Below are 144,179 nucleotides of genomic sequence, written 5' to 3' on the forward strand. Positions count from 1 at the left end.
TTTCTATACATCTTCTCACACTGCTTATTTTTTTCACTCAAAACATTAATAGCTTCCTCAAAAGCACTTACCTTATTATCTTCATACTCTGTGTCAGATTCACCACGCGCCACGAAGCAAACATCGGAGATGTTCTTTCCCTTATCATCATCTTCACTTTCACCATCTACATCACTTAGTGGCTCGAAGGCGGCGCTTACTTGTTGAAAAGCCTTCCTGAGATTCTCTGGTTTCCTCCCTTGGGATGAACCCTTCGGCTTGTTGTTGTTGGTCTTCTCACCATCTTTGTCTTCTCTTTTGCCTCTCCCAAGCTTAGGACAATGCGAACGAAGATGATCAATTGAACCACATTCAAAGCAACGATTTGGACCACCTCTTTTCCTGTTCCTGGCATTATTCGTAGCTCGAGCAATTCTGTCAGCAACAAAAGCCAAATCCTCCTCCTTGATTTGTTCGAGTTGATCATCGGATGTGACATTAAAAACAGCAAGAAAAGAAGGCTTAGATGAAAAAGCATCAACATCCAAAGAAAAAGAAGAAGAAGAAGAAACCAAAGCGCTTGACTTAGAATCAACTTTCCTAGAAAGAACATTCATCTCATGTGTTTTCAATTTTCTATAAAGTGAATCCAAAGTCAAAGTAGACATGTTAACAGACTTCTGAATAGATGTAACTTTCATCTCCCAAATAGACATGTCAAGACCATTCAAAAAGTGACGAGAAATCTCAGATTGTGGATAATTAGTATCATAAGAAAAATCAACAGATCTAAGATAACTCAAAATTTTAATAAACCTAGAAAAATAGTCATTCAAAGCTTCTCCAGGTTTCATCTCAAATTTAATGTACTCCTTTTTGAAAATATCACGACGAAGTTCTTTAATGTTATTTGTTCCTTGATGAAAGTTACTCAAAACATTCCAAATTTCATGAGCAGTTCGAAAGTGTGCAACACGATCATAATCCGAACGAGAAATACCACTCAAAAGAATGTTGCGAGCTTTGCAATTTTATTCAAAAGCAGTTTTTTCAGCAACAGTATTAATAGCTTCAGGAATCACATAAGGATGAGAAACTTTTCTCCAAATATCATAATCTTCAGCCATAATGTAAGATTGCATCCTACTATACCAATGAGAAAAATCCGTTCCATCGAAAACATGAGGCTTAGTTGAAAACCTAGCAGGAGTAGCCATGGCAAAAACTCTAGATCGATAAAAATCCAAAGAAGAAAACAAGACTCTGATACCACTTGTAGGATCAAATAACAAAAACTAAGCCAACTAGAGGGGTGAATGGTTGGTATACCCAAAAACCAAAAACTTTTAGCGGAAATAAAAGTTACCTCCGAATTCGACGGATCGCAGTCTGACCGAAGTGTATGCGCAGGTCTAACCGCCTGATGAACGTCAGTCTGACCGATGTAGGTCGATCGGTTGAACCGCTGAGATGCCTGGCACCTGTCGCCGCCGTCGGTCGGACCGCCCGTATGCCGCCGGTCTGACCGCCGCTTGCCGTCGGTCTGACCGTCGGTATATCGCCGGTTAGACCGCCGGAACCCGGTAAACACAAATCGAAGAACTCTTAAAGTGGATGACGACTTTATTACTTCTCTCTGTGTTTACAAAGTGCACCAACAACACTCCTTACAAAAATTTCGACTAAACTCTAAACCCTAACTCAAAACTCAACTCAAATTCTCTAAAAAGCGATAACTGGAAGCCTCACGCTCCCCCTCTAATTATACCCGAGGTAGGCGGCCTAAAGCCACGAACCAAACTCATACTAGGAGTCCTAAACACCTTAGGAAACCCTCTAGTACAAGAAACAAACTTTACGTAACCAATCATATCAAATTTGGACTCCTTCCAAATTCGACTCCGCATCCCATACGCACACAATACCTCCATCGTATGCCATATCGAATCTCCATCAACCACGTGCATCAACTCTAGCCTAAGTATCCCGCATGATCTCTGACCACCACGGACGTTGTCTTATCCCAAAGCTGACTCCCGGTCCATCACCGCAAATACTCTCCCAAGGCATCGAGTCACCTACACATGAAATAAACAAAGAAACCATATTCCGAGACCAAGCTATCTCCAACTTCACTCATTAGTAGCAAACAATAGTATTACATATGTATAGTATCCATCTAGAAGTCATAATCATGAAATAATCACGGATATCCAAACAAATAACCCGAAACCGAAACCGACACAGCGTCGGCCGGTTAGACCGCGGGCAGCGCCGGTCTGACCGCGCATTACACGCCGGTCTGACCGGTCCACATAGAATGATAAACCTTCGATTCACCTGTAAATCCAATCATCTCCAAAACCACTTCGTAAATAAACTCCAAATAACAAAACCAATAATCTCCTATGGCAATTGTTTATCACAGAATAATAATCAAAAACACCTTTGATTTTACACATGTGATTTAAAATACTCTGGATAATAATTGATAGTGGATGATATGTGACACATTTGCATGTTGAGTTTTAGAAGTTAGTGGGCATCAACTTTATAATAAGATAATATCTACTACACGTTTTCTGCTAATGAGGCCACTTTAAGGACTTGTCCATCTTTCATATTCTAGTTTTGAGGAACTATCATATTGATAACATAAGGTTGCCTTTTTTATAAGATAACATGACAAGGTTGTTTTTTTAAAAAAAAAACAGGAATATTTCATAAAAAAAATGAAATTAACCTAGTCTCTATGTTTACTTAGAATATACCAAAAAATGAAACAAAAACAAAATAAATTAAGATAACAAGAACAAATCAGCTACCTTGGGGAAGCTCACTGATATGAACCCGTGAAGGTTTGTTCCCAATCTTTCGATGAGAGGTGGTGGATAACTCGATTGATGGATGGAGGCGACGTTCACCGATATACCTGTTGATATTTCTTAACGACATTACTAGGAATATGATCCCCAACAATGGTGGCAGAAATATTAGACGATATTCTTATGGTTACAGAAATAAATCCGCAAGCGCACGATATACCGCTGTAGCATTTCACCCGTAAGTATTTCCAAGGTATCGTATTTATTTAATTCCATGGGAAGATATGGTAAGAGAGTACTATGCTATAAATTCTTATCTTACTTATGTAAAACAAAGTCTTATGCAGGGGTTAATCAGTTGAGGATAAGGATAGATTTGACACATAGAAGGTTCAGTTTAAAATAATCTTACTAAAATATAAGTCTAGGCTAAGCAGAGAAGAAGTAATAAAAGCACCATTTATGTACTTCTAATATATAGTCATTTTAGTATACACTTTCTATGGTACAACTATGTGGCTAATACCCCCTAACTATGCCCGCCTGGTATATCAAGAAACCACCCCTGATTGCCGAGTTCCTTACGACAATCCGTCATGGCTATTCAACCAGTTAAAGATACAGAGGAATACCCGCACCATGAATCTTGCTTAGCCCTATATACACACGTCGACGAATACTCATACTGAGCTGTTAACATCAGCGTCCTGCCTCTACAGATCCGTGGCATATAGAACCATTTAATGATACTTAATAATCTAAGCACCATGCTTACATTACTAAATACTATTCTACACCTCTGCAGATAACATAGAGCAATCAAATAAATGAACACTAAGCCAATACCATTGCATATCTCTGGTAAGCTAGCCGCATAATTAATACGAGATAAGTGTAAACCAAAGTTGGTACTCAAATAATTATGCAAATATAGTAAAGGACCAAAATTATATAAAGAAGAATATTTCATTATCGGATAAAGAGGGAAGAGTTACTAGAACCATACTCGAATTTTCCAGAAGACTTGAAGAACTAAGGAGACTATTCTAATTCTAACTCTACTAGCACTAGAGCAAAGTGAGTAAACTAAGAGAGCTTCTTCTTCTTGAATCTTTCTTGGTGTGTATTGGAATAGTGGTTGAGAATGACGGTTGTGGGCATTAATTCCGGTACAACCGCCATTGGCAAATCGGTTACAACCGTCATTGATTTGGGCATGGGCCAACGGAGCCAGGCTGGGGTCGGCCAACCTTTGGCAGGCCTCCTTGGCCCAGTCCTTTCTCTTGGACGTTGTTTGATGGATACTTGGCCAGTGGCATGTTGGTTGGGCCCATTTACAAATGTTTTAATAGGTTTGTGGGCCCATCCATCCATATGTCTACCACATGTCAGGCTCTGATTGATTGAACAGTGAATTTCCATCGTTTCTCCTCCATTTATGAAGTGATCTCCTATATACAAGTACTTTACCAAGTACAAGTGGAACCAGATTATTTCTAAATAAAAATGCATGCAAGAATTGCTAGTTCTCCATTATTTCTAGAAGTATTGATGGTCGAAATTGGTCTATAACGACCGTCAACAATACCGTCTCTAGTGGTCGCCGCGATCTTGCGGTGCGCGTCAACCCGGTCACGAGGGCACTCATCCTATAAGCAATCGAAAAACAAGTAAGAACAAGTAGAACACACACCGAATTGGAAGAACAAATAGATATGAAGGTTTTACTCTGAAATAACAATACGGCGGGGTTCCAAAAACAAACAGACAAACGGTTTATCCAACACGTGCGCTGCAAACAAGTAGCAAGTTGCTAAATCTAATCAACAAAACTCAAGAAACTCTGAAGGGGTACCTACCTATTTAAGGAGGTGGGAGGACGACCAAGGGGTCCCTAGGGTCGTGCTCCACCATGTTGCGGCGCACCCCACATGAGAGCCCCACCTGGGCTAGGTCCAGATGAAGTTACAAGCCCATAGACCCATTATAGGTGATGCAACACATTGTTTCTGTGATTGCGGCCGACCGAAATGAAATTTGGAGATGAGGCTAGATCTGTTGAAAAGATGACTTGAGAGCTTTCCATCAAGTACTCACGGGCCGAAAACGGAGCTCGTATATGCACATTTGGTGACAGTTTGAAGTCAGCAATATAGCAGGTGGCCGAATCGGATTCCAGCACTTGGACGAATTGATCTTTATGTCTTTTTGTTAATCCATGATGTGAACGATAGTTTTATCCATAGTAGGAATGGTTCACATCACTCACTCTAGGTGTTCAACAAGGATTTGATGAGTGTGTTGTATTGCTGTTGCTATATGAAGATAGATCTAGATTTTCATCCAAAACTTGAAATAACACCTCTAATAAGAGGATGACATACGAGTGCGGCGTTGTCGAATCTCGATGAATGGATCAATCTTTTCACCTTGTAATCTTCGCCATTGTACTCACAATCGGTTCATCAAATGCTTGCCGGTAGCATCAAATGCACCTACCACACACCAAAAACAACCAAAGACCAAAAACAACCAAAGTGATGCACTCACGATCGGCCGAAATTTTGACAATTTGATCCTTTTAAAAAATTTATTGCAATAATAACTCGTATAAAAAGCTAATTGCAAAAATGAGCCGTTTACTCAACGCTAACCATGATGGCGCTGAGATGTTTACCATTGGTGCTAACATTCTACCTGAGATGGCATGACCTTTGTGTATGAATATATAGATAACTATATGAATACCCCGTTGCGTTGCTACGGGAAATTAAGGTGCTTAATATGTACAAATAAGATGTGATATGATTATTGAAACTAAAATAAATTTTGATACTTATGAATTTTGAGTCTAAAAATAATTGAGATTGTATGGTTTTACGAGAGAAGAAAGAAGAGACAATTTGAACTATAAATCTATCGTTCAAATGCTAAAAATAATTGGGGTGATGTGGCTTAATGAGAGAAGATAGAAATAGTATTAACTAAACTTAGTGGGATGAACTATATAAGTATACAGGATCAAACTATAGTATTTAGATTTAAGGGTACAGCTCAGTTGTAAGTCCACTTTGCTGCTTCATCCATGTTCAAGGTTCGAACCCCATAGCCTCCTATTTTTTTCTCACTTTCCCAGTGCTCAATTTATCATCTTTCTGCTTAAGTTTTTTTATTAAAAAATTGCATGGTTTCAAAATCCATTTTATTTTTGAAATTGAAAATTGAAATTCACTTATATAATATTTACCATTTTAGGTTTTTGTTCTCCATTTTTTTTAAAAGAAAACACATGTTTTGTTGTAAATTCGTAGTAGATATTAAGCTAAATATTTTACTAAGACAAATGCAATAATTTAAATCATCAAATCTGCTCATTCCAAATTCTTAAAAAGAAAATTAGGAGGGCAGGTAGGAAAAAAAAGTAGAACTAGGGATTTGAATGTGAAACCTGCCAGATGCAAAGCAAGGGCTCCACCACCAGGCTAGCAGCGTTGAGGTTTATACATGGCCTTTTTTTATTTAAAATGTCAAGAGGTCCGCGCCAACTAAATTGGCACTGAGGCCTGATTACATGGCGAAATCATGCCACCTTGAATAAGATCTCAGCGCCAATGGTTATGCCGTTGAGATGTTTTATCTCAGCACTATTAAGGTTGGCGCTGAGCAAAAGGCTTATTTTTTAACTAGTTTTTTAAAAGAGTCAAATTGTGAAAATTTCGGTACAATCGGTTAACACAGTTGAACGACTTCAACTGCCAATCAATCAATCTTCCCAATCCAGATGGTAGTCACAACCCACATAGTCGCCATCATCTACTTGATCCTCAATGGACACACAAAAAAAAAAAACCTAAGACAACAAGAACGAATCAAGCTGCCTCGCGGAAGGTCACTATATACAAGTGATGTACTCTCTCTGGCCTAATATATAACTACCTATAATGTGATTAGATCTAGGACTACGAATCTGATTTAATATATGTCCAGATTCGTAGTGCTAAAATGGATCTAATCCCATTCTAAGTTGCTATGAACTGAAACGGAGGGAGTATTAAAATATATGCGGCAGCAGGCATGCATGTCTACTGGTCAAGGACGACGAGCTTAGCGTTGGCGTCCCCCACCTGGGTCCTGTACATGTCGCCGATCCCCATGTGCGCCATGAGGAACCAGACCATGGTTATGAGCTCGCCGCCGCGGCTGAGCTGCCGAACGTGCGTGCTCCCATGGCACCTGCCAGCCGCGTGGACGAGCATCTCCCTCCACACTCCGGCCACCACCCTCCACATGGTGTCGTCCCCCAGCTGCAGCAGCGCCTTGGCCAGGATGCAGGCGTCGAACAGCACCGACTTGCTCTCGTCGCCCTTCACAACCGCCGGCTTCTTGGACGTGTTCACCTCGAGCAGCATCCGCTGGGCGTCGTGGTGGGTGGGGTCCCACGCCGCCGCCGACCGGAAGATGCGGCGTGCCTCGGCGCGCGTGTCGCGGTACCGGAGCAGCCCGATGCCGGCGGCCGTCGCCGTCGCTGCGGGCAGCATCTCCGGCCGCCTGGCGAGGAGGTACAGCATGTACTCCGACAGGGTCTCGCTGATGGACATCAAGCCCTGGATGTCACCGTTCCGTGGCACTTCTATGTCGCGGCGACGGTGCGAGCACAGGTCCGTGGCGACGCTCCACAGCAGCAGGGACTCGTCGAACTCCCTCCTCACGCTGTCGCGCACGACGTCGTTCACGTTGAGCTCCATCAGCTGGATGTCGCCGACGAGCTCATTGATTATCCCCTCGCCGCCGCGGTAGTCGCAGACCTCCTTCATCTCCTTGCCGCCGGAGTACCTTACTTCGTTGGCCGTCTTCCTGAGCCCATCGAACACGTAGTTGAGGACGTCGATGGACTTCTTCCCCTTGTTGGAATCCTTGATCTTCCTGCAGCTCACCGGCTCGTGCCGGATGAAGAAGAAGTCGTCCAAGATCTCCCTCACGCCCACCATGTCGGCTACCCAGGCGAGGCAGCGCACGACGCGCGGGATCGTCGTCCACCTGCAGCACCAGCACCGGCGGCCGGCGTCCTCCTCGGGCTTGCCTAGGCTATACCTGATGAGGTTCATCTTCGTGATCCGCTCCGACCACCGCCTCGTCGGCAGCCGCACGGCCCTGGCCACCCGTGCAAGCCAAGCTAGCTTCGGCTTGCCGTCGAGGAATGCCAGCGTCCAGTCGGAGGAGAGGAGCATGAGGTACCCGGCCACGTCGATCGCCACCCCACCAAGCAGCAGCACGTAGGTGACACCGCGGTCGACGTGGCGGACGCCGGCCTTGTCCATGAGCACGAAGAGGACGACGGCGACGACGAGGCACGCCGTGGCGACGAAGCGGAGGAGGCAGCCTCTCCTGGTGCTCGACACGGCCGCCTTGGTGTACGCCATGTCGTAGAGGAAGCCGAGCTCCACCTCGACCACCTCGAACGCCGCGGCGGCCGTCATCACGTCGCCGCGGTCGAGGAAGTAGGCCTGGCTGATCCTCCGCTCCTTGTAGCTGAGGACGAGGTTGACGAAGAGCACCCGGAACATGGCGAAGAGCTCGTACGCCATCGTCTCCACGCTCTTCCTGCCGTTCTTCATCACCTCCGCCTGCTCCAGCACCTCCTTGTGCTCGCCGTCGACGACGATGATCTCGACCATCAGGCCGGCGTTCTTCTTGGACTCGAACTCCGTCATGAGTTTGGCATAGTTGGGGACAGGATTAGGCTCGCCGAGCATCTTGTCGCGGAAACCTCTCACGCTTCCGGAGTAGAGCGAGTAGATTCTCTCGCCGTACTTGATGACGCCGGCGACGAAGACGAGGACGGTGGCCGTGACCATGGGGTTGCTCGTGACGGAGCTGAAGAAGACGACCAATGCGACGAAGACCACGAACAGCATGCCGGCGAGGTGGCGCAGCCAGAGCTCGTTGTCGTCGAGCGAGTAGGCCGTGATGGTGTCGGGGCCGCCGAGGTGGAGCAGCAGGAATGGCGTCCAGAAGGCGAAGATGGAGGAGGACCCATTGTTACTGCCGCTGATGCTGAGGCTGTAGAGGAGGAGGCCGAGGCCGACGACGGCGACCCAGCCGGCGACGAGGTAGCTGGACCAGACGGCGAGGTGGGGCAGCGGGTGGCAGGAGCGCTTGCGCGTGGGCGCGACGAAGACGAGGATCACCTGCAGGGTGAAGCTCAGCAGCATCGCCGCCCTGATCAACCAGTCGCTGTCGTTCACCGGATTGAAATTGAAACCCATTGGTCAAAGACCTGAATTGACCGGCAAATTTGTTAGACAGGTATGATCCAATATATTATTTGAGATCAACAAACGAGTAATCAAATGAAGTGTGAGAGAAATATTTAACCTGCAAGCGTAGTATTGTTTGTTTGATTGGTGCATCATATGGTAGCAATAGGATAAGCAACAATATATAGGCATTTGATCGTTTCATATGCTATATACGTACTATAGGTACATGGTGTATTGTCTTGTCCTCCCTTCGTTTCAGGTTATAAGGAGGTGCTTTTTAGATTGTTGTCATTTTCAACCATACCATTCGTTGGCAAAGTTGCTTTAGTTTATTGCCAAATTTGGTAATTACATAAGAAATCCTGCCAAAATTTCGGTATTGCCAAAATTTTGCTAGGATACCAAAATTTTGCTAGGATGGCAATATTGTTATAATTTGGTAATGCTTATTTTGACTACAATCTGAACAGGCCTGAAGTTTTGAGTTTGGTGTTTCAAGTTCGACAAAGTTAAAATCAAAATTAAAACAGTTTGATCTTGATCAACGTCTTATAACCTGAAACGGGGACTACTAAATAGTACTAAATTATTTTACTTGAGAGCCAAGCGATCCGCCAATGAATTTTCGGGAAAGAAGCGATCGGCGAATGATCATCGATGCATATGCATTCGATCGTTGCTGGCTCTACGTCACAGATCACAGATCGAATAACTACTCCTTTTGTTTTCGCAAAGGAAAAGAGAAAGGGAAAAGCGAAAGTAAAATTTGTTCCAGGAATGAATTCCGTGGCAAGTATACATACAGGGCACTCTTGTGCCGCACAAGATAGAAAATGGTCCGGGCCGTGCGGTGAGGAACGAGGCCCAAGCACGTACGGGACGAAAGCGCGACAAGGCCTCTATTCGTGGCGGGCCGTCACAGGCACGACCCAAGCCATGCCATCAGTCGCTGCCGCAATCATCGGTCCACTCCACTCGACGCCGCCCGCCAGTGCCGCCGGGCGACGAGAAAGCCCTCTGCTACCGCCTAATCCGCGCGCGCTGGCGTGGACGCCATTCCGCCGCGATCGAGCCAATTCACGTGGCGGCCGGAGGCGACGAGATGCCGTTTTTCTCCAGGTCTCCACGTCTCCGCGGCACAGGAGCCGCGGCTGCCTTCGAGTTCGTGGTCCGAAATTTGAGAGATGACGCGGTGCGGCTGCTGCACGGGCACGGTGCCGGTCGTAAGCTAGCTAGCTAGGCTGCCTGTGGCAACATCTCGCCCCATATTGCAAACACATCTCTCGACCGCATTATTCATCGGTAGGCCACGTGCCAAGCAAACACATCTCTTGATCATTGCAACTTTCTCTGACAATGTCAACAACAATTGGGGATCCACAAGATCAACTACAAGCCTTCCAAAGACATGTTGTAACTATCAGAGTAACTAGCTAGTCTGGAAATTTAAGCACTATGGGGATAACACATAGCCAACAATACTAAGTATACCTTAGCAAGTTCCTCATCACAATCTTACCGGGTCATAAATGGGTCTTAATCTCTCCAAGGGATTATACAATATGGTGTGTTCAGACTTACTAATTTTTTTGTATCTCAGAGGAAAATTCATCAATGAGGTCTCCCCCTCAGAGAAAATTCCGTCAATAAGATTTTCTCCCAACGGGAGATGGTACTCTTATCGGAATACCCATTGGTACGAGATTTGCATGCTGCAACTTCACTACGGAGTCTATTCAAGACCTCACGGATTTCCTAAATCCGTTAACTGCATAATTAATTTCATGCCATTTTACCAATACCTTTATTTAGCGGAACATTCAACTTACGTGGGAGAGGTCTCATCAAGGACCTACTTGAACCATCGCACATCACCACCTCATTATCTCAATAATGACCCGTAAAAATCCGAACAACATTCGCGACTTTTACTTAGCGATTCGGTTCAGCCTCAATTGCATTTCCATTTGACCCGATTGGAGCATCGCATGCTCATGCCATGGACTTTTTCCGGATCCGGGTTCTCTCACAGAGAATCATTAGCAAGAAGTGACACATTTATTCCCACTTACACATTTAACCAGATCTTCGTCATTTCCCAAAACGATCGATCCATGGTTGTTCCATATTCCTAGCACCATAATATGTGTGAATTGCTAGGAATGTCATCTCCACGACGAACATCATTATGAGGTATATCACCTTCCGAAGGTGCATTCTCCACCAGGAGAATCAGAGGAGTATGCTCACATCCGGTGAGAACCTTATGCTCTGACTAAGGCCCACGGATCGTGTTAGCAGGCGTCCTCACATAACATGATCAAATTCCATAAGTCTTATATGGATACGGTATTATTCCCGGGTCTATCCACATTTACCATAATTGGGAGCATTACTCTTTTTAACAACTATCCAGTTGTTCCTCATATGATTTTGTTGGCAAAAACTCCGTGCACCAAGCAACCAGGAGTTTGAACTAAACATACAAATTCAGCTCATTTATTGCGTTCACTCAAAGAAATCTACATGCATTCCAAAATGGGCAATTCTCTCCCCCTAATGCCGAGATATCTTACAATAGCACACTACCAATCCCCATATCGTGGCATAGGATTAAGGAATTTCACCTCGATCACAAATATTCTCCCATGAATGTATGCTACGGTGGCGATATATTTGGGAAATATTACGCACTTTAATCGGAGAGATTTTTCCATTAAAGTGAGCCTGGATATATACCAATACAGTGGCATGACTATAGTATTCTTCCTTCCTCCGAAGGGTTATCCTCAACCTCCTAGTTAGGATATACAAGTCTGCAAAAACCACTATTGCTACCAAATGTATATGCAACCAACATGCAAATACTTTAGCCATATGCAATCTCCATGGATTAATGCTCACCTTGTGCCATTCAAACTCACAATCGATTCCGGATCGACGTGCATTAGACATCCCATGTCATATGCTTAAGAAGGCAACCTATGGTGGCAAAACGCATTCCGATGCGCTCGACAAGGAGTATGATAGCAAAAATGCACGGCCACTAGCCTGCGCTGCCAAGCAGATTTCTGTGGTACAGAGTTGGGTTAATGTCCAGCTCGTTTAATGCCCAAGTTTGACCCCAATTACTCATACCAAACTCTAGAATTGGGTTATAGTTAAGCAACATGTATTAGGTATGATGCACGAGCGAATTATCAAACCACATTTGCTAATGTCCCCTGGACATAGCCATTGGGAGATAATCAATACCTCCAACAATGGTAATATTCACAATAAAACCATTATATTCAGACATATCCACAAAAATAATGGAATGTGTCGGTGCAACCGTCGTTGGCATAACAAGCTCAACGCATGCAACACGACGAACCTTTGCATGACTTGCACATGTCCACACGCGAAAAACGCTAGTGTGCGACAAGCATGGTCATCAACCCATGGGTGATCAACCAACACAACCAGGGAGTAGTCATCGACTACGAGAGCGCGATAAAACGCAATAGTGCATAGCCAACATTTGTCTGAAATACAGTTACGCTGAACTGTGAGTGCTTGTAACTCCTCGGATCATACACTAATTGTTCTTCTAAACTAAAGCATTTTATCAATTCCAGCATGAAGATAAGCTTTAGAATAGAACAGGAAAGACCAAGAACGCTATTTATCTGAGAAATATCGATCTAATACAAAGTTCCAAACTAAGCAAAAGATAAACTGCTTGGCAACAGTATAGTCGACCAATGTTCTCCTAGGACATGCTCTAAACTAGCAATACAACTCCCGTTGTCAGAACAACTTATTAGACAGACACCACCAACCATCGGCATCAACCAAAGGTGGTCATTAGCGCTAGATCCACGCGAGGACCAAGACTGGGTCAACACCCAAGTTTAGCTATTGGCGCTATAGTGGAGAGGGAATCATGCCTATTCACAGCATCTACCCTCGGGCTTATTCCGCTAGATTTGCATCCAATTTTCTGGTGTCCTCGCAAGACATCAGGTCCAAATAATATTGAGAAGATATGTGCACACCAAGGGCAACCATACGAACAGTGTCATTCCACCACATGGAAAACACTTTACATCTTTCACCAGACCGAGTGAAAAATATCTCAAATTATTGAACCTCGCAACTCCACGTTGCCAGAGAATTGAGGTATAATCATTTATCTCCAAATCAGAAAAGCGTGCTCTCAACCATTGGGAAAGCAAAATGTCGACCGTAGTCCGACCATACTCTGATTGAGATGTTAAGCCAGTAGGGGAAAGGCACAATGAATCCCAAACACATTGTCTTATTCCACACATTTCAATGACTCAGAATCCCATTCTTGAGTGTGATCATAGGGATAGAGTGATCTACATTAATGCCCAAAGCCATACAATAGTCATTGAAGGCCTTTACATGAAATCACCCACACTATCATCCAAATCGTTTCATGCGGTTCTCAGAGAACGCAGCACGCAAGCGGATGATATGCGCAGTGAATTCAGCAAAAGCATGGATCTCGTACAACAAGTATACGTGACTCCATCTTGTAGACACATCGATATCACCATTTATGTATGGAGGAGTGTATCAGTAAAGATTGGTCTTATCCATAGCCATGGATATTTAATTTCCTAGAATTTCCATGCATTAAGTGATTTTCTGTTATTTACTTGGTCTTATTTGGCATTATATTCCCAATATTTATGGCACATAGAAAACCATCACACATAAATGCAGGAAAATAAACCCATCATAATGCTTCCAAGGGGGGAATTCTACACTATGTGAACACAATTTATGGAAGCATCCTAACCTAGAAAACCATCTCTAGATTATTTAGTTGGAATTGCATCAATTTTAAAAGCAAAGCAATGCTTAAAAAACACCATTACATGGTTATTTACGAGTCCGGAGACCCAAATGCAAAACCAAACTATACAGGGCCTAAGCAACAAGACATAGCCACACAAACAAAATTAATATAATCTCTTGTTAATTACAAGGTTCAAACTGTAAAATTCCATTAAACAGTGAACTATAGCGTAAAAACCCAGCACTTCGGGGGCTTAAACGCAAGTTGTCAATGAACCGAAATTAATCGGGCCAAATTACCGTTCAGGCCATGATCTTATTTGGGCTAGCAAGCACAGTGTAGCCCAAAATGCCTAATGGGCCGAATTTCCGAAACTCTAGGCCCATGAGGATTTCCAGGTTTATTATTTTTATTAATTTGTTTAGGCTGTCTCGTTACTGTTGGGCTTTATTCAGTCAGGCGGAGGCAGACCGGCCCAGCCGGTTTGCCCAAATGACCGAGAAAGAGAAGGGGGGAATTTGGGTTTCCCCTTTCCCATTCATTGTCCGCAACGGTATCCACAGCCCGGCGCACCGGCCCCTTGGGCACGGCGGCGGCGTCGGAGGCCGTCGTCTGTCGACTTTGAAGGGAGTTAGGGTGGCACACGGCGAGGAGGTCATCGACGACCTGTCCACTACCTGATTGGCAGGACGGCGGCGACGACATCACTCCCGTGTGGCAATATGGTGCGGCGGCGGCTCGGTGACACACGATGGAGCTCCGCATCAACCCGCACATCCTCATGACGGCGGCGAGGCGAACTCAACAACGGCAAGGGTAGCACCCATATTTTATTTTGCATTTATTTAAAAGTTTGCCATTTAAAAATTTGGAGTTAATTTGGTTCTTATTTGATTTTGTGCCAAAATAGATCTCAAATCATCCTCTATAGAAATCCTTTCAAATTCCTATGAAACCCTAGGTCAAATTCAAATTCGAGTTCCTTTCAAATCCTTCTCAAAATTCAACTCAAAATCCCTAGGAAAAATGTCAAAGCTCACTATTCGTGTTGGGCCTCCTCTCCTTTCCCTTCTCTCTCCCTCGGCCCAACTCCTCTCCACCCTCTCCTCTTCCTTTCTCCCGAAGTAGGCCGGCCCACTCGGCCCAGCCCAAACACTGTTCTTCTCCTTCCTCAGACCAGCCAGTGCACGCACACAAAGTGTTCGACGAAATGCCAACTCGAGTCGCCGCACCGTTCCACCCTCGTGTCCGTGTCGCATTGCACCAAAACACCCTCCTGTGCGCCGCGCGTCGTGCCAACACCCGAGCCACACCACCCCCGCACCGAGCCGGCACCCGCGCCGTGACAAATCCGCGTCGCGCCAAGCCCGACCTCGCTCCGGTTTCTCTCTGGGAGACACGGAGCCACGTCGCCTCGCGTCACCCCGTCCCGTCGCCGTTAACTCCATCCATCGTGTCGCCTTCCTTTCTGTTGTTGCGTCGACGCCAATGGATAATGGCCGCGACCTCACCCTTCGTCACCCCTAACCCTAGGCTGAGTCATTCTCTTATCCAATCGCCCTTGCTTATCCGTTCTCGTTTACTTCGACGCGAAGGAGCTTATCCGCTAAGACGCGGCTGCATCTCTCCCTCTCTCTCGCATTCCATTGCCACCACCGCATGCGTCACCCCTCTCTAGCCCTACCGCCCCAAATCCTGGCCCTAGTCGTCGTCGGCCGTGCGTCATCCACGTCTCGCAGCCGTTCCCGCTCTCCGCGCATCACTTCGTGTCGCGTCGCGGTCGTTTCGCCGTCGCATTGCCACCGGCGCATGACGCCATGTCGTCGCATCGCCGTCGCCTCACCATCTCATCCGTCTCGGAATCCCGCCCTAGCTGCTAGCCGTCTACGCCCGGAGCTCCGCGCCTAGACTGCCAGCTCGCCACCTGGTCGACCGCCTATAAAAGGGGAAGCAGCCCGAGCTCCTTCTCCCCACACCATCACCATCTCTCTCTTCTATCTCTTTCTCACGATTTCACTCTATGTACAGCAGCCTAGAGCCGCTGCGCCGCGCCTCTTAGCGCCGCCGTCGCCGGCGGTGCCTCGCTGGAGTTCGCCGCCGCCTCCCCGACCGCCGGTCGCCGAGCCGGGACTCGCTGCCGCGGTGCGTCGCCATCCCAGACCGAGCCGAGCAAAAGAGCGAGAGGAGGAAGAAGGCGGAGCCGAGCCGCTGACAGGCCGACCCCACGCCCCATTTACCTCCATCCCCCACTGACAAGCCGGGCCCACGCATCCTTCCTCCCATCCATCGCCGATAGGTGGGTCCCCTCATCTGCCGTCCCAGCTAACGGAATATTCCAACGGAATATTCCCTTGCCGTCCAATAATTGATATTCCGGAAAATTCTTTTATTCTTTAGAAATTCGTAGAAAATCAACCGTAACTCCGATTGACCCCGTTCAAGTTCCTAAATTTTTCTAAAATTGAGATCTACACAGTACCACTATTGTTTCTCTGATTTGAGCTAGATTTATTGGCTTTTCTTAATTAGCTTTGTTTCCGCATTTAGAGCCCAAGTACGAGGAAGCTCCGGACGCCGCTTTCGAGGGAGAAGACCCGCACCCTGTGCAAGGCAAGCCTCTTTGATCACATTGCTCCGATTTTTCCAATGATACATTGTTTGAAAAAATGCATTGTTTAGTTTACACGATTAACATGTTAGGCCTCGGATTGTTTATTCAACTAATGGACCAACCTAGTAGTCGCACTTATATTTCATAGGTTGATGATTCCATATCTTTGATAGCTCCACAAATATTTGTGCCGGTATCGTTATACGATTACCGAGCTAGTTTCACTTAGCCATGCTTAGAATGTTTTGCCGTGTGGGAAACTTGGGTTATTCTAAATACATGTTTAAAAATCCGGTACGTTGTACCGAGGAGTTGTGAAATAAAATGTGTTGTGAAAGTGGTGATGATGCGGAGTGATGCCTTTGTGGTTTGGCTACGTATTGTCGTTAAGGACCAATTCCTTTGGGAAATCCATCGAAACACGTTACAGTGCGACCACACGGGTATTTATGGGATGCCTCTGGCTAAGTAAATTGTTATCACATGGGAGTTGGTGTGCCAATGGTTGTGGGATGCCGAGAATGAGGAGACGAAGTGTTACACATTTTTGCCCATCATGGGTGTCTTTTTGCCTCTATTGTGGCGTGGTACCAGTAGGAGTAGGAGGCATCCTCGGTATTTCCTGAGTAGATGACAGGTATCATTGCCTGATACTCGGCTATGGATCTTAGCCCAACTAGGTGGCATGCGATTTTCATGGGTTAGCTTTGGAAAGGCCTTATCACGAACTTTCATTGCCGACGGGTAAACGATGTCAATTTCGTCTCGTGTGGGTAAAGCGTGCAACCTCTGCAGAGATTAATGAACTGTTCGAACAGCCGTGCCCACGGTCAAGGGCGAGTGTAAGGTGTTTCTCATAGCGTAGATTTGTTTGACAAATGTTTGTGAAGAAGTGGTTATTGGGAAGGGTAACGTTTCCAGAGTCCGCCTGTGTGGCAGACGGCTAACCTGGGTGGTTAGGAACGGGTCTGTGTGACCTGGGGTGTCGTCCGACACTGAGGTGTTGTTAGGGCCTTGATGGCGTTGTTGTGCTGAGATGTCTGTGTGGACTATGTGTTATTGTGAAAGTGAGAAGAAGCTAATAGAGGAAACAAATTAATTGTTGTTCGTTAGTCATGACAAGTTGTTGCAAAGCAACTTGTGGAATGGGTCGAGGCGTGAGCCTCCTCCCGACAACTAAAACTTGACACACTCATTAGGAGTTTTGAGAAATAAATCACTTTGCCAAAAAGGCAGCTTTCGCAAATAAAAGCCTAGCCTCCTTGTTAAACCGACATGTCATTCTTTCCCCTGGCTTGTTGAGTACGTTAAGTACTCACCCTTGCCCCTTATAATAATCTATAGTGTATGAAAATGAAGACATCGTCCCAACCGCCGAGGAGTATCTCCAGGAGCAAGCCGAGTATGAAGACTTTGTTGATATTTCTTATGACCATAGAACAGGACTCTGGGGATTCCTTATGTGACCATGAATCCTGGGGGGTGTTGAAAGAGAAACTTTCATGCTCATATGTGGAATGTTTGCTCTCATCCTCCAGAGTCAATGTCTCAAGCTTGTATGTGGCCTGAGGGTTTTCCTTCTCAAGAGATACATCGTGCAAGAATCGGGTTGTTTCATGATGATAAACGAGAACATCGTTATGAGGGCCAGAGGGACAAGGCTTAAGCTTGATCGAGGGTGATGAAGGACGTTCGGTTTCATGAAGATGGGAAATAGGTTCAGAAGAAACGAACGAAGATACAAACATCACCTCCTCGAACGGCTCATGCTTGGGATGAGCCTTCTTTTCGCTGGAATAATTCAGGGTGTTCTCATAATTTTCATAAAGATCACCCCTGAATTGGAATGGAATTTCCGGAGGATGAATTTCTTCTTCCTCCGGCTCCAGCAACTGGAATGAGGATTCGATAGTTGAGTCGGGTTCCGACTCCACGTGCAGAGGATCCTCATGGATAATCTCGATCTTCGGGCATGCTTCGCTTTGGCCGAAAGAATCGTTCTCTAAGATCAGATCTAAGAGTTCTTTTCCTTCGGCAGTTGTCTTGTGTGCGAATGATCCTCCAGCGGAAATATCGAGATTTGCAGCAGACTCCTTGTCTAACCCGTATCGAAAATGTTGTAACAACACATGGTCGGGTAAACACAAGTTTGGGCCAGACTGAGTTAACAATGAGAACCTGGCCCAGGCTGCACTGAGAGATTCCTTCTCGTTCTGTCGGAAAGAAAGGATGTCTAATCGAAGATTGATTACACGGGTTAATTGAAAGAAAGTAAGGCAAAAATTGCAATTAAGCTCCTCCCATTCACCGTGGAATTTCTTGACAGATATAGTGTACCATTACTTTGCTTTATCTCTAAGAGAAAAAGGAAACAACTTCCACTTTAGAGTTTCATGTATCATGCCTACAATGGATAGGCATGAACACACTAGCTCAAGATCCCGAAGATAGAGGTATGGGTTTTCACCGATACTACCAAAGAAGGTTTGCTCTCGAATCATGGCTATAAAGCCAGAACTGATTTCGTAGCCATCAGAAAGGATTGGTTTTGAAGAACAGGACGGCTCACAAAGATCAGCCCGAGGAGCAGAAAGGTTTTGAATTGTGGGTTGCTCCATCAAGGAAAAGAATAAAAGAAGAAGAAATGAAAATAAAGATACGAGGATGACCTAGACTCAGATAAATTAGCAACCGTTCCCCAGCAACGGCGCTAGAAATGCTTGTTGGTATTTCTTACGACCACAGATAAATCCGCAAGCGCACGAAATATCGCTGTAGCACTTCACCTTCGGGTGACCTCAAAAGGATATCGAACTCAGGGAACGTGTGTAATCTATGTAAGGCTAAGACTGTCCAAGGACAACAACTGATGGTAGGTAGGCTAGGCTAGAGAGGACTTTCTATGTTTCTTAATTTTCTAAGCTAAGCAAAGGTAATTTCCTATCTATTGCTTCGGGCACCGACCCTTGCTGGTCTGCCAGCGTGGTTCCTGCTATAGCTCTATGATGCATCCGAACGTGGAGGATTACTAGGACGGAATTCAGGGCTATCACTACCTGCCGCCTACCTCGAACAAATCCATGGGATACACAACAAACAAAGGTAATCTCTAACCTAGACACCACGTCTAAGTTATTAATTACTACTCTAATACTCGTACAGGAACTTCCTTCTTTATCCAGAGTCCTAGTACTAGAGCACTTAGTATGAATACTAAACAATGAACCCGCAAAGATGGAAATATATCTTACTCAGACTAAATAATTAAATAACATAAGAAAGGAACACGAATACTTACTTAATAGAAGAAGGTTCTCCGAACCCGAAGCAGAGTGTACCGACAGCTCCGGTACTCCTCCAGAATTCCTCCTAGGAAGCTACACTCGTCGACATAGAAGTCGGATGAGCGCCAAACTTCCGGGCACTCCTCCAGAGCTTCCCCTCACTCTCTACCTTATTCTAATGTAGAAAAGATACAAAAGAGCCTCTTGTAATTCAGCTCAAAGTTGTGTGTTGCGAATGAATAAGAGGAGCTTTATTTATAGCTTCCATATGACGGTTACAGGTATGGGAAACGACCAAACTACCCTCCAACCGTCATCAGGAAGAGATCAGGGCCGTCCACGTCGAATCTCACGATCAACTGCCATAAAAAGTGTTTGGGCCGAATCGGGGACGGCTCCGTTCGGCCCGTTTTTCGTCGTGGACACTAATTTTGAGACCCTCAGCTTATTGGCATGATAGTTGGGCCCATTTGGAGTTGTTTACTTGACTTATGGGGCCTCCAATCTGTGTAAATGTGTCCTGAATGCGCAGAGGTGCAGTTTGTTGCTTGACGGATGTGTTTTCTTCTCAAAATACTTGCATACACATATTTCACCAACACTAGTGGAAATGATTAGTAATAATACCTACAACTAAGTTGGATACCATGTTTTATTTCATTATATGCAGGTAATGACGGTCAGATATTATGATTTAAGGACCGTCAACAGACTTCTAGATGTTTCGTGGCTAGCCCCAAAGCTCGCCTGTGGAATAAGTTAGTTGCCTAGGTTCTTTGCCTAGTGCATAGTCGCTTAGTCGCTTAGTTCTCCGCGCTGTTCGCTTCTGCGCCGTCGCTTTTATGGTTTTCTGTAATGTTGTGTTGCTCATCTATGGGCCTGTCCATGGTGGCAACTTATGTAACGATTACTACCCAGTGATGTAATAAAACAGTTTTCTTTGATTCCACATTTATTCTGCGTGTACCAGCTAGTGTATCCTGGGACTGGTACTATATCACAGGTAATGCATAACACCCCGGTGTGAGTTAACTGTGTTTATGGCTAACGAATGTCGGGGCGTTACAGCAACTGAGACCCCAACAACAGCAACCAAATTGCATCCGGCCATATCGTCTCGGCGGAGATTAATCCGATAGTAGGCAACCAATGACCCATCATCCTCCCACCACGGCTCGACGGCAGCGTCGATGGGAGGTCAACGGAGGCGGCGCCTCACTTCAGCATTAACTCCAGCGGCAACAACGACATGGGTTTAGGGCTTTTTCTGATACGGCGGTTTCCCGCGACGGCATCGACGCAAGGCCGATGGCGTACCCAACAGTAACAGCGAACAATGGCCAACATGTCTCCAAGTCTGACTGCACAGACTGAGAATATGTCGCCGTGTTCCCGGCGTGGCGTCATCAGAGAAAGAGAGAAACAGATAGATGCGAGGGAGGGTGGGCGAGACGGTTGGTTCGGCCCAGCCGAATTTGGCACGTCTCCAGTCTAGGGTATCCCATCAATTTTAATGATTTCTCTCACATGGTTTTCTTCAGTTTTCATCAGATAAAATAGATGCATATAGATCAAAAGCAGGAAATTAATCTACCGCTAGATCAAGAGCAGAATCAAATCTACTGCAAGCAAAGCATCCATAATATGATGAAAAACGAGAAAATATAATCAATTTATAAAAACACCGCATACCTTAATAGACGCATGCCCGGATGTATCTATGAATTAGTAAATTAGTTTAGAAACCAATCTTACTAATTACCGTGATTGGCGTGCTTGATGGAAGCACGTATTCATCTCCTGGTAGTATGTCTCGGGTGCACGTAACGATATGCAATCAAACCCTAGCATATGCATGCTAGGCTGCTCACTAGTGCATGCATCATGCATGTTGACCACTTGCCCGCTTGGTGCAGGCCCGTCCGACTCAGGCCATGCGTGGCATGGATGGGATCGTTCATGCGTGGCATGCATATAGATCGATCCTGCATGCCGCTACGTGCGGCACTGCCGGCACGGTAACACGTGGGCTGCCAATCGCCATACGTGAAGGCGGACGCGAGTCACAGGGTGATCGGCTGATCGCCCAGCGGCGCACGAGCATGCAGTTGTGGGGTTTGCCGACTGGATTGACGTGAAGTCTCGCAGACGACGGCGAGAATCGACGCCCACGGCGAAGGCGGGTGCGCACAGCTCGCGTCTTGCAGGGCTGGAACGCCGTTCTCCAACCACGTCCGCCGACCACGGACGGCAACTCCTCTTAGCATAGCGCAACGCGATGACCGACCAGTATCACGTCGGTAGCGCCTCTCGCGGTAGTGCATGCAAACAACGAAAATACCAAGAGATTAATCAATCATTAAAATCCAATCTAATAATAATAACAGATTGGAACAACAAACCAGTGAACGGAGAGCTGCTGATAACGTGTTGTAAACCAATGCGCCTATTAGCGGATCACCGGATCCGTTCCCTGTTACTCCCGTAGCAGTAGAGGCGTGAGATGATGTAGAACACCCGCGTCCATCCCTTTGCCCTCAAGAACATTACCGAAATAGACAATGAACAAAGATATAGGGTGGAGCTCTCTCTTCATTATAGATCTCATCTGAGTACAAGCCAACCTCATATGTCACACCCTGCCCCTGTATATATAGGGGTCTTAGGAGGAGATAGACCTTATCTCTACTCCGATTCGGATTGGTTCACAAGAAATGATCTTTATCTCCCTGGGAGATAATATTCCGTAACACCCACGACCACGACCACGACATTTAGGCAATGTAGACCACTTTTGAGTTTTGATATACAGGTAGGCCATATAGTATCACTGGTGGAGAAACCATCTTTCGTCGGTCGGCCGAATTCCACAATAGTCCCGGTTGCAATAAAAACCAGGACTAAAGATCATCTTTAGTCCCAATTAAAAAGGGTAACGGGCATATTTGATCTTTAGTCCTAGTTGGTAACACCAACCTCTTTAGTCCCAGTTCAAATGCTATCAGGGCTTGTCAAGCCCCCCGGATCTTTAGTCCCGGTTGGTGTTATGGTAACACCAACCGGGACAAAAGTTCGTAACTTACCAACCGGGACTAAAGATCCCGGCGATCTTTAGCCCTGGTTCATAACATCAACCGGGACTAAAGTCCCACCCCTATATATATGTCTTCTTCCTCCTCCAGCCCGAGCAAGCTTCAAAACTTCTTCAAAAAAGAGGGGAGGTCATGCTAAAATTTCGAATGAATTTATTTTGGTGATTATATACAAATCGGAGGTGCCTAAAAGGTTAGAACCTTCATCCTCTAATATTTTTTTTGTCATATTACATTTGGAGCTATGTTTTGCACACTTTTTTGTCTCCAAAATTTTATTGTAAGTTGATGAGAGAGAAAATTTGTGTGGGGAAGAAAGAATATATAGAAATTTAGTTTATTTGAAAGGTTTTATAAAATAGTTGAGAAGGAAAATATAGTGAAAGTTAATCTTAAATAATAGAAAACAAACTAAAATGAAAATTAAAAGAAGTACAACACATTAATATTAGTTTAAAACTTTAGCAATAGTAAATAAGGATTATTTGGTGTAATATTTTATAATTTTTGTATGAATAATGATATGTCATTATTTTATGACTGTTGAAAGAGTTTGTAATTATTTTATCATTATTGTACGAATAATTATTTGTGTACGATTTTTTTTCATTTCATGTAGATGGATTGGCAATGGATGTACGCTGACCGGCGGTCCAAAGAGTTTATTGACGGCGTGCATTATTTTTTGAGAGTGGCCGAAGCTAACAGGCATAAGGGTTTTATTTGTTGTCCATGCAATAAGTGTAAGAATCAGAAGGAGTATTCTGCATCCAGGACTATTCACTTCCACTTGTTTGAGTTGGGGTTCCTGCCAAGCTATATTTGTTGGACATATCACGGAGAGCAAGGGGTTGAAATGGAAGAAGATGAAGTGGAAGACGACAATATTCCGGACTTTGCTCAGTACGCTGGATTTGAAGGAAATCAAACGGGCGAGGAGGAAAGGGATGCTGAAGGTAATGACGTTGCGAATGATCTTGGTTAGATGTTGCAGGATGCCAAGGAGGACTGCGAAAGTGAAAAGGGGGGCCATAAATTGGACAAGATGTTAGAGGACCACAGAACGTCGTTGTACCCAGGTTGCAAGCAGGGGCACAAAAAGTTGGATACCACTCTGGAGTTCTTGCAATGGAAGGCAAAAAATGGTGTTAGTGACAAGGAATTTGGCGATTTATTGAAACTCATCAAGAACATTCTTCCGGAGGGAAACAAATTGCCCGAGACAATATACGAGGCTAAGAAGATAGTCTGCCCTCTAGGACTGGAAGTTCAGAAGATTCACGCATGTCCGAATGATTGTATCCTATATCGCGGTGAGGAGTACGAGAACCTAGAAGCATGCCCTGTTTGTAAAGCACTACGATACAAGATTAGACGAGATGATCCAGGAGAAGTTGACGGGCAGCTAACGAAGAAGAGAATTCCTGCTAAGGTGATGTGGTATTTCCCTATAATACCATGGCTAAGGCGTTTGTTCAGGAACAAGGGGAATGCTAGAATGATACGTTGGCACGCTGAAGAGTGTCAACAGGACGGGATGCTGAGACACCCCGCCGATGGTTCGCAGTGGCGAAAACATCGACAGAAAATTTGAAGACTTTGGAAAGGACGCACGAAATATACGGTTTGGTTTAAGTACGGATGGCATGAATCCTTTTGGACAGATGAGCAGCGGCCATAGCACTTGGCCCGTTACGATGTGTATCTACAACCTCCCCCCTTGGCTATGCATGAAGAGGAAGTACATAATGATGCTGATTATTATTCAAGGCCCCTAGCAACCTGGTAACGACATCGATGTGTACCTAAGACCACTAGTCGAAGATCTTAAACTGTTGTGCAAGAAGGAAGGTGTCCCCATGTGGGACGAGGACAAACAGGAGGAGTTTAACCTACGAGCGTTGTTGTTCATAACCATCAACGATTGGCCTGCACTTAGCAACCTATCCGGGCAGTCCAACAAGGGGTACAAGGCTTGCACTCACTGTATGGATGAAACAGAAAGTACGTATCTTAAGCACTGTAGGAAGGTTGTGTACATGGGCCATCGTCGATTCCTTGCAGCAAACCACCTAGTACGGAAGAAAGGCAAGCACTTTGAACATACGGCGGACCGCCGAACGAAGCCAAAACATCGCGGCGGTAAAATAGTGTTTGCTATGGTGAAAGATCTTAAAGTAGTGTTTGGAAAGGGGCCTGGCAGCCAGCCTATAGAGAGCGAAGATGGTCACGCGGCGATGTGGAAAAAAAACTCCATATTTTGGGAGTTACCCTATTGAGAATTCTTGGACGTCCGCCACGCAATCGACGTGATGCACCTTACTAAGAACCTTTGCGTAAACCTTCTTGGCTTCCTAGGTGTATATGGAAAGTCGAAAGAGACACTGGAAGCACATAATGATCTGAAGCATATGGAACAACGCGGCGACCTTCACCCGGAACAAAAGGAGAAAGAAAGCCATTACTTGAGTCCAGCCAGCTACACTCTTTAGCAAGGCAGAGAAGGAAAGTATGTTTGAATGCTTGGAGAGCATCAAGGTAACGTCAGGATACTCCACGAATATAAAGCGAATAATAAGCACGAAGGAGAAGAAGTTCGCAAACCTAAAGTCTCATGACTGTCACGTGTTGATGACACAGCTGCTACCAATTATAATAAGGGGTATCCTCCCAGACAATGTCCAGGCAACAATAACAAAACTATGTGCTTTCATGAACGCAATTTCGCAGAAGGTCATCAATCCGGATAGATCAGAAGCCCTTCAGAATGATGTGGTGCAATGTCTTGTCACCTTTGAGTTGATATTTTCACCTTCATTTTTCAATATAATGACGCATCTGCTTTGTCACCTTGTCAAAGAGATCGGTATTCTCGGCCCTGTGTACCTACACAACATGTTTCCTTTCGAGAGGTACATAGGCGTTCTGAAGAAATATGTTCGTAACCGTGCTCGTCCAGAGGCAAGCATCGCCAAGGGGTATGGAACAGAGGAGGTCATTGAATTCTGTGTAGAATTTATTGAAGACCTTCGCCCAATCGGGGTACCTGAATCACCTCATGAAGGGAGACTACGCGGAAAGGGGACTCTCAGAAGGAAAGCAATAATGACGGTAGACAACAATTTATTCCGTAAAGCCCATTTCACGGTTATGCAACAATCTTCATTGGTGGCTCCTTACATCGAGGAGCACTTGGCTCTAGTTCGTGCCAGAAACATCGGTAAGTCCCATGCATGGATTACACGGCATCATATTGATACTTTCTCCGCGTGGCTGCGACAACATCTCATGGGTAACGAGACGATTAACCAACAACTGGCCTTCCTGGCGAGGGGACCATCAGGCTCGATCGCGACATTCCAGGGATATGAAATCAATGGGTACACATTCTACACGAGAGCCCAAGACATGAAGAGCACAAGCAAGAACAGTGCTATTCGTATCGATGCCATGGGACACGATGGTACAACTGGCACGTATTACGGTGCCATCGAGGACATATGGGAACTTGACTATGGACCTCTCAAGGTCCCTCTGTTCCGATGCCAATGGGTTAGGTTGACTGGTGGAGGCGTAACGATTGATGACGGTGGGATAACAACGGTTGACCTTAACAAGGTTGGATACTCGGACGAACCTTTTGTCCTTACCAATGATGTAACGCAAGTTTTTTACGTCAAGGACATGTCTAGTAAAGGAAAAAATGGCAAAGGGCCTGACGAGCCGAAGAGCCATGTGGTTCTCCTAGGAAAAAGAAAAATCATCGGAGTAGAGGACAAGACTGACGAGGATTACGATCAGTTTGATGGGCAACCCCCTTTCACGGTGACAATTGACACTAGCATCCTCATATCAAATGAAGACACCCCTTACTCACGTAGCGATCACAAGGAAGGAACAATAGTGAGGAGAAAGTACGTGCGGTCAACCGTCACCGCCGATGTATTGCCGTAATTGTTTAATTCTTACTTAACTGTTTTATTAAATTCTAAAATGTTTATTAAATGCTGTTTATGCAAATGAAACCCTACTATGCCATCCTTTGTTATCCTGTGCATCTGCATATTTGCTGCATGGCTTGCTGAGTATGTCATATACTCACCTTGCAATCATTCATCAGAGGAGGAGTTCTACAGTGATACTGATGGTGTGGAGGATTAGGTGTAGCCCTGGTCAAGTTGCCTGTGGAGTGGAGTCGTCTGCGCCGTTTATTTTATTTTCCGCTGCTTAGACCTTTCTTGTTTGAGAGGAACTATCTACCTCTGTAATGACATTTTATTCGCTTATTAATTAGAGTAATAATTGTACTCTATTATCAATTTGTTATTGTGTGCCTCGGCTGATTCCTGGACGAGGGTTCACACACATGTAAGCGTTTGGAATTTTGGATAGAAATTCCGGGCGTGACATGCATATGCTAACTATATATGATTATTAGAATTTTTATTAGTTTTAAATCATGCATGTGGTATTTACATATGTTAATTAGAATTTTTAACAATTTAATATCATGCATATGCTAACTATATATGATTATTAGAATTTTTAACAATTTTAAATCATTCATGTGCTTATTATATATTATCCACTTAGTTTACCACAGACAAAAATAATTTTTCGAAGGTTTTGTCATTAATTTTTTGATTTTAAATAATTGTAATGCATTATTTACTATTTTAGAAACACATATGTAATGAAATTCAAAATTCAATGCTATTATCTTTATTCCCGGTTCTTAACACTAACCGGGTTTAAAAAGAATTTGGAAATAGCGGGAAAATATCTTTAGTCCCGGATGTTCTCACCAACCGGGACTAAAGATCTAGGGGTATATATATCCCCAGTGCGCCCTCGTCTTCTCCACCAACACTTAGAAGTTTTTCCTCTGATCGATCTCAGCTTCTCCTTCGCCGCCACTGCCTAGGGCAACCCCGCCCCGACGCCGCCGTCGTCTCTCGCCGTCGTCTCGCGGTCCTCGCCGCCTCCGCCGCTGACGCCGCCGCCACATCTGTTGGGTGAGAGCCGCCGCTACCTCTCTCTCTCGATCTCGATCTCTCTCTCTCTCTCCAGACCGCCGCCACCTAGCTCGTTGCCGACGCCGCCGCCAACATCGACGCGCGCGGCTGACCCTGACCCCGACTCCGCCTCCTGCCGATGCCGACCCCGACTTCGACGCGGCCGCCACTGCCGACGATGTAACGTCCATGCGGCTGCCACGGCGACGTCGCCGACGCCCCCGCCTTGAGCTCGCCACGCTGCCGCGACACCACGCCGCCGGGCCGCCCCAAGCCGCCGGACCGCGCCATGCCGCCGAGACGCCCCGACGCCGCCGCGACACGCCGCCGCCGCGCCGCCATGCCACCGCTCCGCTGCCGCCACTGCCGCGCGCCCCGACATTGCTGAACATGAACGAACGTGATTGAAACGTGAACGTAACATGAACGAAACGTGGACGAACGTGAATGAACGCTTAACGAACGTGAAAGAAACGTTAACGAACGCGAACGAATGTGAACGAACGTGAACGAAACGCGAACGAACGTGAATGCACTTGTACTAAAAGTGTGAGAACTAACGCGAGCGAAACGTGTACGAACGAGATAATTAAATGATTATTAAACTTAGCATATATATATATATGATTATATATATAGTTGAAAACGTGAAATACAATATATGTTCCTTTGCGTTTAGACTAATACATTTTCCTGGTAATGTTGCAGAGAAGACGTCGTCGTCGTCCCTCAAGCCGAAGTGGTAGCTAGCCATCGAAGGAATTCGCGCAGGCAAGTGATGTAAAGAAGTGATTGTTAGAGATTTACTATAAGATTATTAGAGTTTTAATATAAGATTATTAGATTATTAGCATATGTGAGTGTTAGATTATTAGACTTAGCATATGTGAGTGTTAGAGATTCGTGATAGACTTAGCATATTGTATTAGACTTAGCAAATGTGAGTGTCAGAGATTATTAGATTATTAGACTTAGCAAATGTGAGTGTTAGAGATTATTAGATTATTAGACTTATCATATTGTATTAGAGATTTATATAAGATTGTTAGACTTAGCATATATGATTATTACAATTTTAATATAAGATTAGTAGAGATTTAATGTAAGATGGTTAGACTTAGCATATATGATTAGTACAATTTTAATATAAGATTAGTAGAGATTTAATATAAGATTGTTAGACTTAGCACATATGATTATTACAATTTTAATATAAGATTAGTAGAGATTTAATATAAGATTGTTAGACTTAGCATATATGATTATTACAATTTTAATACAAGATTAATAGAGATTTAATATAAGATTGTTAGACTTAGCATATATGATTATTACAATTTTAATATAAGATTAGTATAGATTTAATATAAGATTGTTAGACTTAGCATATATGATTATTACAATTTTAATATAAGATTATTAGAGATTTAATATAAGATTAGTAGAGTTTTAATATTACGCTTAGCAAATATGACCTATAGACTTAGCAAATATTTCTTGTATGAACAGATGGCTGATCGCGATGAGGAACAGATACTATATGATACAATCGCAGAGGGAAGCAGCCAGTACTAGAACGAAGAAGAGGGGAACGAGGTTCCAAACCAGTACTTGAACAAGGAGGGGAACGGGGAGAGGGATGCGGAGGGGAACGAGGAGGAGGAGGCTAGTGGAAGTCATCCCTCCGCTGGACAGAAGAGGGCACGCGGACAACGAGGTGCCGCGAAGAAGATAGAGGGTCGGCACATCATAAATAAGGTGGACGAAGACGGTTGACCTAGTGCGCCGGCAGAAGCAGCCAAGAATTTTGTACGCCACAGCAGTTGGGCTGTAAGGGATAACATGCCTGTTAGCACGGTGTGCTGGCGCAGAACAAGGGCACGCGGGGATAATGACAGCTTTGTCCCGGAATCAGAGAAAGAGATGATGTGGACCACAATGCTCGAGACGTTCATGCTCCCTGCGGGTACGGAGAACATAGTGAAAAAGTGGACTCTTAAGAAGATGGCAGAATAGTTCCAGAGCATCAAGGGATATCTCTACAAGAAATACATCCTGAAGGGATTAACACCGAACTTCGACGTATTCCCAAAGATAAGGGATCATTGGGACGAGTTCGTTGCTTACAAGACAGGGCAACAAGAGCAAGCGATGATGGTCAGAAACAAAGAAAATGCCGCCAAGAATAAGTACCATCACCACTTGGGGTCAGGCGGCTATAGCGTCGCAATGCCGAAGCGGGAGGAGATGGAGCCAAGATTGATTGAGAGGGGTATCGAACCCGCCACCGCTAAATGGCCGGATCGATCGATGTTCTGGTACTATGCTCACGGTGGAACGCTTAACCCAGTTGATGGCTCCCTTGTCTTCAGCGATCTGATACGCGAGGCTACTAGTCGACTAACGGACGCAGTGGAAGCCTCTTCTCAGGGCACATTCCGACCCGACAGAAAGAAGGACGAGCTGTCACTCGCCCTACAGACTCCCGAGCATCCAGGACGAACACGAGGGAAAGGCGTGATTCCCTGGAAGATTGGATTCAAGGAGGACATCCACACGTATAGGAGTCGGATGAGGAGCAAGAGAGATACCGAGGCGAAGATTGCAAATCTTGAGTACAGGGCATCGAGCTACGAGCTCAGCATACAAGAGGAGGTGGCAAGGAAGGTGGATGAATGCATGGCCGCACATCGGTCCCAGGATCCCCAGCCGTACATTCCTCCTGCAATGGTTAGCCCATCAGGCAATCGTAGCAGCTGCGCCTCAACGGGGCAGGTAGGATCACAGAGCATGGACGCCATGCAAACCCAGGATGAAACCACCTACCCTGTTGATGAGATCACGCAGCGGACACCATGTGAGCTGCATATTCCCTTCAAGAACTTATCAATCAAGGTATGCTCGTAGTTTTATGATTTTTGACTTGTACATTCCGCAAGTTGCTGCTTAGGTTGATTACTAATAGATAACCTCTCATCACATGAAGGTGGCGTCGGGAATGGCCATCCCAACGGACATTTCAGGGACTTACCACTGCAGGCCGATTCCAGCAGGATACTCGAGGGTCGAAGTTGAGCTGGTGGAAGACGTGTACGAGGACCTCGAGTTAGACTACCCAGGAGGAGACGATGAGACGCATCTACGAGACACAAGCCACGCCATTATACTATGGCGCAAGTAGTACATCATCCTCCCTAGGCGACAAGCGGCGTCTCGTGCACCATCTCCTCCGGCTCTGCCATCTCCTCCTGCACCATCTCCTCCGGTTCCTCTGCCACGTCCTCCTGCACCATCTCCTCCGGCTCCTCCGCCACCTCCTCTCGCACCATCTCCTCCGGCTCCTCCGCGTCCTCCGCCTCCACCGTGACCGCCTGCACCTCCCAAGACAAGGTCTCGCTAAGCTCCACCGCCTGCCCGCACAAGGGCAACGAAGAAGGCGAAAGTTGACGCCACCAAAAACAGGGAGCCGCCGTACGATTGCAGTCAAGAGGAGCTTGATGCTTATGTGGCAGGAGAATTAAAGAGGCAACTCAAGCCTCGGAGTCCTGAAAAGAAGATAACTATTGACCCCAGCGTGAAAAACTTCTTCAAGGGAATGTCCACAACAAACAAGGAGGCCTTAAAGCTATCGGACTATGACCGAACACTTCAGAAAGCCTATCACAAGAAGTCCAAACCAGTCCCTTAGCTTGGAGAACAACCAAACGAAGAGGTCGAGCCGTTGGTGACAGGTGAAGATTTTGGCATAACGGATTTCATTTCAGACACCGGTCTAACTGTGGATCAGCTGATTGGAGGCGCACCAATCCCAAAGGCGGAAGTGGCATACAAGTTTGAACTCGGTAAACCGCTTGTCACGCCTGAGCAGCTGCAGTCCCTACCGACACAGATGTACAAATTCCATGAACGGTACATGGAAATGAGCGCCAAGGGTAAAGAGATGTTCGGAGCGAGGATCAAAAACCCCGACTTCTTGCAAGGAGAAGATGTTCTCTGGATCCATTTCAAGGATGTCTTCGATCTGTACCATCTGGACGCCCTTGATGTCTCTCTTCTGAGCGCATGGATTTTGTAAGTATCTTTGAGTTCGATTTGTTTCGTACAATAACTAGCTCCTTGCATATATGTAAACAATAATAATTTCATTTTATCGTTGTAGAATGGAGATTCAAAGGGCCCGACGGCGGGGGGTTTACGATACTGGGTTCATCGACCCTCGAAAAATCAACACCGAAATGATCGACAAGTACGAGAAAGACACATAGGACAATCTCATCCATCTCCTAATGCAGCAGCATTTCAAGACGTTCATACTACTGCCGTACAACACAGAGTGAGTTTTTATTGTCGTTCGAACAAATTTCGTTCCCATACATATAGCATGTATATTTTCATATATATCTCATCTCACGCATATTCTAGATTCCACTGGGTCCTGTTATTCTTCGACTTGGACGCATGCAGAGTCATTGTGTACGACTCAATGAATAAAGAGGAGAAGATTTTTGACAAGGTCTTCCAACTGATAGACAGGTAATATAATGCCATCTATTCCAAAGTCGCGGGGATTCTATTACTATTATGTTGATCTCGGGTAATAATTAATTAATCATAGCTTGCAACTGCATATGTAGGGCTTGGAATCGGTTCCATCAATTGGTCCGCGGGACTTGGAAAGAAAAACTTGGACGGAGGTTTCATTTTCCAGTGAGTATATGCATGATCCAAAATTATATTATACTGAATCTCTAATTACAGTTAATATAAAGAGTATATTAAATCTCTCATCGTTTCTCATGTAGTGTGCAAAGCAGGACCAGGGAACTAACTTATGCGGCTACAACATATGCGAGTATGCCCACTGCCTATCAAACCAAATATGCACCATACGAGAGCTCGATGTACGTGTACATAAACCATTCAAAATTTCATTGCGTATCGATTTGTTAAGTTATTTATTAATTTCATATATTGATATGTCATTATTTTTCGAATGATAGCGTATCCACATGAGGGATAATCTCCCATCACGGCTGTTCAAGAACAACTGATGGGATTCATCAACGAAGAAGTCCTTAATCCCGATGGTGAATTCTACTACGACGGATCGACAATTCATAACGTCGGTCCTTCCTCTTCTGACATAACGCTGGCGTCGAAATCGTAGCTATAGCTAGCGAGCAAATGAATTGTACTATATATGCATGTATATATATATTTTTATAAGTACACATTTACTTTAGTGTTAATATATATTTTGGTAACATATATGCACATAAAATGTTAAGTGATTTAAATTATACATATGTGTGTAATATATGTATTTATACATATACACATATGCGCGCGTGCGCACACATATATATATATATATACATATATATATATATATGTATGTATATACATATATTTATACATATATATATATATATATATATATATATGTATATATATAATCAGCAATGCAGAAAACATGGCCATGCAAATAAAAAAAAATGGTACACCGATCTTTAGTCCCGGTTGGTAACACAAAACACAAACCGGGACTAAAGATGGTTCGGCCGACCACGTGGCTGGCCGATCTTTAGTCCCGGTTGGTAACACGAACCGGACTAAATATCGATCTTTAGTCCCAGTTATTTTATTCGGGACTAAAGATAGCTATATTTAGTACCGGATTCGTAGTCCTGATTGGACAACTGGGATTAAAGGGGGTTACAAACCGGGACTACAAACAGTTTCTCCACCAGTGTATTTTAACTGGGATTAAAGATCGTCATCTTTAGTTCCGGATGCTTGATCCCGTTTGCATCCTGGAACTATAGGAGGTTACAAATTGGGATAAAAGATGGTTTCTTTACCAGTGATCTTTTGTTTGTTACGGATGGGCGAGCTGTTACAGATGATACTTGAGCCGTTACAAATAGACAGGTTTGTGTTAGTGGCTGCTAGTTGCATGCATGCACGATGTATCTGCACGCACTGGTTTGTCCCCGGATGGAAGATTTGGATTTGCTGCGGAATGGGCTAGTTGCTTGCGACAAGTACGATACGATTTTTCCATGGAGTACATAGGCACATATATAGCTAGTTGCTAGATTGATTAATTAATTTTAGCCGCCATGCATTCGTACGTGCAGAGCAGCAAGCCAACAATCAAGTCCGGTAGTTCATTTTACGCAATATCAATCGCTCCATCGATCGACTATTATTGTCTTTTTCAACAAAGAGTTCGGTTTTCTTTGCTGTCTATGTATATATGTTTATTCCGGTTGATATATACTTATACATTACACTCACTAGCAGCCTAAGGTGCGTTCGTAAGCACGATGTGTTTTTTTTAAAAACATTTCGATAGCAAATAAAGTTGTTTTAAAAAATTATATTAATCTAGTTTTTAAATTTATTTTAGTTAATTAATACATAATTAGTCACCCCGTTTGACATGTGCTGGGAGAAGTTCCTAACCTCTTCCTTCCCGAAGTTAATTCAATTCTTGGAAAAAAAAGCTTAATTGATTGGCCCAAAGTAATTAAATTCAGCTAAGTCGTAGATCAAGCACCTTATATTTATCTATTATATTATTAAAGGAATAGAAAAAGGAGCCTTCACATTCGCTCTCATGGCCTAGAAATTCTCACATTAATCGGAGAAAAAGAAAAGACAGAGTCCATATAGAAATACAATTTAGAAATAGCTGAAATTCAGAATTAAAAAATAAGAAATATTAGAAGAGGAGACTAGAGTCCATATAGAAATACAATTTAGAAATAACTGAAATTCGAAATTAAAAATAAGGAATACTAGAAGAGGAGACTAGAGTCCATATAGAAATACAATTAGGAAATAGCTGAAATTCAGAATTAAAAATAAGGAATATTAGAAGTAGAGGATAGACTCCATATAGAAATACAATTAGGAAATAGCTGAAATTCGGAATTAAAAATAAGAAATATTAGAAGTAGAGTATAGAGTCCATATAGAAATACAATTAGGAAATAGCTGAAATTTGGAATTAAAAATAAGGATTATTAGAAGTAGAGTATAGAGTTCATATAGAAATAAAATTAGAAAATAATAGAAATTCGGAATTAAAAATAAGGAATATTAGAAGTAGCTATTATATTATTAAAAGAGTTTAAAGTCAATATAGGAATACAATTTAGAAGTAACTGAAATTTGAAATTAAAAATTAAATAATATTGAAAGATGAGTTTAGAGTGAGCCTCCACGTTCGCTCTCATGGCCTAGAAATTCTCACATTAATCGGAGAAAAAGAAAAGGCAGAGTCCATATAAAAATACAATTAAGAAATAATTGAAATTCGGAATTAAAAAATAGAGAATATTAGAAGAGGAGCATGGAGTCCATATAGAAATACAATTAGGAAATAACTGAAATTCGAAAATAAAAATAAGGAATATTAGAAGTAGAGTATGGAATCCATATATAAATACAATTAAGAAATAACTGAAATTCAGAATTAAAAATAAGGAACATTAGAAGTAGAGTATAGAGTCCATATAGACATATAATTAGGAAATAACTGAAATTCAGAATTAAAAATAAGGAACATTAGAAGTAGAGTATAGAGTCCATATAGGAATTTAAAACTAACTCAAATTTGAAATAAATATAATAAAATTAAAAGTAGAGTTTAGAGCCCGTATAAAAATACAATTTACAAATAATAAAATTTGAAATTAAGAAAAACATGGAAAGAAGAATTTAAAGTCAATATAGGAAATTCGAAATTAAAAATTAAAGAATATTGAAATATAAGTTTAGAGTTCACATAGAAATACAATTAGAAATAATAAAAATTCAGAAATAAAAATAAATAATGTTGGAAGAAGAGTATAGAGTCTATATAGAAATACAATTTACAGAGAATTCGAAATTAAAAACAAGAAATATTAAAAGTCGAGTCTACAGTCCATATAGGAATATATATAATTTAAAAATAACTAAAATTTGATATTAAAAATAATTAATAACTAACACGTATATAAAATACAATATGAATATTACACATTAGTAGTTTTGTAAAGTTATTGCAAAATTTAAAATTATGTTGTCATTTTAATATATTTAAATAATATAATAAAAACATATATGTTATTATATGAGAGAAAATATAATGATACTAGACGCGCAATCTGCGCGGGCCACCATGCTAGTTAGAGTAAAGTACATGGTCGGTCCTTAAACTTGAGAGCTAATGTCACTTAGGTCCGTAAACTTGAAAATTACATATTTAGGTCCACGATCTTGGTTTAATGTATCACAACAGGTCCAAATGACATTTGACTGTATTTGACCGCCAACGTGGCACTCCACGTAGACACCAAATTTGCATCCACCCCCTCCGCAACACAAAATAGTGGTAAACTTTCACTTAGGCCATTCAACATGTGTATGCAAGTGCAGAAGACGCTGCAGGTTGGCAGTGAATGCGCGAAGGGCGGTCTTGGAGAGGGCCTTGTTGATGCTGGCACCGAGGAGTCCGTCGTCATCCTCTTGCTGCAGATGCAGGAGTAAGCATCGTCGCTTGCCAGTACCGTGGTGGTGGCGCACACCAGGCGACGGAGTTCCATCTTGGCGCGACAACGGTGATCGTCGCTGTTGAGCAGCACGGCCGTGCTGCCGCATCGGAATAGGCACTGCAACAACATCATAGTCCTCTCCTTGCCGGCGTGCTAGTACGGCGCCAGTGACTCTATCGAGACTACGAGTGCTACCATCGGTCGCAGTAATCGCGCACACATGGCATTTTGGAAATTACATATTTAGGTCCACGATCTTGGTTTAATGTATCACAACAGGTCCAAATGACATTTGACTGTATTTGACTGCCAACGTGGCACTCCACGTAGACACCAAATTTGCATCCACCCCCTCCGCAACACAAAATAGTGGTAAACTTTCACTTAGGCCATTCAACATGTGTATGCAAGTGCAGAAGACGCTGCAGGTTGGCAGCGAATGCGCGAAGGGCGGTCTTGGAGAGGGCCTTGTTGATGCTGGCACCGAGGAGTCCGTCGTCATCCTCTTGCTGCAGATGCAGGAGTAAGCATCGTCGCTTGCCAGTGCCACGGTGGTGGCGCGCACCAGGCGACGGAGTTCCATCTTGGCGCGACAACAGTGATCGTCGCTGTTGAGCAGCACGGCCGTGCTGCCGCATCGGAATAGGCACTGCAACAACATCATAGTCCTCTCCTTGCCGGCGTGCTAGTGCGGCGCTTGTGACTCCGTCGAGACTACGAGCGCTACCACCGGTCGCAGCAACCGTGCACACATGGCATTTGGCCTTTGGGCGATGTCCAACGGGACCAGCGTGGCGCTACAACCCCATCCCGGAGAGGTTTGACGCCATGACGTCCTCGCGCATGCGGTACCACCTCACACAGTCCTAGACTCTTAGCCCAAAACTGGGAGACGTTGGCCCAACGGGGAGAAAGCCTTGCTACACCCCAAAAGTTAGCTCAAGAGGTGAGGGGCTCCCCCCACTTTTAAGTTGGTTCAACTCCCCCTAGATTAGGGATGTGGGACTATTGCCAACAATCTCCCCCGTCACACATTGGTGCCCCTTAGCCCTGACCGGCCCCACACACAGGCACATATGGGCCTCGCACCCGCGGTCCACTGACCGGCCCCACACACGGGCACATACGGGCCTCACACCTGCGGTCCACTGGGCTTTGGGCTTACACCGCCCTGAGTGTGCACAAGCACTAGAGATTGTGGGTTTGGCCCTGATACCACTTGTTAGCCCAAAACTGGGAGACGTTGGCCTAACCGGGAGAAAGCCTTGCTACACCCCAAAAGCTAGCTCAAGAGGTGAGGGGCTCCCCACACTTTTAAGTTGGTTCAACTCCCCCTAGATTAGGGATGTGGGACTATTCCCAACATGGACGAGAGGCATGGCTCCAGGAAGAAGCTAGCTGATGATGTTGATAATGAGCACGTTGGCAATGGGGTAGAACCCAGTCCTACCGAGGAGCTCCCGGATGGCGCTGTCGTAGAAATCGTCCATCTCATCGACTGCGTCCCGTTGTGCAGCGAGCTCTTCGAGACCGTCGACGAAGCTCCGCAGCTCGTAGGTCCAGCAGCCGAGGCCTACGTCGGAGATGAGGCGGAGGAGGAAGCGAACCTCCACCATTCCAAGCCGCTTGTTGTGCTAGACAATCGCGCCGGCCAGCTCCATCAGTTATTCGTCTTCACCATGAGGCCATCCGCTTGCTTATATTACAACGATGTACTTCGAAGGGTCTAAGTGTAAGTTTACTACCACTCTGTGTTGTGGAGGGGGCCGGATGTAAATTTGGTGTCTACATGAAGCGCCACGTTAGAGCAGTCCCAACCCATAACACTAGACATGGTTTCCATAAACTCCACATCATCAAGAAACTAGTACTAAACACTACTCCTCCAATGCAAACACCACTATTCCATACTTCAATTTAATGCTACTTATCTCACATGATGTCTTAGATGTTGTGTAGAAACCATGTCTCATGCAAGACATGGTTTCCTTCTCTTTCCTCATTTATTCACTTGCTACATCATTTTTTGTCCTAGGTGGCAACTTATTTAATGCTATGGACACCATCCTAGTCATTGGGTTGGGAATGACCTTAGCAGTCAGACACAGTCAAATATCGTTTGGACCTGCTTTGATACATTAAACCAAGATCGTGGACTTAAATATGCAATTTTTAAGTTTACGGACCTAAGTGACACCACCTCTCAAGTTTAAGGACCGGCCATGTATTTTACTATATTTATTAACTACCATAGTTGAGTTGACACACATCATATAACATTAGATAAAGAAAATTAAGTACATGCATGCTCCCTCTGTTCCAAGATATATAAGTACTTCAGTAATTTCTTTCATGAAAATTCAGGGGAGGGGAAAATCTAGATTACCTTTCATTATCCTCTCGCTGAGACCTGGGTGGGGTTGTCGACATGGGGAGATATCTTGTACATTTTATCACTGCAAATACCTCTTAATATTCTAAATAGAATATATTTGAAGACAAAATTTAAATGCTTGAAATAACTAGCCTACAAATGTACATTCATCCCGCTAATTAATTATCTAGATAATTGAATCACACTGCAGAACACATTGGAGCAGAGTTTGCAATTTCGGATCTGAATTTCTAAATACACCGATAAATTAGTCGGTGTATACAATATAATATAATCTTATGATTATGTGCCTTGTTGTTTGTTTGGTTGTAAAGGAAAGGATGATCTTCTAGTAGATCTAGTGGTTGCAATGCAGTGTGGACCATCTTATTCTCAGGGCTAAGTTTTAGTAACCCCTTCACGCTGGGCTGGAATGGCAATCCAACCAACGGGATTGCATAGTTTGGCCTAAACGAGAGTACATAGTTTGGCCCATGTACTGTGGGCCATTTTGACTAAATTCAATCGGTCATATTACATTTCAAGAATTTCAGCGTCGTCATTGCTTAGATGCAAGGTCCATATTGGTATACGTGACAGAATTTGAGGACATCATCATATCAAATACAGATCTATTTTCATGCTTTCGTGGGTGACATAGCAAACATATAAGCCACAATTATCTCCAGATAACAATATATATAATGGGTTTTACATATTACAATCTGAAAAAAAAATCAACTTACAACAATTGAATTAAAGTAATTTAATGGATGATAGATCCGCACATCAATTTGCCAAAAGAAACAAGACTTATTCACGCGGAATCATGAAAAAAAGGCTCAATCGACAACCAAAAATCACACGAAATTAAACTCAAGAACATTATAATCATGCAGCTCAGCTCAGCAAGTGAAATCGGACGGGCAGGTCTTGCCGCACTTGTTGAGCATGATGCTGAGATCGACGGGGAGGTTCACCCTAATGCCAAGCACATTCGCTTTAACGGCGGTGCAGAGGCAGACGGCAGCGTCGAGATCGGCGATCCCAGATAGCAGCGAGCAGCAATCGTCGGTGCCATGTCCGATCTTCGCATCGACCAGCCCGTTTAGCACGTTGGCGCACACTCTCAGCTTCAAGGTGTTGATCGGGCAACGGCCGTGCTCACCGTGCCCACCATGGTGTGATGGCGTCGGGACTGCAATGGGTGGAGTCGGGACGACCTGCTCGCCGGAGCAGTTGGGTGTGCAACCCTGCACAATGACGGCGAAGAGGAGGAGGCTAAGGGCAAGGAAGGGAGCGATGACCTTGGAAGCCATTGGTGTCTGGGATCGAATGAGCTAGTGGTACTCAGTGAATAAGTGTTCTTAGCTGCTATCTAGCTTGTGTCGCTTTGGGTTGGTTTTTGCTTGGGGTGTCATCTGCTATTTATAGCTGAACTATAGTACGCTTGCTTGGTATAGATAGTTGCGTGCATGATGCATGTGTGATAATTGCTTGGTTTTCATGGATGGATTTGCATGCAAGCATGGGCCAGTAGTTGGCGAGAGATATGCAAGTTGAATTCTTAATTTCGATGAATAGAGCTATGCAGTCATGCACAGCACCAATCAAACAATCATGTCCAGTTGTACAATTTACACGATACTAGCAAGCTAGCTGAGTACCCATGCTTTTCTATGAATAGGAATTACATTATAATATCACCTAAAAAATAATATCAGCATCCTAGTCAAGGTATTCTACTTAATCAGTTTGTATCGTTGCGAAGGCATAACATCCCTCTATATATACAGTCTGCAAAATTTGTTACAAGACATCCAAAAAAGTGTAATTAGCTGGGGACACCGCAAAAACGCGTTTATGCTATGTATACTGTAAAAAGGTGGTAATTAACTGTTAGACACCCATGGGACTATTTTATTATATCTAGAGGAATTGGAGAAAGAAACAACTACGATACGAAAGTACAGTTTTACCCCATGAACCCAATCGAGCCTCACTCCCATGCTAGGATCCACCTGTCAGGGAATATTTTTTTCCTATTCTCTCTCCTTCTCTACTCATTCTTTTTTCTTCTTCCATGAAACAAGAGGAGGGCGCTGGTGCTCCGATGATCAGGAGACGGCAACATCAGCGATTGAACGTGTTCATTTTTTCTTTGCATCCGAGGAAAGTGGTGGCAAGTAGAGGGACTTTGAGAGGAGGCCAGAACAACGAAGGGAAAACCTCAGCTCTAGCTGGCAAGGGAGGTGACGGTGGCAGCTTGATATGGTGGCTAAAGGAAAGAGGAAACTACGGGAATGGAGTCACCTCGACGAGGCAAAGCTGGTGGCGCGAGGGTTTTGCCGGCAAGGCTCCGGTGACGGAGATCAACCGACAGCCAGCATGGCGAAGATGGAGTTGTTGCAATGTCCAGCGGCGGCGTTGTTGCGCCCCGTGGAGGTCGAGATACCGGCGTGCTGCATCCGTTGGAAATGGAGTCGCCATGTTCGGCAATGGCGCCGATGGTTCCCGACGACCGCGGGCCTAGAGCCATTTCGTCTGGCGGCAGTGGCGGCAATGCTGTGTCCTATGAAGGTGCAGATACTGGCGTGCCGTGTCCGTCAGAGATGGGGTCGCCATGTCTGACGGCACTGACGGTTCGCGACGACAACGAACCTGAGGCATTGTGTCTGGCGGTGGTGCTAGGAATCTACGTCCCGATGACGATTTTTTTTGTATTATTTTGAAATTATGAAAAAAAGGGATATGTATCGGAGCGTATCTAATATGTGTCTTTATCGGAGTACGTATCTGATACTGATACGTGAGGTTTGTGACGTATCCGTGCTTCAAATGCATTGAGTTGAGCCATGTGCAAACTTCCCTTTAATCTATGTTTCTCTCTATTTTCGCTGAAAATAATAAAATAATGTCATGAGAGTCCAATAGTTAATTATGAGTTTTTTGCGGTGCCCTACGGCAGATGTGTGCTCTTACGGTGTCCCTCAGTTAATTATATGCTTTTTACATGTCCTGCAACAAATTTGCCTACACATTCACTGCGTCAGTGCATCCCTCTCCTGAAAAGGTTGACTTGTAATCTCGCGTGTGTACCCTTTCATTGTATGTACTTACGTAATCATGATGAAGCCGAGACACCAGAAAACTTAGGTGGTGGTATAGGGCTGCTCGGGGATGGTGACTTGGTGGTCTTCTCGTGGGTGCGCAGAACTGATGGACTGGCTGCATAAGACCTAATTTGAGGCTTTCTTGTAAGATGGGGCCTACTCTTAGTCTATGTTTGGCATCAGACGTTTCTAACCTCCACTCCTTGGTTTTCACGCAAATACCATATTATTTTGCAAAAATGATACTTTTTTTTGGCAAAAATGTTCTATAAGAAACTTGCTTTAAAAATACCATATTAATCTATTTTCAAGATTATTTTGGTTAATTATTAATTAATCATACACTAATGGATCACTTTATTTTGCGTGCGGGTTGGTGGAGTTCTCAATTTCCATCTCGGAACGCAACCTTAGTCTACTCAGGAACAACCATGTCTTCTACACTCTACAACATAGCTAACTACACCGGGCAAGTCACCTATTCCCGGAACCATCTTCTTCTACGGGCTAGCTTCAGTAACCGGTCGAATTTTATATAACCGGGCAGCGCCCTGAAGCCAGATCAACGCCCTGAAACTCTGATGCAAAGTCCATATTGGTGTGCGTGACACAGTTTGAGGACCTGATCATCTTAGATACAGATCTATGGATTGATCTATTTTTTTGGCTCATGGATGAGAGAAAGCGAAAATGTAAACCATTAAAATATCTTCCGCATAACAATATATCTATATAGATAATGCAATGGGTTTTGAAGATTTGCATTCTCTCAACAAAAAGATCAACTTACAACAATCAAATTAAAGTGATTTAAGGATGATACAACCGCACATCAATCTGAAACAAAAAGGAGACTTATTCACGAGGGATCATGCAAACAAACCTCGACACCCAACAATCACACCAAAATAAACTCATGAGCATTATAAATGTGCAGCTCAGCAGGTGAAGTCAGACGGGCAGGACTTGCCACACTTGTTGAGGATTAGGCTGAGATCGACGGGAAGGTTGACCCTAATGCCAAGGACGTTGGCCTTCACGGCAGTGCAGAGGCAGACGGCGGCATCAAGATCGGCGATCCCAGACAGCAGCGAGCAGCAATCATCGGGGCCATGCCCGATCTTCACATCGACCAGCCTGTTGAGCACATTAGCGCACACTCTCAGCTTCAGAGCGTTGATCGGGCAACGCCCGTGCTCACCATGCCCGCCGTGGTGCAATGGCGTCGGCACTGCAACGGGTGGCGTCGGGACGACGTGCTCACCGGAGCAGTTTGGTGTGCAGCCCTGCACAATGACGGCGAAGAGGAGGAGGCTAAGGGCAAGGATGGGAGCGATAACCGTGGAAGCCATTGGTATATACGAGAGATCGAGTGAGCTATTGCTACTCAGTGACTCAGTGTTCTAGGCTGCTCTGGCTTGCGTCGCTTTTGGATGATTTGCTTGTGGTGGTGTCGCCTGGTATTTATAGATGAGCTCGCTTCGTATATGTAGTTGCACGCATGATGCATGTGTGAGATACCGAGATATGATAATTGCCAGTAGTTGTTGGCAAGAGACATGACACGTTAAATTCTTACTCCGTAATTATTTCGATGAATAGAGCTACGCAGTCATGCAGACCACCAATTATAATCAAACAATCATGCCCGGTTGTACATTTTTCACGATATCATAATTTCTGGATCTATCAATATAATATTGTTCTTTTAGAGTTTCTTGGGTCTCGGATGTTATTCTCCGTTAGTTATACTTGCAAACTACGGGTCTGTTTGGCACAGCTCCAGCTCCAGCTCCAGCTCCACCCCTCCTAGAGCTGGAGCTCAGCCAAACAGTTTCAGCTCCACCAAAACTGGAAGTAGAGCTGAGTGGAGCTCTCTCACAAAATGAACTACAGTTGTAGAGCTGGGTTTAGGCAGCTCCACAACTCCACTCCAGACCCAACTTCTGAAGTTAAATTTAGGAGTTGGAGCTGTACCAAACAGGCCAAGGAAGTTTATTTCTCCGTCCTAGGGAGTAATTAATAACTTCAGGGAGTATATATTTCTCCGTCCTTGGATGCATTATTTCTCCGTCCTAGGGAGTATACTCCCTCCAGTTATAATAAATAGGAGTATATATAATGCATCCAAGCGTGTGCGACTTGCTGATCAGCTGGCTGGAAATTTAAATAAGGCATGCAAGTCATGACTGGTCTGAAGTCTGAACAAATCTGAAACGATTTTGTTATATATTTATCAACAAATTTTCTCCTAAAATTTATCAAACATACTATATAATTATAATAAAATCATGTAACTACAATTTTTTCATGATTTTAAACCATTGAATTTTTTTCAAGATTTGTGCAACTAGGAAGAAAAAAAAATACAGCACGGGCATAGGTGAGGTGATTCGATCCGGTGACCTCCACTTTGTAAAAACAGCATGTTACCATGGGACTTTTTAAAGTTACATATACTTGCATTATATTTAAATGCAAGATACACTATATATAATATTATATGATTATATTATATTTATACCTGTTAAATTATTGACAGAAAATTTAACGACAAATGTGTATAAACAGCCCCAATATGCTGAGACAATATGATTTATATGTCCACGATATAATGTGCTGACCATGCCCATTAATCTCTTTAATCATCCCGGTCTAGCCCATTAATTACCCACCAGTATTTGTTCAACAAAGTTACCTACCAGTAATTTATACCTACACTGTCTAATTTATTATCCTAAGAGAGTTTTGACGTAACCAAAAGTATCCGGCCGACCTGGCTACGTGGCTTATATTAGCGTGGTCATATATGTTGTATTGAGAAGCATTAAGTAAAACATGCACCATGAACTCTTTGCATGTTGTGTTTACAAATTCAAAATTAATAAATATGATGCTGTAGCCGTCTTGGACTCTCAATTTAGCACTTATTAAATTTAATTCCAAAATTCAAAACTAGTAATTAGAAAAATGTTCTTCATATGTACTTTGCGTTCAATCTTGTCCACTATCATAAATAAATCCAGAAGTAATGCAATGCCTCGATTTTCGTTCAACCGTTAGAACTATTTTAATGAAAATCATATGCTCAATAATTTGATTCTTTAAGTGTATCTAGGATCTAGTGCCATGATCTCAATTAAAAACCAATCTTTTTGAACCAAAATCTCAATTCTCAAGTAATTGATATGAAAAAAAAACTTATGGATGTTGAATTCAAATTCCCTTCGTAAGCTAGCTTTCTGTGCGTTTATTACTCTTTGATATCAAAGTCTTTTAGATAGCTAGACGTTGCCAGTGAGCATCCAAGGTTGTGTAGGCATTGATTTCACCTCTGCGTTGGAAGAAAGTAAGAGTAAAATCGAGTAGTGTATTTGTGCAACCACGTAAGGTAATGGGTTGAAAGAGACCCAGCCTTTGTAGCCCCTCAATAGAGACGTAGGATTGGTAGATCCAAACTTCGGTAAATAAATCACATGTCTCCTCTCTTAGTTTGTCCGTTATTGCCTTATTCATATTGTGCTTAGATCTATTTGAATGCTTAATTAATCTACTTGGTGATTTTATATCTTTCTTATATATCTTGTTTGTTACCTTTTGATTCATGTACATATTGTTTGTTTGAGCTAAAATTTAATAATTATTGTTTTACTCTCAGCTGTCGGACTTTCCGGTTCATATCGGCAACTTCGATTTGAATCTAAAATTCCGATTGCTTATTATTGCGCTTCAAAGTTGTGATAACTTTTAGAAATGACTATTCAACCCCTCCTCTAAGTGAAAACAAGGTCCTTTTAAGAAAATGTTGCATAAAACTAAAATTTGACTTTCCTTCTTATGTTGTTGGATCGCAACTCGTGGGTGAATCGAGATGGTATGTTTTATAATAACCCACACTTAGAACTTTCAAAAGTGTTTAAAATAAATGAATTGCCAAACAAACCCAACCTTCCTTTCAAGCTTGCATTTTACACATATTCTAGTAGTTCGCTGAGTACGAATGTACTCAATTCCCAATTGTTGTTGTTTGTCGTCCATTCTGAGTCGAGGTTGAAGATAACGAAGATTAGGGTATCATCCCTAGACTAAAGTCTTTGCCGTGGATTGGTAATCTAGCTACGCTAAGTTTCACATTTGTTGTTTTTGATTGAGGGTTGTATTTCAGGAGAAATTTGTATATGTACCAACATAAAAAACAGCTTCACTAAAATGCCATCACTGGAACGGGCTTGGATAAAATTCCACCCTTAAGCAGAGCGTCTTCACCATCCTGTGGACTATTTTGCCATTAGGATGCTTCTTCCTCACTCCAACGCCTCTTCTTTTTGCCCTTCCAGTGCTCACCAGTGACCATGGTGTTTGCCCATTGTATGAGACGCAACATTTCCGAGGTGGCTACTGGTGAGACATGTAGTTGGGATCCATCGGCAGCAGCAATGGCAAGGCGAGGGATGGCGTCCGTGCCGGGATGTGCAGCGGCGAGGCAAGGGACGGGTCTGACATCCGCAGTGGCGGCCACAAAGCAGTGCTGGCACCAAGATGGATACTGGTTGTGAATATTTTGTGTTCTTGTTGTTCGTCTTCTATAATGGGGATTAGGGGAGCATGATCTCAGAGGGGACCGCTCAAAGCATGGGCTCGATTCATCAAGCCGATGATTTGAGCAGCTCCCTTGTTTTTGGACTTGGGGGAACATACCAGTTCTTGTTCTAAACTTCGGCACTAGTGAGTCCCCGTCATCCATGCTGAAAATCCAGAGCTGGTTGGGGACCCTCCATTGGGCCCTTCCTAACCGGGATTGACCCTCTTTGTAGCTTATAGATATATAATCATATCAGATAAAGATTTGCAGATCGATCTATTTTTATGCATGCATGGTGAGAGAAAGTGGACATGTAGTAAACCAATAAAATATATTCTCGATAACAATATATATAGCAGGTTTTACATATTACAATCTCACAAAAAAACCAGCTTAATTACAACAATCATGTGATTCAAGGTTGATACAAATGCAGATCGATTAGCAAACAGACATGATCATATCAAATACGAATCTATAAATCGATCTTTTTTATGCGTGCAGGGCTGAGAGAAAACGAACATGTAAGCCATTAAAATTATCTCGAGATAACAATATATATAATGGATTTTAGAAAGAGAAAACGACTTACAACAATCAAATTAAAGTGATTCAAGGATGATAAAACCGCACATCAATCTGCAAACCCGACAAGAGACTTACTCACGGGGAACAATAGCCAACAACCACAATAGCGAACAACCACACCAAATTAAACTCTGGAATATTATAACTGTGCCGCTTAGCAGGTGAAATCGGTTGGATAGGTCTTGCCACACTTGTTGAGGATGAGTCCGAGATCAACTGGGAGGTTGACCCTAATGCCAAGCACATTGGCCTTCACGGTGGTGCAAAGGCAGATGGCAGCATCGAGATCGGCGATCCCTGACAGCAACGAGCAGCAGTCATCGGGGCCATGCCCAATCTTCACATCGACCAGCCCTTTAGCACGTTGGCGCACACTCTCAGCTTCAGGGCGTTGATCGGGCAACGCCCGTGATCACTGTGCCCACCAGGGTGCAATGGCGCCGGCACTGCTTCGGGTGGCGTAGGGATGACCTTCTCACTGGAGCAGTTGGGTGTGCAGCCGTGTGCGGTGACAGCAAAGAGGAGGAGGCTAAGGGCAAGGAAGGAAGCAACGACCTTGGAAGCCATAATTTTGTCTGAAATCGAATGAGCCGGTGGTAATCAGTCACTCAGTGTTCTAGACTGCTCTAGCTTGTGTCAGTTTGGGATGGTTTGCTTGTGGGTTTTCGTCTGATATTTATAGGTGAGCTATAGCTTGCTATAGTTTAGTTGCACGCATGTTGCTTGTGTAATAGTTCCTTTGTTTTCCTGGATGGATTTGCATGCAAGCATGGGCCAGTAGTTGGTGGGATATATGACAAGTTAAATTCTTAATTCGATGAAATGAGTTATGCAGTCATGCAGAGCACCAATCGAACAATCATGTCCAGTAGTACATTTTACGAGATACTAGCTAGTTGAGTATTCGTGCTTTGCTATGGATAAAAAATATATTATAATATCACCTGAAATAAAGAATATCTACATTCTAGCCAAAGGTCTCTATTTAGCCAGTTTGCTTCATTGTGAAGGCATAGCATCGCTCTATACAGTCTCCATTTAATGACCTGTAATCCCACGGGAAGGTCCATGCACTCTCTCGCTGCACGACTCACGGAACCACAATGAAGCCGATACACTCGAAAACCTAGGCGGTGGCACAGGGTTGCTTGGGGACGGTGACGTGGTCTACTCGTGGGTGTGTGGAACTGATGGCCTAGCTGCACGGGAACTGATTCAAGGCTCTGTTGTAAGATGGGCCCAAATCTTAGTCTTTTTGGAACAACCATGTGTATTGTGTTCTATAGCATAGCTAGAGTGATGTTTGGATCCAGAGACTTAACTTTAGTCTCTATATTTAAACACTAATTTAGAGTATTAAATATAGACTACTTACAAAACTAATTACATAAATGAAAGCTAATTTGCGAGATAAATTTTTTAAGCCTAATTAATCTATAATTAGAGAATGTTTACTGTAGCATCACATAGGCTAATCATGGATTAATTAGGCTCAATAGATTCGTCTCGCGAATTAGTCCAAGATTATAGATTGGTTTTATTAATAGTCTATATTTAATATTTATTATGAGTATCCAAACATCCGATGTGATAGCTAGGGACTAAAGAGTTTTAGTCCATCTAAACATGGCCTAACTGGATCGAGTGACACCCCTTCCCGAAGTTTGATACGTGGTCTTTTCCGAGAAGTGACACGAAGTCAGATTCTAAGTGGTCGGCTGTGGAAACTCCTCGATAGCCCGAGAAAGGCTATTATGGCATTTTTATAGGCCTGAGGGAGGAGACATGTCCCATGGGCCTTATGTCCTCGTCCGACGCGGTGCACTGCCAAGCCTGACAATCGCATTTGTTACGAATTACCTCGAGATGTCCCGTTGCCACAGTCCTTTTCTAAAAGTCATATTTTCACACTAGCTCAGCAGGAATAACAAGACTTGGCAAGTGAGCCTGGCGTAACATCCCACATATAGTTGCCTCAACGGCTATACCGACGCGGGGCTCAAAGGGCAAAAAAAGAGTACTCATGATTGTAAATAGTAGATTATGTCTTGCAGCGGAGAAATCAAGAGGGCAACAGGAGGTATATAAGCCTCACCGAAGCTTGATACATAGGTTAGACTCCAGATCCAGAAGAAACTAAATTTCTCCAGGTAGAGAACTTTGTAATGCTTGATCGACATAGTGATACAAACATGAATAGGATTGTTATTCTCCGAGAGGTCTAAGCCTGTAAACATTTTCTGTGTTGACTTAGCTCCGGAGCAGGTCCGAGCGTACCAAGGATCCCAAAACCCCTCCTCGACCGGGATCGTTTATTTCCCATGTTTGTCAAATTAGTTTGTTTTTCCGTCAAATAATAATATATATTTTCCATAAAATGTCTTACCTATAATTTTACTGCAGAGATTATTCATATTAAATAGATTTTATATGTGGCAATCTATTTCTATTTCATTGATTTTTAATAATAAGTTTAATGGGTAATTTGCACAACTCCAATAGGAATAGGTGGTGTAGGATATTTTCTGTTACAACCATTACCTTCCAATAGGAGTAGGAGTATTTTTTTTTCGTGACCAGCATTGTGTTAATATTATTATTCTTTTCACGTGCACCGTACCCTCTAAATTTTAATCCTGTTTTCACTACTTCTGCTTGTCTGGTTGTAGCGTAAGGGATGACCTTATGGCCGAACTACTGCTCGCAAAGCTGCAATGCATCCATCTGAACCATCTTTTTCTGAGGGCTAGCTTGAGGGAATGGGAATGCCACCAACGGGCTGGACATACTTGTGCCGAAACGACTACGTAGTTAGGCCTGAACCGCTGTGATAAAATTCGACCGGTCATATACATTACAACAATAATTGCAGGACCGTCTATACTTGGGTGCAAGGTCGACATTGGTGTGCACGACACAGTTTGAAGACATGATCATATCATATACAGATCTACATATCAATCTATTTTTTTCATGCATGGGTCAACATATTTTAGTTGCTTATATTTCATCTTTATCTCACCCATGTGGACCTATTAATTTGATCTGTTGATCTTTATCTTCATATCGACCAGCCCGTTTAGCACGTTGATGCACACTCTCAGCTTCAGGGCGTTGATCGGGCAACGGCCATGCTCATCGTGCTGGCCATGGTGCGACTGCACTGGCACTGCAACGGGTGTTGCAGGGACAGCCTGCTCGCCGGGGCAGTTGGGTGTGCAACCGTGTGCTACCACAGCAAAGAGGAGGAGGCTAAGGGCAAGAAAGGGAGCGACGACCGTGGAAGCCATTGAGCTGGGATCGAGTGAGCTACTAGTAGTCAGTGATCACTCAAGTGCTGGCTTATGGCTGCTCTATCTTGTGTGGCTTAGGAACGGTTTGCTTCTGGTGTTTGGGTGTGCGTCTGCTATTTATAGATGAGCTAGCTTGCTATAGGTAGTTGCTTGCATGATGCATGCATGTGTGACATGACAGTACGTTGCTTGGTTTTCCTGGATGGATTTGCATGCATCTGCCTGCATGGGTCGGTTGGTGCTTCGAGTTGGCAAGATAATTCTTAATTGCAACGTTGAATTTTGGCATGCAGTCATGCAGAGCACCAATTAACCAATCATCTCCAATTCACCAGTTGTCCATTTTATCACAATTTCTTAATATATTACATGATTACATAGTAATATACTCCCTTTATTCTAAATTGATCTGCTTATAGTTTTTTTTGAGGTTATTACTAAATGATCTACATATTTATGTTCATTCATTAAGTCTATTCGTTATTTGTGCATTAGAGTAAATGGACATTGATGCATGCATCCATGCACACAAGTATTTATAACCCACATGTAATATCTTGATTTGCTATTGGCTAGGAAATAGTGGGGATGGTGCATGTATAGAGTTTGTTGCTAAAGTAAATATAGTATGAGAGAGTTATTAGCTTTTCTTGGTCTTGGTGTACCTGTGAAACAATTTGGAATGGAGGGAGTATTAGCTAGTAGTATTTATTTTTTGTAGTTACATGGATTACATAGAAGTTGAACCAAACTGCGATGTATTATGCTGACGAGAGTGTACTGATTACGCAGCAACTTATCTGGCTTCCAAGAGATGAGCTACCCAGCCAAACCTCGTTTCAATATGCATATCCTATATGTCGGTAAACTTATTTTGTCCACTTTCAGACTCAATAAAAGACATCTCGTTTCGACTTTCGAGCTAAGAGTAATTGATATTTTATTGGAAGCTGCACAGGTATCAGATGTTGCATAAGAATCAGAAAAGACTCTATAAATGCTCCGTCAAGATAACCTCACTAAGGCCTACCTATGATGGGCAGAAGTACCTCGTCTCTAACGGGCTAAACTAAAGCCCACTCTAGATGAGGCCCCACGGGCACAGCTCGTCACAGCTAAGAACTTAATTGTGACGGGCCCATTTGTGAACCCGATAAAGAACACCTCTAACAAGCCCACATATAGGCCATCATAGGTGACAACACACCTGTAAGGGTTTATAGACATAATCCGTCGAAGATGAGGACAGTCATCTCTAACGGTTCCCTTTTTTACCCATCACAGATGAAAACCACCGAACAATACCCATATCGCTCTCCCACCCACTCATTTTCTTCTCTCTTTCACTCTCTCTCTCTCTCCCTCTCTTCCTCTCTCTCATTTCCTTCCACCGAGATCGGATCCAATACACTGGCCTTAGCCTCCAACCCCGAGCTCCTGTCGCCACCGCGACCTCCACCTCCCCCCTCCCCGAGCACGGGTCCTCATTGCTTCCATCCACGAGCGCCCGTCACTGTCGCCTCCACCTCTGCCCCCAACTTCTATTGATCGCCGCCTCAATCCACGAGCACCCACCACCGCGGACTCCACCTCCATTCCCAAGCTCGGGCTGCCTCCGCCTCCATACACGAGCACCTACCACCATGGCCTTCGCTTCTGCCCTCGAGCTCCGGTCATTTCCACCTCCATCAATGATCGCCCGCCACTAAGGCCTAGACCTCTTCCCCCAAGCTCAGGTGACCGTCGCCTCCATCCACAAGTGCCAACCGCCTCTGCCTCTGCCTCCACCCCCACATCCATCCACAAGCACCCACCACCGTGCCCTCCCCCTCCATCCTTCAGCTCAGGTCATCGCCGCCTCCATCCACAAGTGCACACCATCGAGCCATAGTCATTGCCCCCCTCTGGTCCAAGCGTCTGCCGCTGTCTGTTCATCTCCTCCGCAACCGCTCCAGTCACCGCCTCAAGGACAAGCATGACAAGCATGGTGGAAGGCGACTCACCACCATGGCAATGGCACTAAGATCCATTGCTTGCAAATCCTTTTTCACCCAAGTACTTTTGCATGTAGTTCACTTGCTGCTTCATGTAGTTCATGTTGTTCACATTGTTGCCGCAGTGATGATTCCAATCCCTGTGGTTCTATTTGATTGTGGTGATTGAGATTCAAGGTTTTGTTTTTTAATTGGGACAAATGCGATGGGGACGAGAGGGATTGTGATGATTTTTGTGATTCGTGAATGCCTAATGTGATCTGTGATATCCTGAATGAGTGTGATAGCATCCTAGGTGGATGATATTTTTTTTCCCATTTTCCACACCAGTGATGGGTCCTTACTATAACCTATTATAGATAAAGGTACCAGTAACAGGTTAAAATATATAGCCGTTAGAAATGACTCTCACATATGACAGGTTTTGGTTGGGGCCCGTTAAAGGTAACTCCTAAGTCCGAGAGACCTTCACCTATAACAGGTGACTCAGTTATGACTAACCACTAATCTCTTACTAGGGCTAAGCATGTCAGAGGTGATGATATGAGCCCAATGGTGACCTGACCTACTGCATGTGTGCTTGTTTTCACACCCAACTAGGAGCGTTATTCTTAGTAGAACTACCATTATACTCTATTCATTAGAGAATATTTGTTCAATTGAAAAACTCATGTACAAGAGAATGCTAAAGACTGCATATTGTCTTACATCCTCTTGGGCCTCCTAGTTAATGCATTTGCTTGGGCTTGTTGTGTGGATTAGTTAAATATTATGGTTCTGTGATTGCTCGTGTGATGGATCGTAGTTCAGGACGCTTTGAGTTGTTCTCACCCTCACCACTTGGTTTACGCCAGTGTTCCTTTCTTACACTTGCTTTAAACCTACTATCGTGGAGATCGGGCCACCCCTTTTGAGTGAGTTCGCGTTGTCTTTTGACAGGTCTACTGGTTGCGATATAGCCATGTGGACCATCTTCTTTTGAGGGCTATCGTGAGTAACTCCTTCTGGATAGGGTGGAATGGGAATCTCAACAATAGGCTGCACATTCTTGTATCAAAATGACTTTTTTGTTAGGCCCGTATGTGGGCCAGTTTGATGAAATTCGATCGGTCACCTCGTACAATATTACAAATCAAGAATTGCAACATCGTCTTTTCTCCCAGTACCAGTAACTGGATTAGCCCTGCCAGCTAAAAACTGTATGGAATAAATGAAATACAGTCAGAAAAATGGCTCCTAATGTGTCAACGATAGGAAATTTCCATCATAACTAGCTCGTCGGAGAAAAGGAAATTTGCCTGGTGCGTACACGTCAAGGAAATAATTGTCCTGACGTGGAATGGACAGTCTGCGATATTTGCATATCACTGATAGGTTTGGCGGTCAGAGATATTGGAATATTTTTTTATGGGTACGACCATCAGGAAAATAAGACACCACACCTCGCTAGATAGCTGTATCCATGTCACTAAAAGCAGCGATCGTCAGGGCAAATCTAGTTTCTGATACTGTGATCAGGTGCATGGTCCATATCAATGTGCGTAATGCAGTTTAATTTGAAGATCGATCAATTTTTATGCTTGCATGTGTGAGAGAAAACGTACATGTAAGCCATTAAAATATCTCAGGGTAACAATATATAACGTGTTTTACATATTACAATCTCTGAAAAAGTAATCAACTTACAACAATCAAATTAAAGTGATTCATGTGGATGATAAAACAACCGCATATCAATCTGCAAAACAGACAGGAGACTTATTCACGAGGAATAGTACAAACGGCCACAATAACCAACAACCACACCAAATTAAACTCTGGAACATTATAACTGTGTAGCTTAGCAGGTGAAATTGGACGGGCATGTCTTGCCACACTTGTTAAGGATGAGGCTGAGGTCGACTGGTAGGTTGACCCTAATACCAAGTACGTTGGCCTTCACGGCGGTGCAGAGGCAGACGGCAGCGTCGATATCGGCGATCCCTGATAGCAGCGAGCAGCAGTCGTCGGGGCCGTGCCCGATCTCCACATCGACCAGCCCCTTGAGCACGTTGGCGCACACTCTCAGCTTCAAAGCGTCCATTGGGCAACGGCCATGCCCACCGTTCTTGCCATGATGCGTGGGCGTCGGGACAACCTGCTCGCCGGGGCAGTTGGGTGTGCAACCGTTAGCTATGACAGCAAGGAGGAGGAGGCTAAGGGCAATGAAGGGAGCGACCACCTTGGAAGCCATTGATCTGAGATCGAGTGAGCTGCTAGTAGTTAGTGATTGCACTCAAGTTGCCTTGGACAATTTGCTTGGGCTGTTTGGACGCGCGCCTGCTAGTTATAGGTGAGACAGTATAGTTGCTTAGCTTGGTATAGGTAGTTGCATGCATGATGCATGTGCGATAGTTTGCTTGGTTTTCCTGGATGGAATTGCATGCATTAGCATGGCTAGCTGCATAGGCCAGTTGTTCAGAGTTGACAAGATAATTTCTTAATTCCAACGTTGAATTGGGTCATGCAGAGCACCAATCAACAAATCTTGCCCGGTTCACAAGTTGTCCATTTTACGCGATATCACAATTTCTCAACCAATTAGTATTGTTTTTTCAGTGTTTTCTGGATCCTCAGAGTTTAATCTCCATTGGTTGTATACTCACACACTACGAGGACGTTTTGGAACGATTTATATAATTTTATACTCCCTCAGTCATGCATGCAAGCGTGTGCGACGAGTTGATCAGCTGGCTGGAAAATTTATACATAATGCATGCAAGTCATGACCGATCTGAACTGTTTACTCTGAGCAAATCTGACGTCTGAAAGGGAGAAATGAGAACAAGCTGCCAGATAGCTGGAACTCCCCACCGCGGCATTAGACAAACATGGCAAGCGAGCAATATGATTTTATCTCCATGTTATAATGCGCTGAGCATGCCTTTGAATGAAAGGATTTATGTAAGGAATTTCATAGGATTCAAATCCTATAGGAAAATTTCCTATTTGGCTCATTGATTCAAAGGATTAAAACTTTTCAAATCCTATAAAATTCCTATGGAATGACACATGTATGTATATTTTGGAGGAAACTTTGCAAGAGGTCTAACCTCTTGCAAAATTTCTTTTGAGTCTATCTCTCTCATCCGATTCCTGTGTTTTTCCTATGGTCCAATCAAACGATCATTCCTGTGTTTTTTTTTATGTTTTGCAATCCTCTATTTTACACTTCAATTCATGTCAGAATCCTGTATTTTTCCTATTTCTCCACTTTTTTTTAACCCTGGGATTCAAAGGGGCCCTAATGATGAGACATAGTCCTGATCTTTCGATAGATACTGATAAGTCGTTTGTGGAGAACTCGTCATTGATGTAGGATCGAACAACAAGAACTAAGGCCCTGTTTGATTCAGCTTAGGATTATTATAATCTGGATTATTAAGAGTAAGCTGAAACAAACAAGTAGATTATTATGATAGATTATTATAATCTATAAGCCATATTACTATAATCTAATAATCTCCTCTGGAGGAGCTTTTTTCAGATTATTGGGTGGCTAAAGACCCACTACCCTTATATGCCTTCAATAATCCAGAGAAACAAATAGCTCGCAGCTTATTCTATGTCAGCTTATTATAATCCAGCTTAGAGTAATCTGATTTAATAATCTAGATTACAATAATCTTAAGCTGAAACAAACGGGGCCAAAGCCAACCATAAGAGGGTGAATAGTTGTAGTACCCAAAACCAAAACTTTTAGCGGAATTAAAGATACCCTCGAATGCAATGTAGATCGGTCTGACCGGAGTTAATCCGCCGCGCCTATGCTGCCGGTCTAACCGGTGTTGATCACCCGGTCTAACCGCTCTACAGTTGCCTCTACCTCCTGTCGCCGCTGTCGGTCTAACCACCGTATACCTACCGGTCTGACCGATGCGATGCCATCGGTCTAACCACCGGTGTCCCGCTGGTTGGACCGTCGAACCCGAGCAAACACAACTCGAAGATCTCACAAAGTAGATTGAAACTTTATTACTTCTCTCTATATTTACAAAGTGCAATAACAGCACTCCTCACGAAAATATTGACTAAACACGAAACCCAAACTTTTCTCTCAACTCAACTCTCTCTAAAACGATATCGGGAGGCCGCACCCTCTCTCTCTATTTATACTCAAACTTGTACAAGAAGTCCTAATCCCCTAGGAAACCTTCCCGTAAAAGAAACAAACTTTACAAACTCCAATTGTACCAAATTTGGACTCTCTTCAAATTCGACTCCGTATCCTATACTCACACAATATCTCCATCGTATGACAAATGGAATCTTCACCAACCACGTGCATTAATATTTAGCCTAAGCATCCCGCACAATATCCTGATCGTCCGGACGTCACATTCTCATAAGTTGACTCCCAATCCATCACCGGCAACACTCTCCCAAGGCATGAAGATCACCTACACATGCATCAACCAAGAAACCATATCCGAGCACAAGTTCTCACCAACTTGACTCATTGTTAATAAACAACAATACTACATACACATAGTATCCATCTAGAAGTCATAAATATGAATTATCCATGGATATCCAACAAATCAACCCGAATCCGAAACCGACATAGAGTTGGCCGGTCAGACCACGTGCTGGCCGAACTGACCGCACGATACACGCCGGTCTGACCGGCAACCACTACCCGGTCTGACCGGACCTGCTCAACCAGCAGTCTTTGTTCATCACCTCCAAATCCAATCATCTCTAAAACCACTTTGCCAATAATCTCCAAATATCAAAACCAATAATCTCATATGCCAATTATTCATCACAGAATAAGCATTAGCAGGGTCCTTTATGTATACAAAGTATCGTTAGAATCACCGCTATTTAGCTCGATCTTTTTTACCTTGTACTCCCTCCGTCCCAAAATATAAGAACGTAGGATCGGATAGGACATTTCCTAGTAGTACAAATTTGGACAGACATCTGGTCTTAGATTCTTATACTTTGGGACAGAGGGAGTATTTTTTTTTCAATGCTTTTCATTAGTTAAATGACATGTAAGAAAATGAGTAAACATTCCCTCCGTGGGAAAAAAATCCATATCCTCTTTTAGTGTGTGTGTGTGTGTGTGTGTGTATATATATGTCCTTTTCCTTTGGCGTCGTGAGTGTCTATGATTTCTCTTTTTTCCCTCCTTCTATACCAAATCTAGGTAATTCATTTGGCCATTTTCATTCTTAGTGGAAAATATAAAACATTTATAAGGCACACCTTTTGGGTTTAGCCTATGATATAATTACGAAGTCCAATACCTAAAAACTGACTTTGACATGGTTTGTTTAGAAAATTCCAAACAGCTTAGGAGGAAAACCGAAGTGTTCTTCTTAATCAGCAGCTAAATCTGTTTGAAGTTGATGTTGTCAGGAGACCCGAATCTGACTCCAAACCATGTATCTCTTGCCTTCTATGGCTCAATAATGGCATGGTGGTGTTGGAGTAGACTTGAGGAAGGCCGTGATTTGGTCCCCAACCAACTTCACTGATCATAAATGTAAATGTATTCCATGAAGACGCTTCCCATTTCTTCACCCATGCAAGGGTTTCTTCAAATGACAAAACATAAAATTCATGGTGTACATAGTATGTTTTGTTCGAATATTGTCAGCGTTCTGGATATTGGATACCCTATATATAGTATTTACCTCGCAAGACCACTGTAGACCAAGTCCAATACAGAAACAAACCTAGATAAAGTCTGGAATAGATAAGGAAGGATTCCTAGATAAGAAATCAAATACATAGGCCTACTTGCGCTGCTTGGACTACTCGGATCATACTTTTTTCCCTAGTTCTACTTGGACAAACGGGCAACTGAGGGTATAAATACCAGGCACGTAAGTGAGGAGTAGGACAAGTCAAAACCCATGAGAGAAACTAAGACAACATATAACACCTCCGATCTCATCGAGTCAACACCCAAAGAAGTCGATAACAACTAGTCGCCAACCACTATGCCCAAGCTCTGCACCGATATACTAGCATACTAGATTAGGTTTTTTTTCCTCCTCATTATACTCATGAGGTTGATATATATAATACGCTAGCTCCGGTCACCAAAAGTTGGGCTATTACCCATCTTGGTGTGCTGGATCAGTATAAAAATCCATGTTGCCTTGCGAATTCCATTATCTAAACTAAATTGGATAGAGAATTTTGCATCATAATTAGGGTTCCAAAGAATGATTTATTTGAGACCGTCGCACAAGATCATAGATACACGCACAGAACCAGAAAAATTTTGACACTAGGGTATTATTTCGTAAAATAGTTTTTGACAACTAAGCTAAAACCTGGTGTTACAAACTCATTACTATTGTTTTAAAAAAAAATAGACAATAAAGTTCTATAAATATCATAGTATTTATTGGGTTGTCTTTTCGTTTTTTTTCCTCAATAGCACCGGATTTCATGGCAGAAAACTAATGTGATAACGAGCGGGTAGTAATTAAGGTCGTTTTTTCTTTAAAAAAAAGAACTTTAAGGATGTTCTAACAAAATATCGGCTCATTCTGTCTCGACGATGTTCACAGCTAGGGGTGGAGATAGTCACTACAAAACCGTTTTTACTCCTGGTTGGGAACCCCTATAGTCCCGATTTTCTAACCGGTGTTGAAATTATAAGCACATAATGATTTAATTTATTCCATAAATAAATCATGACATTGCAGATGTAAACTAGCATGAACGTATCATAAGATCTACATATGTAAACTAGATAGTATAGCATGAACAGATCAAATATGCGCAACATAGTGAGCACGTACCGAGGGTACCGGAAGACCAGTTGCACAGCAGGAATTACTCGCGGTTGCGGGCGTTGACGAAGGCGTGCATCACGCGAGCAAACAGAAAGACGAGCCGTCATGAACGAACAGGGAGCAGTCGTGTGAAGCGCTTCCCAAAAACCTTATTGCCGCCTTCTCCCGGTGCAGGACGTGGAAGGCAGAGGTTCCGGAGACCTACTATCCCGATCGCCGTTGCATGCCGGCGAGCGGAATGGAGTAGTCTACAAGCGACGGCGCAGTACAGAGTAGAAGGCAAACCCTAGATTGATTTCACATGTGTTGCATGGAGACGGCGGCTCGGTTTATATAGAGAAAGGTCGCTTGATCAGGGCGCCCGCATGATCTCCACTCCACGTAACCGAACCGGATAAGTCACGCGTAACTTATTCGAACTCCACGCTGTTTTCACGCAATGGATTTTTCCGAATTTCCCGCAGCAAAACAAAACTGCAAAAGGAGGCTGCATCTGCGCAAGGGTGAGGAACCAATTTTGTGGACCATTCGACGCGTACGTCGTGCCGCCCGCTCCGCCAGGCGAGGTGAGCGAGCACGCGTGTATTCCTCCTCTTCTCTCCACCTCACATGCTTCAAGTGGCTAGGAGGGCATCCTTCCTTTTAAGGATGTCCTCCTCTCCTAGAATAAGCAAGGTGATACTAAACTCCCATGCATGCCATCCCATGAGGTGGGCTTTTGTGATTTTTAAAAGAATTAATCTTCGAATGAGATAAGGCCCATCTATTAATTCCAACAACTGGGATTACGAATCCGGGACTAAAAATGCCCATCTTTAGTCCGGGGTGAAATAACCGGGTGTAAAGTTCAATCTTTAGTCCCGGTTTGTGTTACCAACTGGGACTAAAGAGAGCATAGGGCAGTCTCCGTCGGTCCCCATTTCTTCTTTTTTCATTGTTTCTTTGCTAATTGAAAGAGTTAATCCCTTTATTTTCTCCCAAATCAAGTGCCATGCATATCCTCAAAGCAAACCCCAAATCCCCAAATCAAAGTAATATCCCAAATCATTCACATCACAAATCCAAAGTTACTTTATACACACAAATCAAATACATCACAAATCCTAAAAAAATTAAACACAAATCAAATACATCTAAGATCCATGCAATGAATCACAAGTTGTACAAAAAAGAAATTATACATCTCAGGGAATCACAAATTATCAAAAAAAAAAAAAGAATGGACACTGTCGGCTGCCACGGCTGCCGCCTGCGGCCCCGTCGCCGCCGCCAGGCACGACCCCGCTTGCCGCCACTCACCACACCTGACCGCGGCCCCACCTGCCCGCCGCTGCCGACCGCCGGATGGGAGGGGAGGAGGGGGAGGAGAAGGGAGGAGGAATGGGAGGAGGGGGAGGAGGAGGAAGGGGATCTGAGGGGTTATGAGCAGAGGGGGTGAGATCGATCCAATCTTATCTAAATATCTCGGTGAGGAAGAAAGCCCGTCTGGGACTTAATCGATCAGAGATGGGAGAGAAATATTTACTCCCGGTTGGTAACTCCAACCGGGACTAAAGATAGATTTTTAGTCCTGGTTGGTATTACCAACTAGAAATAAAGATCTAAATGATCTTTACTCTCGGTTGGTACTACCAGCCGGGATTAAAGTGGTAATCTTTAGTCCCGGTTGGTAGTATCAACCAGGACTAAAGATCCTCAGCCCCCTGATACAAGCCTCTGACAGGGGATGAACCGGGACTAAAAATCAAAAAAAAATTTATCCGGGACTAAAAACAATATTTAGTCCCGGTTCTTTTTAGAACCGGGAATATTGTGGAAATCAGCTGACCCAGCAAAGATCATTTCTCCAGTAGTGAGTGTATATTAATTTGGGGGGTGCCCAGGAACCCGGTCAAGAAATTTTTTTAGCTATACCCTTATCTATTTTCATCATGTATGCACCCCTCAATACAAATTTAGACACCCGCATCATCTTAAACTCGATCTAAAGTAGAGTAAATTAAGCAAGTGGCACCACCCTCTATTCTGCTCTATCTCCACCTCACAGCAGCCCCAAATGTTGTATATACAAAGGCTGAAGGGGTTACTATACTGTTGTATTGGCTACAATTAATTATCTTAATTCACTACACCGAATCGTTAAGTTATCTCTATTCTATTAATTTCAAATCAAGTACGTATTCATCCCGTCCCGTGCATGTATTGACAAAGGATAAATCGTGTGCTGGAAGGCGGCGGAGGCGCGGGAGGTAGGCACCGGCGCCGCCTCCTCTCGCCAATCGATCGACGTACGGCGGCCATTCACCATAAAATGATTACACATGCCGTACTCTAGCTACTTGACACTTCACCTACCCAGGGCAACGATGCCGAATGGGTTGTCCACTTAATGCGCCTAGGCTCATTTTCGTGATGGGCCTAGGTTCGTGGAAATTAGGGCTGCCAGATGCATATGAATGTATTTCAATTTATGCATCCATATTTCGTACTCCTTGGGCTCCATTAAAAAAAAACAACTTTTGTATATATCTGGATTCATATATATAGAAGTTGTCATTTTTTTTGACGAAATAAAAGTACTAGTAACATATACTAACTAATAGATATAAAAAGATATCGTAAATATATGCATTTTATGCCACCTATATATTAGTTTTCAAATTCAATTTCATTGTGTTTCAGCAGAAATCAACAGGGAAAAAATAATATGATAGTCTTAAGAGTACAATTTTGCTAGATTTTTCTCTTTTTAGGCCAGCCATATCTAATACTCCCTCCGGTTCTATATTAATTGACGTTTTGGACAAGGTTAAGATCAAAGTTTTATAACTTTGACCATCAATAACTTTAAAAATATTTAGTTTAAAGAAACTAAAACAACATATATAGATTTGTCTTTTAAAGCACTATAATAAAAGTAAATATGCATTTATTTATTATATATATTATAGTAGAAAAATAAGGTCAAAGAGATATATACTGTAGACCGTGTCATTGTCCAAAACGTCAATTAAAATAGAACCGGAGGGAGTAATGTGTCAGTATAACGGATTAGGTATACCTATTGTACTTGGATTCGTATCTACCATAATATACTGCAAATCCAATATTATATGGAAAATCATATTAAAATAGCCTATCAACATAATGAATCTAAGAGGAATTTTTATACAAGCTTACACTTACAAGTAAAATTATTTTTATTTTATTACTATTATTGTGACATTTATTTGTTAGCACGTGTGATAAATGTATCTTAAACTTGTGTACAAATAATATTTTTGCCGGTAATTATCGATAAGTTCTATCTCACCATGATATAGATACAGCCATACATATAAGTCGTGCTTTCCTATGCGGGAATGGAAAACAAAGAAATCATATCAACGTGTGAGCCATAATAATATGAATAGACTAAATTTCACAGAACTACATATATTTTAATCAAATTATCGTAAAACTAGATATTTAAGACGTGGTATGATAAACTACAGGTTTAGTGATTAATTTTGTTTTTTTTTAAAAAAAATACATATTCAAGACTAAATATTATGAAATTACATACTTAATATTGAAGTGATCACAAACTATATATTCTAAATTTTAAATTCGTACCACTATCTTCACGCGTTAAAGCTATGAACATTCTAGTTTTGTGATAAATTGGTACAAAAATTATAGTTTTGTGATAAATTTTCTATTTAATCTTTATTTATGTGACACTTCATTCTAAATCTGTAGTTTTGTGAGAAATTTCAAGCTAATTAAGTCTGTAGTAGTTTTGCGATCCTTTAATTAAATATATGTAATTTTGTGAGATTTACTGATAATAACGATCTAATATATATAAGATGGGTATTACAAGTTAGAATAACCAGGTGGTCAAGGACGGTAGAACTGGACATACATCGATCGAGAACTGCCTGCAAACAGACGCGAGACGCTTATTCAACTCAACAGCGTCAACAGACAGACATTGCACGAAACTAAACTCGTCTTATTGAGACACATAAACTCTAGTGAATATTGTTGCAGCTCGAATAATTAGCAGGTGAAACCGGACGGGTAGTTCTTGCCGCACTTGTTGAGGATGATGCTGAGGTCGACGGGCAGGTTGAGGTTGATGAGGCCGAGCACGTTAGCCTTCAGAGCGGTGCAGAGGCAGACGGCGGCGTCGAGGTCGGCGATACCGGCCAGCAGCGGGCAGCAATCGTCCGGGCCGCGCCCAATCTTCACACCGATCAGCCCGTTGAGCAGGTTGGCGCACACCCTCAGCTTCAGGGCGTCGATCGGGCAGCGGCCGTGATCGTCGTGCGACGGCGGCGTCGGGGCAACTGGCTTGCCGGTGCAGTTAGTTACTGCACACCCGAAGAACAGGATCAGGAGGGTCAGGGCAAGAAGGGGAGCGATCTTGTTGGAAGCCATTGCTCAAGTGGTGAAGTGATCTAGCTAAGCTAGTAATGGTGCTAGCTAGTGGAGTAGACAGTGCTTCAGCTTGTGTTGGCGTGTGATGGTTATTTATAGATGATTGCTACTCCCTCTGTGTTCCATTTTTATACACTACTTAAAAAACCCTGATAGGTACCTGGTCATAGATGCCGATTTATTTAAAACCGACACCTATTGACCATTTCTCACCTTCACATGAGGAAAAAATATGTAACCGGCACTTTTGATAATTATAGGTGTCAATTCTAAATAAAAATTGGCACCCGGATTTTTTCAAATACCTATAATATATTATAAATACCAGTTCTTCGAAAACCGGCACCTGAAAAAAATTGAGCCGAACCGAGCCACCACTTAACCCCCACCAAAGTCATCATGCTTGTGCTCTCTCTCTCTCTCTCTCGCACTTGTCCTCTCCTCCCTCCGCAACGTCCTCTCTTCCCTCCGCGCCACTGCTCTGTCGCCTCTAGCACCACATCCATTGCCACTGCCAATCGCTGCATCCGGCGCCGCCGCCCATTGTGCCACCAGGTCTGGCGGCGATGGCATTGGCATGCAGAGGGCAATCACCGGCGACCTTGGCGAGGAGAGAGACCTTGGCAGCCGGCAACAGCTACCTCCACACCGCTCCTCCGATGGCGACACATATTGCCAACGATGGCGGGACCGGGGAGAGTAAGTTCATCTTGCTTGTGTAGTTCTTGATCTTGTGTTGTTGTTGATATGTAATCTGTGATAATTGTTATTGTTGATCTGTGATATGTGAAGGATGGGATGAGGTTTTTTGTAGTTGATATGTAATGGATGGGATTAGGGGCAGCTTGAAAGAATCGACTCATCGAGCCGAGCCGATGCTTGGAGCTAGCTTCTCTTTTCATTTTTTTTTCTTTTTTGAATCGGGGAGAGCACAAAGGAACCAGTACTAATGACCTAGTGTCATTGGTGCCGGATAATTGGTCTCGGCTATGAAACCAACACGTATGCCAGGTTTGCAACCAGCACCTTTAAGGTGTTATGCTGTAGTAATATGATGAACTCACCAACGTCATATATTTAGGGATAGAGGTAGTATAAATTATATGTCGTTTTGACTTTTTTAAAGTTATTAATTTTTTGTTGAAAGCTTGATCAACTTTATATAAAAATAAAGCAACACTTATAGCACCAAATTAGTCTCATTATATTTAACATTGAATATATTTTGGTTTCTTTTTTATTTTGGGTTGAACTTGATATTCTTTATGAACTTGATCAAACCTAACAAAATTTAACTCAGGAAAAAAATCAAAACTACTTATACTATAATATACTAGTAATATGGCTGTGCTAAATCCTACGGTACAATTCTATTTGTCTTTAATAATTTTTAACACTTCATGCTAGCAAAAAAAATTTTACATGACAGGGTGTCATAGACATAATGACGGAATCCTTATATGACAAGTGTGTTGATGAGCACGGTGTTGTGGACTTTGCTCGAAGTGGCGGGATGAGCAATCAAAAGCAATCAAAGAAATTTCTCCGCGCCTTAAACGAGCAGTGTGACTTGTAGAAAAAGGATTGCTTTTCAATGAATGTATGTGTCATGGCAATTATGCTTCAAATGTCTTTTTTGTTGAAGAGTTCTTGTCTCAGTTGTCACATTATGCAAAATCACACCAGGCAAATAAATTAAAATGGAAAAATGGACACAATTCTTATTCTGCTCTATTGAAGAAAATGTTCCTTTGCTACTTCTTGAGCATTTTTGTTCTTTTGGTATGTGGTTGTCAAGTGATAGAAGATATGCAGTTTTCCTGATTTGTTTACGGTATATTTAGTCACAAACTAAGCATTGTAATTAGTAGGTTCTTTTTTCCTTTTACTTTTTTCTTTTTGTGTTCTTTGATCGTTCCATCATGTTCTATCCCTTACCTACTGGATTAAGATGGATGAAACATTTGATTATTTTTCTCGAATGTATGTGTTGACAAAAATCCAGGAAGAACTCCACAATCTAACATGTCTCTAAGTGTAAACTGGCATCAAAGATAGTTAACTAATGTAAATTGGACATGAGCAAAAATAACTTCATCACAATGTTAATCGAGCATAAAAAAGGGATAATTGCTCATTTGACGCTCTTTTGAAGCATAACTACCAAACTACCCATATATTTTCAAGTTTGCTTAGTTGACCCTGTTTTCTCAAATCGTATTATCCGTTTGACTCTGTTTGAACTCTACCGTTAGGGTTTCATATAGAAAACAGAGAAAAAAATATTTTTACCACCTCAAATAACCAAAATACCCTTGTTACACTCAACCATATCCCCAAGACCCCATCTTTATTCAGTCCCAACCCAAATCTTGGCAGCTATGGCGTGCAGCACCGGAGCTCGCCGGCATGCAGAGGCTGGAGGTCTGGTGGCGGCGGCGTACGCATGAAGGGAGATGGAGCCCAGCATGTGGAGGGCAGGCGGTGATGGCGCGCGCGTGGAGGGAGGGAGCGGCACACGCACGGAGGGAGGCGGACACCGGCACGCGGACGGCTGGTGGTGACGGCGTGCGTGCGGAGGAAGGGAGAGACGCCCTGTGTGGCGAGAAGGACTGGCGGCAGAGGGGCGCGGGCGGAGGGAGGCGGAGGCCAGCGCGTGGATGGCGGGCAGTGACAGCATGCGCGCGGAGGAAGGGAGCGGTACCCTGTGCGGCATGGGAGCTCGCCGGCGTGCGATGTCTGGGCGGCGGTGGCGCGTGCGCTCAGGGAGGGAGGCGGCCGCCGCGCGGAGGGCTGGTGGCGAGCGGTGGCCAACGCCGGAGATCTCACCGGCGCGAGGAAGGAGGCAGAGGCGAGCGGTGGCCAGCACCGGAGATCCTCGCCGGTGAACGCTTGCATATTTGTGTTGTGTAGATAGAAACTAGGTCAAATGAGAAGGGTATAAACGTCTCTTTTTCCTTTTATTAACACCGTTTGCTTGCCTTCACGAAATAGGATCACATCTGATGTTCCCTTTTAGAAAATAGGGTCAAATGAGCAAACTTAAAAAGTAGAGTTAAATTGGTAGTTACGCTTTAAAATAGAGTCAAATGTGCAATTGCCTAAAAAACCACAATCAATGATATAATCAACATATAAAGACGGAGAAAACTAGCAAAGACAAGGGAGGAGCGAGCGCAATATTAATATATATCCAGATTAAGGGAACAAAACTCTTAATAGTACTGTTAACCAAAGCAACAGCTGAGAAGGGACAATTCTCGATTATAAAGCTTGAGTTACCACGGGGATTCCCAACATAGCAAGGATCTTTCCTACTCAAAACATTCAGAGCCTTGACAGTCTAGTCCAACCTTTTGCCTATCAAAAGTAATCTAAGACCTCTGCTTCTTCTTCTCCTTGAATAGTGCGAGCAGTGACACTGCAGACACCTTCACAACCTTCAACCTGACACCTAGAATATCTCCCCCGGCATGCACTTTCCAACCGAATCCAACAATCAGCACCTCATCCTAGAGTATCCAAGATAACAATACTTTAAGAGAAAATCCTTGAAATACCATCAACGAGCACACTAATCCTAAAAATACCATCGACAATAGCAACTTTCTGAAAATACCATCGTACAAACCTTTTTCTCCCAAAAATACCATCACCGTTAACTTACCATTGATTCCATACCGCTACAACCATTTTTTTTTCAAAAAATGACCAGATTGCCCTCAGTCCAAAATATACCCCTCCCATTCTCCCAATTCACGGTAAAAGAAAGAAAAAGAAATGAAAAAAATGTCACCACCCTTCTTGTCGAAACAAGATTTCGGCAATACTAAAAGGGGGTGGCTATCAAGCTGGAAAAGTAGATGGGTTTAGAGACAAGAAATTTTATACAGGTTCAGGCCTTCTTAATAAGAAGTAATACCCTACTTCTGTTCGGGGATTGATCCGCCGAGTGTTTTATTGATCGTATGATCTGAGAGAAAAATCGTGCCCCAAGAGGCACCCGGACACCTCCTTACATAGGGAAAGGGGTCCGTATTACAAAGTACAACCCATATCCCTAACGGAATAGGTAGTTACAGATAAGATACAATCGTAACCGACTAGGATCCCGGGTATTTTCTTGACATAGAAGTTTGGAATTTAACCCGATTCCCTTTGAAGATATTCTATCTATACATGGCACCCCGTACCTAGTCGGATATACATGCCGTATGGGTATGGGGTATCCATAATCTCTACAGTAGCCCCTAAGACCTTTACAGTCGACGAAATAGTCTTCTCTCGTAATTCAAAACGATAATCCGAGTGCTTCAACTTCCTGATAATCCGAGTGCTTCAACTTCCTCTGTCTTAGTCTTCTGAGTAGATGCATCTAATTAGGTGTAGCCCCCGACTATGTGATTAGTTAAATAAAAACTAAACATATAGTCAAGGTGCATCAAAACATCCATCCGAGTGGTTTTACAACCGAATCACCCAAGGGATTATATGGCTAAGCATATGTGGCGTCTGATAAAACATCCAGCCGACTGCTTTAGCTTTAATGCGCCAAAAATGAGGTATAGAAAAGGCCCGAGTGAGAAACACTCTAAAGGTCTATAAACCAACATACATGATAAAAATCCGAGTAAAAACTCTCAAAAAGACTCATCAAATGTGGTATAAAGCATGATAAATGACAAGTCTAAATAGCCTAAGCTATGACCCACGCCATTATCAAGGTAAGCATATAACATGCTGAGAGAATGACCATTTAAAATTAGTCATCTCAATAAGATCCGAACAGCTTTGTAGCCTAAAAAGGCCAACAAAATTAGTATAACACTTTTCTGTTGGGCACCCTTTTATTTGCATTGTAGTAATTCCAAAGAATTATCTAACTGCGTCAAAAAGGATTTTAGCAGCATTGGGCTATTCTGTCGTGAGCAACTTTTTCCAAAGCAAAAATATATACCTAAGTCCCTAAGGATCACAACCAGCCATGCTGATAATAAAATTGGGCTGAAAGTACTGTTTAGGCCCAGGCCCATTAGCACCTCCCGATACCTTAGCGAAATAAACGCTAAAACAGATCGCCATTTCGTCTTCCCCGCCGCGATCCTCTCCATTTTCCCCACTTCCCGCTACAATGCAAATACTGCGCCGACGGAAACTAGGGTTCGCAAATCTGCACCATTCCACCCCTCTCGAAGCTCCGTTCTCTTGCATAGATCTTCCGTACATCCATCGCACCAATATCCTCTTCATTCGCTGCCGCCGTCGCTCCAAATCTCATCATCCATCTTGCTCCCATGGCCGAGGAGAGAGAAAGCTTCGAAAGTCAATGGGCTCCCTCCGATGTAACGGATGAGAACTTGAAGGAGATGGTAGCACATGGCGTTCTTCCGGCAAAGGAGATCATCGGGTGGCATCCGGCATGCGGCGAAGCATTTCTGACCCCTGACACATACGAGGTCGTAGTATTTTCTCACTTCTTCTATGGTGGTTTTCCTCTCCCAACCTCAAAGTTCTTCAGGGGGATTGTGGAGTTTTACGGAATTAGATTGCATCACCTAAACCCCAATTCCATAGTTCACATTGCCAATTTCATCCATGTCTGCGAAGCTTTTCTAGGGATTAGGCCACATTTTGCCTTATTCCGCCGCATCTTCTTCCTGAAGCCCTAGCCAAACAAGAACAAGCCGTGCGTCGTTAGTGGGGGCCGGTTTTCAGTTAAGGGGAACCTTAAGCCAGAAATACTTCTCCATGCCCTTCAAAACCTCGAACAAGGGCTGGCATGCAAACTGGTTTTATGTGCAAAATCCTGAGCCAGCACTCCCCGAGTACTCCTGCCTTCCTCCAACATATCAAGACACCCGGAACTCGCTTCCAATGGGAGATGAGGCTGCCCAAGCACTTTCTCTGATGGAACGCATGTTGAAACTTAAAGAGCAGGGTCTGCAAGGGGAACAAATCACCCGGCATTTCATCAAGAGCCGGCTGGCACCTATCAAAGAGAGATCTCGCACTACCTTTGAGTTTGATGGCAAGAATGACCCCAACCGTGAAGATCCAGAATCTCTTGAGTTTAAAATCATGAAGGAGAGAATGTACAAAATCTTCTCAAACGCTATCGCGGTTAGCTGTTCACACCTGCTGCCAGTGGTGCCATATAATGCTTTCAACCCTCCTCCACCGGTATGTATCAGACATCTCGGTCTTTCTTATGACATCCTTTTGTCTTTTGTAAGGTTGGCTGAAAACTTGAAATATCATGCATAGGAATTTTCTTTGATGAAATCTGATCCTCCAATCGCTCAACGCCGCTCACCCTGCCGGTAGGCTGGTCAGGCCAGTGGAGGGCCGAAAATCCGGTCTGATGCTCAGCCAAGCATCTCAAAGCCAACTAACCAGTTGGACTCTCGGAAAAGGAAATTAATTCTGAGTGACGACGAGGGTGACAATGTTGAAAAAGGTGGCAACAAAGAGGTGACTGGAAAATAGCCAAGGCAAGCTAACCTGAAGAAGAAAACATCCAGTCGTCCAATACCAAAAATCAGGAAGTCATCCAGGTACAAGTCATTAAGCAATTTCCCCTGTATCGCCAAACATACACCATCAAAGTAGTGTTAATAGCATATCTCAAATCTGTAGGAAGCCATCTGACATCGATCCTTCTGGGAAAGACTGAACCGACTGGCACGGAGACTGGTCCTACAACCTCCACAGAAACCGGGCCGACCGCCGAAAATCGCCCGACTAGTAGTCAACCAGCGACCGATAATATAGAGGCCAGCAATGAGCCCTCGACTGGAAACCAGTCGGCCGAAGCTGAAGCCGGTGCTGATCAGGTGCCCCCGACTGGAAACCAGCCGGGTACAGAACAAAATGAGGACATCCCGGAAACAGAGGCTCGAGCAAGCAGCCCTCCCCAAAAAGATACCAACACCGACCCGAAGTCCAGTTCATCCGATAAGGTGCAAGGGCCTGCTCGTCCTCAACCAAAGATCATAACAGGTAATCAACTCTTCCAAATTCATTTTGATTCGACAAATTCTCTTCGATTGCTTTATCATCATCATCTATAAATACGTAAAGGCCCAATGATCGGTGACGCAGAAGTTCGTCGGTTTCAGTCAGCTGAAGATTCTCGCCAACCCATCTTAGTTAAATGTGGGATGATGAAATGCAGCCACAAGGGATTATAATAAATAAGCAGAAAGAAGACGAGGAAGTGTCTTTGCTTGCAAAGACGCTCAATCAGGCCACTCGTCTCGTAAATGTATGTTTTTTGCACATAGCTTTACTCATCCTGTTGGCCACTTCACTGAATAGAGATGAGTTTGCAATGCACAGAATTCATCTTAGGAATGAAGCAAAAACTGCAACCCTCGAGAAACTGGTTCCTCACCTTGGAACCCTGGAAGAGACAAGAGCCCAACTCCATGAAACCAGAGAGCTTGCCAGGAAAACTGAACATGATCTTAGGGACCGAATCGCCAAGCTCCAAGATTCCAATTTCAAGCTGAGTGGTTCATCCAAAGGTAACCTTTATTCCTGTTTGACTTATTCCAAGCTGCTATCCGTATGTAATTAACCAATGGAAAATATTATAGTGCAAGCTGCCAAGATCACCGAGCTAGAAAAGCGAATCAAAGCTCTGGAAAAAGACAAGGGTGAATTGACCAAACAGAGGGACTCGGCTCTGAAAGACATCGAAGGTATTTGTAGTTAAAACTCCAGAACCATTCTTGTCTTCGTGCCCAGTCATTGATGTGAACCATTTATGCAGATTGCAAAATTAAATCTCAGGCTCAATTCGACGTCTTGGTCAACAAAATTAAGAAGCTTGAAGGAGCTAGGGATGAAGTTGCCAACGCCGCTACACCACTCATCCAAGCCATGTTTTTTAATAATAATGGTCCGAGTTCGTTCGACGCTATTGAAATCTTCGACAAGCTGAGAGCTACTCCGGATACATACTTTAAGAACATCAAAGAAGCTGGATGCATGGGGGCGAGCATGGCATTGGCAATGACCAAGTCCTTTTACCTGAAGATCAATATTGACGCTGTCAACGGCTTTGCAGACGGGAAGCAAATTGAATTGATAAGAATCACACTCCATTATTATTATAGTAGCCCTCGACTGATAACTCAAGGAGCAACTTGATGTTAGCAGTTAAAGAGGGAAAGAAGATACAAAAGTAATGCCTAAGCATAAAAACGACGAAGATGCTCAATATCCCAAGAGTTGTCGACGTGAGTATCGTCTTCACGCTTGAGTCGATAAGAACCTGGCCGAGTAACTTTAGAAATTATGAACGGTCCCTCCCATAATGGAGATAACTTGTGCCGATCTCGTGTAGTTTGAATTTTCCTCAAAACCAGGTCTCCGACTAAGAAAGCCCGTGATCGAACATTGCGGTTGTGATAACGGCGCAACCCTTGTAAATACCGAGCCGACTGAATTAAGGCTGCCTCACGGGCTTCTTCCAGTCGGTTGAGATCGTCAACTCGATCTTCTCCGTAGCGCTCCTCCTTGAAGTTGCGAAATCGCAAAGATTCAAACTCTACCTCGCTTGGCAACATTGCTTCCACACCATAGACTAGAAAAAACGGTGACTGACCCGTGGCCCGACTTGGCATAGTATGCAGAGACCAAAGTATGGATGGCAGCTGATCTACCCATTTGCCAGCATAGGGATGCAGTCGGTCGAAAACTCGCGCTTTGATTCCATGAAGTACCATACCATTGGCGCATTCGACTTATCCATTGCTCATAGGATGCGCTACGGAGGCATAGCAAATTTTGATGCCGAAGTCTTCACAAAAATCTTTAAACACACCGCCAGTGAATTGAGTACCATTATCGGTGATGATTCGATTGGGTACCCCGAACCGGTGCACGATGTTGATGAAAAAATCTCTAGCCTTGTCCGCTGTAATCGTGACGACTAGTTTGGCTTCAATCCACTTTGAGAACTTGTCAACAGCTACAAAACGATGAGTGAAACCACCAGTAGCCCTTTTGAATGGGCCGACCATGTCGAGCCCCCAAACCGCTAACGGCCAGGATAACGGGATGGTTTGCAACTCCTGAGCTGGTAAATGAGTCTGTCGGGCAAAAAATTGACAACCTTCGCATGTTCGCACAATTTTATCGGCGTCGGATACAACAGTAGGCCAGAAAAAACCCTGCCGATAAGCCTTGCCAACAAAGGTTCGTGCGGCAGCGTGATTGCCGCAGATGCCCGAGTGTATATCTTTTAGCAATTGCCTTCCCTCCTCCAAAGACACAGCATTGTAGAATCCCTGATGGACTTTTCTTGTACAGCTCGGTCTCATGTATGACATAAAGCTTGGTGCGCCTGGAGATCCGCTCGGCTTCGTCTATATCCTGAGGGAGTTCTTGGTCAAAAACTTGATGAGGGGCTCTCTCCAGTCGGCTTCGTTCATGCTTACTTCTTGAGTGTCCACAGCCTCGGTTGTTTTCTTTCTTGGTACGGTCGGTTCATAAAGATGTTCAACAAACACATCAGAAGGAGTTGTTTCTCGTTTCGAACCGAAATTGGCCAGTCTGTCGGCTGCCTCATTATTATTTCAAAGAACATGGGTTAGATCGAGGCCATCAAACTTATCTTCTAACTTGCGTACCTCCTGCCGATAAGCAGCCATATTATCATCGAGGTAGGACCACTCTTTCACGACTTGATTAACAACCAACTGAGAATCTCCACGAACTATCAGACGCCGGATCCCCAAAGATATCGCGATCCTTAATCCATGAAGAAGCGCCTCATATTCTGCCACATTATGGGACGCAGAAAAATGTATCCACAATACGTAGCTCAGCCTTTCTCCAGTCGGGGAAATCAGGACAACTCCTGCTCCGGTGCCTGAAAGCCTCTTTGACCCGTCAAAATGCATAGTCCAATACTCCATCTTTTCTATAGGCATGTCTTCTCGGCACTCAGTCCACTTAGCAATAAAATCTGCTAAGGCTTGGGACTTGATCGAAATTCGCGGCTTGAAGGATAGATCCAAAGACATCAACTCTAAAGCCCACTTTGCAATTCGTCCATTTGCCTCGCGATTATGAAGTATGTCCCCGAGTGGAAACGATATGACTACCGTGACCGAGTGACCTTGAAAATAGTGAGATAATTTTCTAACGGTAATTAAAACACCATATACCAACTTTTGCACCTGAGGATATCTTGTCTTGGAGTCGGCTAAAACCTCGCTGACGAAATAAATCGGTCGTTGGACTTTTTGAACATGGCCATCTTCTTCACGCTCGACAACCAGGACCGTGCTCACAATCTGAGATGTTGCCGACACATATAACAACAGCGGCTCCTGCGGATGTGGTGAAGCTAAGACCGGTAGAGTGGTGAGAAGTTTCTTGAAGTCTTCAAAGGCTTTTTGCGCTTCGGGTCCCCACTGGAAATTGTCGGTTTTCTTTAGCAACTTGAAAAACAGCATCCCCCACTCGCCGAGTCGTGAGACAAACCGGCTGAGCGCCGCCATGCATCCAGTTAGCTTTTGAATGTCTTTCTGGGAACTCGGCAGTTTCATGTTGAGAATGGCGTTGATCTTCTCCGGGTTGGCCTGTATGCCCCTATGGGATATCATAAAGCCAAGCAACTTCCCTGACGGTACTCCGAAGATGCACTTTTCAGGATTCAACTTCATCCTAAAGGTGTGGATGCTTGCAAAGGTCTCTTCTAGATCCGCAATCAAATCATCCTTCTGCTTGGTCTTGACAACTACGTCATCAACATAAGCTTCAACGTTGCGATCAATCTGATTTGAAAAATATCTCTGGATCATGCGTTGGTAAGTTGCTCCCACGTTCTTCAATCCAAAAGGCATGGTGATGTAGCAGTAAGCCCCGAAGGGCATGATGAATGAAGTCTTCAAGCAGTCGGACTCTTTTAATCGGATTTGATGATACCCTGAGTAGCAATCCAGGAAACTGAGTAGCTCGCAGTCGGCCGTTGAGTCAACTACCTGGTCAATGCGAGGTAACCCGAATGGATCTTTGGGACAAGATTTGTTGAGGTCGGTGTAATCAACACACATACGCCATTGCCCTGTCCTCTTCCGAACCAGGACCGGGTTTGCCAGCCAGTTGGGATGTAGGACTTCCTTGATGAAGCCTGCTGCTAACAGCTTGGTCAATTCCTCCTTGATCGCATCCTTCCTATCCTGTGCAAAACGGCGGAGTCGTTGCTTAATGGGTTTAGTGTCTTCCTTAACATGTAAAGAGTGCTCAATAACCTCTCTAGGAATACCAGGCATATCAGATGGTTTCCACGCAAAGATATCTTTATTATTTTGAAGAAAGGTGATGAGAGCGCTTTCCTATTTACAATCTAACTCAGCGCCTATTACAGCAGTCCTAGTGGGATCAGAGGGATCTAGAGGAATTTTCTTAGTCTTGGCATCGCCTTCTCCGCTCTTTGATATCTTGGTTGCAAGCACTTCTCCTTCGGTTGCTGTTGATGCAGCCAGTCGGATCTCCTCTCGAGCGAGCGTGATCTCGCGAGTCTGGGCTATCTCGCAGCTTTCCTTGTCGTAGGTGACGGCTTGCTTGATGTCGCTCCGCAGGGATATGACTCCTCGAGGACCTGGAATCTTCATCATCATGTAGGTATAGTGTGGGACAACCATGAACTTGGCTAACGCCGGGCGTCCGAGTATAGCGTGGTACGCTGTCTCAAAGTCAGCAACTTCGAAGCAAATGTTCTCTGTGTGAAAGTTCTCCCGAGTGCTGTAGGTAACCGGCAAAGTGATCTGGCCGAGTGGAGTAGAAGATAGTCCGGGGATGAATCTGTGAAAGGGCGCACTACTCGGCTTCAGTTCTGTCCGAGGGATCTGCATGTCGTCTAGAGTCTTGGCAAAAAGGATATTGAGTGTGCTGCCACTATCGATGAGGGATCATCGGAGCTTGACGTTGCGAACCACTGGGTCTAGCACCAGGGGGTACCGCCCCGGGTGGACCACTCAGTCAGGATGATCCGGGTGGACCACTCGGTCAGGATGATCCGAGCGGTCAAACTTGATAGCTGTCTCTGACCACCGAAGATATTGTGGCGTATCGGGCTGAACAGCATTGTTCTCCCGTTCGGTCAGCTTTTGCTTTCGCTTGGGTTCATAAGCCAGGGGTCCGCCAAAGATGTGGTTGAGTTCCTTGCGGGAGTCTTGAAAACTAATCGGGGCATCATCTTCATCATCCTTCTTCTTCGACGTGCTTTGATCTCCGTCAGTCGGCTTGCGTGCATTCTTGGCGTATTGCTCTGCGAACTGTTTGTAGACGAAGCAATATTTGGCCGCATGATTTGAATTCGGATGATGCGAGCATTGGGAGTTCATGATCTTGTCGAAAGTGTTGACATGTGAGCGCTGCCGGGACGATGGTGTAGTAGTTGCCACAAGTTCCTCGGGCTTACGCTTGCGATCCTTGTGATTGGCACTTCCACTCCCCCCTGTAGTCGGCGCATCTTTCTTTGGCTTCCAGGTGCTGCCCGACCACATGGATGCAATGACAGCGTCTTCTACTTTGGCATACTCATTGGCTTTTTCAAACATCTGCTTGACCGTCTTGGGAGGCTTGCGGCCAAACTTGCCGACTAAGAGTTCATGGCGAATGCCCTTAGTGAAGGCGGTGATGATAACGTCATCAGTGATATCAGAGATCTTGTTACGTTGCTCAGAGAAACATCGGATGTAATCTCGAAGGGATTCTCCGGACTTCTGGATAATGTTGTAAAGATCAAACTGGGTACCAGGGCGTTCAAAAGTACCCTGGAAGTTGACGATGAAGTGGTCGCGAAGCTCCGCCCAGGATCCGATCGTGCCACGGGGCAGCCCGTGAAGCCAGGACCGGGCAGAGTCCGCTAGGGCCACGGACAGATAATTAGCCATGGCTTTGCTATCTCCTCCTGCTGCGCGAATTGCGAGACCGTAGACGGTGAGCCAAGACTCAGGATTTGTCGTGTCGTCGTACTTCTCAATTCCAATCGGTTTGAAGCCGGCCAGCCAATCCACTCGGCGCAGGTCACTTGTGAAAGCAGCAAGTCCATCCACATCGTCGTCGTAACGATCTGGTGAATGGTGGGGGATGTGGCCTCTCGTCGTACGTCGCTGGTTGATAGTATCGCGAAGATCGACGGGACGCCTTCGACGTGGAGAGCGAGGCTGTTCGACCCGACGCTCCCTGTGTCGGTCGGGAGGCGAGTGAACAGATCGTTCACTGTGATCCCTGCTCCTAAAAGGGGGTGGCTATCAAGCTGGAAAAGTGGATGGGTTTAGAAACAAGGAAATTTATACAGGTTCAGGCCTTCTTAATAAGAAGTAATACCCTACTCCTGTCCAGGGATTGATCCGCCGAGGGTTTTATTGATCGCATGATCTGAGAGAAAAATCATGCCCCAAGAGGCACCCGGACCCCTCCTTATATAGGGGAAGGGGTCCGTATTACAAAGTACAAAGTACAGCCCATATCCCTAACGGAATAGGTAGTTACAGATAAGATACAATCGTAACCAACTACTATCCCGGGTATTTCCTTGACATACAAGTTTGGAATTTAACCCGAGTCCCTTTGAAGATATTCTATCTATACATGGCACCACATACCTAGTCGGATATACATGCCGTATGGGTATGGGGTATCCATAATGTCCACACTTCTACAACCCTAAACCAGATTCAGGCGTCTCTCCTGGCCAGCGACGACGGCGAGGCAACACTCCACGGCGGTGGTGCCGCTATGCCTGACGCAGTAGTTCCAGGAGGAGGCGTGGGCGGTACATGGCGGTGTCGGCGCGGTAGTCGCAAGGAGCGGTGAGGAGTCCGAGGCGGTGGCGCGGGGTCCTTAGGCGGCGGCGATGGCGCTGGCTCCACAGGCGGCGGCGCGATGGTCACATGCATCGGCGCGGGCTCCACAGGCAGCAGTGCTGGCTTCGTAGGCAGCGGTGCGGCGGTCACAGGCGACGACGAGGAGGCCGCAGGCGCCGGCGCGGAGGTCGCGGGCTATATATGGGTGATTTTCTTCTTCCTCACCTTCTTCTTTAGCTAACTCGTAGCATTGCTGCTGTTTGTTTGTGGCTTGCTCTTGCCACGCAGAGATTCTGAGATTCCAGCAACAGCGGCGGCGTGGTGGGATGTGTTGTTCATATGCTTTGCTTGACTTTATATCATAGACCCGCAATATTGTTGCCTGTATTTTTCCTCTTGTTTTCAAGATCGACTTTTTTAGAGTTCTGCTAGCCTGTACTGTTCTGAGCATATAGTGGTGTTCATATGAGTTCTTGCCTAGCTATTTTGTCATTTAGTTTAATTTTGGTGGTTCCTGACATTCAATAAATTTGGACAAATTTTGGTCTATAACTCGAAAATGAGTTCGTACATCATAGTGCAGATTTCAGTTTTAGGAATAGTAATCCTAAAATTTGGACAGTTTCAGTTGTGTGTGAAAATTGAAAATTTCAGTTTAAGTTTTAGGAAGAATATTACCTGGTGCAAATATTCCAAGAAAAAATCCACTCTTCACCAAAGTACTACCTCCGTTCCAGTAAAAAAGAAAAGTACTACCTCCGTTTCAGGTTATAAGACTTTCTAGCATTGTCCACATTCATATAAATATTAATGAATCTAGGCACACATATATGTCTAGATTAATTAACATATATATGAATGTGGGCAATGCTAGAAAGTCTTATAATATGAAACGAAGGAAGTATCAGACAGTAGTTTTGCCGATACATTATCCAGCCTTCGCAAGTGCAGAATGGTCTTTACACCATGTCCAATGGAGTAGAGCTGACGGAGCAGTGATGGTGATGGCATTTCTGAGAGAAGTTGATTCGCATGATGGCATTTTGGAAGTTAGATTCGTCGATGGCTTTTCTTGGATTAGAACACTCGTCGATGGCATTTCATAGATTTTCACTTTGACGTAATAATTCAATACTCATGTAGTATTCCTCCGTTAGAGAACATGTAAGCTTTGAAATCAGTCGAGCTTTACTGTGGTCTAAATCAACTATGCAATTCTCTGTAGACTCAAGGGTTAATTAGCTCCTTGCCACTACAAATATACCAAATTAGAAAAATATTACTACTATTCACGATATCAGCAACGTGTCACTGAAATTTGGGGAAATTGGAACCATACCACTCCGTCGCATTTTCCATCCACTTTTCTATCATCCCCATTAATTCTATCTGCCAACTACGGCGGCTAGCCAACTCCGACTATGCAGGGTGCTCAACTGCCGGAAGCTGTCGGACAAGGCGTGCGCGCACGCGGCACAGAATGAGCTCATCCCGCTCCGTGTGGTGGTGCAGGTTCTCTTCTTTGAGCATGCGCGCGCGGTGTTCAAGATCACCATGCTGCCGATGAAGCTAGAGGAGGATTGATGAGGACATCCCTTACAACGATACAACCATGCCTATTGCACAGCAAGGACCAATGACTAGAGCTCGAGCTCGTGAACTTAATTATCAGGTAAAGCCATTCCTAGCTAATCATACAAGTTCTTCTCAGAATTGGGTGCTACTATATAGTTGTTGTGATCTACTTGTTGTTAGGAATATGGGAGAGGAACCAGATCGCAAGCAGCACTAGCAACGCTGATTTGATGAAGTCAATGCTCTTCACTCCGGAGGGCAAACGGGGCAAGTGAGTACTTGTTGGAAAGATCTCGTCGTCTACTTTCAGCTATGTATGGCCTCAAATTTGACCCAGGCTGCTCAAAATGACGAAAATAGTTCTTCACATCAGAAACTTGGGCTTGGGCCTTGTATCTTTATAGCCCATTAGGGGTCCACAAAACCTAGGGCTTGCTCCCAGTTCCTCTCCTGGTCATTCCTCCACCTATATAAACTCCTAGCAGCCACCATTTTGCACTTTGGGTTTTGTTTGGATGTAAGTTTAGCTGCAGTTACATCCTTGTACTCGCGTGTGTCGGCTAGACCACCCGGATACTTGTATCTAGAACCCCATTCTGGTTTGTTTCAGTTTCATCACTTGACAAGTGACGTGAGTTGTTTCCTTATCAACTTGTTCTTGCTAGTTCTTCGATTGCTTGCAGGTTCAAGGTTGTTCTTGGCATGGTAAGAACAGCAACAACGTGGAGTCAGTGTACCGTTGCTAAGGCGCAGCACCTCTGTGGTAGTTCTAGTCGGATCGCCAACGTCGTGTCCTCCCCCAAATCGAAGTTTATCCTCCTCTCATCGAAAGATCGGGAACCCCTGCTGCTGCATCAAGTGGTATCAGAGCTCAAGTTGCTAGGTGAGAGATTTTATCACTTCTTTATTTTTACCTACAACCCAAAAAAAACCACAAAAATAGGTCAGATCCGAAATCACCAAAACTAGTTGAGCCTTTGTTGTTCTACTTAGTCTTTGCTTGCTGAGTTTTCGATTGCATCGATTGGTTGAGTTGCTGGTTCTAGTAGTTTAGTCCTTTAGAGTTTCGGGTTCTGCTCACGATTTCGTCACCACAAACACTTCCACCATCACTTCATTTATCTTCATCCCGCTGCCACCATCACCACCATATTCACCATGAAATCCACCTCTAACCCCACCAAATTTCGTCCACCACAACTAGCAGCACCCTCATCACCACATCAGCCACCCCCAAATGCATTTATTGCTACCTCCACCAACAGCCAACCCTTTTGCAACTTTTTGAAGTGAATCAGCTCTTCCCAAGAAAGCATTTAAGTACTCTCACTTTTGACTTGTTGGCTGAATCATGTAACTAGCCAACCAACCCATCATTACTTCTTGTTTTGATTTGTTGGCTGAAGCTTGTGAAATTTCAAAAATGTTTGGGAAAAGGTTATTTTGCTAAGGCTTGTTTTGACTTGTTGGCTGAAGCTTTGAGCTTGCTTTAAAAAAGAAAGAAAAAAAAATCAGAAGTGAAGAGAAGGAAAAAAAAGGAAGGGAAGAGAGGAAATTGTTGTTGCTGTTGTTTTGTTTGTGTTATTTTCGTGCTATTTTGCGTGGCTACGCTTGTGACTAGGCTCGCGTCTCTAAAGGGTTTTGCCTAGGACCAGCACAATACCATCGTTGAGCGATTATTCAACTTGCATTGATTAATGTGGTTCTAGCTGTACCTTGATATTACTTGCAGCCACCTATAGCTCCACAAATTTTTATCTACTATATCATAGGATCGTGCTTCTTGTCGGCTTCGGTACTACTAACCATTGTTGTTGTTCTTGCTGGTTGCCAATGCCTTTTACATAACAAAGTAAGAACATGTAAGAACTCATTTGCACAAGTTTGGTAGAAATGGAGATGGACAACACCTAGCTCCAATAGTTGATAGGACATATTTCTTGTGAATTGTTTCTTCCCATTAACCATGACAGGAGGATCGGGGGAGCACCCTCAACATTCACCACGTACGAGGGGCATCATACAACATTTTGAGCGCTAAGTGAGGGAGCATCCTGAAGGCCTTGATGAGGATGTTAGGGTCGCCAATGATCGCCTTGGTCAATTGGAGGCTGCTCAAATTGACACCAACTCCAAGCTTTCCTCATTGGAGAGGTCCCTTGTGGATGTGAACACTTCTCTTGCAGGTATCTTGAATACGTTGGAGAGAATGGGCCAAGATGGTCATGATGGATCGGCTAGGCGCAACCACAATGGCCATGATGCTAATAGCAACATCGCAGCAAGGAAAGAACTGGAGTACGCTGCTGACACCAAGCATGATGAGGAGGTACTTGGTCGTCCACAAAGACAACAGCGCCGGCAGCGCCATGGCATGGGCGCTCCACCACGACGGGAGATACGTGATAATGATGATTCTTTAGGCAAGATCAAGTTTACCATTCCTTACTTTGATGGAAAATATGACCCTGATGCATATCTTACTTGGGAGTTAGCCATTGATCAGAAATTTGCTTGCCATGATTTTCCTGAGAATAAACGTTTTAGGGCTGCTAATAGTGAGTTCACTGATTTTGCATCCATTTGGTGGAGTGAATTTGTTTGTTCCAATCCAAATAACACTCCCCAAACCTGGGATGCAATTAAAAGAGTCATGCGAGCTAGATTTGTTCCTTCATATCATACACGTGATTTGCTGCACAAATTGCAACAACTTAGACAGGGAAACAAATCTGTAGAAGAGTATTATTGTCACATCCTGATAAATTCGTCCTGAAATAAAAATCATTTTCTAAAAGGAATAATAGAATTAATTAAAATTCGAAAAGAAATTGATAAACATTAAAATGCGTACAAGAAAATTTCGAATGTAGCCCGGAGAATTTTCGTTAAATTCTCCTTGGTCTAAAAAGAGCCCTCAAATTTTACTTGAATTTTCAGAGCACCGGAAATATTTATTAAGCAACAACAACTATGATAAAAGTTTATTAAAAAGAAAAACGTAAAATTAATCCCCCTCCTCCCTTTGGGCCAAGTCCGGCCCAAAGTCCTCCCTCTCTCTCTCTCGGCCCGCGGCCAAAGTCCTCTCTTCCTCCCTCTCTTTCTCTCCCTCTCCTCTCCCTCCTTCTCTTGGGCCTCCCCTTCCCCCTCGGCCCAGCTCCCTTTTCCTCCCCTCCCGCCTGGGCCGCGTCCCGGCCCAAGCCGCCCCACCCAGCTGCCCTAGCCTCCCGAGCCGCCCCCCCCCCTCACGCGCGCCGCACGTGCGCTGACCGCGCGCCCGCGTGGGGCCCACGCGGCGGTCGTCGTCTCCTTCCTCCAGCCGCCCGGCCTCCTCTCTCTCTCCCGAAAAACCCTAGCGCCATTTGCTCCCCCAAATCCGCCTCATTCACACCAGGAATTCCAAAATTGAATAGGGGGAATTAATCCCCTTTCCCTCCTCTCTCTTTCCCCCTTAATTCCCCCTTGAATGGCGCCCTCCACTGTCCGGAACGGCCACGCCTTCCTCGGCCGCTTTCCATGGCCGCCGGCCGCCTTTTCCGCCGTCGTTCCGCCCTCTCCCGTGGCCGGCTCCCAACCCGCGCCTATAAAATGGAACCCCTTCCTTGCGTTCTCTCGTTTTTGCCTCCTCCCGAGTCTTTCCGAGGTCCCTAGCCATCTCCCCGCCACCCTCCTCTCTCTCCCATGCTGCCGGCCATCTCCAGCTGCCCCTACCGCCTCGCCCGCGCACCAGTCGGCCGCGCCGTCTCCTCCCTCGGCGTCGCAGCTGCTTCCCCTCCACCGGCGTCGCCTCCGTTTCGCGCGGAGACCACCGGAGGCGTGTTCCCGCTGGCATCCAGTGGCATCGCCGCCACTGCACCGCCTCCCGTCGGCCGTTCGCCGCGCCTAAAGCGTTGGCCGACGCTGCAGTCCCCTCCCTCAGCACGGTGACGTCGCCATCAACCTCGGCCACTCCCCGGTTTCGCCGGAACACCACCGTGCCGCGCCGGCCTCTCCATCCGCCTCACCGGAATTTCTCCGGTCGGCCCTTCCTCCACCCGTGCGCCGTCGGCCGCGCCACCACCGCCTCCGGCATCACAGCGGCGAGCCAGCGACGTCGTCCTCGGCATCCTCGTCGTCGCCGATGTCCCTTCGGTCGGGCGCTCCTCCTCGCCGGCTCCTCGTCTCGTTGTGCCGCCACCGTCGTGGGCACCGCTGCGGCGTGTCCCACATCGGCCTCACCTCTGTGCAGCTGCTGCCAGCTGCCATCGTCGTCTCCTCGCCGACCCCGGTCGTCGTCGTCGTCGTCCTCTCGTCGTTCCTGATTTCGCTCATCGTCGCGTTCGTCCCTCCGTCAAGCCGTTCTCGTTCGTCGTCCTCGCTCTGTCAAGTGCCGCAGCCCCGTCATCGTCTTCGTCCTCGCCTCTGCGTCGCCAAGCGTTGCACCGGCCGCGTCTCGCCTTCGTGCAAGGATCGCTGCCGAAGTCGTTCCCTCGCCGTACGCCTCCGTTGTCCCCGAGCCGTCTCCGCCGCGCCCGTTCGCCGTCGTCGTTCCCACGCCTCGTCGTGTGGTGGTAAGGATCCGTCCTCTCGCTGCCCCGTCCTCGTTCTTTCGGTGTCGCCCCGTGCCCGTTGTGCGGTTGTCGACCCCGGTACCCGTGTACCGGTGTCGGTAGTCGTTCGTGTGTGCGTGTGGTGACCGTGTTTGTGTGCACGCTCGGTGGCCGCGTGGTTTCCACGTGTGCAGCCCGCGTGGTGTCTAGTGGAGTCCGTTTGTCGGCCACTCGCCTCGGTTGACACATGGGGTCCGCTTCTGTCGACCTATGGACCGTCTCTGTGTACTCGGCCTACCGTGGTCCCTTAGGTTGACATGTGGGGTCCGCGTGTCAATAGCGCAGTCTTCCTGTCTTTTCCAGGCTAGCGCTTACACATGTTTTATAGTTGCAAAACCTAATTATAATAATCCGCAAATTTCCATGTAACAGCATTAAACTTCGGATGATCATATCTTGGTCATATGAACCCCGAATCGACCCGTTCAAGTCTCCTAATGTATGTTATAACCTAAAGAACTGTGTGCTTTCTTTTTATGTATTGTTATTGCTTCTTTATCAGCTTGTAGCTTTGCTTGTGTGCTTCGCGTAGCTTCTGTCGTTCCGAAGGTTCTCGAAGCGTGGTTCGCGGTCGTCGCCGAAGGTTCAGAAGGCCGTTCTCTCTGAGCAAGGCAAGTCACATCATCCTTGAGCATATTGAATCCCAGTCTATAAAATTATTTTGGTTTAAATTATTGCATTATTGCTTTATTCAAATTCCCGCGTTATCACTGTTTTATTTAGCACTTCCTATTAATCCTTGTTATAGCCTTATCATTGCTATTGTTTATTATTACCTTGTTCACCCTAGGATAAAAAAAACCACAACTAGTGGGTACTCTATTAACGGTTCCACTAGTATGAATTTAGGTAGATGCTTCGCTGATTAATTAGGCAACATTAGGTGGTTTTATAACTTTAGACTTTGGGAATGCTCATATCATTTGGACACTGTGGAATGGTTGACTTGTGATGGAATTGAACACACACCTTCCCCCTCTATTCAAAACTCCCAAAATGGTTTTAGGCTGGGCTCGAGGTGCAGGGTTTTGCTAGTAGCACCTCGGCCACTATAAGGACCAGTCTTCGGGCCTCTGTTGCAAAGCACTACCGTACTAACCACATGTCTAATGGGTAAGGCTTAACTCGGTGCTCAGTCTAGTCCTGAACAAAAGGACACGGATAGAGATGGATGAAGTCATTGCAACGATGGATATCTCTGAGGCAAATGAAGGCTACACGAGCTGCGGCTCGGTAATCGAGATGTCTAGGCAAATGAAGACTACACGGGTCGGTGCCCGTTAGTCGAGATGCCATGGAACTGGACTAGTACGCGGTGGTCTCACCCCTATGCGTGTGGTGCACCCGGTCTAGATCCTGTTGCTAGGGGCTCAATCCTGGCCTGCCTGTCCCGGGATACCGGCCGTAGGCAGGGTTGGGTTGGTACTTTTGTTCACGGCTAGGATGGGTGAAGGGTTATGTCACATGTTTACGACGGGTTCCAAGGCCATGGAATGTGGAGTAAAGATGTGTCTTGTGGGTAAAGATGTACACCTCTGATCAGAGTAAATCTATTCGAATAGCCGTGCCCTCGGATATGGGCAAGCCTAGCAATGTACCCAAGTTAATTGTTTAATTCTTAAAATTTGCTTAACAACTAAAATGTGGAAAGGTTGGCCTGGGTTGGCTTGGGACGAGCTGGGACCCAGGTCGGGTTGCCAGTTCGGTCTGAATCATCGTAGGCCTTGGGTTAAGGCAGGTTCGTGTGGGTCCACGGCCTTGATTAATAATACTGTGTAGCTCTAGGATCGTCTTTATAAAATAGCTTTGGGCAACTAAGTGACTTTTAAATGTTGTTTACTGCAAAACTTAACCCCTATATTATTACCCCTTGTACTCCCTTGCATTAATCATGCATCTCCCAGTGTGACTTGCTGAGTACTGTGGTTGTACTCATTTTTGCTCTATCTCTCCCCCCTTCAGTAAGAGAAGCTTTGGAGAAGAAGTCCTAGGTGGAGTCCTAGCTTATACCCCAGTTGAGCGCCTATGAAGATAGAGCCATAGGCCCGCTAGTCCGCTGCTGTTTATTTTTTATTGTCAGGCCTAAAGTGCCATTGTAATAATGTAAATATTATCGATATAATAAAGATGTGCCTTTTGTATCATGTTTGTATGGTGTACCCCGGCTTTTCCTGGGACGGGGATTAATACACTAGCATTCGGGAAAATGCAAATTTTCTCGGTCGCGACAATTATCAAGCTTTGCAAACAGGAATGCTTCGTTGTGGATTGGTAGAAAATGATGATGCTGATATGGCTAGATTCATGGGTGGGCTGAACCGAGAAATTCAGGACATTCTAGCCTACAAAGAAGTGCCCTTTTGAGATTGTTTATGGCCTTCTGCCCCATGCTCCAATTGATCTTTTGCCCCTCCCAACTTCAGAGAGAGTGAACTTTGATGCAAAACAGCACGCTGAATTGATGTTAAAACGGCATAAGACCACTAAGGAGAACATAGAGCGCATGAATATTAAGTATAAACTTGCTGGGAGCAAAGGAAAGAAACATGTTGCTTTTGAACCTGGTGATTTGGTTTGGTTGCATTTGAGAAAGGATAGGTTCCCTAATTTGAGAAAATCTAAGTTGCTACCTAGAGCTGATGATCCTTTCAAAGTGATACAAAAGATTAATGATAACGCATACAAGCTTGAGCTACCTGCCGATTTTGGGGTTAGCCCCACATTTAACATTGCAGATTTAAAGCCATATTTGGGAGAAGAAGATGAGTTAGAGTCGAGGATGACTCAAATGCAAGAAGGGGAGGATGATGAGGACATACCTTCCAACGATACAACCATGCCTATTGCACAGTAAGGACCAATGACTAGAGCTCGAGCTCCTGAACTTAATTATCAGGTAAAGTGATTCCTAGCTAATCATATAAGTTCTTCTCAGAATTGGGTGCTACTAAAAGGTTGTTGTGATCTACTTGTTGTTAGGAATATGGGAGAGAAACCAGATCGCAAGCAGCACTAGCAGCGCTGATTTGATGAAGTCAATGCTCTTCACTCCAGAGGGCAAACGGGGCAAATGAGTACTTGTTAGAAAGATCTCGTCGTCTACTTTCAGCTATGTGTGGCCTCAAATTTGACCCAGGCTGCTCAGAATGACGAAAATAATTCTTCACATCAGAAAGGGCTTGGGCCTTGTATCTTTACAGCCCATTAGGGGTCCACAAAACCTAGGGTTTACTCCCACCTCCTCTCCTGGTCATTCCTCCACCTATATAAACTCCTAGCAGCCACCATTTTGCACTTTGGGTTTTGTTTAGATGTAAGTTTAGCTGCAGCTACTTCCTTGTACTCGCGTGTGTCGGCTAGACCACCCGGATACTTGTATTCAGAACCCCATTTTGGTTTGTTTCAGTTTCATCACTTGACAAGTGCCGTGAGCTGTTTCCTTGTCAACTTGTTTTTGCTTGTTCTTCGATTGCTTGCATGTTCAAGGTTGTTCTTGGCACGGCAAGAACAGCAACAACGTGGAGTCGGTGTACCGGTTGCTAAAGCACAGCACCCCTGTGGTAGTTGTAGTCGGACCGCCAACGTCGTGTCCTCCCCCAAATCGAAGTTTATCCTCCTCTCATCGAAAGATCGGGAAACCCCGTTGCTGCATCAAGGACGACCACAACGGCGCTGGTGACGAGGACGACGAGTTCGTGCGCTGGTAATAGGGTGCGCAAGGATAGAAATTGACAGGAATGATAGAAAAGTGTGGATGGAAAACACGACAAGGTGACACGGTTTTAATTTCCCCATTCTAGTGGCACGTTACCGATATCGTGAATAGTAGTTGTATTTTTTTAATTTGTCATATTTGTAGTAGCATAAATCCAAATAACCCTAAAATAAATTGCACAACCTGATTTCCCAATTAACTTATCCCTCTCGTTTTCCGCACGCGCGCTTTTCTATACAAAAGTTGTTTTAAAAATTATATTAATCCATTTTTTTAAAAAAATTAACTAATACTTAATTAATCATGCGTTAATGCACACACCGTTTTACGTATCGGAGAGGAGGGGTTCCCAACTCCTCCTCCCGAACACAGCCTTAAGTGATTAGGATCTCCGTAGGGGAGACGGAGGGATCTGGCAGCCTATAGGCTCTTCGGCAGGAAACAATCTGGAAATAGGTGGTAATCCTATCCCAGATTCAATCGGGTCTCCAGTCTTTGCACTCCAGGGTGTCGAGACGGACGGCAGTAGCGACCTCTAGGTGTCTGCGCAGCACCAGCAAGAGTTGAGGCGGACAGCAGCGCGCAGCAACCTCCCAGGGAAGTGGCTGACAAGCCTGCGTTGGTGCGAAAGCAACACGCTCCCTCCATTATCAGCATCCACATCTGGACGCGACTCCTAGGAGCATCCATGTTTGGACGCTGTTTGTAGTAGCATCCTTATTACTTTGGTTCATCTTTCCTCTTAATTACTAATAATTTAATTTAAGGGATTTTAATTATTATAAATAAAAAAACTGGTACTCCACCACTGCTTCCTCCTGCTCCTGGGATGGAGCCCCATATCCAATGCGAAAACCCGCTCCCCTGCTTCCTCCTCCTCGTCCTTCCTGTCACGGGCTCGTGGCGTGGGATGCAACGTGGTGCTAATGTGCTACTAATTGAGACGACTGAGTAAGTGTGTTCCTAGCAAGGGAGCGTGGTAAGCCTTCCATCTCGTGCCACCCTGTTAGATGAGGTAATTGGTGCTATCGTCGTTGCGCATTAGACTCCGGTCAAAATTTGGATCTTTAGCAGAGGAGAAAAGGGAAATAGTTAGGCAAGCTCGTCATCCCTGCACGCGGAACATATTTCACACTGGAGATGGGGCTCCACTGCGGCACTGCCCCAGCTGATGAGAAGTAGACAAGGGAGGGGGAGACGAGAGGGGGGGGAATTAAGCACTTGAACTAGAGGTAGAAGATAGGTGCTGTAAGATTCATGCGCACACGTGGTGGTAGATAAACGGAGTCTTTCCAAACGTGAGAAGTACCGAGGTCCTGTACAGTTTTCTTCCATTGAGTAAGATGGTTTTTCTGACACAATTGATTGTGGGGTCCAGTTCGTCCAAGATGGACGAGAAGAAGCACAACACGGATCCAAACACTCGAGGATTAAATTGAAAGAAATTCATCCTAAATTTTTACGAATGACTGTTAGCAATTTTGTATATTGTAAATCATGCTTGCACATATAGCCATCAATTTGGGCAGAACCATACTTTCCTCTTACTGTTATATAGCATCTCGCATGAAACATGTTGCATTGCGTTCAAGGTATATATTAGGTTAAACAACAACAATGGTATGATCGTCATGACCAGATGAACGAAATTAATGTTGTTTGTACATGACCAACTAGAGAGCTGTTCAGCTAAATCTTGCAAAAAAATAACACACAGTACAAAATTGGCCGGTAGCTAGCTAGGTTTTGTCAAACTGCCATGCAGGCGAACCCTAGCGCGAGGTTGCTGGCCAGGGGATCCATCGCGTGGTCGTGAGCAAGGCTGCAATAACCAAAGCTCGAGGCAAAAGCGTCCGCAAGAAAGGGCTGCAACTCTGGCGCCGGCCACTACTAGAAAACTCATTTTCGGCATCGTAGGGTATCGATTTTCGCAGGCGGGCATGTAATTCGGAGCCAAAACCCCGCCGGCAAAAAATGTACCCGAGGTGGAGGGGGCGGTCCGCCAGCGAAGATTGATCTTTGCAGGCGGACCATATAAACATCGCCTGCGAAGATCGATCTTCGCAGGCGGCAAACGTCGTGCGGCTGCGAAGATCGATCTTCGCAGGCGCCGCTTATATGGCCTGCCTGCAAAGATGCCCCTATATAGTCTTCTTCCTCCCCAAGCCCTATTCATTCTCCCCGAAGTTTCTCTCTCCTAAAGTGACTTAAATATAGCGGGGGAGGTTTTGAACTTCAAATCTTCGGGGGATTTTTCTACGGTGCTTAGATCTACTCATTTCCACACTAGGTATGCAATTTTTTAAGCTTTTAGACCTCAATTTGTGATGGATTTATGCATGCAAAATTGTGAAGGAAGAGCTCCATGTTTTTTAATTTAATTTCTTCTGATATGTTGATGTTAGATGTATGTGTAATACTTGATGCCTCTTGTTGTAGTGGTTTAATGTGGTAACATAAATTCTCAATTTTTTTTATTTTTGCTATCACATCCACCTCCTAGTTCTAGATCTAGACCTAGATCTTGTCATATATAGAGAGAGAATAAAATTTTTAATGTCTATTTATTCGGTGCAATCAAAAAATAGTTATAGTAGTTTGTAATATGCCGATGATATGATTTTGTTAGATTTTCCTAATGTACTAATTTGGCAAGTCTTTGTAAAAAAAATTGAAATAAACTTTGTTTTTTTATTAATTTACAATTAACCTTTAGTTAATTAGTTTTGAATAGCGATAAGTTTTTTCAATAAACCCTACAAATTTGGTATTAATTGTGCAAATATTTTATGTGCATTTTTTTAGAGATATGGAAAGTCGGGAATGGATGTATCATTGGCCGAGGTTTTTGTCTCCATATAGAAATGAAGTGTCTAAATTTATTGGTATTGCCAAGGCACACGCTGAAAAGAACAATATGAGGAAGATAATTTGTGAATGTGCTGACTGTAAGAATGAAATAGCCTGGGACTTCGACGATGCTTTTAAAGTGAAGGAGCACTTAGTAACTCGTGGATTTATGGACGAGTACAAAATATGGACACGTCATGGCGAAGAACAAGTGGACGGGCCTGAAAATGTAGTTCCGACACAAGTTGAAGACATGGTGCGTGACGATGGTTCTGTTGAGGACAAAATCGACCTACAGGAAATGTTACGTCATGCAGAACCCGAGGTGCTGATGGGGTCGTCTAGAGGGTTAAATAACTTTGAAGCTTTACAGAAGGCAGCAAAGGAAGTTTTGTACAATGAGTCGAAGAGCTGTGACAGTGAGTTCACAACACTACGGTAAGTTCTCGAACTTATGAGGTTAAAGGCGATACATGGATGGTCTGATACTAGTTTCGACAGTCTGTTATAACTTCTGCAGAAAATGCTCCCGAGGCCTAACTCACTACCATCCAGCACATATCAAGCAGAGAAACTCATATGTCCCCTTTCACTTGGTGTGGAAAAGATTCATGCGTGCGTAAATCACTGCATACTGTACAGAAAGAGTACGCTTCTTTAGATGAATGTCCAACATGTGGTGCTAGCCGGTACAAATCGAATAGCAATACTGGCCTAGAACCATCTGACACAACTGAGGGACGACAGAGAAAAATCCCGCAGCTTGTGATGTGGTACCTTCCTGTCAAAGACCGCATTAAACGGATATACTCAAACCCGCGAGATGCGGAACTAATGCGCTGGCATGAAGAAGGGCGCAAGAAGGATGGGATGATTCGACACCCGGCAGATGCTCGTCAGTGGATAAACTTTGATGCTCAGTATAGAGAGTTTGCTAAAGACCCACGGAACATTAGATTTGCCCTGAGTACTGATGGAGTTAAATCCTTTTGGAGACATGAGCAGCTCACATAGTACTTGGCCAGTGCTTCTCACCATGTATAATCTTCTTACCTGGCTTTGTCAAAAGCGAAAATACGTACTACTCTGTATCCTCATACAGGGACCCCGTCAGCCTGGTATTGATATTAACGTTTTTCTTGAACCATTGTTGGAAGATATGGTTGATTTATGGAAAGAGGGATTGAAAGTGTGGGACGAGTACTTAAGGGAATACTTCACAGTGAAGGCCATCATCTTCGTGACCATTAACGATTATCCAGCAATGTTTTCAGTTTTAGGTCAAATTAAAGGTAAAACAGGATGTGTAATCTACTTGAATGGAACGTACTATAGGTATCTCCCGGGTTCCAACAAGCTTGTGTACATGCGGCACCGGCGGTTCCTACGCACAAATCACAAGTACCGCAAGATGAAGGCGGAGTTCGATGGCACTGAAGAGACTGATCCTGCACCAAAACCTACATCGGGAGAAAAGGTGTGTGCAATGACAGAAAATTGTTTGTGAGTTTGGAAAAGTGACTAAGAAACCATCAAAGGGGACAAAGCACAAGAACCCGAAAAGAATACGAAACAAGGGGATAGTAAGAAGCAAGATGATAGTTCGAAGCCAGATGATAAACTCCCTCCCCCATTCAAGAAGCATTCCATATTTTTTAAGTACCTCTCATACTGGAAAGATCTGTAAGTTCGGCATGCCATAGACGTCATGCATCTAGAGAAGAATGTGTTTGACAACATAGTTAGAACATTGTTGGACATGCCGAAGAAGACTAAAGATGGTCTGCAATCAAGGATGGACCTAGTCGAGATGGGAATCAGGGAAGAGTTACACCCTCAAGAAGGAGAGAAGAATGACAAAGTATATCTTCCACCAGCCTGTTTCACACTGACACCTGAGGAGAAGAAGTCATTTTGCAACTCACTCCGTGATGTCAGAGTCAGTCGACTAGTTTCCATGAAAGATTTGTCGGTATCTGGTTATAATTCACACGACTGTCATGTCTTGCTCACCGTGTTTCTTGCAATTGCAATAAGGGCCATAAAACCGGAGCATTTAAAGGTTGCTATCACAAGGTTGTGCTACTTTTTCAGCGGAGTGTCGCATAAGGTCATTAGTCTCGAAGAGTTAGGAAATCTCCGTACATTCGCACATGAGACACAGTGCCAACTTAAGATGTGTTTCCCTCCGTCATTTTTTGATATGATGGTGCACCTCATTGTTCACATAGTGCCGCAGATGGTTGCGCTTGACCCATTGTACCTCCATCAAATGTGGTCATACGAGCGTTACATGGCGGTTTTGAAGAGTTACGTCCGAAATCGTGCACATCCAGAGGGATCAATGGTTGAGGGTTATAGTACTGAAGAGGTTGTCGAGTGCTGTATTGATTACCTCAAAGATGGATATGCAATTGGAGTACCTGTGCCCCGACACGAGGACAGATTGAGTGGCAGGGGAACGATAGGAAAGAAGAGATTCGTCACCCATGATCACAAATCATTCCAAGAAGCTCACTTCAGCGTGCTTCATCAGTTTGCTATCATTGAGCCGTACATCGATCAACATATCGAACAAATACGAGCTAACAATAAGGGTCGCACCACCGAGTGGATAATGAAAGAACACAAGCGTATCTTCATAGATTGGTTGCGAGACCTAGACTTACCTGAGGGACAAACTACCGATGAAATAACTATGAAGCAGTTGGCTTGTGGTCCATCAACTACAGTAAATTCTTGGTAGGGATATGACATTAATGGATACTTGTTTAGTACAAGAGCACGAGATAATAAGACCTGTACGCAAAACAGCGGTGTCCGTGTGGAGGCAATTGATGAAGCCGGGGAAAAACAATCATATTTTGGGTTTATTGAAGAAATATGGTAAATCAACTATGGGCATACAATGCAATTCCCTATATTTAAGTACCAGTGGGTAAAATACCCGAACGGGGTCAATGTTGATAAATTCGGTCTTACTGTTGTTGACCTGGCAAGTGTGGGTCACAAGGATGACCCTTGGGTACTCGCCAATCGCGTAGCACAAGTGTTTTATGTGAAAGACCCATCAAATTTAAAGAAAGATATAGTGCTACCCGGGAAACAAAAGATATTAGGAGTGGATGGGGTTGAAGATGTCGAAGATTACAATCAATACGATAGTATGCCACTTTATAGTCAGTTTGTACAAAAGATTAAGAATGTCGAGACATCTACTCAGAAGACCGTGAAGCCTTACATGCGCACGGACGGTGTGGGAAAAAATGTTAAAGGGTAATGATTTTTGAGTCGCATGTAAGCATATAAGAAGTTAGTAGTTATGTAATGGTGGTATGTTAGGTGATGTGTGATCATATCGCAAATTGACGAACAATTGCACTCAACATTTTGCATATTAGTTTGTACTAATTTTTATGTGCAATTACCATTTGTAGGGTAACATTTACAGTTTTTTATTTTTTAAAAGTTTTTTTAAAAGAGGTTTAAAAATTTAGTAGCATTTTGTTATGTTCACTTACCATTGTTTGAAAACTTATTTTAAAAAGATTTCAAACAATGGTAAGTGCACATATAAAATTGCTACTATATGTTTTTTAAAGTAGTAATATTAATGTTTGAAACATTTAAGTAATATTTACATTTGAAAAGTAGTAATACTAAGGTTTATCTACTTGTATGTACAATTACCTTTTTTATTACAACTACTGTAGACATTTTCAAATCACAAAAATAATTTTAAAATAATTCTGAAATAAATAGAGTCATCCTTGTAAAAATCTTCGTAGGCGGACCGTCCGCCTGCGAAGATCCTTTCCCTATATAAGGGCAAGCCCGCGGCGCCAAAATTTCTAAGTCCAGGCGGGAACCCTAGAAATTTTGGCGCCATCAGGCTGCCAAATTTTTTCGCCGCCGCACACCTCCGCCGTCCTCCGCCGCCACCCGCCTGCGACCTTCACCCTCCGACCATCGTCCTCCGCGCGCCGCCTGCCTTCGAGCTCGCGCCGGCCGCGCACTACACCGCGCCGCCGGCCGTCGATCCAGCTCCACCGCCGCCCGCTCCCGCCGCCGGCCGCATCGCCACCGCCTGCCGCTCCACCGCCGAGCTTCACCGACCGCCGCTCCACCGCTCCGCCGCCGCCGCCGCCGTCCACCGCGCGCGCGCGAGCTAGCGCTCCACCGCCGGCACCATCCACCGCCGCCGGCCAATTCCCCCCCCCCCCCCCGGCCCCTCCACTGTGCTGCCGACCTCTCCACCGCCGCCGGCCGCTCCACAGCCGCCGCCGCCATCTCTCTCTTTCTCTCTCTCGCAGTCGTCCACGAGCGGCTTCATTGCCCTTTCGTCGTCCACGAGCGAAGACGTCCTCGGCTGAACGGCTTCATCGGCCGGTCATCGTCCACGGCCGAACCTCGTCGTCGACCCTTCCTTCGTCGTCCAAGACCGAAGCTCGTCGTCGGCCGTTCGTCGTCCACGGACGTGTGTGAATGTGGGTGTTTCTTTTTATATGTGTGTGCATGTGGGTGTGAGGGGGTATATATGTGTGTGCATGTGGGTGTGAATGGGAATGAGGGGTGGGTGATATGTGAATGATTGTAAATGTGAATTTGGGAATGTGGGTGATTTGTGAATGAAATTGGGAGGGTATGTTCAATTTTGCAGGATATCTGTATTTGTCAAATTTTTTTAATAACATGTGGGAGGGTATATTAACATTTTTTTAAAAAAATATGGAGGATATGTTTGCCTTTTTATTTTTTTTTAAACAACATGTCGAGGAAATGTAATTATGAATTAGTGCACTACTTGATAATAACATATCAAATTTTGTACAAATTTGTTTGTACTAATTAATTTAGCATAATAGTAAGTACTAATTAATAACATTTCGCAATTTAAATTTGTTTGTACTAATTAATTTAGCATAATATTAAGTACTGATTAATAGCATAAGTACTAATTAATAACATATCTATTCTAGCATAATAGTAAGTAGTAATTAATTTCGCAAATTAAATTTGTTTGTCCTAATTAATTTAGCATAATAGTAAGTACTAATTAATAACATTTTGCAATTTAAATTTGTTTGTACTAATTAATTTAGCATAACAGTAAGTACTAATTAATAACATATCTATTTTCGCTATGTATTAATATGGGAATCTCAGAGAATTTAAATTTGTTCATATGACATATTGTTAATATACAGTTTATTTTTGTACAAAGTTGTTTGTACTAATTTGAGTAATTTAAAATGTGGAGGATAACATTTTTTTATGTTAGAGGTTTGAAACGATGGCCAATAGTACTAAAGGGACTGAAGAGAAAGGTTTAGGGGAGCAAGAGCAGTCCCTTGCTGCTGTGGTTGCTCCAGAACCAACGGTCCCACAGGAAGATAGTTCCGACAGCGATGTAGCTGACGAAGACGATGAGTACTCCTCGCCAAGCGATCCTTGTCCAAGCCCAAGCCCGAAGAGAAGGAAAAAGGGCGACGGTGAAGAAGGCGACAAGGACTACATTCCCCCTAAAGAAGGGGTAAGTAAACTTAATATGTAAAATATTCACCGTGATAACTATTAGCCCGAGCTAATTCGAAACTTTCATGTATACCTTCTCGTAGGAAACGGCGCCATGGCAATCAAAACAGCAGCCGAAGAAAAAAGTTCCGTCGAAAGACGACGAGGTACCAGCTAACACAACCGGCTCAAAGAAAGCGAACGGTCAGCAAAGGCGAAGAAAAGGAAGGGCGAGAGAACCGTGAATAGAAAGGATGAAGGGTTCCATATTGTTACTCATGTTTCGCCAAAAGGAGAGCCGCTCGCCCCTAAGACGGCACATGTGAAATTTAGTTCACAGTGTGGCATAATAGTAAGGGAAAAGATCCCCATCACGGTCAAGGACTGGGATCATGTATCGAATGGGGATAAGGAAGTCCTATGGAAAGAGTTGAAGAAAATCTTCCAGTTCCCGGATGGATCAGACGCAGCAGTGAGGAATTGTGCACTGCAAACAATGGCCAAGTCTTGGCGTGGTTGGAAAACCACCTTGAACAAGAAATTTGTGAAGACGGGACGCACACTGTTTTTGACTTATGCCAACATAACCCCGAATCAGTGGGACGACTTTCTGACGTTGAAGAACTCCCCGGAAGAAATTCAAAGGAGCCAAAAGTATGCAAAGTTGGCCAAGAAGAACAAATTTCCTCATCGCTTAGGCTCCGCGGGATACGCACCAAAGGTGGAGCAGTGGACAAAAGAGGAGGAAATGAGGAAGAAGGGGCAACCGATACTAATGGAGGAATGGACACAGAGATCAAGGAACTGGGTAAGAGCTAGAACTCCGAAGATCACAGATGAAGGCAAAGTATCGTTTGAAGATCCGGAGCTGCAGAGCGTTGCCAATAAAATAGAGAATTTATCCAGTTCACAGAAGAAAGGATTTTTCAAGCCTAAGAGGGAGAAAGATGTGCTAAGTACGGCGCTGGGTACTCCTGAGCATGGGGGAAGGGTTCGAGGTGTGTCGAGCTAGATGAGTTGGAAGGAAGGGTTCAAACATGACCCCCACAAGAAGCGTGAAGCGTACAAGGATAAACTTAGAGACGAAGGGGCTGCGGAGTTTGAAAGGCAAATGATGGATTTCTGCGTCAAGCACATGCTTTTGCCTTGCCCCGAAACCAAAGAACCTGAGCCAGATTACCCCTTCAATGACCTCAAAGAGAATACAACCTGCAGATTGCACGTTCCCATTGGACGCTCCGGGAAAACTCTTGAGGCTGCTACAGCCATTGCTATCCCTGGGAGAACATATAATGAAGAGTTCATACCCGATGCATATGCCAAGGTGCAGCCGCAAGTGGTCCACGAAGGGTTTGAGTCCTACGACATTGACTTCCCGACTGCAGATGGTGTATCCGTACTTGGGGATGCGGTCGATCTTGTAATTCTCTGGCACAAGAATGACATATCCTTTTAGATTGGGCACTGACGCCACGCAAAAACCTGTGGTGCCAAAACCGGGGTTGGGAAAAACCTCCGAGACCTCCTAAGAGGAAGGTGACTGATAAGGCGGAGGAACCCGAGATGCAAAAGGAAAATCCAGTGCCGGAAGTGCCACCAGAGATTGCAATGCCAGAGGCAGCCATGGAGATTCCAGTGCCGGATGTGCCCATGGAGATTACAGTGGCAGAACCAGAGGTGCAATTTGTGGCATCAGTCGGGTCAGAAATAGAAGAAGTACCACGATTCGAATGGGACGGTACAGAGCCAGAAATATTTGAAGACCCTTCTCCTGCGAAAGACCCCGAGGTGCAAGAGACCACGGTCCCTGAGAAAGCCACTACCAGTTCAGAGGTGCCTAGAGTGCTTAGGAGCCACGACTCCAAGTCCAAAGATGAGAACAAGGAGAAGTTCATGGTAACCTTCTTCAGAGGGGGTAAGGAACATGCCAAGCTCATAGATGATGACCCCCAGAAGGCCGCTGAACTAGCCGGGCCAACATACTTCGCAACCGATGATTGCCCGGAAAAGTACGAACATGGGAAAGCACTCTTGCCGGAATGGGCACTGAACGAAGGACCATGGGAGATGAAAAGGTTACATACCTTCTACATGGAGGCCAGCAAGAAAGGCTTGGGCAATATAACAGCTTGATCACCGGCAGATTGTTTCGGTGAAGAAGGTTACGTATGGCTAGATTTCTCATATCTCCGCGCCATATATCGTCGGGATAAGATGGACGTCAACTACATCGGTGTTTGGTGCATGTGAGTATGAGTTTTAATTAATTATATGAAAAATATGTACAATACAAATCCATGTGATTGTTACTAACAAACTTCTTCTGCAGGATGCAATACATGGATGCTAAGAAAAAAAAGAACCTATCGGCTTCTTGGATCCAACTCGGATCTGCCAAACACAACATACCGTGAGGCTAGCACCAGGGTATGACCAACGGAAGGGCATGAATCCAAAAGAGATAGCTGAATATAAGAAAGGCTTGCACAAGGAGAAATTGATTACTGTCGCACAGTACATTGGATGAGCCTTCTTGCACTTTCAAAATAAGAGAGTCGTCATGGCTGCTTATAATTTTAAGTAAGTCCGGTACATTTATCTTCTGCACATATGTCTTATTTTAGCTGGTACTAACTAACTATGCTGTTGTTAATATGTAGCGATCATTATATCTGTTTACTCATCCACCCTAAAGACGAAACCGTGGTAGTCTTGGACCCTCTCGATTACAGTCACAAGCAATACAAAGAATTTCTAACAATCTTACAGTAGTAAGTGATTATGACTCTTGCATTTTTATATGAATGTATTATAAATAAATATCCTCCTTAATGTGAAACGGTACGACATCCATACAGTGCGTACCAGTACTACAAGTTCAAGGGTGGAGAATAGACCCAAACAAGGGAGAAGCTGCTAGTACGTACCTATTAGCCGGTAATATTCCACTCACTTAATGTATACCAATTGTTTCACTAATTGCAAATTTTAACTATTTTTTTATGATATGTCCTGAAGTGTCACAAGCAACCGCGAGGAACGGTCCTTTGCGGGTATTACGCTTGCGAATTCCTTAGAGTTAATGGAAGGTACAGGATTAACGCGGAGGATGTAAGTCTCTATACTATGTGCTAAACAGCTTCACATATTTATGATACTAATATATTGTTTATCTTCAATGCATGCAGTTGCCAAGATTAGAATGTCGAACAAGCTTTGACGATACAGGCATCAAAAATGTCCAGCGTGATATGTGCCACTTCATCCACCATGAGTGGTGTCATGTGAAAGGAGATTTCTTTGACCCAGAGGGTGCCCTAGCCACAAGTGACGAATTCAAGGATTTTCGGGAGTGGAACAATGCTATGCCATAATGTATTAACTAGATGGCATATTTGTAGTGACAATGTAAAAAAATATTGTAATATATATATTTTTGCAACACTTTTGAGTAATGTAATATATGTACATTTATCAGTACCAAATGCTTGATAATCTTCCAATATATGTACATAATAATCTACCTGCAAAAATTTCTATTCAATAATTTAAAAGTAATTTACGGGCAAATTATTATTAAATTTCAATATTTTCTACCTATCTTCGCAGGCGGAAGTTTTTTTTTTTTTTTGTAGGCGGCCGATTCCTATTTTCGCAGGCAGACCGGACTAGCCAACGTCCGCCTGCGAAAATTATCTTCGCAGGCGGATGGCCGCCCCGCCTGCGAAGATCGGCGATCTTCACAGTCGTTGGCTTACAGGCGGACGGCCGCCCCGCCTGCAAAGACCCTTTTCGGCCGCTATCGATAATGTTTTTCCTAGTAGTGGGCAGCGACTGATCTGACTCCTCCACTTCGCTTTCCACCATATCGTCCGCCATGTCGAGAGTCTGCTCTGTCCTTGCGGCAGCAGCGAGGAAGCCGCTGCGCCGGAGTTCCCTCCAGCGGTGATTCATGACGCGCGAGGTCCGGCTGTAGACAGCGTGGCCAATCTTCTTCCAGCGGTCGCCCAGGCGGTAGTGGAGGCGTAGGAGCTCGTCGTCGTCGTGGGCAGTGAAGGGGCGGTGGTAGACGTCGCGGGCGAGGTGGTGGCACCACCTGTCACGGCACGACCTAGCAGAGCAGCATGGCATGCTCCTGGCGACCCTACTCCAGCGGCGGAAGCCGTTCTCCTTGACGAGGCGCGGCAACCAAGGATGACGTACCAAAGTACCGGCAAAAACATCTTTAATTTTTATAATAGTAAAGAATTGGTATTTTCTTTTTTTTCAAACTTATTTTTTGAATTCATTTGAAATTCATCAAAGTGAGCAGTACGCATTTGAGAGGGGATGCGCTTTGGGTGTCATTATTGTCGAAAGGTTATACATGAAAATGGAATGTAGGAAATGTTGACACTATGGTATACGCAAGATTGGAATAGGGAGATAGTTTAGGTCTTTAGTAGTATAGGTAAGATTGGAATAAGGAGATTTAGGAGTATAGGATACATTGGTACTAGGGTATACGTGAGATGAGAATAGGGACATGGGATAGAGAGATTCTTATATAAGTTCTGACTCCTGAGATCAACGGAATAGTCCTATTCCTGTTTATATGTATAGCTCCAGGACGTATCAGAGATAGAATACAAAATGGGAGTAAGCTAGCTAATCTAGCCCATTTGTCATTTAATTCAGAAAAAATTGCTACACAACTCAATTTTGCCATAATCATACTTTCCTCTTGCTGTTATATCGCACCTCGCACGAGACATGCATATTACATTGCGTTTAAGGTACTAGGTTACACAAAAATAGTCATATACTCGTATTAATGCCTTATTGCCATACCATTATATGAATATTATTGTAAAACAACATAATCGTCATGACCAGATGATTGGAATTAATATTGTTTGTACATCAGTACATGACCAACTAAAAGGTTGTACAGCTAAAACAAGGAAAATCATTACAGAGTACAAAATAGGCCAGTAGCTAGATTTCATCAAACTGCCATGCACGCGAACCCTAGCGCGAGGCTGCCGGCCAGGGGATCCATCACGTGGTCGGTGGCAAGGCTGCAAGAACCGAAGCTCGAGGCAAGAGTGTCCGCAAGGGTACTGCGCTGCAACTCTAGCGACGGCAGCGACTGATCAGCTGGCTCCTCCACTTCGCTAGTTTCCACCATGTCGTCCGCCATGTCGAGCGCCGCCTGCTCCTTCCTTGCGGCAGTAGCGAGGAAGCCGCCGCGCCGGAGCTCCCTCCAGCGGTGCTTCATGACGCGCGATGTGCGGCCGTAAACGGCCCGGCCAATCTCCTTCCAGCGGTCGCCGAGGCGGTAGTGGAGGCGCAGGAGCTCGTCGTCGTCGCGGGCGGTGAAGGGGCGGTGGTAGACGTCGCGGGCGAGGTGGTGGCGCCACCTGTCGCGGCACGACCTAGCGGAGCGGCGTGGCATGCTCCTGGCGACCCGGCTCCAGCGGCGGAAGCCGTTCTCCTTGGCGAGGCGCTGCAGCCGCGCGTCCTCCTCCGGCGTCCATGCCGGCGGCAGCTTGAGGCGGACGATGCACCTCGCGCGAGGCGGCGGCGGCAGCGGTGGCGTCGCCATGATCACCTCCTGATCCATCGCGACCTCTCAATCTGCTCGAGCTGAGAGCTACGGCGACGACAAGTGAGGATTCAGATGAAGAATCGCGATTCACCGGTCGATGATGAAAGACAGGGCAACGCCGTTGCACTGTATACATACCTATATAGCGCTAATTCCTTCATTCGTGTCGGATTACGAATCGGAGTCGGAGTGATTAATTAATTAGCTTAGCATGCACGCGTGGATTAATCGCTAGCTTCGGACTCCGTATATTTACTAATAGTCTAATAGTGTTTCCAATCGAAGGAAAGTATTCAAGTGCAACGTAACGGTGTTTACTATCCCGTCTGACATTTGAAACAAAATCATGAGAAAATCTATGAAATACTATCAACAAGCACTCTAATCCCATAAATACCATCGACATACGCAACTTCCTGAAAATGCCATCATACAAGCCTATTTCTTCTGAAAATGCCATCACACCGTTAGTCCACACGGTTAGAACAAAAAAAAATTACAAAAATGACCAAATTGCCCTCACTCCAAATTATACTAACCCAATCCAGCTCCCGATAGGCGACAATTGCGAGGTGGCGCTCACAGGCGGCGGCAACATGGGCCCCCCAGGCGGCGGCGCAGGGCTCCCAAGCGGCAGCGCGTCGGCAGCAAGCGTTCGTGCGGCGGTCCTAGGCGGTGAGACGGCCGCTCCTAGGCGGCGGCGAGATGGCCGCCAAGTGGACGCGTGGCGGTCCCAGGCGACGGCGTGGGGCTCCCAAACGACGGCGACGAGGCGGCGCTCCCAGATGGCGGCACGGGGCTCCCAGGTGGCGTCGCGAGGTCCCCAGGCAGCGACGCTTCGGCCGCAAGCGCGGCGGTCCTAAGCGGCGGCACAGCGGTCCCAGGCGACGGCAGCGAGGCGGCGCTCCCAGGCGAGGCGCAGGGCCCCCGGGCGGCAGCGCGTCGTTCGCAGGCGCGGCTGTCCCAGGCGGCGGCACGGGCCCCTAGGTGGTGGCGCGGCGGTCCTAGGCAGTGGCGTGGCGGCAGCAAGCATTCGTGCGGCGGTCCTAGGCGGCTGCTCCCAAGCGGCGGCGCAGGGCTCCCAGGCCACGACGCGTTAGTAGCAGGCGTCTGTACAGCGGTCCCAGGCGTCAATGTGACGGGCGGCAAGGAGGTGGCAGGTGGCGGCACAAGGAGTGACTCAAGGGCCTCATGCATCGGCACGGTGGTCGCAGGGCTGAGGAGTTTTGACTTGATTATTAGTCTGCACGTTCAATGCCTAAAATATGTAAGAGAAAATCCATGAAATGCCATTTCAGATAAACTATTTCAGTGAGTGGTGATCATGAAACACATACATTTTTGAAAGGGCATGTAGCCTAGTGGTTGCAGTGACCTGAGTAGCACCCCAAGGTCCTGAGTTCAAATCTCCATAGGATCGAATTTCAGATTGGATTATTTGAGGGCTAAATTCCCTATTTGATAAGCTATGTTTCTAAAATTAAAAAGGCTGCATATATCCAGTTGGATATAGAGGCCGGTTAAAGAAATACCCTTCTTAAAAAAAATGAAACACATACATTTTCCTTGATGAAGTTCAAGCAACCGTCATTCGGCACAAAGGCAGCAATCTTCTTCCCATTCTTCACCAGCTGAACACGAGCACACTTACAGATGGCAGAGTTTGGCTGCTTGGCCTCAATACCACTATAATGAAACAGATGGAAACTAGTTCAAGTTAAGAAAGCATGAGTAATAAAATTGAGCATGAGTGTTGTCCAGGCATACATCTTCTCCAAAACAATGCCCTTGGCATGAGATGATCCAGCAAAGGGTTTCTTCCACTCATTGCCCAAGTGGCTCTTCTTGTATGCCTTGTCGGCCCATCTTTGGTTCCTGCGGTGGGTCCTGAGCTTGCGCCCAGCTCCCATACCACATGTTTTCTTGCAATGAAATTTCAGGACCAACTTAAGACAAATGCTACGTCTTACGATTTTGCTTAACATCTCCCGCGTGATTTTTTTCCTGGCATTTGACCTTTTTTTGGCCACATGATCTTTGCACAAGGCATAGAAGCCCACGAACAGCCCAGCAGCTCATCATCATGCCTAACCCTGATTGCTAACTCCAACCCCGGTCCACTCACTGCCCCACACGACCACGCCCGCACTCGTTCCCCGTTCACATCACATCGCACACACGCCACGCTGCTTGGATCCGGGTCCGTGGCCAGCACCCGCACCGCCGCAGCGCGCGCCAACGACGGTGCCGACGTGGCCGTCTTCCAGCAGTTGGTGCGCCCGCCCTCATCTGTCCCCCTTCTCGTCGATAGATCCCGCCGCCTCTTTGCCTCCCCACGCGCGTGGATCCATTGGTGACGGCGACGGGAGGGGCTGATCCAGCGCCCGCTTGGTGATCAGGAGCTCTCCGTCGCTCTCCCACTTCTCTCTTGTTTCCTCTACTCTCTCTCTCTCTCTCTCTCCCACTCCGATCTGGCACCCCCTCCTTCCCCGCAGGCCGCACGTATCCCACCGCCTATCTGTCTCACACGCGCGTGGCCTGATCTGCTCCCTCTCCCACCGACAATGCGGGCCTAGTCTGGCAGTCGCAGAAACGGACACTACGGTTGCTGTCTTTTTAAGATGCTATAGATAACAAAAATATAAGGTCATTCACAATGCATCTATATGTCATTTGGCCTCAACTCTCCAACTAGACTGATTGTATACATGGAGAAGAAAAGGAGGTGGGGCCCATGTCTTCACTAGCTTCGCGTGTCCGAGAGCCTCGTCAGAAGAAAACAGCTTTTTCAATCGCATCTCAGCATCTACACGTGAGAAAGCATGACACAAAGAGAGAAGGGGGAGAAGCTCACCGAAAAAAGGTAATTACAAAGAGAGAAGGGGGAGAAGCTCACCGAAAAAAGTAATTTTAGTGATGGGGCTCGCATAGGAAAATGTTTGGTGTGGTCCACCTGAATCCATGCCGCATTGTGGAGAGGAGGAGCTTCGCTGTTTTCTGTACGTGGCTGTTTAGGCTCCTCGGAAAAACAGGACGCATTGCTAATGCCCCAACACTCATTCTAAAGCTAAGAGCACATAACGTGGCAAATGGAACATTCCCTGCAAAATGCCCACAAATCAAGAGAAGTGAAATTTAATGGTACAGTGTACTACAAGCAACACAATCTAATCGGTCTCCTGGACCTGATGGCCTTAATGTTGGTTTTTATAGAGTTTCTTGGCCTTGGATTAAATCTGACATCACTCAAATGGTTCAAGACTTTTATGTTTCAGGCCAATTTCCAAAAGGTATGAATGATACTAATATTACTCTTATTCCTAAAAAAAATTATCCTACTTCTCCTGCTGATTTTAGGCCAATCAGTCTTTGCAATGTTTCTTATAAAATCATTTCTAAATCTTTGGCCGATCATATCAAAAGTGTTCTTCCTGATTTAATTTCAGATTCTCAACAAGCTTTTATAAAAGGTCGTCACATTGCAAATAATCTTATTATTGCCCAAGAAATAGTTCACTCTTTCAATTTAAAATCTTTTAAGTAAAATGCTTTTCTGCTGAAACTTGATCTTGCAAAAACCTTTGATCGTCTAGAATGGAACTTTATTGAGAAGGCTCTTCGTCGTAAAGGGTTTCATGGTCATTTTATAAATCTTTTCCTTGCTTGCATTAATTCGGCAAACTTCTCTGTCAATCTTAACGGCCAGTCATGAGGAATACGACAAGGTTGTCCTTTATCTCCTTATTTATTTATTCTTGCATTAAATGAACTATCTGAAATGATATCTAATGCAATTCAAACAGGTCAAGTCAAAGGAGCTTCTTTAACTCCAAATGGTACCATTATTCACTCTTTAATGTATGCTGACGATCTTATGATTGTAGGTCAAGCCACTCCTGAAGAAGCTAGAAGCATCTTCCAAATTATTCAATGTTTTTGCAATCAATCAGGTCAAACTCCAGGTTGGAATAAATCTTCTATTCTGTTCAGCTCTCATACTCCTATCCTATCAGTGTCACTCAAGATATTTTATCCATTTTCCCTGTCTCCTTAATGAACAACAATTCCAAACATCTTGGTCATCCTCTCATTCTAAATACTAAAGCCAGAAACACTGCCTACAACTTTATCATTGAAAAATTCAAAACCAGGCTGTCAATTATTAAAGCAAAAACTTTATCCCATGCTGGTAGACTTTCTTTAATAAAATCTGTGTTTGCTTCCATCCCTATTTTCTATATGTCTACCATTTTACACTCCAAAAAACTTCTAAATAAATTAACTGCCATTATCAGGAAATTCTGGTGGACAGGTACCAATGATGAAGACAGTAAAAAAGGTATTTGTTGAAAATCTTGGTCTGACATTTGTAAACCTTTTGATCAAGGAGGTTTGGGAATCAAGTATTTCCCTCAGGGCTCCTTTTGGAAAGCTTTAACAAAAATTCCTAAATCTACTTTTTGGAGTTCTATTCCGAAAATTAGACATCTTTTGGATAATTCTATCATCTGGCAACTTTCTCAAGGTGATATCTCAATCTGGAATCAACCTTGGTGTTCTGTTTGGAAATCCCTTCCTAATCATATTACTGATTCTACAATGACTCTTCATTTACCTACAAAAGTTTCTCATCTCTGGAATGATAGGAAAGAATAGGATATTTCCAAAGTGTCTCAAATCTTTGATCCCCAAGTTTCAAATGAAATTTTAAAAACTCCAATTGTGCATTCTAATACTGATGACAAACTTTACTGGATTCATAACTCAAAAGGTATTTGAGAGGTATTTGTACTTCTCAAAGTGCTTATAAAGTCTTATCAACCAACTCTATGTTACCTGCTGCTAATATTTCAAATTTGCAATTAAACCTTTTAAAGAAAACTTGGAAATGCAAATTTATTCCTCCAAAAGTTAAAACCTTTATTTGGAGACTTCTCAGAAATGCTCTTGCAACTGCAAAAAATTTGAACTTCAGAATTCCTACTATTTCAAACTCCTGCTCTCGTTGTAGTTTGTCTGAATCTTGTGCTCATCTGTTTTTTCAATGTGCTTTTGCAAATCTGGTTTGGAAACTGTCTGAATTTCATTTAGATACAATCATCATTGCATCCATGCAAAACATCAGTGATATCTTAGCCTATGTTCTAGCTACAAACAACTCTGAATTAAGCCTTCAAAAAGCCTCTATTCTTCTTTGGATGATTTTGAAAGCTAGAAATGACTTCTACTTTAAAAAGAAAACCTGGGAACCCATTCAGGTTAATTTTGCAGCTCAAATCATGTCTTCAAACTTTATTTCCTGTCTTGATACTATTGGTGAAGATCATGAATCTCAAAATCATGATGTTAACAGCTGGACTTCTCTCAATTCTGCTTCAGTAATTCGCTGTTATACTGATGCCTCCTGGCAGGATGGTAATACTGGTATTGGAATCTTCATCCATAACTCTGATACTCATAAAGCCCTATTTATTCAAGCTGCTTCTAATTTCTTCTCCTCTCCTTTACAAGCTGAGCTTGCAGCAATCATGACAGCCATCTTGATTTGTCAAAAGTTAAATATTATTGATGTTACTCTTCTTTCAGACAATCAGGAATTAGTTAGCCTTTTGCAGGTTCAAGACTATTATTCTCACGAACATCATTGGAGCTTAAACCCTTTACTTTCAGATCTTATTTCCCTTGCAGGAACACAGGCTCTTAACATCAAATGGATTTCAAGACAAGTTAATAAGATGGCTGACTTTCTAGCAAAAAAAGCAAGGAATAAATCTAGACAAAATCTGAATCAAATAGTTTGTCAAAATATTTCCCACTTATGTTCCCATTCTGACTGTCCGACTAAGACAGCTTTGGAATCTTCTCCTTTTATGGAGAATGTATCTTTGGTTGATGTATTATGCTTCTAAGTTCAATAAAGCTCTAAATTCTCAAAAAAAAAAAAAAGCTACTGCAAAATGAAATATTTGTAGAAATTTTTTTTTTACCATCATCTGTAGCCATCTGCGGCAGAACAATCCCACACGACCATCATCAGTGTTAACCACACAACCATCTTCAGTGTTAATTAAGACACAATCCCATTTCAAATAATTTGGAACAAGAAAACTGGCATAAACTAAGATCAAGTTCTTGACAGGCTCCTAACACCAAAAATATTGTATGCTACCATGCATAGGTTCTCAGATTCAAGCATTTAAACCAAGGGACGGGTGATTACACAGCAGCAAAGAATTAATATCGCTTATGAATATGTTTATCACTGACGGTGTCAAATCTGACCAGCACTGGACCATCAATAAGCTCACATTACCTACATCTACCGCAATCTCACTCTCTACCAATCCAAGAACACACAACAAACGAATCAACCAAACATGGCCCATAGCTACACTTCTTATTACAAACTAAGGAAAGAGATAGAGAAAATGCTTCTAGTGAAGACACATGTTAACACGAGCGAATGCAACGGATCGTTGCAGAAACCACTACAACGGACGAAAGAGAAAGGATCTTTTGCACACACCCCATGGCGGCGGAGGGAGAGGCCGAGAGATCTCCGAACGGCGACGCGGGAGGAGGGCTTCAATGACGGCGGCGGCTGAAAGCGGAGTGAGGAAGGAAGACGAGGGAGATTTTATAGTAGTAAATCTCAGCGATTTAGGGTTAGCGTGGCGCGCGCTGAGATTCGTGTTGGGGTGATGGGTGTAATCCCACAGTCCTCGTGAGGTTTGGTGAGAGACTACGAGGCAGCTAGGCCAGTTCCCGGCCCACCATGTCATTGTGTAAACAGGTCCAAGGCCTCCTATTGTAAAAAAAAATTTTGGGCCAATTTGCCAGTAGATTTTTAGTTTGTTTTCTCACCTTGGACGTATATAATCATTCCGATGAGCATTAAAATTTTTTTAGGGGGCCTATGAAAGGATTTGATCCGTAGAAAATTTCAGAGGAAATATGACATGAAGTTCTAAACTATTGTAACTTTGGAAAAAATCCAAATACCCCTCTAAACTTTGATTGGAAGTTCATTAAGCACCGTGTACTTTGAAATCGGATATCTCTTACTATCGAATTTCATGCCCGTTCTCGAGCGATTAGCCCGCCACGTGGCTTCACTCGATTCCAGGGTTCGAGTCGTGCGCGCATCCGTTGGATTAGAAATCAACGGGAGAGATCCACAAAAGGATCTATTTATAAATTTTAATCTTCCAAGGGAGTTTATCTCAAAATGTGGCATCCATCATCCAGATTCCAGAGAAATCCTTTCCTCCCCTCGTCTCGCCGCTTTCTCCTCCACCGAATCGCCGATTCACAAGCCGTCACCGGCGTTGGTCACCGCCACTCCACATCAGTGCGCCTCCCTCGCCAACCCCCATCCCCTAAAATCCCTAGCCCACAGCTCCACCATCGTCACTTCACCTCTCCGCGCCTCCGCATCTCGCGAGCTGAGCGTTGTCGCCTCCTCCTCGTCTCCTCGCTCCCTTGCCGCCCGTCCGCTTCCCTGGCGCAGCTCTCAAGTGGGAGGGCTGCGCGCCGGCTGGAAGTCTCTTGACTCTTCCCCTTCTATCGATCCCTGCGGTGGGAGAGCATCGGCAAACAGTGGTCGTACACCTCGCCGATCGACTTGGCTCGCTGCGGCGGACGACCACTATGACGTCGTCCAGCAGCTACTGCATATCGACTAACCTCACTCCGTCGGATCCCCCGCCTGGAGGCTCTCTGGGACGACAATGCCGGATTCGCCGGCGTGACGCGGTACCGGGCGGACGGGGAAGGCTCGAACGGCCGGTTGCGGTGAACGCTCCTTGGTGTTTAGGCTGGAGATGTCCACACCGCCGCAAGAGGCGGCAGCACGGAGATGCTGAGGGGGCTCACCCGACAACACTGCATGTTGAAGTTTACCACCTCCATAGAAAGTTGTTAAGTGCATTCCTAGCTTACGTCAAGATAGAGCTGGTGTCCCCTGCAGGGAGATACTGTTCAAGATTTATGAGCAATACAATTTCCGCGATGATCGTCCAGGAGTATTGTCCAGCAACGGATAGTAGAAACATGAAAGACCAACCTTTTCCCACCGCTTATGTGGAATCCTTAAATAGCTATAGTTGCAGCTCATTTTTTTGAGAGCCACACAATGGGATGCTCCGTTTGCTGTTGGATTGAAGGAATGATCTAACAAATTGTATTATTGATGGTTTGAAAAGTGAGGATATTATGTTTAGAGATGATCATTACAGAAACTGTACAATGCTCGTATATCTGTTCGCTTGTTTTATATTTTTAGATGATTAAAGTCTCTTTGCGGACTATTTTTCTAATAATAAGAACATTCATATATTTATACATTGGGTCTAATTGGACTGGCTCATCTACACTTTACATGGCGAAAATAATGGCCCATCACCAAATATGCGCGTCGAAGCCGCTCTTGCTTTCTAGTTCAACTCCCTTAATTTTCTAATACCATTTATATAAGCTCATAACATGGTTTTACATAGTTATTTTTATCTAATTTGTACTTTCTCTGTTTCATAATGTAAATCATTCTAGTATTTTCTACATTTATATTGATGTTAATGAATCTAGACACATTAATATGAATGTAGAAAATGCTAAAATGACTTATATTGTAAAACGGAGGAAGTATATAATTTAGTTGAGTTTTATATGTGTTATATTAGCTATTCGAGGCAGCTCGTTTTAGCTTTTAAATACGCAAGACCAACAACATTCAAGCTTAGGGGATAAAATGAACGGTATTATAAAGTGTAGGTAGGGCATGATTTTTATTTTTGTTTTCTCACCTCGGACATATATAATCAATTAACCATTCCAAATTTCCAATTAAAAATTTTTTTTTTGGCCTATGAAAGGATTTGCTCCGTAGAAAATTTCAGAAGAAATATGACATGATGTTCAAAATCATGCAATTTTTTCTTACGCGCTCTTTCTAAACTATTGTACCTTTTCGTGTCTTACTACCATCTGAAAGCGATCAAGTTACACAAATGCGTTTAGCAAAAAGCACCGAAATTCATATCAGTTAGCAGAGTCCAAGTAGTGCATTGTACATCGACATAATTGAATGAGTAAACATAAGAGCACTGGAATTACTAATAATTCATGTTTTCTGTTGGTACCAAATGTCCTTCCACAAGGGAAAACTCTTACATGGTGTCGTACAGCAATTCTACAGACACAAGACCATAGCCCATAGGCAGCTTTATTATGTTGTAGAACAAAAGAATAAGAAACATTTGAAGTACACAGCCTGCTCGGTTGAATTGATATCACAATTTAGAAACAGTGACATTTTGGGGCTAGGAGCTGATTTATATATCTCCAGCCCACGGCCAACCACTTTGGTGAACCATATAAATTTCTTCTTGCAATTTCACCTTGTGACATGTACTGTTGCGCATACATCGTAATGAAAATATCATGCCCAGGACTAGGCAGCAGGCACCAAGTCATACCTCCAATTCTGTGAATGCTAGATCTCACTGAAGTGTCAGTATACCGACAAAATTTGACTTTTGATTAGAGAAGAAATCAAATAGTCCGGAGCTATTATTTACACAAGGTTTGTTATGGGATGGTATTCTCATACTAGTCATGTCATTCTGAAATGTAAGGCTACACCTTTGGAAGATGAAGATCGGCTAGTGACGAAGTGAGATCTTCTCTCGATTGGGATCTCCGACTTTGGAGTGTTGTTTGACCTGGCTTCCACATTCCACTAGAAAACTGCATCTGACCTAAGCTTCCAACAGAATAGCTGTGATAGACGCCCAATGACTGCCTGGAGGACTCCATAAGCTGAACACTGCTGCCTCCTAATCCATGGCTCATGCTGAATGGATGGGGCTCTGACCCAGCAACAGTAGGACTCAGAGGTGTCTTTGTTCTTGCATCACCTGTGAAGAGAATGGCAATACGAAGCAAATTTAAAAGTTTTGTCTATAGGACGGAACCTCAAGCTACAGAAAACAAAAGGCGAGTGCAACAGCCACACAGAAATTGCAGGATGGTTTGACTTCACATAATGAAAGAAATCTCTTTCCATACTATTGTGCCTTCATTGTTAATAGAGTTAAGTAACAAAAACTACTTTTCTATAATAGTATATTAAATAATTAAAAAGTTCAGTCCAACATAATAATTAATATAAAAAGAAAAAAGAAGCAGCTTTTTTAGAATGGAAAGATGTTTGATTGTTTAAAATTAAAGAGATGATGCATAGTATATAGTAGACATATAGTATAACACTTTATTTGGTTTTCCAAAAAAGCAGAGCAACCAATGGCTATACGTCTACTAAAGAAAAATAAATGGTACATATAGTATCAACAGAATTGTCAGGGTAAAAATTTTGTGCTTCTAGAATTTAAGTCCCAACCCCACAGACAATAGATGCTTTTTACATGAGGAAACACCTTAAAGTAACAGCAACGTCAAGGAAAAAAAAAACTCAATACATACCTGAAGTAATATGACTCCATAGATGAAATCTGAAAGGTGATCCCATGCTAAGCACAGGACTGCCTGCACTGTTCTGCCTAAAAAGTGGCAGATAAGACTTGCGGAATGATCTTGGGATTGAATTGCTGACACACAATATGGCACATATGACTAACACAATTGAAATCAGAAACAACACAATAAGAATATTTGGATTTATCTCTCGGTGGAGTATTCTGTATCCTTGAATATCGATTCGTGTAGACAACACCTGTCCAGCCTCTAACAAAGCAACCCCAAGAGTCCAAGTTATACTACCAGAGTCAATTATCACCTGGTTATCTTTGATCTGCAGCCCCTCTCTCAGAAGTGATGTAATATAAGGAGCCCTGAAACAATACTGTTCTATAAAAGGTTGTGGTGGAACACTACTCTTTGCAACCTTCCATGTTTTTTCACAAAATTCCTGGCCTCTATTTAGAACATCAATGAGAGTAGCATCGGCAGTCAAATTGAAAAATTTAAAAACCACATAGAAACCAGACATAGCATAAAACTGCCCATGTGGTTGCGGAAAGGTACTAGGAAGAGCACAAGGTTTAGTGTTGCAGTCAACTGAGCTTGCATTGGACCACTCAGAAAGATTCACTGTTAATTTTGCAAGGGCACTACATTCGTTCCACTGAGGCATCCCGATCAGTTCAACTGCCATTCCCTGCTTCTCTTTGCCTGTTGTCTTCCCTCCAACACTGGGACTTCCATCTAGTTTGAGCGGGTGGCAGTAAGAACAAATATAATCTTCTTTGTATCCCGTTTGTAGACAAGGATGCTTAACCTGAACTTTTCCATTACCAGCTGCCCCTCCCAACTTCTTCACAAGATGTGCAACAGATTTGTCAAATGCATCATTTAGCCCATAACCAGACAGAGAATAAGCACTAAGTTGATGACTGATAGAACCAATCCTTAGACTCATACTTGTTTCATCCTGAATGGAATTATCAGTCTCAAATGTCACCTGTAATGATGATCCACCTAAATCAAGTGAACCATATGTCATTTTAGAAGATGAGGTGCCAAGCATATTCAAATGATGGTTAAGAGCTATCCATCCATAATAAGCTTCATCCATGCCACTGATAATCTTGACTCTGTCTCTAGAACACAGAAACGATGAATTCTTCAGAATATCCCAAGCCTTGTCCAGAAGCCACTCAGAATCTGCACTCGGTAGCTTGCGCACACCAGCTGTGGCATATAGAAAAGCAGGCGTGTGTTTGTGTGCACGTCTAGGAATCAACTTCTCAGCCATTCGAAGGAGGGGCTCTATTGTCATCTTTAATCCAGTTTCATTGTGAACAAGTTTGTTCAACCCAGGTTCAGTCTCCATTCGCTGATAGGCTCGCCCAGTTAATTTACCAGATTTTTTCTTAGGAGCATTTCCTAAGGGTTTCAAAGCAATAGGAAATGTGTTTCCATCGTCATGGTTAACAGACCATTCGTAAACATACACTCTTGTCCCAGTGCTTCCACAATCAAGAATAACATAGTATTCAGGGCTTCCTTCCGAGAGAAAGACATGGAAATATCTCAAAGAAGCATATATAAAGAACACCAAAAGGAACAGAGCAATAGCACAACCAGCAGCTCTCATGCATTTCTTTCGATTTGTTGGTGATGAGGGGGGTGTTTTCTCTTTTGAAAAGCTTGCAACAGTGCCATCTCTTTGAAGTGTGCGGATAGGTTTTGCACGCCCTGAGACCAAATCACTACCAGTGCTAGAGCCCCTTTCTAATGCATCAATTCTTGAGAACGTAGGCAAATCTTGAAGTGAAGAAGACAGCCGCATAGTTGCTTCTTTGTAGTCAGGGTGGCAATTATTATAAGATCTCACTGGTAAGGGCAAATAAGCAGTTGGAATCTTGGCAAACAGAAGTCATAAGGATGCAGCATAAATAACCAGAGTAAATTAATTCAATAGCGCCTTTGCACCGCCTCTGCCTGCAAGAAAATTCCATAGTTAGAATATACTAACGTGGTAAACCACATATGAATAAAGCTAAAATTTGAAAGATGCTCCGCACTAACTAACAACACTCTCGTTATCAGGCATAAGAAAAACTTTCCTACAACACCAATGCAACACTAGCATTGAAGAAAATAGATGCATCCTAAATTCCTAATCTTAGGAAATATATTAACACTATATAAATATCAGTAATATCTGCAAATCAACTCACATGCTAAACCAGGTTTTCCTAAGTCCTGATACTAACTCAGTGCCCCCACGTTAAACTGCTAGTATTCATATGCATCATCCCACCGACACTACAACAGAAACATGTCACCACCGACGACGAACTCCCAGCTACACACTACCACCCATAGGCAAAAACTCAAGGATCGCAGCAACGCGCCCGCCCCCAAACACGCCAGCTTCCCCTCGATTCCAGCACCCAGGATCGCGTCCTCCACCACACCAAACCGCCCGATCCCAGCCACCGACCCCCGAACAACCTAAGATCTAATCGCAGATTGCCGACACGCGACCACAGAAACCCGGCATCGAAGCTGCCGGATTGGATCTGGCCGGGAAGGGGGGGGGAGAGGACACCGACGACTTACCCGTCGCGGCGGGCCGGTCTATGCCTCCATCGCCGCCCACCTCCCGGCGGCGCGGGGCCAGCGGCGGCGAGGATTGGGAGCACCCGCGCGGCGCGGTGGGGCGGAGCAGTTGGGGCGAGGCGGCGATGTGGGCGGGGGCGGTGCCCGCAACGGCAGCGCGTCGACGAAGGACCGGGCGGTGTGGGGCAGCGTGGGGTCGGCGCGGACGGAGGTTGTGGGGGCGTCGTGGCGGATGGAGGTGGTGGTGACGACGTCTTGGAGGCGGCGGCAGCTGAGTGGAGGCGGGCGACGGATCGGGGATCCGCAGTACCGGCGGCGGCGGCGCGGATGAGATTAGGGTTAGGGGAGGGAGGGAGCAAGGGTGAGAGGGCTGGGTGATGAAGGGGCGATCGACGGAGGGAGGAATCTGCGGCGGAGGGGAGGAGACCGGCGGCGAATCGGGGCAAGGAGGGCGGATTTGGGGGGCGACGGTGCGGGCGCGGGTTGGGGGATGAGGACGCGCGGGTGTTGGGGGAGAGGTGGAGATGATCTCGATCGTTCCATTTTTCACGGCCGTCGACTGCTGAATGTAAGAGCGTAGGAGTGAAGGATTAGCTGGTCCAAGTTCACAATTCCGACGAAAATCAGTCGTATTTCACGAAATTTCAAAAGTAGAAACCGTACGAGATTTCAATAAGTTTCATTAAAATTTAAATTTGAATTGATAAAAAAAATCAAATTAAATCTTATAAATAGTATGATATTCGTAGAACTTATTGGGATATAAATTTTCGAAAAAATTGATGTATTCCGTGTATTTACTGAAATTTACACTAGAAAAGAAAAGAAAAAATAACGAATTAGAAAAAGGGAAAAAATCAGTTTACCTCTTTTTTTAGTTATCGATTGAAACTTCGATGATTTCGCTCGGAATTTCGCCAAAGCCGACCGGTGTTCGCGAGCTTATCGGTAAACTCAAGGAATTTGTATTCAAATTTTGGTTTATGAAATTTGTTTGGTATCTACCAGATTTCGTGAAAATCGTCATTCCGCCAGAGCCCGAAACGAAAGGCCATCTTGGAATCGTAAACCCTGGCTGATGAATTATAGGGTAGATAGATAAATGGAAGTAGTATTTTGCTATACTTATGGCATGCACGACGAGGATAGTTGGTAGGCCTATCCTCGATGGATTTGCATGCGACCGCGCTAGTTGTTCGGTCGAGAGATACGGCAACTGGCATAAGGGAAATATATTGGTTGATGAGGAAACTGTTTTACGCGAGAGTTGTCTACGCCAACTCGCTTTGCTGGCAGAAAAGCTATCGCGTGAACGTTCGTGGAAATTGGTTCACGCGAACGCCCCTTTTCCGGATCGTTTCTGTATACTAACTGATTAGATCGCTGTAATTTCAGATCACCAACTATAATTAGATTTGGAGATATACAACATGGACCTTGTGGGCTATAGTAGTTTAAGTTGACATCTTTATCTTATTTTTACTTTTTTTGTTTCTTTTGTGAAATTATTTTTTATTCTAGTTTGTTATTTATTTTGTGATCACAAAATATGTATTCATTTTTAAAACATAACACAACAGCAAAATTTATCTTTGAATTTTTTTTTCACTATTATTTAGAGAAGGAATTTTAAATCATATATAAACTTTACATGTGTAAAGTTTACATATAAAATGTTACTGAAAATTACTATGTATAAAGTTAGTATATGTAAACTTTATACGAATAAAGTTACATCTATAAAATAGAATTGTTTATGTTAGATTTTAGTCAAAATGAGAAAAGAAAAGGCCTGGATATGATTTAGCTAACTAGTGGGCCCGTGAAGATTTTGTATATGCATAGGCTAAGTTGTGGGCTGGAGCAACTTGTGAGCAAGAGCAGACACGAGTTCGCTCCTTTGCTGGCGCACATGCCACACGGCTGGCATGTCCGTGCCCTCACGAGTTTTCTTTTCTTTCATCAATTTTTTTGCCAATTCTTTTGTTATTTTTTTATTTTAGAAATTGAATCTTTCATCACTAATTCTAGTTGAAAGTTTTTGAATTTGAGTTAAACGTTTCGAATTTTGAGATCAAAGTTTTTAAATTTGAGTTGAACGTTTTGAATTTTGTGACGGAAGTTTCCAAATCTTAGTTTATTGTTTTTAAATATTGACTTGATTTTTTTTTCCAAATCTGAGTTTAAAGCTTTCAAATCTTGGTTAACAGTTTTGAAATTTGAGTTGAAAATTTCAAATATATAGTAGAAAAGGTTTGAATTATTTACTTAAAAGTTTTCAAAACGAAGTTGAAAGTATCAAATATTAATTGAAAAGTATTCAAATCTTGACTTGGCAGTTTTTAAATTTGAGTTGAAAGTTTTCAATAAAAGAAAAGAAATGAGTTTGGATTAAGTGTGCGCTACTTAATTTGTTAGCGCATATGCGTAAAGTAGGAAACCACTCAAAGAATGTTGTTCTCGTTCATCTAAAACCATCCAAATAATTATATTTTTTATAAAAAAATGACAACATTTATACCATGAAATTTTGTGTCCAAACTTAACTCACTCTAAATAAATTCACCAAATGAATAGTATAGTGGTACTATATTTATACCCAAATTTATTTCCTGATTTGTAGGCTGAATTTAAACTTGATTTTTGTTGGAGTGACAGATGTCACTATACTTTACATTGTTAATTTTTTAAAAATCTTTTATAACTATTTATATTGAATTTTCAAGAAAAATGTACGCGAGGGAACATCGTATCGAGGGATTAGAACCCACTTTCCTGGCTGATGAATTCGGCCATGCATTAATACAGAGCAGCAATCATGTCTATTACTCATTTTTATAATATCAATTCTACCGAATGCATATTTCTATCAGTAAAATAATATGGAACACCTCAAATTAATACATACGTACATAGATGAGACTCCCCAAACCAGGGAAATCTCTTGGAACAACTTCGGTAAGATTGTGAGGACCTACTCAGACCTACCATTATTTTCAGAAGAATACTCTCTTTGAGTTGTAAGAAACTATTAGATATTAGGATTAATTGAATTGATGTCATTGTAAATTCATGATATTGAAAAAAAAACTATTACTATTCAGGATACCTGTTATGTCCTACTAGAATTTTATAAAATTAAAACCATGCCATCTTCGTCATTTTTTAATTATATATATATATATATATATATATATATATACACACACACACACACACACACACACTCATATGGGCACCATGGTGCCCGGGCACCATGGTATCAAATGCACAAAATCACTCAAATTTTTCAAAATTTTCAAATTGTGAGTATATACCTAGTTATAATAATTTGATTCATACCTATACCTATCAACAAAATAACTCAAATTTAACTTTATTTCACAATCCATGATTACATACCTAACTAATTATATGTATGGATGCTATATACCTAGAATCAAAATCTAACAAAAACAAGTTCAAATTCAGTTCAAACTTGCTTTGAACTAGTTAGTAAAGTAGTTAATGTTAATACCTAAGTAATTAAAAAAGTTTCATACTCATTTGAATTGGGTATATACTCAATTTCAACAATGGTGCCCGGGCACCATGGAGCACCAAACAAATTTAATATATATATATATATATATATATATATATATATATATATATATATATATATATATATATATATATATATATATATATATATATATATATATACACCAAAATACCCATGCATGTGGGACCCACACGTCAGTTCCATTTTAATTTCTTCCTCCACCCTCCCCTCTTCTTGCTTTCCATCTCTGTCCACCTCTCCCTCGGTAATAAGAGAGGCAGTGGCGGGCAAGCCATGGGTGTGCGGCGGCACAAGCAACGAGAGAGCGAGGCAGCGGTGACCTCGTCGGTGAGGGAGATGGAGGCTGCAGAAGCAGCATCTTTAAGGCAGGAGCCCTCGAGTGAATGATTGATGTGAGAATTTGTAGCTGCTAATTAATATGGAAATTATTAACCTTTATACCTTTTAAATTAATGTGGGGACTTCTACAGTGGACTCTAATTTAATATATTTTACGCAAGGACTACAATTAATAATATATATATATATATATATATATATATATATATATATATATATATATATATATATATATAAAGATATAAACATTTACACGTAGCTCCTTGTTTCTCAAATATTTTATCTTGATCACAATGGGATGTCTGATCTTCTGCCAGGTAAAGATTAGGCGGAGAAGGCTAATCTCCTTGTTTCTCAAACACCTCATCGAGATGGCTAATCCCTACATGTGAATCACAAAACACAAACAAGAACAAAGGTAGATTACAATTCAATTTGCATATGAATGGTTAGGATCTCAAAGTTAGGGTTTCACAAACCGAACTAGCAGCGAAAATGCAATGACAGAAATAATCTAAGTAAAACCCTACTCTAAACTATAACTGCTACTAAATTAATATGATTAGGAACATTCTATAGTTAGTCTTAGGGCGTCCACACCTTGGGCTTAGCCCATGACACAATTATAAGGCCCAAAGCACAAAATAGACTCGGGCTGCATATGGTATGTGGCTTTTTTCTGCAGATTCTCGACAACTTAAGAGAATTTTTGATGTGTGACCAAAACCATCTGAAAGTAGACTCCATACGCTTTCCAACAAGTACTGATGGGAGCTGAGATTCCTTCTGGATCAGCAGCTATGTCCATTTGATGTTGATGCTGTTAGGAGGGTCGATTCCGAATAAAAAGCGTGTAGAATTTCATCACTTACTTTCTATGGACCAAAAGTGACATGGTGACATAGGAGTAGATTTGGAGAAGGATATTGGTGTGATAATTCCAGAAGCGTTGAACTCTTTATCTCTGGCTGCACCTTTGTTATATATTGGTAGAAACAGCCTCAAACCGCATGCCCCGTCATACATCGAATAAGAAAAGGAAACAAACTAGAGAAATATCCAAGCTTATCATCTATTATCACATGTGAATAGTGCTACTTTAATTTCTACAATATAATTGGTTAGTCCACAGCACTACTACATAATACCCTTTTGGTGCCGGTTGGGAAACCCCCCTTAGGTGTCGGTTTTCCGAACCGGCACCAGGGAGGCAGCACTATTGATTCCAAGTGATTGGTAACGGTTTCAAAACCGGCACCTTTGAGGCGCTTGTGAGCCAAAAAAAAAAGGCTCGATGCATCGAGCGCATCCACCCCCCACGTTGCCCCCATAATCTCAAATCCACAACATCAATGAATCAACCAACATCATCACAACGAATAAACCAACATCATCACAGAAATTACAGACTATAAACTCCCGAATCAACCAATATCAATCATAGACATCACACAACAAACATTGAAAGAACAATCAACTCCACCACTGCTCACCGTCGCCGTCTACCAGATCCGCCACCGCTGCCACCGTCGCCCTGAGGATCCGCCGCCGCCGGGCCGCCATCAGGCCACAATTGCCTCCCCTCCCACAGTTGGGCTGCCGGGAAGTAGGGGCCGTCGCATCTGGGAAGTAGGCGCTGTCGCCTCAACACCGTTCGCCACCACCGCGCGCGCCTCCCCTCCCACAGGATCTGGTGGAGGGGAGGGCGCGCAGGCCCCTCCTAGCCCCTGCGAGGCCGGTGCTGCCTTCGCCGCCCTTCCTTCTGCCGGATCTGTCGGAGGGAGGGCGCCTCCAGGCAGCCGCCGCTCCTCCCGCCGCGCGCCGTTGACACCGCCGACGCCGCCGCCTCCGATGAAAGAGAAGAGAGGATGCTCAAGAGAGAGGGGAAAGAGCGCGGAGAGAACGAGAGAGATCGAGAGGAGACGAGAGAGTTTGAGCGAGCGAGCGGACGCTGCGGACCTTATCTCCTCGACGCGTTGTGGTGGGGCCTGTCGGCTCATCCCGGCTCGGCTCAATTCATAGGTGCACCTATAATTTATTATAGGTGCCGGTTTTTAATATTAAAGGTTCTGATTCTAAATAAAAACCGATACCTATAATTACTTAAGGTGCCTGGTTTTTGCGATTTCAACCCGCGGAGGTGGGAAAAGGCCTATAAGTGCTGGTTTTAGCACTTCCATCACCTATAGCGCTGACATCTGTTTGATGTTTTGTAGTAGTACATGTAACTTCATTGATCATGCAAGCACTTCGTATGCACTCTCCCCTTTCTTTCACCCATACAAATATTTCTGCAAACAATAAGATAAAAAACTCATGATACAATAATGTTTGTTCAAATACTTACATAATAAGCATGCACCTTTGATTAATGAATATAAAAGATAGGCATGGTTATATCCGAGCCGATGTTCTCATCACATCTTGTGATGTTAAAAACTGAAAATAATAGCGTAGCCATGACAGAGTTAGCCGCAACTTTTTTTTTGCCACTAAACTGTGAAATCGTATGTGATTTGAAATAAACAGAAAAAGAAAATATTTGTAGACTTATCCGTGAAATCATAAGTGACTGGAAAAACAAAACAACAAAAATTAGGAGATATTTTCAGAAAAAATGTAAACAGGAGATATTTCCAGGGAAAAAAACTAAACTATAAAATTGATTTTCAGAAAGAATGTAAACAGGAGATATTTCCAGGGAAAAAGAAAAAAATGTAAACAGGAGATATTTCCAGGGAAAAAAAACTAAACTATAAAAATTAAATTTTAAACGTATCAGAGCCAGGTTTCGATCCTTGGACCTGTGGGTTATGGGCCCACCACGCTTCCGCTGCGCCACTCTGATATTGTTGTCCAGAGTTAATCTCTCATTCTTGTTACCGCGTTTTCTTACACTATCCTTGATCTACCCTGCATGAAAATGGTTCGGAATGTTTCTCCATACCGGACGTTTTTGGAAACGGAAAGTATCAGTTGGAAATATTTCCGAAACTCTCGAAAACGGAAATGAATTCAATTTTTTTTCTCAAAAAATGGAAACAAGGTAAGGCTACTATCTGTCAGAAACGAAATCGGAATTTTTTTGGAAAACAAATTCTCAGATTTTTTTTCTTGGGAATCAGAAACAAAGTACGTATTTCTCATGTACAACTGATTAGCTTCAATTTTCTTTGCTCTACTAGTCGAGTGCCCGTGCGTTGCAACGGATCTTAAATATAAAATATAATATGGTTTAACTTGAAAATATATAAATGTGTGTCTGCATTGTTGTAAAATAGAAAGCTATATTATATTTAAATAAAAAATAGTTATTCGATCCGATGTCTCCCAGATGGTGTCATTCAATAATCGAAAGATACAAAGTCCAAAGGAACAAATATGCCATGGTTGTACAGACTCATAGGTCATCTTTGGGACCAATTATAGTATAGACAACTTATGATTACTCTAATGTGATTATCATTATATAAAAATTGGATGAAAATAAACGGATAAAAGATGTTAACAGTTGATGAAAATTTGCAAGCCAAGATTAATCTTGAATATATAGAGCTCCATCCATTTTAAAATATATGTATTTATTTTGTTTCCCTTTTTAATGTAAGCATTCTTGCCAAAATTGCAAGCTGTACTCAAAATAGTGAGATCTGGTGATCAGATAAAACTTTCTAAATCACCACTCAAAGTCTGAACCTATATTGGTAACAGTTCATATGCAGGATGGAAATACATAAACACATGAGGAGCTTTCTCTTTTGTTTTCCCGTTTGTCACTCCATTTCTTTTACATAACAAAGATGGAGGAAATTTCAAGCATAAGTACTAATCACTCTTTATTTCTGATAATGAATCACTGCATCAGTAAAACTTGATAACTCATGTACATTGAAAAAATGTGTCGATAAGGATATTCTCGCTGTGTTAGCATTGCAGATAAAGCAGAGGAAGATTCAACAGAGTTTCAGCCTACTTGTGCGGGCAATATGCATGTTTTGCAATATTTTTTTCTTTCAAAGGAATATTTCTTTTAGAACAACAATAGTAGTGCAGCATGTGCATATTTTTCTCAAGTTTCTAGTTTGCATAATAATATCAGTTATCAATGTTGATAATTCAAAACCACAAACAAAACTATATATTAATGCCGTACGGCCACGCTCGACACCTCAACCTCTAGGTCCTGAAAAGTACAAAATGTTCAGGTTTTTTTTTTCAAAGAACACAAAAATGTTCGGGTTCTAGATCAATCCCTCACCGGCGAGCTCGAGGTGCTGCGGTACTGGATCGACCGCCTCGCCGTCGTCAGCATGCATTGTACCATTGGAATAACTACCACCCATGCGGCATAGCATTATATTAGATACTTCAGAGAAAAGTATTTTCTATAGAAGGGAAATCTATAGGTGAGAATGAAGGTTTTATTTACAATCCAATTCAGCCACTTGAATGTTACCAACACACAAGATGCCTAAAAAGCAAGGGCAATATTATGATCAGCAAACACGTCAAAGATATAGGGGTGTTGGACGAGTTATTTCTTATTTTAGCAAAATATGTCTCTAAATGGAATTATCGTTATGTTGACCATTCCAAAAAAATTTACCTACATTTAACAATGACTAAAGCAAACTTAACATTTCCATTCTAACATTCTGCGTCAATTAAAAAATTATTGCTATCAACCTCAAGCCATGGACACAACACTTGTTTGTTATAGGATTTGTTGCTATTAACCTCAATTCAGTCTGCATAATGATTAGTGTTTTGGCTATCTAAGAGACAGCGGACACTTGTACGTTAGAAATATCATGTTAACCCAGAGATGATTTGGTCCAAGATACCATTAAACCAATTATAGCAGCAAGGACGACTGCTGTGGCCGTGCCCAAAGATGCACAATACTCCATCTCTGCATACCTTTAGCCTGCAAAGCTGAATTCGTTGATGTCATGGTTTCTATACAATTAAGCGCAATTGGGCAATTTGTGTTGTTATTGTTCCAGTATCACGAAATACAAATTAGATGTAATCTGAACTTACCTTTTCTTACATAGCCTTGTGAAGAAATCAATAGCACTGAGCAGAGAGGCAGAGCACGCAGAAAGCACAAAGAGGAGGAAAGAGGGATTAGATATGGGGAAGACTTGAGAATAGAAAAGAAATCGCCATCAGTAATGGCGACTCGTGGAGGTGGCGACGGAGGAGCCAGCGGGATCGCGTGACGACGACCTGTCGGCGGGATGGACTCGCGTGGCACCACCGAGGCGGTCGCGGCGGCGCAGGGAAGGAGCCGGTAGGGTTGCGACAGAGGAGCAGCCAGGATCGCGCGACGACGATGACCTGGCAGCGGGATCGGCAGCCACCGCGGGATGAGCGTCCGACCCTGACCATGCGGCGCCTCCTCTCTGTTCCACTGCGGCGCGGCAGCCTATGCACGGCGGCTATGCCCTACCCCGCCCTCGCCTCATCCACCGCCGCAACTCCGACACACTGTCGGGCTCATGCCTCACCGGCACACTGTCGGGCTCAGGCCTCGACCCCTCCTCGTGGCGGAACCAGACGGGGATGCGGCAGCGCGGCGGAGCGTCGCTGGAGAGAGAAGTGATGCGATGGCGTTGGAGGTGGTTGCGAGGGAGCGGAGATGCGGAGGTAGTGACCGAGAGAAGGGGGAGGATGCGTGCGCCGCGTGGATCGGGCCTGCGGCGGCATGCGGAGAAAGAGAAACTCGATCTGAATAGTTGGATCTCACAATCGTACGGGTAATATTCCGCATGTCTGCTAAGGTTGGAGTCGTCACCACCACTACGAAATTTTTAAATATTTGAGAAATGTTCAGATTTAAACTATGTATTGAGGTTCTTAATTAAATGGAGATATTTTTTTTCTAGTCCAGTGATTCAGATTTTTATTTTGCTTAATGACTATTTTTATTTTTATTAGGCCATGCCATACATACTAATTACAATTACAGATGCATATAGTTGTTCTTTTTCTCCAAGTGAAGTGTACAATTAGTTGTAAAAATTAGAAAGGTGATTTATTGTTTTAGAAAAAGTATTGAGGTACATCTCTTCGTGGATTCGAGAATTTCAGTTTGAAAAGGTTTTATATTCTAATAAATATTTACTCTATACGCTTTGTTTTTTAATTCAATAATATTTGATACCTTTTTATATCCAGAATTTCCAATTCCGATTCAAAAAAATTAAATTTATGTGGTTTGCCTAGAAAAAAAAACTACTTGAGACCCAAACCACCAAACGCGTAAGTGAAATCCTGAACAACTTCACCGAGAAAAGAAAGAGTGATTTGCTTCGAAGTGGACCATTTTATAAATTAGGAATGATTCCATCTACCTCTTCCTCCCAAAATAATTAAATTTTCGTATATTAATTTAAACATAGATATATCCAAAATCTTATAAAAAGATAATTTATTTTAAAATGAAGAGAGTAGCTACGAGTAATTGCTTCCAAATCTTCTCTACCAAGCTCGAGCCTCCTTCCCCAAACCTTACCAAAAGGGAAACAACTCCATCGATCAATCCACCTCGAAAATGCACATCCATCCCTTCCATTCTATATTAACGTTTCAATGTACTTCCTTCGTTTAAATATATATTAACTTTTAGTATTTAAAATTTATTATAAAATATACTTGATCAAACGTATATTTCCATCATTTAATTTCTTTATCACCTACTTCCTATTCCTTAACCAATCATAATATTTCTATATTTAATTTTACCTATTTTTTTTTAAATAATCATGTTCAACTCCAAATCTATTTTATGATGGAGGCAGTATAATTTAATGAACGGCTTCATGCCCCTCGCTGCTACTTCTCCCTACATGGTGGCTTATGCCTTTTCCTAACCAATCGTAGCCTCCATTGCCATATTATTCCTCCTACCTAAAGACTCTGTTTGAGAGAACTTTTGGCTGCTGCAGTTTCTCCCAGAATTAGAAGCTCCCTCAAACAACAGTACAGTTTTGGTGGTTATGCTAAGCCAGGGAAAAAGAACTTTTTGGGGGACATCATGTTAATCTCTTGCTGTTTTGGCCCTCCATGGAGTCTAACCATTGGGATTGTTTAGGCCCATTTTTTGACCATCTATTTGCTGATGAAGGAATCAGGCATCGAGCCATTGGTAGATATAGTTGTTTGTTACTACTTGTCATGTTATCTGCCGCTATGAGTAGGCACAAATATAGCATGTTTTGTAGAATCGTGGTGCATCAACGAATTTGTTTTGCACAATCATCTGTGATTTCTAAATTGTGTTTACGCATCATTTTGACTCTCGAAATCAGCATTATTTGTTTTTACCTTTTTCTTTATAATCAATACATGATTCGTTCTCCTTTTTTGTGCTAATTATCTGGTAGTTTGTTACTGCTCCCTGAAAGTTTCCACGTTTGTGCTACCTTAGTGAACAAGGATGGAATTCGCAATTGGTTTGGCTTCAAAGCGAGCTTAACACATTTGTAGGTGTTTATGGTACGCTGCAGCAGTTTGAAGGGACTCGAAACGTTTAATGCAGTGCAGCCATATTTTTTCCTTTCATGATTAGCCATTTTCTCATCAGAGGTAGATCAGTAAATGTATGCATACTGGTGACCATTCAGAAAACGACCACAGGCAGAGAACCCCATTCCAATAGCAATTGCCATTGGTGTGTGACATGTAAATGTGGGGAAACTGTTTTAAACACTCGGGTGGACGTCCACCCGTTTCTTGCATGTTATCTAAATGGTTATGAAAAAATTTCAAAAAAATTGACATGATAGGTTAATTTGTAATATATCACTTCACAAACATGCAAGTCCAAATTCGACTTCTACAAGTTGTAACAAAAATAATAAATTTAACTGTGAATATACGTATACTAGTTAGTGTTTGATTTGTTATTTTCGTTACAATTTGTAGAAGTCGAATTTGAACTTGCATGTTTGTAAAGTGATATATTACATATTAACCTATCTTGTGAATTTTTTTTGAAAATTTTTCATAATCATTTAGGTGGAATACAAGAAACGGGTGGACGTCTACCCGAGAGATTAGAATCCATCCTCAATAAATGTGCTGAAGTGCACATGCAAAAGCAAAACAGACACCAACTTTACACCCAAAGTATCGTCTGCAGTTTATGCGGTAAAAAAGGATATCACTCTGCCATTGAACGGAAAACTTACTAGGTTATTATGACCACAGTGGATCTTTCTGAAAGTACTAGGACAGGCAATTTCACCAGTTACCATCGTCGATCTGAATATTTGATGAAGCTATTTCAAGAGTGCAATTTGATGTTGCATAACCAAACTGGTTCAAAAAGATGAAACAGCATAGCAGCGCTGGAACTTTGTGGTTCGAAATAATGATGCTGCTTTCTTTAAGCATACAAGGAACCTCAGGTATGAATTTCATTTAATCCACCTTTACCTTGATTTTTACAGAAAACGGGTTACTTCACTATGTTCTGTCTTCTGATACTCTTATATATTAAAGTGATTATCAGTTCAGGATTTTCTGGCAATCATCATGATATAAACAAGTATATACTCCTATCAGTAATCATGCCGTTGAGTTGAACACATAGTATAATATCAGAGGCCGCAACTCCTATCTGGAAAAACAAAAGATCACGTCAGTTCCATGTTCCAGTTAGATATTACATGCTGAAGCCAGATCAATGGAATCCAAAAAGAAGAAAAAAAATATAGTCCGGTTAAAAGAAACATAAGAACTAGCAGGTCTGCAGAATCATTAAAACATAAAAGAACAGGATGACATTACTTTTGGTTCACAAAGCATGAATGATTGGACTATATCCATATTCAACAATGCATGAACTTATTTTAAACAAAACTAATATAAACAACATAGATGCGACATGAGGGTAACGGTAGATTTAGGAGATGGATTTCCATACATCTAAACGTCTTATCAAAGGGGGGAATTGAGTAGTTCCTTTTGGGCAAACGTACTTCATGATTTGCTAAGATAAATTCATGAACTTATCATAGCATTGAAGATTCTATAAACCTTCATAAAATGCTTTTGGTAGTGCAAATGCATACGAAAACAAAACATTTTATAAACCAAGGTAAAATAAAGACCAAATAATTTTACCTCATAAGGTATCCTATCCAGATCAGCATGCTACAAGAAGTGCATTTCTCGTTCCAAAAAGAAACTTTCTTTCTAGTCTTGAGATCTGAACCTCTTGCTCCATTTGATAAGAAGCTGTTCAATGTCAGCATCCATTCTTGTGCCCCTACCTCCCCAGACTAACATGTGAGCAAGATCAATCATTGAAGATCCGTCTACCTCATGCACTGTTTTGAAACCCATTCTCGAATAGAACCTAACGAGCTGATTAGAAAGGAAACACTGGTAAGAACACCATCACGCGCTGCTTAAACAAAATGCAGGACAAAAAAAGTCCACCAATAAAATGAAACGAAAATATTGCAATATGTGGAGATCCAGCACTTCAAAACAAGGAACTGTGATTTTGTGAATCAATACTTGCAAATATCCAAATCTAAATGTTGTGTCAGCGGGAATAACGCCATTATCGACAAGGTGAACCCTAGGAAATGATAAACAAATCAAAACTATTTCTTCTCATCAATTGTGCTACCCATTGTTTCCAAGGTGCTTTCCTTTGTGAATTATATCAAAGCGAATCACAGCTTGAGCAATTCGTCGAACACCATGCGCGCAGCAACATATCACCACCACTACGCAGCAGCCCAGGCTGCAATAGTATGTTGTATGTACCTTGGAGTGGTAGAGATCCGTGTCGTTGATGGCAAGTAGCTCGGCGCGCTTGCAGCCGGCGTCGAAGCCGTGGCGCACGGCGACGGCGCCGAGGAAGACGCCGAGCCCGAACAGCGGCCGGTCGGGCACCTGCAGCGTGGCGCGGGACATCCTCATGGAGTCGAGGTGCAGCACGGCGCCGCCTGGCCACGGGCGGACGACGCCCTGGGCGCGGCCCAGCTCCACCTCCTCCGTCTCCCCCTCCCCGCCGCTGCCGCCGCCGCGGCGCGCCGCGGTGACGCGGAAGAAGGGGCCGAGCGTGGTGAGGCGCACGCGCAGGCCCTGCGCGCGCGACGCAGACATGATGTCCGCCATGGTAGGGAAGACGACGGCAGCGCGCGCGGCGGGGCTCGCCGCCGGCGTGGGCGGCGCGGGCGCGGCCATGGAGAGAGATAAGGGGTTGGGGTGGAGCGTGGACACGTGGCGAGCGATGAGCTGAAGATATTTGGGTGAGGGCTGCGGCTGGCTGGCTGCTGCGGTGGTGGGTTCAGCAGCGCCGCGCGAAAGAAATCGAGTATTTCTTTTTCGAAGAAAAAAATTGTTCTACTACCTTCTTAAGATATAAAAAATAAAAAAGAAAATCTTTCTTATGCATTTCCCTGGTATAAAATGTTTTTGGCTATGAATTGGTCGTATCAGCCCTAAAACAAACAAAGGCCTTCACTAAAGCCACGCAAAAAAGGGGAATTTAATTATTTATCACTTTTACATTTCACAATTATTCAAACATCCTTTTTAGATTTGTGCTTACTAATTTGTCATCAAAGAGAGAGAAATTCTTAAGTTTATGCCAATTTTACCTACGTGGCGGGATAAATGAGATTGCTAGTATGTATGTAAGGTGTGAAATGTCTATTTTATCCTCCTGTCCTGTCATCCTCTTCCCTCCTCATCTCTATTTCCTACATGCGACAGCGACAGCACCCGGCTTTGGTGTCCTCGATTGCGACGGCCGGAAGCAAAGCTGAGGAATGGAGTGGCGGCCAGCGGTGGGAGGTGTGGGATGCGATAGAAGCTGCGGGCGTCGATAGCCTTGGGGAGCCACGATGCGATCCTTGGTTGCGGCAGCAACAACGTGGTAGAAGTAGGAGCAAGCCACGACGACGCAGTGGTTCTGCAATATGGTACTCCCTTCGTCTCAAAATATAATAACTTTTAGCTCTCAAGATTTATTTCAAAATATAACAACTTCTCCATCAACATTCTCTTCCCAACCAATCACAACTCTCCACCATTCACTTTTCCCACCTACCTCCACTACTCAACAATCACAACCCTCCACCGTTTGCTTTTATCTATTTTTTTAATAACCGTGTCTAATTTTAAAAATACTTATATTCTGAGACGGAGGGAGTTATTCTTTTTTGCCGGTCATCTTCTCAATGCTAATCGCGTCGTGGACAGGATTGGAGTATGGAATGTGCTGATGCTGGTCGATCCATGGTTTGCTGGTTCTTTGGTGATGTGGCAGTCGGATGGGCTGTTGGAGCATCACACGAAGCATCGGATCGCCGTGGCGATCGGGCAGATCGACGACGTAGATCATTTCTGATCTAACCTTGAGCGATTGCTGCCTTGCTGGCAGCTGGACTCCTCATCAATTTAAGGGCTCACCACACTACAGGAAAAATTAACTATTGCCACATATATATTGCAAGGACATATAAATTGTTACAATTAGTTACTCAGCTACCACAATTTTATTTTTTATTTAATATTAATATATCGCCACAATATAAATTTGTTGTGATATTTTGGAATTTGTTGCAATGAAAAATGGGCTATTACAACGATAAAAATTACTGTTGCAATACAAAAGTACTACAGCCACGATTTTAATCTCCGTGGTAGCAATTACAATTTCTTGCCACAATATATTAGTGTGGTAATTATTTAAATTTTTTGTTGTACTATAAAAAATACATGTACATTGCAACGGGTAAAAGAGCTGAGCAATAAATTAAAATATTGGGATCATTATACATTATAATTGAAAAGGTTAATGAAAATCCTAACACTGGTATTGTTATAGATTTTAATTAGAGCAGGTACAATAGCAAGCTGTAAGTCAGCTGCAAACATATTTTAAGGAGATAAATAAGGAGAGAGAAGAGCAGCGGGCTACAGATTTGTAGCCAGCTGTAATACGGACTCCAAGACACAGTGTATGTATGACATGTGAGACCAGTTATTGACAATGTAGTATATAACTATTGTATGAATGAGCTATTAGATTGGCTATAAATGAATTGAAGCTAGTAGTTGGCTGTACTATTAAACTTGCTCTTAAAAAAGTTAATGAAAATCTTTCCTAGGTTTTGGGCCGAAAGCCTTTCTTTCTTTTCAGCCTATGGCCAGTCCACTACCTCCCTCCGTTTAGCCTGCTTTCCTTTGACCCAGCCACAAGTGGACCCATAAGACCAGCTCGAACAGTCCAATACCATCTTCAACCTCTCGAAGATAGTCCCGTGCCCATACGGTTGCTAGAGCAATCACCCAAAATTGGTTGAGGGTTTTTATCCACTCGATCTACTCTTTTCGTTTTTTCCAAAATCATAGCGTAAAACTCAGGATAAAAACGAAAAATGATTGAAAGTTTTTGATCACTCGATCTACTCTTTCCTTTTTTTTTCTAGCGTAAAACTCAGGATAAAAACGACCGTGGAAGATCGCCGCATCATCAGCAACTGTTAAATGGAGATTAAAGCCGAATCGAAAGGGAGGAGTGGGGAATCGATTTTTGCGATTAAATTGGAGGAGAAAACGCAATTTTGATATGACGGCGGCGGGAGGTGTGCAGAGAACAGGTCGGATTAAAAAACAAAAGGCGCACGGGAGAAAAAACTGGTGACAAAAAAAATTACAGAAAAAGGGTAACAGATCGGATTAAAAAAACCGGACAAAAAACCAAAAGCGTCAGCGCGTGCACAGAAAAAAATTCCTTCATGTGAAAAAAAATGGGTAAAAATAACGGTGTCAAAAAAACCAAACGGATCTTTTTTTACGGTAGTCGGACGTTTTCTCTTACTGGCCACATAAGCTTTTTTTTTAATCACTTTTTGAGTCGGACATTTTTTTTCTTTTTTTCTACTTTTTTTTTGAGTCGGACTTCTTTTTTTTCTACAGACGACGGTGATTTCTTGGTCTTTTTTATAGTAGAGATGATTAAAACTGAAACATAAAATTAAAACCGATTCAAACATAGATGACGTATCAAAATACCAGTAAAAACATTTTCAACTTTCATAATAGTAGAGATTATACATAAGGTATGGCAACAAATAAATAATTGTTGCAGTAAGCTTACACTATTACCCAAAAAATACTCCTCGGGCTCACCTCACACGCAGCCACGAAGGCCCACAGACCAAGCCCACCACGCCATGAACCAAATATATTAGTTCATAATATCCAAGGAACCAGTCAACAGCCAATTCCCCATTCCTCACAACCCTAACTTACCACACCCTTCCCTTTGCTTCACTATTTTGCATGCATAGATCCATCACAAAAGATGGTTTAAATTATAAAAAAAATGTGTAGCAAGAGTGGAAATGTATAGATTTAACCACTCTAGAAAGATCCCTCAAAGATTTAAAGTTCAAAATCTCCCCCCTATATTTTGGTTGGTCTCGGAGAGAGAAAAACCTCGTATGTAAACAGGGGCTCGAAGAGAAAGAAGGCTATATAGCTGGATTTTTGTAGGCGACAGAAATTAGGTGCCTGTGAAGATAGATCTTCGCAGACGGACGACATAAGTCTCCCGCCTAAAATAATCGCAGCGCCTGTGAAGATCTATGTTCCCAGGCGATCCACATAATATAAGTGGTCCGTCTGGAAATATAGATCTTCGTAGTCAGACCACAACCTTAGCCTCGGGATACATTTTTTTAGGTGGTGTTGTGGTTCGGATGTGCATACCTGTCTGGAAAAGAAATGGCAAACGTCACTAAAATTCGTTTTTCTAATAGTGAATCATCACCGTGCTTCACTATAATGGAATGTGAGTCGATAGTACACCCGTCCATAAAATCCTCTCATGCTTCTGTTTTTGCTTCCTCTCATGCTTCTGTTTGCCTTGCATGTTCCATAGCCACGCACCGTGCGCCATCGAACCCTTTCCGTTGCATTTGCGAACTAACCAGATGCCATTTTCTTCCTCTGCAATAGCTAGATAACTGCAAATCTGCAATTGCCAATAATTAATTGCCGGCGGAGAACATGGCACGCCACTGCATGTCCACCATGGCCGCGAACACGGCGTGGGCCGCGTGCCCGACCTGCACCGGCGCGCCGCCAGACGCCGCCGACATCTCCGACCCGCAGCAGCGGCATGCAGGCCCCGTCGAGCTGCCTCGTCGAGAGCAGGTGCTCGGCGCCGATCCTCCGCAGCGCGCGCCACTTGCGGCGCGGCGGGAGGACGAACACGGAGTTGGCGGCGTGCCCGACCCCGACGCCGTGCCACGCGGCCGGTGAGGCTGCCGTTGTGCGTCTGGAGGATCTGGCGGGCCGTCGACGGAGACGAGGCGACGATCGAGACGACGGTGCCAAGCCGGACCGCCATGAGCAACGTGGCTATGGATTTAATATGGTGTCTCGCTGTGGATCCGCCGCCAACTTGGGACCGAACTCGATTGTAATTTGTAATCGGAGCTGTCTTGACTCTTGAGTAGTATATACTCAGGTAGGGGCGGTGCTCCTCTCCACCCGACCCCATAAGTCTACAACAATCAATCTAGGTTTAAGGTCTCAATCGAGACGAGAAGGGGGAATAAGCCACAATTCCAGCGGCTACGGCTCCGTCTCCTTCATCAGGTGCGCGCTTTGATCTGGATTAGGTGTCGCTCGATCCTTTTCATTGTCAAATCTCTCGATCTGGATTTGGATAATTTTGTGCGAACTTGGGATAGATCGATGATCTTCCGCTGCTGATAGTTGATAAAAGTGGCCTACTTTCTCGTTTCTGATCTGATGCTGTTCTCGATTTCTCCACAGCAATTCCTGCGCTGCTGATGGATCCATCTGAGGGAAGGAAAATGAGTAGCTTTAAGGAGGAAAGAAGTGAAGGGAAAGTTCCGGCCACGGCGATTGATCCCACCAACGAGAAAAAAAAGAGGACTAAGATGGTGCGCTACACTCAAGACCAAATTCAGTACTGCTTTGCGAACTCGGTGGAGTTATCTGACGACGACGAGGACGATTTTAAGCTGACGGAGGTGCTGAGCAAGGAGTGTCTTGGCCGGATGTCGCAGGAGTATCTAGCCAAGTTGTATGCCATGGAAATCGCTGAAGAGAAGGAGAAGGCTAATCTGAAGAAGATACAGGACGTCCTCCGCAATGAACGAGAGAACATCTTCAACATCCGTGATAAACCCGAGGACGTCCTTAAGCAGTACTACACCAAAGGCTATGCTGAGTACGAGGTTGTCGTTGACGATGACAAGGGCGATGAAGACAATAAAGTTCATGCGCGAGTTGCTCCCCCTGGCCGAAGAAGTTTCCGGAATGGGGTTGCCATGAAGAAGAATCAGTTAGGAGGAGGAAGTATTATTAGGAAGATAAATTGAAATAATCGTCTTTAGTGTTTGACATGTATACATCTTAGTTGTAGGGGAAATTATATTTTCCCTTCTATTTATTAGCATATAGTAATAATAGTATTATGGTTTGATTATAGTCGTGCTAATTGTATTATGTTTCAATCTTGTTCAGCATTGATCCATCATCTAGTTCAGGGAATCTGAAACTACGTACCCTAGACTGAAAAGTCAGAGAACATAGTTTGTTTTGACTGGAGTAGTTTTGTTGACTGCATTTTTAGGAATAATTTTGAACCCCTTGCAAAAGCTCGCCTGAAAAATGTTATGTATAATTTGGAACCTCTACCTCTTGCAAAAGCTAAGCTGGTCTCTGTTGACATTTTTCAGAGTTGCATGATAAGGATTCCGATGGACAAAACTTTTTGACAGTCATATGAGAATGGCACTCTGCTACCATATATGTTTCTCCAAATGCCAATGCAAGTTGGATTAACACCTGAAATGAAGAATGAGTCAGTCAGGCAGTGTGCTTGAGACTGTCAGACATATTTTTTAGTTTAGTTTGCAAAGTTATTGTAGCTATCACGTCTGTCTGATCACAGGGGCAAGTGAAAGTGTGAAACCGAGCAATTTCTTCAGTTCCCAACAGCAAATTTCTTCAGTTGCTTGACAAGCTATTACTTTCTCCTGAATCTTTTCTAGCTAACACATCGTTGGCAAGGGTGGGCGTGATGGAGTATGGATGGACCTAGATTTTGGTCTATACTGCTTCCGGATTTACCTAGGCACGAGCGAGGAATGCCCATCGCCTGTATAGGGATGGGGGTGAAACCGGAGGTGGGTGTGTTGGTTAGGGGTGGTTATATAGAGAGTTTTGTCACGATTTCCCCCATTGTAGTATCTCGGTGGTACTTCGGGGCATGGTAACATATGTGGAATCGTGTCTTGCGGGTAAAGTTGTACACCTCTGATCAGAGTAAAACTATTCGAATAGCCGTGCCCGCGGTTATTGGACAGTCAACCATCTCACCGTGATTAGTCTCACCTTAATAATTTGACTTAATGAACTGGTGTAGTTCAGGTAGTTTGGGTGGGGCCTGTCGCAACGTGGTTTTAGCGTTGGACAGGAGGTTAATACTACTAAATTATATTCTGCTTTACTATTTTCAACTTATGATTTATAAATGCTACTTTTTACTGCAAATATCCTATGAGCCATTCCTTCGATATCCTTGCATCATACCTTCTCATTGGTATGACTTGTTTAGTACAGTGGTTGTACTCAATCTTGCTTTATTTTCCCAATCCCTAGAGGCAGTGAATTTGTCGGATGGTGAGTTCTATGAAGATTAGGCTTGTGCCTGACGTCGAGGTTTTGCCTGGGTATTATGGGGGAAGCTTCTCTTTGCCGAGCAGATTAAGTTTAGATGATCTTTAGTTTTTTCCGCTGCTTTTCTAAGTTTATTTTATATTTTTGTAAGACATGGAACTGTATCAAATTATCATCTGTGTACTTTGGTTGATGTCTGGACAGAGATTAAATATACAGATAGCCGGTGATTCGGGTTCTCGAATCTCGGGGCGTGACACAATTGCTCACGAAACGGTTGTGCTTATAAATCTAGGCAGCACTGGGAAAGTGAAAAAAGCCTTGACTCCTCATTTGCACAGATAATTTTTTTTAGATAATGGAAGCTTTATTTAGACTCAGTTAATTATATCAAGATGATTTTACATTAATAGTCCACCAAGGTTTTTATTTTCTTTTTATTAGCAACGGAACGGGTATAATTTTAGACTGCCAGCTTTTTGGGGGTGGTGTGGCTGAAACTAAAGTCAGCTTTATAGCAATGAGTGATACAGTGTGTACCAATCATATAGAATGAATGGATTGGCTTTTACTTCAGAAAATCATCCAGTTTCTTAAGAAACATCACAATTTTGTGTCGCATTTGTGCTAAATATTTTAGTTAGTGAAACTTGACTGTATTAATTTGCAGATGGAAATACATGTCAGATGCTGCCCTTCATTCAATCTTCTACATATAGTCTACGAAAAGTACGTATATAATGGGTTACATAGTATCATCGTACATATGTGCAGGACCAGTTTGTAATGGGTTGTATCATCATTAAGCAGTACCGTTCCTGCGTTTATACTGTGTTTCTTTTTTAAAAAAAGTTTGTAATGCAATTATTTAATTGGTAGATAAACATGCACCCGCACGTGGCTCAGACGCAGACATCAGATGCTCTTGGCTATAGCTTGCAGCGGGGTGGCCATGGTCATCGTCAACCCAAGATTCTCCGACATGTCCACACCATTTTCCTCCACCTCCAACGGGAGCGTCCACTCGAAGCGATGTAGCAGCGATCCCAGCATTGCGTGCAGCATCCTTGTCGCGAGTGGCAGCCCGAGGCAGACGCGCCTCCCAGCGCTGAACGGGATCAGCTCGAACTCCGTCGTCGCCGTGCCCAGGGCACGGCCGGCGGCCTCCTGGCCATGCTGCCGGAGCATGAACCTCTCCGGCAGGAACCTATTTGGCTCCGGCCACGCCTCGGCGTCGCGATGCACGGCCCACAGGTTCACCAGGATGGTGCTCCCCCTGGGCACGACGTGGCCATGTATCTCCACCATCTCCTCGGCCACGTTGGGCACTATCGGCACCACCGGGTGCAGCCGGAGCGTCTCCTTGATGACTGCCCGGAGGTAGGGAAGACGGTCCATATCGGCGTATTCAGCATGAGTCCTGGAGCCGAGAACATTCTTGAGTTCTTCCTGTAGCTTTCTCATGGTTTCTCGGTCCTGTAGTAGCTCTGCCATTGCCCACTCGAGTGTACTCGCAATCGTGTCGACTGTTGCCAGAAATATGTCCTGAAATTGATGGATTTAATCGGATTAATTGTTAAAACAATTACTACGATGGCATTAACGAACTTACTGGTAGTAAAAGGAGATATGGAAGTTGGATATATATGTCCCTGTGTTTCTTTTATGTTACTCCACATACTAGTTCTTTTTAGAAAAATTCATAGCTATTTTCATGGTGACTTTTCTGGTAATAAAAGTCTATATATAATTTATACAACCACCTCGATTAATTATTTATATTATGGTAGTATATGGTAGAACTCATGAATTACTAATTTTCCAGCTATACCTTTTGCAAAATAAAAAAAATCCAACTAAACTACAATAGCAGCACAAGGATTTATTAGTATGTATGGTACCCATCTATCTTAAAATATAAAGCACAACCATTACTAATTCAAAAATCAACAAATAATTATTACCATGATCACCTTACTAAATATAATACATGCACGGCAAGTCGGTAACAACCCATCCTTAAGAACTGTGCAACCTAGCCTATCCGACCGACGGGCCAACTTATACATAGCACCTCACTTACACTTTCATCACCACTTTGTGTACAAGAGTTAACCCGAAAATGATATATTATAGTTAGGGAGACAATGTCTTATAAGCTGATTCTACTATTACTCAACTAGCAATGTGGTCCCAATGTTTGAAATTTCGGTTCGAAATTTCCGAACCCACCAAAATGCTAACATCTTGCCCGAAAATTTTGGTTTTTTGCAATTTTTTGTGAATTTGGTCAAATTTTATTCAAATTTATTCAAAATCTGTCAAAAATTCAAAAAATTTCGTACGAAATTTTTCCGAAATTTCGGAAATTTCGGTTCTATCGCTCAGCTGCGGCAGAACTGCTGATTTCAAAATTTAAAACCCTGTGTGGTACCAAAGAGCACACAACACTCATGGGTCATACATGTCGCATCCTTATTGGGCATGATGTTACATGCACCCAATAGGAGATATCTTGAGGTAGGACTAAAAAAACAAATTTAAGAGAGATGGATATACTAGTTAATTGCATGCATGTATGCACAATTTGTCTTATGAAATGTAAAAAAAATTGTTTATGTATTATATTTTAGGATGGAGTGAATAGTTCTATTTTGAAAATATCAAACACGTACAATACTACCCCTTTTGTGTAATAAGATTAAAAGCAAATTTTGCAATATAACATCATGACTTTGCAATAATAGAACTACTCAGTAGCTACAAACCCACATTTTTTCCTTCTCTTTCTTTTATCTCACTTATATATTTAATGTGTCAGTTGTGCACTATAGTCTGCTCTTACATTAGAATGACCGATCTTTATATATTTTTCTTTTCTTCATGTGTACTTATAGTTGACTTATAGCTAGATACATGCAAATCTGCAATTACCACTAATTAATTGTCGGCGTGTGATTGAAAAAAAAAACGTACGCGAGAGAAAAATTTGCACGAGAGAAAGAAATACAGTTTGGTGCTTTACTTACAGTGAGAAATGTTCTGATCAGGTCTTTGTCGATGGCCACCTTACCGTCGTCCTTCCCATGCTCCGACATGTCGAGCAACACCTCTAGCAGGTCGTCGTCGCTCCTGGCCTCGCCGTCGCCAGCTGCTTCCCGCCGGCGCCGCATCCGCCGCTCGATCTGCTCGTCGACGAGGTGGTAGACCGTCCCCACCCGCCCGGCGAAGCGCCGACGCAAGCCCTGCAGGTCGACGGCGGCGAGCGCCGGGTAGAAGTCCGAGAGGTTGGGCTTCAGCGACAGCGCCACCGCCTCCCTCGCCGCGTCCTGCAGCACGCGCGCGTCGTCGTTGTCCAGGCCGGCGGAGAACATGGCGCGCCACTGCATGTCCATCATGGCCGCGAACGCGGCGTGGCCGACCTGCACCGGCGCGCCGCCGCCCGACGCCGCCGACATCTCCGACACGCGGTGGAGCAGGCCGAGCACGGCATCCCGCAGCAGCGGCAGGAGCCGCCGCCCGTCGAGCTGCCTCGCCGAGAGCAGGTGCTCCGCGCCGATCCTCCGCAGGGCGCGCCACTTGCGGCGCGGCGGGAGGACGAACACAGAGTTGGCGGCGTGCCCGACGCCGTGCCACGCGTCCGGCGGGATGCGGCCGGTGAGGCTGCCGTTGTGCGTCTGGAGGACCTCGCGCGCCGTCGACGGGGACGAGGCGACGACCGCGACGACGGTGCCAAGCCGGACCGCCATGAGCGGGCCGTGCCGCCCGGCGAGGCGCGACAGGGAGCGGTGCGGGAGGTCGCTGGCGATGTCGAGGAGGTTGCCGATGAGCGGAAGCGGTGTTGGGCCAGGTGGAAGACGGCGGCGGGCGTCGCCAAACAGTTGTAACACATATGAAATCAAGAACATGAGTAGAAGCGAGCACATGCAGACGAGCAAGAAAGCCATCTTTTTTTTTTCTTTTTTAATGACTAACAACTCTGAATGTGTTTTTTGACAGGAGCAGGTTACCCCTGAAGCTCAATTTATAGTCGGAGAAGGGAAAATTCCATCTACATATACCACAAATATTTCAACGGTAACAATTAATACCACGAAATTCTTCCACCTTTCAGAATTACCGTAATGGGGAAGTGTTTTTTTCGAAAATGTACCACAAACTTTACCAAGATTACAGAGATGCCCTGGGAGCAAGATTGGGACGGGTTTTCAATCTCGATCATTGCCGGCGGCAGCGGTAGTGTGTAGGACAGCAGGAGGAACACCTGGATAAATTTTGTGCAGCTCGCTGTCCAGGAACTGACGAATCAATTGGCTGCAATGCAGCAGAGAAGAACCTACACGTGCCCTGATGCCCAGGACGCATGCGCCTAACCTGCCCGAATGGAGGCCGTAGCACTCTCGGCGCAACACGGACGCCAGCGGTTTGCGGAGGGTACGATTGTGGAGGAGAAAAGTGGCATCAGGCGAGATGTAACACTGGCTCGGTCCCCCTGCTCAGATTTCGCACTGTGGCGGCCGGCGGCGGAGCAGAGAAATGAGTGAGGGCTGCATGAGCGAATCAGATGAGAGAAGTAGATTGTGGGGGTGATCCCATCGCAAAACTAACTCCGTCATTCTCCCGTCGCTCCGTCAATTTTGTGCTAATTCTGGCAAGTGGAAGGATTTTGTGGTATTATCTGGTTCCATTGAAACCTTTGTTGTATGGATGGAATTTTCCCGATGGAAAACTAACTTTGCAGAACTGCCACTGGCTACGCTCTAGAAGTCAGGATTTTCAAGCTTCCACTTTCCAACCTCATGCGTCCATCTACATAGATAGCAGTTCGTTCGCCACTATTTAAGTTCTTCGGTATTTATGGGTGACTGGATTTGGGTACATTCTATCTATTTGTTTCCTATAGCAGCATTGTTCATGTAAGATTTGTCGTTTGGGTTGAGCTCAAGCTCCTTAGATTCAGTGGCGAAGTCCGTGGAGAATTCATGCTGAGCCTGGTGAAGCCCACAAGAAAATTTGTAGTTCATCAACAAACCTTCAATTGTGCTTTTTATGGAGGCAAACAAAAGGGATAACAGGTTATTAAGCGGTGTGTATGTTAAAGGAGGCCTAAGGATGCAATCGTTGTGGCAACGTTGCAATTCTCTATCGATTTGCGCCTCTATTGTTGCTTGATTTCAATAGGAAGTTTGCAACCTTAGTGTAGTTTCCTGTTCGTTGGAATCAGATGGCTGGTTACTTTCAGCTAATCAATTTGGCGATGTACTGGGATTTGTTCCCCTAAACTCTCTTATTATGTTATTAATGAATGTTTTATGTTTGAAAAAAAAATGAGGTACATGTATGCACGTGTTGCACAATCCATGGAAACCATCCATCGATCACTAGTACTCTTCTTGTCGGTGGCTCCCAGTAATTAAATTTGGGAAATCTTGCTAGTGACGATCAATAATAATTGAGTAGTACGGCGAAATAAAATCCCAGTGGGATTGTTGTGATCGTGATGTAGTACTGTGCTTATTGTTGATGGGATTTTTATTAGTTCATCAAGACAGGGGCTGCAAGGAAGAAAAAACAAAGGCAACTGCCAATGACATAAGCAATCCCAATGGTAAATTGGCAATCCTATTGGTCGATTTCAGGTTTGGAAACCTCGATCTTGATTGGGTCACGTGGCACCACGCATCTTATCTTATAATACGAATTCGATGCAAAAGATCACAAAGAGAATGGTGCCACGTGGCAGCACCGGTTTCGCGGAAGAGGCTCGATGAAAAGATCTTGCGTGTGCGCGTGCAACGATCTGCTCTTGCGTGCATGCGTGCACCGGCCACCGGATGGAGTTTCTTCCAGAAGCTTCTCCACGAATGTATCGAGGAGCAATTGGGTCTATGGACCATGGCTCAGCAGGCCGTGCAATGGCACAAGAAGATGCTGAATGAAATGAGATATTAACCATACATGTAGGATGTAGGAGTAGCATACAAACATCCAGTGCATGCTAATCAATGCAAACATCCGGTGCATGCTGATGGATGCATGAATTGGCACATTCAGTAGTTCGTACTCCCTATTTTATACGCACAGCTTTGATTAATTTTCACTTTCCTTGTACTCTCTCCGTCTCAAAATATAGCAACCCATTATTGGATGGGACATATTGTAGTACCACGAATATGGACATAAACTTCACAAGGATATTTTTAAGCTCTTCAATCTCCCGTCTAGATTCACTAATGTTCATATAAATACATATATATGAAACACCTATATTGATCCATGTATAAATTTAGTCAAAACCCAAAACATCTTATACTATGAAACATAAATTTATTCAAAACCTCAAACATTTTATACACATACATTGATCCAACTATGAATTTATTCAAAATCCAAACATTTTATAATGTAAAATAGAAATTTATTTAAAACCTAAAACATCAGAGAAAATAAACCCGCAATTAACTGGAAGTATATACTCATTTGTTACCCCACTAGGCCCAATGGCCTAGGCTCATTATACCATGTGTGGCTTTTGCCACGCGTTTTTTCTAGTAGAGTCCCGAATTCTTGGCATGAGAAGCGTTTCATGCATTTATTCACACCCCTTCCGCAGCTGTTCGATGCCGTATTAGGGGTGAAAATGGTACGGAAATTTTCCGGATTCCAGACCTATTTTTGAAAACAGAATCTGTCGGTCGGAAATTTTTCGGAATTTTTTAGAAACGAAAATGAATTCGGAAATATTTTCTCGGAAACGGAATCGAAAATGATAAGGGCAGTTTCCGACTGAACTCGGAATCGGTCAGAAATTTTCTCAGAATTTCTGAAAATTTTGTGACTGCGATACCCTGGATTTTTTTTAAGCACTGAATAGTGAATACCATGGTTTAAAATATGTGTTATGCAAATATAAAGTTACATAAGAATATTTTTTTCCTGCATTAGAATTTATCAATAGCATTACTCTCTTAAACATATATAATTTATTCCATAGACTGTGTTTTGTGATGAACTGTTAAGACTTAACAATTGGACTTATATCATTGTGTTTTATAATGAATTGTTGATCGTTGGGACTTGAGAATTGGATTTGTTAGTTTGATGGGTTTTTGTATTCCGATAAATTTTCGTTATCGTATTTGCGCCGGTTCGTTTTCGCTCCGTTTTCGGTTTCGATAATATTTGATTCCCTTTTTGTATCCGTGGTTTCCGATTCCAAAAAAAAATGAAAATGGAAACGATAAAGGTGGTTTTCGTCCGCTTCCATACCGTTTTCACCCGTATGCCGTATACATGGTGAAAAAAATCCAACGGACCTAAATGTAAATTACAAGTTCTAAGAGGTTTTTTTGTTATAAAATGCAACGTTCCATGACATGCAGACGCGGAAGAAAGCCATTTTTCTTTAGTGACTAACAACTCTGAATGTGTTTTTTGACAGGAGCAGGTACCGCTGAAGCTGAATTTATAGACTGAAAACTGACTTTGGAATGCTTGTTTGTACCACAGAGAAAACTCAATTCATTTCATTTCACAATATTAATGGTTTAGTTCTAGTTTTGAGAGGGGTTCGGGACCTTTCCTCTTATCACGTAAAAAAAGACTGATGGACTAACGTATTGATTAATTAAGTATTAGCTAACTAAATTTAAGAAATAAATCAATTAATTTAAATATAAAATAAACATATTATCAAAATATATTAAATAATAATTTAAATGAAACTAATTTGGTGTTGTATATGTTGCTAAATTTTTCAATAAATTTGATAAACTAAAATAAGTTCTGATGAAGATAAATGCGGGCACGCAAAACGAGATATCTATTAGCGTATAATTAAAAACTTGAAAAATGAATTAATCTGATAGTTTAGAACAACTTTCGTATAAAAAAATTTCGCACAAAATACACCGTTTAGCAGTTTGAAAAGCATGCCGCAATAATCTAGAATTTCATCCTCTCCTTCCATGAGATTCGAACGGGAACATAATATGAAACGGATGGAGTATCCAATAATCTACTCTCATCCGTTTCATAATATAAGTCATTCTAGCATTTCACACATTTATATTAATGTAAGAATGTGGTAAATGCTAGAATGACTTATATTGTAAAACGGAGGAAGTATCTATTTATCTATTATATACTAAAAGTCTATCAAACTTCCTACAAACGCTCCTAAGCCTCTACATAGGATTCTAAAAACACTCCTACATCGCCATGCATGTGGTGCTCTAATAATTATGGAAATCCTAAAAAACAAAACATCTGATCATCGGTTTTCATTTACATTATTTTCAACCATCAGATACGTTATAAAAGTACTAACTAAATTTATCTCCAAAACCTCCATCTATATTGCCGTACGTGCACATAAGTACATTAGTTGGTATTTAAAAAACGTACGTACGTACGTACGTATGCACGCCGGGCGAACTGACTGTTTTTTCTTCTTTTCTTTCTCACTTGGATAAAAAATCAAACTGCCCATATTAACTATGCTTTAATTTCGCGTACAAATATACATAATTTTGAGTTTCTAATTAGGCACATTTCGTCGAAACACCAATGAAAAAAAAATAAATTAACAATATACATTATATAATAGTTAAATTAGACTTGCATTTTTTAAAATAAAAACAACTCTAATTGTAATTAGCAATTCTCAAAAGTTATTCACTCCCTACGTAAAAAGTAATGATATGTCAAAATGATTATCACTAAATTTATCATGAATCTATTTTCATGTATTATGTGTTTTCTCTATTCGTATAATTTTTAAAAATTAAGGATCATATATATTCTTTTCACACCATACCGATGTCCTATATCTTCTACTTAGGCTTCGTTTGATATAGCTCGATGGCTGAGCTTATTCAGGACACATGAAACGGCGTAAGTTATTAGTTCAAGATTAACTAAATATTATAAAGCTGAAAATAGATTAATTTGATTTGTTTTAAACTTTATATAAAATATATTTTTAGTAATACGCACGTTGCATTTAAATATATACGATGTAGGTTACGATTGTCAATTTAATTATGCTGAATAGAATGATTCAGATGGATTATATTTAGATATTATTATTAAAAGATATTTCTTTTGTAATAATTCCTAGATCATTGGGTAGATCACTGGGGTATGTGCTTACAACGAACAAGGAGCAGCCAATCGAATACTACTTTAGAACTAATTGCTTATTTACTTAATCGTTTAATTTGTAGTATATAAT

General features: G+C 43.6%; 10 protein-coding genes, 1 long non-coding RNA gene and 1 pseudogene across 11 annotated transcripts; 2 read left to right on the forward strand and 10 right to left on the reverse strand.

Moving 5' to 3' along the window:
* Positions 1 to 6,692: 6,692 nt before the first annotated feature.
* On the reverse strand, positions 6,693 to 9,070 carry LOC127753251 (uncharacterized). Its single transcript, XM_052278726.1, has one exon. It carries the CDS (start codon positions 9,068 to 9,070, stop codon positions 6,887 to 6,889), a length of 2,184 nt encoding a protein of 727 aa, XP_052134686.1. The 3' UTR covers positions 6,693 to 6,886.
* A 21,396-nt stretch (positions 9,071 to 30,466) lies between these two features.
* On the forward strand, positions 30,467 to 32,768 carry LOC127753318 (uncharacterized). Its single transcript, XR_008012538.1, has 5 exons — positions 30,467 to 31,950; positions 32,039 to 32,212; positions 32,302 to 32,412; positions 32,514 to 32,586; positions 32,682 to 32,768. It is a non-coding gene; the product is annotated as an uncharacterized LOC127753318 (long non-coding RNA).
* Positions 32,769 to 39,532: 6,764 nt separating this feature from the next.
* Positions 39,533 to 40,169, reverse strand: LOC127753024 (cortical cell-delineating protein-like). The gene has a single exon (XM_052278476.1). It carries the CDS (start codon positions 40,116 to 40,118, stop codon positions 39,705 to 39,707), a length of 414 nt encoding a protein of 137 aa, XP_052134436.1. The 5' UTR covers positions 40,119 to 40,169; the 3' UTR covers positions 39,533 to 39,704.
* Positions 40,170 to 42,850: 2,681 nt separating this feature from the next.
* On the reverse strand, positions 42,851 to 43,264 carry LOC127753062 (cortical cell-delineating protein-like). The gene has a single exon (XM_052278520.1). The coding sequence runs from the start codon at positions 43,262 to 43,264 to the stop codon at positions 42,851 to 42,853; it is 414 nt and encodes a 137-aa protein (XP_052134480.1).
* A 3,972-nt stretch (positions 43,265 to 47,236) lies between these two features.
* LOC127753147 (cortical cell-delineating protein-like) lies at positions 47,237 to 47,649 on the reverse strand (annotated as a pseudogene).
* A 6,560-nt stretch (positions 47,650 to 54,209) lies between these two features.
* LOC127753126 (cortical cell-delineating protein-like) lies at positions 54,210 to 54,602 on the reverse strand. The gene has a single exon (XM_052278599.1). It carries the CDS (start codon positions 54,600 to 54,602, stop codon positions 54,210 to 54,212), a length of 393 nt encoding a protein of 130 aa, XP_052134559.1.
* An 8,430-nt stretch (positions 54,603 to 63,032) lies between these two features.
* On the reverse strand, positions 63,033 to 63,637 carry LOC127785719 (cortical cell-delineating protein-like). The gene has a single exon (XM_052313119.1). It carries the CDS (start codon positions 63,592 to 63,594, stop codon positions 63,214 to 63,216), a length of 381 nt encoding a protein of 126 aa, XP_052169079.1. The 5' UTR covers positions 63,595 to 63,637; the 3' UTR covers positions 63,033 to 63,213.
* Positions 63,638 to 66,968: 3,331 nt separating this feature from the next.
* LOC127785824 (40S ribosomal protein S23-like) lies at positions 66,969 to 103,341 on the reverse strand. Its single transcript, XM_052313205.1, has 4 exons — positions 103,273 to 103,341; positions 103,024 to 103,178; positions 102,816 to 102,942; positions 66,969 to 67,106 (listed from the first exon to the last, which is right to left on the reverse strand). Exons 1-4 carry the CDS (start codon positions 103,339 to 103,341, stop codon positions 66,969 to 66,971), a joined length of 489 nt encoding a protein of 162 aa, XP_052169165.1.
* Positions 103,342 to 110,342: 7,001 nt separating this feature from the next.
* LOC127752747 (probable apyrase 7) lies at positions 110,343 to 114,871 on the reverse strand. The gene is made up of 3 exons (XM_052278150.1): positions 114,343 to 114,871; positions 111,739 to 113,718; positions 110,343 to 111,173 (listed from the first exon to the last, which is right to left on the reverse strand). Exons 2-3 carry the CDS (start codon positions 113,564 to 113,566, stop codon positions 110,893 to 110,895), a joined length of 2,109 nt encoding a protein of 702 aa, XP_052134110.1. The 5' UTR covers positions 113,567 to 113,718; positions 114,343 to 114,871; the 3' UTR covers positions 110,343 to 110,892.
* An 11,777-nt stretch (positions 114,872 to 126,648) lies between these two features.
* Positions 126,649 to 128,550, reverse strand: LOC127786216 (uncharacterized). Its single transcript, XM_052313557.1, has 3 exons — positions 128,036 to 128,550; positions 127,382 to 127,624; positions 126,649 to 126,875 (listed from the first exon to the last, which is right to left on the reverse strand). Exons 1-2 carry the CDS (start codon positions 128,456 to 128,458, stop codon positions 127,454 to 127,456), a joined length of 594 nt encoding a protein of 197 aa, XP_052169517.1. The 5' UTR covers positions 128,459 to 128,550; the 3' UTR covers positions 126,649 to 126,875; positions 127,382 to 127,453.
* Positions 128,551 to 132,212: 3,662 nt separating this feature from the next.
* LOC127753332 (uncharacterized) lies at positions 132,213 to 133,731 on the forward strand. The gene is made up of 2 exons (XM_052278813.1): positions 132,213 to 132,889; positions 133,070 to 133,731. The coding sequence occupies exon 2, from the start codon at positions 133,087 to 133,089 to the stop codon at positions 133,639 to 133,641; it is 555 nt and encodes a 184-aa protein (XP_052134773.1). The 5' UTR covers positions 132,213 to 132,889; positions 133,070 to 133,086; the 3' UTR covers positions 133,642 to 133,731.
* A 1,877-nt stretch (positions 133,732 to 135,608) lies between these two features.
* On the reverse strand, positions 135,609 to 138,918 carry LOC127753188 (geraniol 8-hydroxylase-like). The gene is made up of 2 exons (XM_052278653.1): positions 137,974 to 138,918; positions 135,609 to 136,489 (listed from the first exon to the last, which is right to left on the reverse strand). The coding sequence occupies exons 1-2, from the start codon at positions 138,889 to 138,891 to the stop codon at positions 135,860 to 135,862; spliced, it is 1,548 nt and encodes a 515-aa protein (XP_052134613.1). The 5' UTR covers positions 138,892 to 138,918; the 3' UTR covers positions 135,609 to 135,859.
* Between the last annotated feature and the right edge of the window lie 5,261 nt (positions 138,919 to 144,179).

The sequence above is a fragment of the Oryza glaberrima genome, chromosome 10 (assembly GCF_000147395.1).
Source record: "Oryza glaberrima chromosome 10, OglaRS2, whole genome shotgun sequence".
NCBI lineage: Eukaryota > Viridiplantae > Streptophyta > Magnoliopsida > Poales > Poaceae > Oryza > Oryza glaberrima.

Excerpts from the sequence above, each read along its gene's own strand:
- LOC127753251 (XM_052278726.1), bottom strand. The coding sequence starts at position 9,070 with ATGGGTTTCAATTTCAATCCGGTGAACGACAGCGACTGGTTGATCAGG.
- LOC127753024 (XM_052278476.1), bottom strand. The coding sequence starts at position 40,118 with ATGGCTTCCAAGGTCATCGCTCCCTTCCTTGCCCTTAGCCTCCTCCTC.
- LOC127753062 (XM_052278520.1), bottom strand. The coding sequence starts at position 43,264 with ATGGCTTCCACGGTTATCGCTCCCATCCTTGCCCTTAGCCTCCTCCTC.
- LOC127753126 (XM_052278599.1), bottom strand. The coding sequence starts at position 54,602 with ATGGCTTCCAAGGTGGTCGCTCCCTTCATTGCCCTTAGCCTCCTCCTC.
- LOC127785719 (XM_052313119.1), bottom strand. The coding sequence starts at position 63,594 with ATGGCTTCCAACAAGATCGCTCCCCTTCTTGCCCTGACCCTCCTGATC.
- LOC127785824 (XM_052313205.1), bottom strand. The coding sequence starts at position 103,341 with ATGATGATGAGCTGCTGGGCTGTTCGTGGGCTTCTATGCCTTGTGCAA. Across the intron at positions 103,179-103,272 it reads GATCATGTGGCCAAAAAAAG|AAAACATGTGGTATGGGAGC; the intron begins GTCAAATGCCAG and ends TTTCATTGCAAG. Across the intron at positions 67,107-102,815 it reads TGAACTTCATCAAGGAAAAT|GATGAGGTGCTGATTGTTGG; the intron begins GTATGTGTTTCA and ends TGGATACTCTAG.
- LOC127752747 (XM_052278150.1), bottom strand. The coding sequence starts at position 113,566 with ATGCGGCTGTCTTCTTCACTTCAAGATTTGCCTACGTTCTCAAGAATT. Across the intron at positions 111,174-111,738 it reads ATGGAGTCATATTACTTCAG|GTGATGCAAGAACAAAGACA; the intron begins GTATGTATTGAG and ends TTCTCTTCACAG.
- LOC127786216 (XM_052313557.1), bottom strand. The coding sequence starts at position 128,458 with ATGGCCGCGCCCGCGCCGCCCACGCCGGCGGCGAGCCCCGCCGCGCGC. Across the intron at positions 127,625-128,035 it reads CGGATCTCTACCACTCCAAG|CTCGTTAGGTTCTATTCGAG; the intron begins GTACATACAACA and ends CTTTCTAATCAG.
- LOC127753332 (XM_052278813.1), top strand. The coding sequence starts at position 133,087 with ATGGATCCATCTGAGGGAAGGAAAATGAGTAGCTTTAAGGAGGAAAGA.
- LOC127753188 (XM_052278653.1), bottom strand. The coding sequence starts at position 138,891 with ATGGCTTTCTTGCTCGTCTGCATGTGCTCGCTTCTACTCATGTTCTTG. Across the intron at positions 136,490-137,973 it reads TGATCAGAACATTTCTCACT|GACATATTTCTGGCAACAGT; the intron begins GTAAGTAAAGCA and ends CATCAATTTCAG.